General features: G+C 41.0%; 1 protein-coding gene and 1 long non-coding RNA gene across 6 annotated transcripts in view; both read right to left on the bottom strand.

The window, feature by feature from the left end:
* The window catches only part of LOC128150632 (uncharacterized), a 7,783-nt gene extending 7,345 nt beyond the window's left edge, over positions 1-438 (bottom strand). For both annotated transcript variants that reach the window (XR_008238129.1, XR_008238130.1), the window contains exon 1: positions 166-438. This is a non-coding gene — a long non-coding RNA (uncharacterized LOC128150632). The remainder of the gene's footprint in view (positions 1-165) is intronic.
* A 10,753-nt stretch (positions 439-11,191) lies between these two features.
* ARNT2 (aryl hydrocarbon receptor nuclear translocator 2) lies at positions 11,192-116,789 on the bottom strand. 4 transcript variants are annotated; one of them, XM_052806976.1, is made up of 21 exons: positions 116,546-116,783; positions 88,960-89,071; positions 82,698-82,745; positions 79,547-79,591; positions 79,391-79,435; positions 76,677-76,890; positions 74,279-74,492; positions 54,358-54,460; positions 52,289-52,354; positions 51,888-51,973; positions 42,856-42,932; positions 40,578-40,712; positions 39,626-39,700; positions 35,341-35,492; positions 27,873-27,945; positions 27,592-27,715; positions 23,337-23,436; positions 20,514-20,652; positions 18,201-18,366; positions 15,447-15,583; positions 11,192-12,974 (listed from the first exon to the last, which is right to left on the bottom strand). In XM_052806976.1, the coding sequence occupies exons 1-21, from the start codon at positions 116,574-116,576 to the stop codon at positions 12,876-12,878; spliced, it is 2,241 nt and encodes a 746-aa protein (XP_052662936.1). In that variant the 5' UTR covers positions 116,577-116,783; the 3' UTR covers positions 11,192-12,875. The 4 variants fall into 4 exon arrangements, with proteins under 4 accessions (XP_052662936.1, XP_052662937.1, XP_052662938.1 ...); XM_052806977.1 differs by lacking the exon at positions 79,391-79,435; XM_052806978.1 differs by lacking the exons at positions 79,391-79,435; positions 79,547-79,591 and having other exon boundaries at positions 116,546-116,782.
* Between the last annotated feature and the right edge of the window lie 2,818 nt (positions 116,790-119,607).

Here is a 119,607-nt window from a genome sequence, read left to right as displayed (position 1 = left end):
GCCTTTTTATTCTCATTATCCACTGCCTAACATGATAACAGGAGCGGGGCTTGCAGGCTCCAACACAATACCACTGAACAAAGAATAAAATAATACATCATCCATAATCAGGGCCATAGCCTGAGCTGAGCTGTGCCTTTTTGCAGTGCTTGGCCCATTACTTACTGCTTTTGTTCAGACCCCAGTCCCAGAAGACCTCTGCGGACCTTGAAGACCCTGTGGGATAAGCTTGCTGCAAGTGACACAGAAGGTGAACGTTTCCCTTTCACGTCGTCACCGTGCAGTCAGCAGGACAGGAATGGCGCGCTGCATCTCCAGCCCTGCATGGGTGGACCTCCCAGGGGAACCCGGCTCTGCATGTAACTGCTGGAGAGGAACAGAGAAAATACTACTCAGGAATGCTGCAGAAACAACGTAATACACGGCTAAGAGCAAAGCTGAAAGCTGAAACACACTGTCACAGTCTGCTCCTGTGGATAAAGCTTTCCGCTGCTTTAGAGCAGAGTGCGGAGTGGTGCGATCAGGGAAATGTTGTCACTTAGCAACTGCATTAACACCAGAACCTGAACCAAATTGTTTGGAATGTCACTATTTTTTGATGCAGCTGTGCCCACACGCTGGAGCAAAGGGAAGTGATTTGAGTCCTGGGGTGCCTGTGCCACCTACACAGCCAAGAGAAGGGCCCTTGACAGGGAACTAGGGAGCAAGTACAGCAGTGGTTTTGCTTTTAAGACATACCTGAGTCCCACTGGAGCCTGAAACATTTTGTCAGAGAGGAGTCAGCTCAAGCACGTTCTGGGGCACTTTACTTACCCCAAACCAGCGCTTTTGATCCTCTCAGAGCGGTAGTAACGGGCGACCGGACAGGTTTTTTGTAACAATTTTCTAACATTGTATCAGGTGTTGCTACAACTGCGTTTGGGAGGATGGGTCACATTGGTGTTAAATAAATGACTTACTCTTCTATGCCCTGCAATGCTCAGGCAGGAAAGGGGGATTTTAATAGAAGAATAAAGATCTCGTTGGGTGGTTGGCCGTGTCCCACACCAGGCAACGTTTTGTCTTCCCATAACACAGGCAAAATGAAAAAACATAACACTGAACATTGAGGGTGCTCAGACCTCACTGTTATTCAGGACTCATTGATAGCTTTGATTCTTACAACAACGTATTTTCAAGCAGGGGAGAGGTTGTTTGACAGCTGAGGAAATCTCATAGGGTGAAAAAAGAGGTGCCTTTCCCCTCCACCATCTCGGCATTGGCCCATCTGTCCCCAAAACTAGCTCTCAAACAAGAAGCCAGGTTGCAAAGTAGAGGCTGGTAGAGGGGAAGAGGCTCACTCTTCAAGGGGAAATGAACTTGGTCATGTCACCCGTAGCCCCAAACATCAACATTTTCTGGAATTAGTTTGTTTTTTCCTCATTTCCCTATTTTTTGTTTGTGAAAATATCATTTTGGAGGAGGGATTTAGGATTTGTCTTTACAAATAAAATAGACTATAACTTGCATAATGGGAGCAGTTCAGTTTTACATGGTTGCCTCTTGACATGTTTACACAGCTGGCCAGATACCATTAAGACGTATTTTCTCAGGAGGCAGTGTGGTCTAGTGGAATGAGCACGGGCCTAGGAGTCAGGAACTCCCACGTTGTGATTTTGGGTCACCAGTGATTTGCTTTGGTGCACAGACAGAGTCTCTTAACCCCTGTGTATGTCAGCGTCCCAAAAAGACACCTCCTCGTCACAGCTTGATGTTGAGGATCAATGCATTAGTCCTGGGGTTGGAGAGGCCCCGATGCAGTACCCAGGGTCAAAAACACCCCAAAAAAGACCGCGGAGGGATGCATTGGCTCTGACTTTCTTCTCTGTCTTCACCTCTCATGGGTTTGGGTTAGCCAGTCCCTGAATCAGAAATTATGCATCTGACACGGTCTTGTGCAAGTCTTTCTGCTCCAAATTGAGATCATCCATAAGCACACTGCAACAGTTCGTCACTTTTCCTAGCAGTAAAGGAACACAAGCTTTCTTGATAAAACCACTACAGCTTTGCAGATCCTTAGTGAAGTGAAAAAGTGAACAAGTAGCAGTGCTAGCTTTTAGCCCAGGAATATTAATGATTAAGAAGCATCAGTTTCCAGAAAGCTGATGAACACGTCAAATATTACATCTGAACAGGAACTTGCATGACGATGGGATTGTAAGTACGATGAAATAACTGGCTCTAGTCTAGCTCAGCCAGTTAAAAATCAAATAAACCCTAAATTGGTATTGAACTAGGGCCTATGCTGTGACACCGTTGGAAATTACAGCCTTCCTTCTTAGATTCCTTCAATTCAGGATACTTTTGCCATAGCATCGAGATTACTGAGTAGACTTCACATTTGACCTAGAAACTGCATGCACACCAATCCATATCGCTTCTGGGTGATGATGATGGTAATAATTCTACGGGAAGATATTTTAGCTGGTAGCTAAATTGTTCTCTTACTCATTAAATATCCTTGTTGTTTACTTCTCCCACCGTTGTTACGTCTGGTAACTGCCGTGTTTGTGTTTCACTCTGCTGTTAATAAGGGTTTTATTTAATGGAATATTGGAGATCATCCAGCAAAAATATGTTCCAAATCAGGCAATAGCTATTTTGTTTCTTCACTCTGGTTCCTTTTTTCCCTCTCTCGGTTTCCCAGTGCCTGTAATAAGAAGGAAAAGTTGCTTGCAAACCTCAGAGACTGGCCTTGCTGATAGACTGTATCTCTGGGGTTTTGTCAGCAGCTTGAGGGGATTTTTGTCGACAGCTTGAGTCATTTTAGAGAACTGGTCTGCTCTTTGTAAAGCAAATTTCTGCAAAGGAGGATGGGTGTGGGAACAGCTAGGCAGCATAACATCTGACAGGCAGTGTGGTACAAAGCACTTTCTCAGGCTTCTGGATATGGGGAAAGGATGTGTCAAGGCGTGAAAGAGACAGAGCTGGAGGTGGCCACAGCCCGAGAAAGTCTTGTGGCTGTGAATGTTCAGTCCTGTGGCTGCTCTAACTTGCTGAGGAGGCCAGCTAGACTTTTTAACTGACTCAGGGTCAGTGACCGCGTAAAGGTCTTGGTGCCTTCTCTGACTCCGCGGTTGCGCTGGAGCTGACCCCACCGAATCCCAGGAACACTGGTGGTACAGGACCCACGGACCCACCTCTTCCCCCTCCTGGGGAAGCGGGGTTCTCCCCAGCTTGGTACCCGGCCAACCAAGGCTCTGTCCAGCCAAGGATGGAGACAGCACGAGCCCTCAGCAGCCTGTTCCCACGCTGCACAAGCTCTCTGAACGAAAAAGTTTTTCCAAATGTCCAAATGGAACCTCCTGAGCCACAGGCTGTGGCTGCAAAGCCCCCCTGCGACCTGCGGTTCAGGAATCAGACCTTCTCCTCCACTACTGCCGAGCTCCGAGGCTGGTGAGGAACAGAGGAAGGTGGCCACCATTTCAGCAGCATTTCTGGATACATTTGAGAAAAGTACAGTTTTTAAACTTATTTTCATAGGTGACAGGGAAAGATTTTTAAAATCTGACAAACACAGCATTTAGTGCGTATTATCTTCATGAGAAACAACTGAAAGAAACTGAAAGAACGGAAAGCCTTTTTTTTTTTTTTTTTGAGAGGGAGAGAGATTTTTTTATTCTGGATGACAGACTTTAACAGCAAAGAAATTTGAGCCTTCAGGGTATCTTTAACCCAATTTTAGAACCTCCTGAAAGGAGGAGTTATTAATGGACTTGTTGCTGGAAGCTCAGCTCCAGTGTTTTAAATGGCTATGAAACATACTCCTGACGGGAGAACGAGCACAAAACTAAGAGAAAACCAGGAATCTGTTATCTGATATTCCCACCCCTGCTAATAAAGTTCTCTTTTCAATGGTTTTTTTTCTTGGTTGGTTTTAAAACAGTCTTGTAAAATTGCCTTGACACCTTATTAACATCGGTACAAAAATCTACCCACCCACCCTTTACTGACACAGTGGTGCAAGGGATAAAATGGGGATTTTACAAGCCTGTCAAAGGAAATCTGTTGCCTGAGCTCAGAGTGGGTGTATAGTCTGCAATGAAGTGTCATGCCTATCTATAGTGATCTATAAATATCAAATATTACCATTTACTGAATTAGGGCTTTTGTCTTTTAGTAGCCTTATTTATATAATTGACACTTGCTTCAGTGGGGTTGCTCCAGTATTTCATTACCAGATGATATATCCAGGTCAATCTTGGTAGGTTAGTGCAGAATCCCATTCCCTCAGCAGGATCTGAAAATTTAGGTCAATTCACATAACTGTGATGAATCTTTAGAACTCAAATGATTAAAGGGACAACTTGCATTGACTCTCTGCTGAGGTCTCTGACCTTAAATCAGAAAGGTCATAAAAATATGTTAAGAATCTAAATAAACTCCAATTCAGAACTCCTTTAGATTAAGGATCTCTGTGCAGTGGGGACACCAACATGGCTTAAAGGAAGCACACAACACTGTATAGTTTCTCAATAATTAAAACTTTTTGTAGGAATTTCACAAATTCCAATGCATACCTTCTTTTTCTCAACCCCACCACATGCATTTTTTAAAAAGACAATCGAAAAGATAAGCACTTTGAGTTAACAAGGTATCAGTTCTGCAAATTCTTCGTAAAGCTGTAACCCTCTAGTTTCAGGGTTGCAGAGCATAAAATCAAGATATTTTTCAGTCAAAGAGTGTGATTTCCATGCCCTATCAGGATAGATGTAAACATTCAGTGTTTGAGCTTCATGGGTACAATGACAAAGATCTCTTCCTACCTCACTGAATAAATCATTGGGCAACAACTTTTCCTGACTACACAAAAGACAACCACGATGACACACATGCTTGGTATTAAAGGAAGAGGCCATGATTAGTTGATGCTGTGTAAAATCAATGTCCAAAACCAGATTTTCTTTTACCATAGCATAATTTGTTCCATTTTGGAACAGGAGCCTTGCAGGAGCTCGGGGGGGTTGAGCAGTCACATACTGGAGAGCACTGGGGGGAAAAGGGAGGTGCAGGGAGGACTGCGAGTTCACCTCTGCAAGCTGGTGCCAAGGGGACACTGCAAGGAGGGTCAGGAGCTGGTTTTTCTAGGTACCTTTTATGAAGGAAGGATACTCCGTGCTCACCTGTGTTTCCCACAGCAGACCATGCTGGAACAAGCAGACTGTATCTTTTCCTTGTATCCAGAGACCAGCCCAGATTACTTCAAACAGCCCTAAATTTTTGCTCAGAGTACTCTGCACGCTCTTGGTGGCTGGAGAAGGCGGCAGCAGGTAACGGAGGGAGGATGTGACATACCCATCAAGAGTCCCTTTTTAAAATAAAAAAAAAATTAATTCTTCAGTGTTGCCTCCTGATGTCTTTTGCTCCGAATTACATGAACCAGAACCAAAGTCATGACATTTGAGTGAGTGTGACTTACACAAAGGAAAGAATCCCACAGCATTTACACCTCCTCTGTGAGTCATCTTTTGGTATCCCTCATCCTGGGCCTTCACACACATTTGGCCCTGGACACATAGAAATTACAAGCAACTAAGGAAATCAAGGGAGAGGAGGGCTGCTTTTGAGATAAATCCCACAGTACAAATTCCTTTGTTAAGTGGAAAGTATTATGATCCAGTCTTTGCCTCCTGCTAGACGCACTGAAGAGAAGACAGCGTGGGTTGTGTGTATGTGTGCCAGGGCAGCATTTTTTCTTCTGTGTTTATTTAGCAAAGTGGAGGTCTGAAAACTACAAAGGGAGCAGCAACTTAGGCCTTCAGAATCTTTGCTCCTCAGTGACAAGGGGTCTATCTGGCCAGTAATTCTAGCGTTAAGTGGAAAATAACTATACTGTGATTTTATTTTGCAGACTGAAGCTGCCTCCTGTCAGGGCCACACAGAGAACTGCTTTGGGCTCCAGGGAAGGCTCATTAGCCACAGCAACCAGGGATGGGCAGTGACTGGGGGGGGGAGGCTCTCCGAGCCAGCCAAAACGTGTTTGGGATGATAGGGTGCACCAAAGCGGTTCAACCTTGCGCTGCTTCTATGCTTCAGGTCCTCTTGTTTTTAAAAACATTTCAGGTATTTAAAACCTCACCTTCTTAGCTAAAAAGTGGAACTCACTATTTGTAAGAGGCAGCAGCACACCCAAGTCTTGGGCAATTTAGTCTTCTCTAATAGGGTGCGTGCATTGGGGCAGGTTTCCAAGCTGCGGTTGGGGCTTTCTTCTGTCCCTCTGAGTTGTGCCTGCATATTTGTAATTACAGCAATGTGTGTACAGCTGTTATATTTTTGTCTGCAAAAGCCATGGTATTCACAATTAAGCACTGCTGCATCTTCCATGTGTGAGCCTTGGGTTGACATTTTTTTCAGTTGGGTCCCAAAAGGCACATTTTGTATGTTAGTATTTAGTGCCAGTCTATAATTAGAAGATAATTTTTTCCAGGGCTAATGAAAAGATGCCCTAGCAACCTCTGGATCTGATCCCAAATCCATTAATACAGTTCAAGTGATTCCATTTTCTTTTATGTGGGACAGACCAAGAAGTCTGAAGAAAGATTCTGCCAAGTATTTCCAACCAGGAATATGCTGAAACTTGGTGAAAAAGGATGGAAGAATTCATCGTGTATCTGTCCCTGTTACATCCAACTTGGAGAGAAACTGGGAAAATTAAATGAGTAATACTTCCTGAACTATGATGGTATATTAATGGAAATGTGGCTAAGAATTAGCTCCCATGGAAAAATTAAGAAAAATATATTTCTATCATCATAATGAAGACTTGAGCTGTTGTTATGAGTCATTAGTGCCAGTTTATAGAGCCAAAGATGGTAAGTGTAGGGATACAGTGAGCCTCGACTGCATTTCTTTCCTGTGTGCCAGTCTTTGTGTGTGAATTTCTACCACAGTGTCCTGCCACGCTGAGCTGCAGTGACTATTTGTCACCAAACTTTTGGCTCCATTTCACATCCAGTATCTCCAAGCCCAGATTTCACACCAAAATTAATAGCTCCCAGCACTTCCACATCCAGTTGTCACTCTGGTGCCCAGAACTACACTTGATTTAGCAAATGAGAGCACAGGTTAGTGACAATCTATTTGAAAGGAGTGCTAGGAGGGATCCTAAACCAGCCCAACCACACCATACTCTGCTTGGCATCAGTGCAACACCCATTCCGTGTGTGCCTTTCTGTTTGGATAATGTTCTTCAAAAGCAAGTAAGAGCCTATTAAAATGCACTGAAAACACACGAAACAGCTGCCATGATGAAGGTACGCTGCATTTCCAAATGAGGTGGGTCCGTGGTCTGGGGCGTATCCATCCATCAAAGATGTTCACAAGCATCTGGGGAAATGCCAAAAGAACATCACTTTGCTGAAAGCCCAATTTTCACAGCAAAAAAGCACGAAAGGAACATTTTCACTGACCAACCTCTCTCTCTGGGATGAGCACTTAGCAAGCAGAGCCTGACAGAGCAGGTGGGGCTGGTGGCTGCACCTGATTAAGCACATCCCAGCACCCTGCTTTGGCCGCAGGTTTGCCGTTGGGTCCCAGCAGAGCCCATGTCTGTTCTCCACAGGCAGAGCCCTGAAAATGAAGTCCAAGCTGTGAAAACACCACCCACCCTGCACCAGGAATGCATGCCCGAGAGCACAGCATCTTCAGCTCCTGCCATGGTCCAGTCATCAGCTTTTTGGACTTATTAGCAAGGTACATCCTGCTGACAAACTATCAAGTCTACAAAGAAATACAGTAAATACAATGCACTTTACATAAGAAAGTCTGAAAAGGTCACCAGAATGTTTGTGAGAAGGATACAAGTATTTTTAAATTTGGAACAATGAGACCAAAAGGTGGACAAAGAAACCACTGTGTTACCACCCCAGGGAGTGAATAAAAATTGCCAGAGACTATGAATTAATTCTAAATCAACTGTGCTGTAATGAAATCCTCTACAATACAGATACCGATTCACACACTTCAGTGTCATCAGAACAGGGCTGTTAACGAGTGTTTTTCTGGAACTTCTTTTAAAAGTGGAGATCTCAAACTCTCATTCCTCTCCCGCTCCCTCTGGACAGCCTTTATGCAAGACAGATAAAAGAGGAACTTCTCATCCACAACCGCACAGCACAGGAGGAGATTTCAAAGACAAAGATCAATGCCTAATCTTCCAATTTTTGGCATGAATCTTACAATTCAGGGTTATTTCCTACTTGATGATTCCCAGCAGCATATCTTACTTATTTACACAAAGACAGGAATTAACAACAGCTCATGACATTTTTATTTTAATGAAATTTAAAAAGGCAGTTATTAGTTATACATACACACAACCGATTCTGTACTTGTTAGTCATAAATATAGAACATTCAGAAGTACAAAATACACTTTATCCACAGCACAATTTCACATCAATATGAAGAGTTTAAACAGATACGTAACCAAGTGCCTAACAATGACAGAAGCCCATTTTTGGAGTTGTTTTATTTTTCTTTTTTTTCTTTTCTTTTTTTTTTTTTAAAGACCATTAATCTACACAAAGTAATCAGTGCCCACAGTCATCAGTTCCATGAAATGCACTCTGGTTTAGAGTAGGAAAAGACTGACCTTTTAAAGACAATTAGATGCCATCACCTTTTCTTTCCTCCATTAATAGAAACAAAACCAAGCCCACATTCTCCTCTTCTCACAGCTAACAACTGTGAAAAATGGGACTCTGGCAAAAATCACCTGAAGCCAAACTTGAGCACTGCCAGGAAAAGTGAAAATATCTGAACTACAAATTAGTCCACTCGATACCTTGCAAACAAAGAGCAACAGCAGTATGACACTGATAAGGCATTAATGACAAAATGGCTGTATTATTCTCGAAAAAAGAGTACACCTATGTATAAAAATATATGTCATAGCAATTGGGTAAATCCAACACTATTTAACACTGTGCCAAAAGTAATTAAGAGTTAAAAAGGCAGTACTGCAAGAAGTATTTACAGTTTCATACTGTACTTCAAAAGAAAAAAAAAAAGGCAACAAAGCTACAAATGGAACTATCTGGTTAAAAGCATCACCGTAGCTACTGCCAGTAGCACTTGTAACAAGTAATGTGATGGAGTCCCTCTTGTTCAACGGGATTGCTTGTCTGAATAAATGAATGTAAATGTTTTAGTATCTAAAATCTTTATTAGTCTACATGCCCGCTCATTGAAATAACTCACCCAGACCATTACTATTTGCGGTTTCTTGCTCCAACAGTTTAAAAACCAAAAGATTCCATTTCAAGAAACACTGTGTTTGCAACACAGTTTGATCAGAAATCACAGCTTTATTTCCAGCTTAAAAAACACAAAAGAAATGAGAAATCCACCACCTGTGAAATTCTGGAAACCGGCAGCCAAAGTGCCAGCAAAGCTACACCAACGGCACGTAATAAAAACGTTAGCATTCCAAATGCACGTTATAACTTCAGCTATAGGATAAGTAAGTTGCTTTAGTAACCAAACACATGACAAAAAGATACAGCACGGCCAACACTACACAGCTTTTTCGGCCACAAGATCTGGGACGAGGCTGTTTCAGAGGAGCAAGCCACTGACACGATGGCAGCACACGGCAAGGGCAGCGCAGGATGCCCAGCAGCGGTAGCAAATGCTGAACTTGCTCGTTTGCTCGGTCAGAAGCACAAAGTTGCCAAACTTTAAGCTCATTAAGTGCTCCCTCCTCGCTGGGTCGGGAACGGCAACCCAACGCCTCCCACTTGGGCGTGGGAAAGCACTGCAGAGATGGGATGGCCGGGAACGGGGTGGGGGAGGGGGAGGTAAGGAAGGGTGGAAACGCCAAGAAGAAAGCACTGGCTCGGGATGGCAGAACAGAAACGGGGGATGATAATCACTCATAGGGAGAACCCAAACCTGGCACTATCCGGACTGCCCCTTAACAAAGTCGCCATCCCCTTTCCCAACTAGAAAGGCAGGAGTGGTCTACAAGGTGAGAAGCAGTCCATGCTCTGATGCCTCAGGCATATTGGCTTCAGAAAAATAATACTGTATTTGAAAACAACAACAAAAAAAGATGTGCTTGAAATTCTGCTAACAGTGCACTTCTAACTGCACAACCAAATTCTGTACACGAGAAGGCTTCTACAGTAGTATAAAAACCATGACACACTAAGGAAGTTATCATTGCTGATGTTAGGAGAAGTAAAATTACTTTAAAAAACTTATTTTTAGATTGAATTCAGGAACAAAAGTTATAAATATACTTTGAGCAGTTTGTTGGGTAAAATAGAACAGAGGAACAGCACTTTTTCAATTCATTTTTCACTTTACAGAGAAATATTTTTTTTAAATTTTAGAAGAACTGACATTTATCATGTCAAGTATCTTCTGTGCAAAGATACAAACTGCTCATCTACTGTTCTCTCCCTTGTGATTAGCCCCTTTTAAAAGCACACCCTGCTGTACAAACGCTGACCGCCTCGCTCAGCTGGCGCAGCATCTAGGCACCTTTTACAGACATCAAAGAATGTCATTCTGGGACAGCAGAGCTTTGCCTATCTAATTCAATGAGCAGTCATTCATCCGAGTGGCGTGAGCGAAAAGGGAGAAGGCTCCAAGAGAATAAACGTCCATGTATTTAAAAGAATAGTACGTAAGCACATGGCTTGCTCACCTAAGAAGGTATTTTCCTGATCTCTGGGAGAGAAGAGATACGAGTTTTTTTGTTTGTTCTCAGCGTGATTTTGGTGAGGTAAGTACAGACCAGGAGATCTGAGGCCTCTCCAGTACTGCATCTAGAGATATAAAAAAAGTTCCTAAAAAAAAGGAGTTCCTAGCTCCACTTGCACATAGGGTAAGAGATTGGTCCCAGATTTAGTGAGAGAAACAGTAGGAAGGACTCTTCCTGGATACTGAAAACTACATGCTGTTCTCGGAGAAGGCCGGGAAAGCAAAGTCAGACAGGAACACCACCATACAGCTCAGAGTTAAAGCCGCGTCCCTGGGTCATGCTCGCTGCAGCCCAGCCACCTGCATTGCTTGTCAGCATAAAGCCTGTGTGGCCAGAGCAGGCTGCCAGATGGGGGCCTGCCTGCTTTTCAAGATATTATCCTGACAAGATGCACTGCAGTGATGTGCACGGCACCCCAGAGTTGGAGAGGAGCTAAGCAGGCCTTAGTGCTGTGAGGTCTAAGAATTGCTGCAGACATTGAGATCTTCTAAATGGGGGCTATGCCCTGGGGTTGCTGTTTCCGTGATGGCCCCTGAATACGCAAAGGCTGAGGGAAGCTGTCCCCTTCCTCCTCTGCAAAGGCTGGCTACCACCGTCCAACCTTGAACGTTATGAACAACCTACAGGCGGGAACTCTGGGCTCCTCGACCTTCGTGAGCGACTCCTCCTCCTCCCATCCCAGAAAAAATGATCTGGATAAAAATGCTACCCTTACAACCCAACCTCTGTAACTCGACATGCATATGAAATGCTGAATAAAAATTTCTGGTGAAGACATATGGTAGGTGACTCGCCCAAGAGGATGAGGCGATTAACTTACCTCTGCGGAAGAGCATATAGCATTCAGAATAGTCAAGAGTCCTCAACATACTTGGTAAGCTGAAAATCCCATATTTAACAGAATAGGGTTAACAGGGTTTAAGAGAAGTGATTGCTTGGGAATCCAAGCAAAAATTCAAGTTATCACTGTGTACGCAGTGGACAATAGTCCAATTGATATCTATTACCAACTCACTCTAAAAAAATTATACACTACAAAACCATCTCACTGCTTGCAGCAAATGAGCTTGAATGATTTCCTAGTAACAGGCCACCACGTTGCACTGTTAAAATGTAAGGTTTCACAGTATAAAAAAGTACTTCACAGAAAGGAAATGCAGCTAATATAGAAAATGCAATCTTGATGTGTTTACAGTCTTTTTTTACGAGGCATATTTTTGGGAAAGCAAGAACAATAGAAATTAAAGCAGCCAGTGAGAAATGTATAGAGTTATAGGCCTCAATTCAGTGCAAAAACAGACTAATAGCTTATGTAAGTAAATGTTTGTTCTGAATAGAGAACCACCTGAATTAAAAGTAAGAACACCTGTGTGAAGTGATGGAGACTCCCACGATATCTAAATCCTCCACATACATTGTCAACCTTTTCAGTACACTCCAGAATGGACCCTTTGTAAAGGCAAAAGAAACCAGTACAGGAAATCACTTCATACAGCACAAGATATACATAAAGTACCAAAATGTACACACATTCAAGTTTAAGTTAGAAAAGGCGGAGCTGAATCTTCTGGTGAGAGAGGCCTACGTTATGTTGCTTAATCTCACATTTAAAGTGACCTAAAAACTACAAGAATCAAAGAAAACAGAATATTGTGTCTGCTTCCAGAAACTTAAGCTTAAAGCAAGGCATCGAAATTGAGCGGTAGGCACTGTAACAAGACATTACCTTACCTTTTCTCTGTTAGTCTTTGTTACTTCGTTATCTATTTAAAAATTACCATTCAAAGGAAGTATTAGGTATCATTCACATTCAAATATTTAAGACTCAGAGATTTTTTTTTTTTAAATCAAGCAAAGTTTTTCATCTCTGAGGTAGATGACAATAAAATAAAAAAAAAAAAAAAAAAAAAAAAGGGAGCTGTCAATGAACACTAGCAAGTGCTGGAGCTCCTCTGTTGGCACTGACGCACCCCAAGGAGGAGAGAGCAAGCCCTACACCACTATCTGAAACATGAGAAATGTGTCTTCTGGTTTAGTAGCTTCTACAGAAATGCAACACAGAAAAAGCAGAGCCAAATTTACACTGAAACGGCCTTGGAGAAGAACTTCCATTTCTGCTTCGCAAGCTACTCAGAAAATGGTGGAAACATGCCAAGGTCAGCAAAATCTTCAATGTTGTAATTGCCAGTACCCTGCGTTGGATCCCCCGGCATTGGCAGCATGTCCTGCACGATAAGGAAAAATCAAAGTGAAGTGTCACTTGCTAACACGTTATCCAGACACAAACTGTTTCCTGTTCATCTTTTCAGTGTAAACCCAGAAAAGGCCAAAGGTTAGATAAATAAGGTGAAAACCAGACCTATGCAGGGGGCTGGGCTAAGGCTTATGTGCTACTTATGTTTTGCTGGAGTGTTTCTGAACAGGAGGTGGGACTTGAGCAGGGCAGAAGTTTTGGATTGCTCCCCTGAATAAGGCACCTTTGAGCTGCCCCATACTCCTCCCAGGCTGAAACAGCTCCCCTTGGAATGGGTAGCTACACATGGAAAGAAGCAAACTCTCTGGTTTCGCTATATGGGAAGTATTCAACAACACACACCTGCACCCAACAGAAAGGAGCACTTGCTCTATCAGCGTGGGTTTGGGGAGGGTGTCACGTCCTCACTAGCACTTTGTAAGTGAACGTATTACTGCTCTTCGTCCTCTGAGGAACGCTAAAGACTGGACATCACCCCAGCTAACAAGATGCCCAAGCAGCCTTCATGCACGTACAAAGGCAGAGGAAATAGCAGGAACTTCTCAGGAGAAATGGGATTTCATGGTAATTGCTCCCATGTGTCTTGAGCCAAGTGAGGTCCCTGCAGGAGGTTTCAAAAAATACTCAACCTTTCCTCTCAGCCGGAGACCGAAGCCACAGGGAAAAGATATCCCTTGCTGAGAAAACCAGAGTTTACGCTTGCTTTTCCTGTCAGTCCTTCCAATAATAAGCTCTTACTGCAAAGCCAAGTTTTGCCAGGGATGGCTCATTATCCTTACAATAAAGCAAAACCTAAAGAGCACATAAGAAAGCTCACAGGATCTGCTCTGTGAAGGAATAACTACTGAGAGCTGCTGCGTACTGAGAATTTACCCCAAAATAAAGAAGATTAAAATCCATCTGAGGTCTCTGTAGCATCCCTGTTGATGGTGGTGAAAGAGGCTGTGAACACAACTGGCAGCTTCTCAGCTGCCAGGGTCAACCTTCATTTTCTTACCAAAACTCGCAGTTATTTTATGTTTTCCCACATTCCTCCCCAGCCAAGGGGAAGTTGTAGCTGCCCCCGCCTGTTTAAATTGCCACCTCTTTGAAGGCATTTCTGCTGCTGGGGCCTCTGAGGCAAGGTCTCCTCAGGTACAGACCCAGCAGGGTAGCTCTCTTCTCAAGTCTGCCTCTCTCCTTATGTCCAGCTAACCCAGGGCTGGCTTCAGGCACAAACAGTCCAAGCAACTTCTTGGAGGCCTTTGAACTGAGCTCATCTAAGTTTCTCATCACATCCAGCTATTATCCTAACTCCCTCTAAATGCACAGTCATCTCCAAGAGCTCTTCAGGTGAGCCCAGTTCTCCCTTTCTCCCTTGGCCCTCTTTCCCGCAAATTTCAGAGGACATTTGCTGGGACACAGCGCTGGCCTGAGACACAAGCAGGATGCTGCTTGGAACCCCGTGTCTCTGTAGGCCATCAAATCACGCTGCCATTGGCTCCACCGGAATTACCCTGAATATGCTTTTGGGTTAAAGTACGTGCAAAGCGATTAAACTTTGCTTACAGAGAGAGATGCAACAGATTAATCTTGCCTGGGCCATGGGGTAAGAGCATGCAGACAGGTAGTTATTCCAGATGTAGTGATGTTATTTGTTCCTGTATGAAGCAAAGGTTCGTTCACACAGGAATATTTTCAGGCTAATGTCTCTTCTGCAGCATTCCTGCAAGCAACTGAACATGAGCCCGGTCTTGCAGGTGAATTTTCTTTCTAAAAGATAACGAGGTGCCCCACTTCTAAACCTTGCTTGGGGCTTGAACTGTCTTTTCTGCATTTATCTGCATTGTGTTGTTGCAAACTGTCTTCTTGATCTAATCTGAAAACAAGTTATACAAGGACAGAGACCTTATTAGTTAACTTAAAAAGTCCCACTCCATCTGCAGTGAAGGCCCAAAATAATACTTAATATTACAAAATCAGGTAGTTGAAGAGGATTGTTTACCAGCTATCTAATAATCTGACTGGGTTTAACCTTAAAAAATTATTTGCCACTGTCTTCTATGGGGTACCAGACTCCTTTCTTGCTTGAACTATCAGAGAGAATTACACTGATGTCTAATTGGATTTGACTGGGATTTAGAGGCCAGCACCAGGATAAAACAGACACTCTATCTGGGATTATCTCATGGCTTCCCTGCAGAACACATAAGCCCTAAGTACAGGGTGCAAAGAGAAGGGAAAACAGTACTTTAAATCAGCAAAGATGCTGTTCTTTGGCAGAAAACAAAACCATCTCAGTTGTAGCTAATGCCAGTTAATAGCAGTGCAAACCCACAGCAACACACAGCTGGAAGTAATTGCTCCAAGCCCTGCTAGCACCCCAGTCATGGAGGGCAACAGTTCTTCAACTCAGCAGTGAGAAGTTGTCAGAGGGACTTTGGGCTCGCTGAACTCCCCTCACCTGGAACACCTCCGTCTGACTGGGCTGTGGGTGTGAATGCTGGTCGCCGCTTTGCTGGTTGTGATGTTGGCTCTGCCACTGGGACCAGACTTCGGAAGGTCTCCCCTGGAACTGGCCGCTGCTCTGGCCACCTTCAGCTGGCCAGGGGGAGAAAGGGCAGAAGTCAGAGAACAGCTCCTTCAAAGTGCCTGCCTGCTTTTGAGGCTTCATCCATCAATGCCCATGTTTGCAAATGAGACTTAGAAAAAAGACCCTGAGTGACACCCTGTCCCTGCGGGATGGAAGCTGAAAGGAGTTTCAGTCCTGATTGCAGGGTGGGGGACAACCCGAGAGCAAAGCTCATTGCCGTGGCTGCACCGACATGGCAGGTGAATTGCTTACAGCAAAATGCCCAGTGACACCATAAACCAGGCACTGAAAGACAATTTTTCAGTGTTCCCCAACTGGTTTTTAATCACTAACAGGGAATATTTGCCATTTTACTTAAAAACCAAACTGCATCATCTGAACACTCTTTCTCTTTAAAAGACTAATTCTTGCAGAGCAGTGGGTGCACAGTTACCTACTGATCTAAGCAGCATGTAAGCAGATGTAAAAACAATAAGATCAACAGACAACAGTCTTGCTGTATTAAATGCAGAGTGTTATTTGAGGGACTACCTTGTCCTCCAATATTACCGCTGCAAAATGATTTATTTAACAAGCAGCTTGTAGCAAATTATTATCCTGTTCAAAAGGTGATGGTTTCTTAGAATTCTGAGGCCATTTAAATTTCACAGAGAGTAATGGCAACAGCAAGGCTTTATGGTAAATACATTTAAAATGATGATTTCAGGGAGATGGATTTCTTCTAAATAGTCTACCAGAAAAAAACATGATGCCACACACATTGATGTGGTCACACATACACTTTTCATGAGTACGGTCACAGGTCACACTTAAGCTGGACTCATTTTACCCTGTACTTCTACAGACTGGCCCCAAATGTTTAAAATTTTTGGATAATTTTCCTTCAATTATTTACAATGTCTCCTTCTAAGAATTAGCATTTTAGAAAGCTTGCCACCAGGCTTATGCTTTTCCTCCAGCATTTTCTCCTTTTTCTTTTTTTTTTTTCCTTTTTTTCTATATAACTACTCCTACAATTTTTGTCTATTTTCCCCTCACTGCAGAGCGCCAAGCTGGGTAGATCTGGTTCTCCCCGATTATCAGTGCCCTCTGCCGAGGGTGCCAAAATTCCTGTGCCAAACTTCTACATGCATGTTATGTCAGGTCTCCAATAACCAGACTTGATCCTGTCAAATCAGTCACTACTCACAGTCATGGCTTCAGAAAATACAGAAACACATGCTTAATCCAATCCTTTTGGCTACCAGCTAAACCATGCAAAACAGATAAAGTGAACATTTTACAGGAAAGTAAACAGGCTGTAGTGACGTATTTCTATCACATCTGAAGTGGATAATTACAGCTCTTGCCTTACTAACATTACCACAACCAATAATTCAGCTGACTCAGAAACCCTGCAGCCATTTTATGGGCCAAAACAAAATTCATCTAAGTTACCCTTTAAAAGAAAGCTGCAAGTTCTGTTGGTTTTTTTTTTTTTTTTTTTTTTTCTCAGAACAATACACTGAAATTAACTCAGTGAGGCAAATGATGCTTCTTTTCAGCAAAACGGTTACTGCCAGCCGGAGGTTCAAGACATTTGTCTCTGTGAAGCCTGTGTTATTAATAGTATCCAAACTGATGTAGGTCAGGAAATGTTTCTCATTAGGTGAAAGGGTTCTTGCCAAGTAGCTTAGGCCTGAAATGCAAGGCGCTCTCATAAACAAATGTACAAAGCCTGGTGGAAATGGAAATGAAGGCATGAATAAGCTCTGTGGGAAGAGCTCCATTTCAATACACTTTTTCTAGGCAACGCAGCACAGGTCTGCACTCCGTGAGGCTAACCTGCAACAGATCTGCACCAATTTTATTCTCAGGGCACCAGAGAAAAACAACACACATTAGCACACTGCTACCTGTGCTTTTTAGAATGGCACATTATTATCAGCCAGCAACATTTTTCATGGACTCCATGTGTGTTTATCACTGATGGATCCATAATTTTTTCACTGCTGAATATTATTCTGCTGGAGGAGTGCAGAAAACTTACCAAGGCGTCACCCATTGGGTCATGGTCTGAAAGCCACAGAATTAGCATGTAATAGGAAAAGAAAACTATTGCAAAACATGGCACCTACTCTGATTAGGTTAGGAGCAGTGGGGGATACAAAAAAATCCTGTCTCCAGCCAAACTCCAACAAGCCATCTCTGGGCACGAGGACACTGCCATGCAGTCAGGGAAGTTGAAAAATGAAAAGAATATAAATTTGTGTCGTTTAAGTGTTCTCCTGAGAAGTAAAAAGAAATTGAACCTGCTGACCACAATTTGGGAGGATATGTACTAGTGATGTAAGCAACTTCTGAATCTTTCATGACACCACTTACTGGGGGTGGGGGGGGTCGGGAAGTTCTCTCATACCATAAAGTGCCACAATATTCTGAAGTGTGTTGGATGTGGAAGAGATGCAGCATGGAGGGAACAGGTCATCTCTGTCCACTATGCTCAACAGGAGAAAACAAAACCCTTTCACAACCGGACTTCCCCATCGACCCACCAAAAGAACAGTTTGGAAGATTTTTAATGAAGTTAATGCTGGAGAATTTCATTTTGATGCGCATTTCTGTGTTACATCATTTAAAACTTACCAAACCCTGCACTTCGGTTTGCTAAGCTGGAGTAGGCATTCCCACTTGGAGAAGAGGTGGCTGGGCTGGAAAGGGGACTGTATGACGACGGATCGGCTGGGTAGGTGTGACTTGTTCCAATCCCAAAGGGCGATGACTGAGCCTTGCCAGACTGAGATGGAATTTGCTGAGGAATAAGGGGTAAAAGAAGGAATGAGTTTTATTGTTGAGGAACAGCACAGCAGAGTCACCTTTTTAACAATGTAAAGTAAAGGCTAAATAAACTCTGCAGATGCAAACAGGCACGTTATTCCTGTCTCAGCCATATTTCATTTCCGTCAAAGCCAACTTATTGCTGCATAAGGAACACAACAGACTATAAACCAACATTTACAGCTCTCCTGCCGATTAGCTCGCATGTACTCAATATCAGAGCTATTTGGAAAAACATCATTTCCTTCACCTCTATTACAAGGATTAATCTCAAAATGAACAGGTATAAAGAATTCACCTTTATTTGCCAGGTGTTTTGATTTTGCAGTGCCACAGTAAAATCACGGTTATCCAAATGTCTTGCAGAATATACGCAGTTCTCAGATGACCAGAGTTTCCACTGCTTGGGGGAAAATGGCCAAAGAAGTTTCAAAGCTAATGAGCTGCTTTCTCTCACTGCCTAAGTACACGCAGAAAAGTTATTTTGCCTTGTAGAAGGCTTGGGAGGGAGTGTGAATCACCAGCCCTGGGAGGAGGGAAGAAATAGTCTAACTTTCCTTTAACTAGGCAGCTGAGTTAATTCAAGGATATTAAAAAACAACTTGCTGTCATTTTCATCTACATAATGGCTTCGTCACAGGATCTCCAAGAATGTTATAAAAATGATTAAACACTGCAGACTGCTTTGAGACATGTACAACATGTACGCTGAGACTAAGGGAGGTGGAGTGTCTCATCCAAAGTCATGTGCTACAGCAACGTATAATGCTACAAATAGAATCTGCTTATAAACCATTTCCCACACCATGAACAAATCCAGCAGTTCTAAGAAAAACTCACTGCCTAACCAGTTCTACAAAGAGAACTTAAAGGTGGTTATATCTCCGGATACTTCTAACGATGTGCACGGTTATTGGCAATCAATGCATTCAAGTGAAGCTATTCTCTTGGACAAATGGAGGGGAGCTGGGGGAGGAAAACAGATACCAACAGGCATATAACATGATGAAGATGCTGTTAAGTCTTCAGCTCAGTTCCAAGGTAAGAAATCGTACATTTCTAAAGGTTTCCACAATGACAGTGAGAGCATGATGTGTCACTTCTGCAAGGCTTAACTCTATTTTACTTTATTTATGATGGACAAATGAATTCCAATTTCCCTACACTTGCATACAAACTCTGTTGACTTGGACAGAATTGGACAGTAAGAGGGATTAGTAATTTTTTTTAGTCAATTTTAGCACACTCCATATTGTTAAAAAAAAAGTCAGTGTTACAACTGGGTTTCATTAAACAGGTATGACAGAATAACCATGCAACACTGAAGGCTGAGAAAAATCCGTGATTAATGTGGAAATAATTCAGTTACTGAAAAATTATTTAGTGTCTGCCCCAACATGCCATTCTAGTCTACCAAACAATGGAAAGTCAAGAGTGATTAAAAGCAGCATTAATGATAGATCAAACATGATTATTTCATATTCTTTGTCTTTAACAGAGTTTCAAACCAGGTTTTTCTTGTTACAGAGAACAAGAGGTAATTTCTGGGCCAACTTTGTCAAGCGCAGGGCATTTCACGGAGAGATGTGCTGTTTCCTTCAGCGCATGACAAAGTGTGAGCTACACTGGGCAGTGCTAATGGAGGGGCAATGGGCTAAGTAGCCTCTGCTCTGAATTCGTGCCTGCATTTGTATGTGCCCTTTTCTGATAACTCTGCTAATTGTGGGTAACATTGCTGGGTGCAAGCTCTTGGCCCAAGAAAGATTTAATGCACAGGCTTAACACTAAAGCATAACAGCTGTCCTCCTTTATTTTGTTCAGTGCACACATGAAAATAAGCGCAGGACTGAGACCTTCCACTGGGATTTATGTCAGCGTAGCGACTGCCACTATTATGAACACTATTACAAACTAAATGCAGTTACGCATAGGGCAGCTGTCTCAAGTTGTTATAACCTGCCAAGGAACAGAAGTGGGGGAACTGATTTCTCTCCAACCACAAATGATAACGACAAAGTACATTTAATCACGTTGTAAATAGTGTTCACTATTTCTTTTGTAAAAAGCACAGAGATTGCAAAACTTTAATGACCACGAAAATAAAACACCTTTAATCAATACCTGTCCTGGAAATGGTGGGCGATTTCCTGTCCAGGCAACCTGACTCTGATTTAGCTGGCGAGATATCTGTGTCAGATTCTGGCCTGTTGATGAAGACGACTGGATGTCGTTCACACCAGGCACATGTACCACAGATGAACTAAAGGAACAGAAACAGTGCCTCATTTGTAGGATATATTCTCAATGCACAAATAGTATTCCAGATACGGAAATTTTGATAATCACATTAAAACTATTTGTTCAATCTGTCTTAATAAAATTGACTTAAAACTACCACAAAACTATGAAACATATTGGCATTCCAAAATGTCAGTTCAAATAGACACAGAGGGCAAAATTATTTTGAATTAGACTTCTAGAATCTCTTTGAAACGGCTTGCAAGAATAAAATCAGTCTAACAAATGCTGCATAAACACTTAGCTCCATATTAGTTTAGTATTTAATGCATTAAAAAACCTGCTTGCGAAGAGTATTCAAGCAGGTACTTAATTTTAAATTTGTGCTTAAAGTCAACTGTATTTAAGCATTTGCTTAAATGCCACCCTAAATGAAGATGCACAAAAAGATGATACTTATAAGTACTTCTTTATTTGTTTCCTGCCTGCAAAATTAAGAAGTGTGTGTTATATATTAAAAATTTGAGCTTTTAATCCCTATTTTCACCAACTGATGCTAAAAAAGAGCATGCAGTTATGCACCCAGGCAAAAGAATAATCAAGACAAAAACTTAAACTAATGTAAAGGCTTTAGAATTAAAAAAAAAAAAAAAAAAAAAGGTATTTCCAAAGGAGCTTGTTTATATGTTAGCTGTTTCCTAATTACTGAATTTTACTACACAGAAATTTCCCAGAAATTCCTAACTAGGAGGAAATTTTTATGAAGGACTGCTCCACTTTACCATTTTATTCTCATGGAAGTCTTGAACAACTGAATCTATACAACCACAAATTGTGAATGTGCTTTTATATATTTTTATATATAAAAATATATATTTATTTTTTTACATGTCATATATAAATATATAAATGAATATAAATGAAGACACAACATACAAAAATGCTTTTGTGCATCAACTGAAACGGCTTGCTCTTTTCTCCAATCCCTCCCCTATTGTCTATTTTCACAATCATTTCACAGAGAAAGAAGAGAGCAGATTGGGAAAAGAAGTAAACAATGCTGAGCAGAGAGGATACAGGACTCTGAATCCTCCGAGAAGACTGACAAAATCCCTCCCAGAGTGGTAAGCAAAACGTGGCAGGCATTTGAATATGGGAGTTGTTATGCTGTCTTTCTTAAGCTGCCTAAAAGCAAAGTGTGTGTTTAGAAATGCTTTGTAGAGTTTGTTTTCTATTTTTTTTTAATTTTATTTTTATTTTTTACCACCACAGAGTCTCCAAAGAGGGAAATGTAGACCAGAAAGTCCATCTAAATCTGGCCGAACTCAGAAGCACACAACAGCTGCTGGGGAGGACTGGCCCTACTGTCAGGTGTCGACACCAGAAGGTGTCGACCTTCCCAGCTGGACTGGCAAGTCCCATCGTCTAAGAGGCTTGGACTGCATCTGGAATATATACTTTGAAACCAGGAGTCTGCAAAATAGTGCCTAAAGGCTGCCCAGGCTCAGTAACTGAACGGACCAGCCTGGAGAGTATTCAGGGAAGACAGTTCATCGAGGGTGGAAATGCTGGCAGTTGTGTCATTACTTGATGTAATAGAACAGCAGTAGGAAAAAAGCTATAGTTAAACATCAGGAATTAACAAAGGAAACGAACAAAACACACGCCAAATCCCAAGATGGCAAGTCAACCATCCAGTAATATACAATATCCAATTAAAAGACACTTTAATTTACTGTCATCTTCCCCCCCCCCCAACCCTGCGCAAGTTATTCTTGGTTTTAATTTGACAAAACACATGCACAGGGATTTTATTTCTCCCCACTGAGATTATTAGCAATTATAACTTTAAGAACACATTGGTTTAAATAAAATTATCATTTGCAGATGTTTTCTAATTCCTGAAACTGACAGCCTCTGAATGGCTGTTCCTTCACTTTCACAACCTTGGTTGGTCTAAAACAGGAGAATGAAACTCCAGTATGACAGTCCCAAAACGGTGATATGTAAGGCACTAAGGTAAATATAATCACTGTTACCACGCTCTCAAAAAGCGACTGGAAATGAAGACAAACTTTTAATCTTCAGACTAGCCAGATCAGTATTGCCAGCTGGCAGGCAATGACACGTACTTGGAATAACTCAACAATGCCTCAGAAAATGCCAGACCACCACCTTATGTTTATCTGGAAGCCGCCTTAGAAAACTACTCATGCCCATGTCCCAGCCTTCACCAGGGACTATGGATGAAGCATCCCTCTGTTCCCTTTAATGAGGCGTCCATGCTGATGCCCTTCAAGGCAGCCTGCAGAAGTACTGACAGCTGTAAGCGCAAAACAAATCTTTGCACCTTCCTAGCTTGGTTGAACGTTCCTCAGATCTCTGAGCCTGCCCCATCACCTCTCACATTTATTTTCTTTCATGATTTGTTGCTGCTGCTTAGCTTTTTTTCCAATTACATCATCACAGCAACAAGCACCCACTTACCAGCCACTATTTTTAACAGAGATATCCAAATCATCTCATCTTGTAAGCCTAGCCTAAGTGCTGAGGCATCCCATAGGAGTGAAGTGTACACAAAGCAAAGTTCATTCATGTAAAGAAAGCCCTTGCATCTTAGGTCAGTTTTGTTTCAACTAGATCAAAGGGGAAGAGTCTCCCACTATCAGACAGAAGCTGACACATTCAGGAACTGCACTACAATACCTGAAAGTCTTTCCCGAATGTCCTGGCTGAAATGGGCTTCCCTGTGAGTAAAGCTGCTGGTTTCCTGCTGTGGATGCCGAGGCCATCATTTTTTTATCTGCTATAAAAGAAAAACAAATCACAGAAAGAGAAAAATTTAGGGGATGAGAAAATGAAGGCAAAATTATTTAATGAGAACTGCAATGTATATACGCAGCGGGGATTTTTCTTTCCTTCTTAAAGCTTTATGAAGAAGCCCTGTGGAAGATGTTAAGAATGACAATTCAGTATGAAACTAGAGGCACAGCTGGTTTGTGTCTACTTATACCCTCTTCCCAGGATGTACCTCATTAATGCTATTGTTTGCATGGAACATAACACTGGTACGTGCCCTCCAGCCACACAGCCCAGATCTCTGTGCCCACTGGAAGCTGCTCCCAACCACGCAGGCAGGAGAGGGAACGCGAGACAGATAGCGGCTCTGGCCGAGGCCGGGAGCGATGAGTGTGCGAGTCCCAGCTACAGACTGGAAAGGGGAACAAAGGTTTTCCGGAAGAAAGATGGGAGAGTCTGCCCGGGGAAATGGAGGAATGTCACATCAAACAAGCCTGGGCTGAAGAAGGTCTAATGCACATGCAGCTCTGTGGCCCACCCGGGAATGGCCTCAGGAGAGGGTACATTTCTGGCTCCAGAAGAAACCCTCCAGGGCTGCTGCTGTTATTGCAGCCTCTTTGCACTGAAGTAGCAGCTGAGGGCCCACACCCCGCTGAGTTAAAGGTCCCAAGGAATGGTGTCAAAGAGCCCCTGTCCTAACCAGCTGACACCCTGCTTCCCTCCAGGACAGCCGGAGAGGAGTACCTGACTCTCCCAGGCAGCCTGGTGGCATGCCTGCGGATCTCGGGGTGACTACCTGCAAACCTGGGCGATCCTACGGCCCCTACCTGCATTTCAGTCTTACGGGTGGCTGGAGGCACTTTGCTTCTGAGTGTCTGCAACACTTGCGCACCTGAGCTGTGGCAAGGCAAACCACCAGTCTCTTACGGATTTTGCTATCGTATACGTGGCTTGAGGGAGCCATGAAATGGGATGCAAGCATCCCAGCGGGGTGTAGACAGACTAGCGTAGTGAATAACACACATGGAGATGCCATTAACTTTTATAGTCTACTCTTAATGTCGCAACTGGGGATCAGTCTTTAATTGAATGAAACAAGATTGGGTGAACAGTGCCATTTGGTCCCTTAAGTTAATTTTCTGGCACTGGATTATTCCAAAGCCCAGGGAAACTGCATTACTACCACTTTTCTTAAAATAATTTAAAGGTCTGCTCCACCACCATTTATTCACTTTCCCCGTCTTCCCTTACTACCTCCAAGCACAAAACACTGCGCAACTCGCTGATGGCTCTGCAGTCACCTCTTACTACACACCTCTGACAGGCCTAGAAATCAAGTCTGCCTCCTCATTTTCCCCTTTGCTCTCTTCAGATTCCCATTCGTTTCACAGGATGCTCTCCTGGACAAAAGGCCTACTCAACTCACAAGTAATAGAAGTATTTTTTAGTCTTCCCTAGCTTTTAGAGACCTTGTGAGTGTGGCTCACCAAAGGCCTCCAACACACACAAGCTCTTCTCCATTAGCTAAGTTCTTCTTATGTTATGTTCCTAACAAGAATCTAAGCTTGCCTTCCCAAAGAAAAAATCACCTCAAATTACCTCACAGAAGCCTCAGAGGAGTGCGCATGCCACTGATGCATGCTGTCATTGCTTTTCCTCTGTAATGTAGAACTTTGTAGAAATTCCTCACTGGCTACATATTGCCCAGCACAGACACCGAGTCTGGGCTGCAAAACTACACCCTCACATAAAAAAAACCAAGAAGAAATGGTGACAAGGTCTAGAAGAGGTTGCATATACAGCAGGAAGAATTGAGAATGGGTTGGGATATCTTTGAGAAGAAGGACAGATGATTTTGCCTTTTTTTGCAGTAATGACATTCTTGCATGAAATGTCCCATTTTCTAAGGCCACACTTCACAGGGATACCAAACTCTCAGGGTTGGAAGAGACTGAGCCAAAATCCTGCAGGTACTTTAGATATTTGAGAACAACCCGCCACCAAAATTGAGAGTGCCCTAAATGAACTGGAATTCCTCAAGTGGAGCAGAGTTACCATGGCAGCTACCAGGGTCTGTGCCGCAGGATGAGGCCAAGACAAAGGGGACAGCTAAACTAACCGCAAACAGCTAAATTGACTTTTAAATCTCTTTCCCGAGTTACATTGAATGCTCTTTAGCCTCTGAATCTGGCCCACATCTCTCCCAGCTGTATTCCCACTCAGGACTTTACGCACTACTTCTCTGCTCTCACCTTTGGTACAGCACTGAAAATCTATTTTGTTTCGGTGTTTTACCTGTATCCTTAGACCTGTTTCTCTCTAAACCCCATCACTGTACTGGTCATTGATATGCCCCTCTCCCAGCAGGACCAGTGTTTCTGCCTGTAGAACAAAAATCTCTGTAAGAACCGCATCATCCCACGCTTCAAGGCACTCGCATGAATCGGTGAAGCCAGGCTTCCTCTCCCCACTTTTTTTTTTTAATTATGTGTGGCCACCGCATGCAATTACGGCAACAATCTCCCTATGTCAAACCTGTATTTTTACAGAATGTAGCAGAGAATGAGACTGGGTATCAACATAATGCAAATGTCTTGCAGGCAGCATGCAGGTTTGTCAATATTGGCTTTGGACAGCGTATCTTAACTCTAACTGTGAACCATCTCTTTTTATCATTCAGAGAAGACCTTGATCACAGCTCCCATGAGAAATTCAGACAGGGTGAATGTCCCAAAAAAAGCATAGCTTGTAAATTGATAAGAATGAAAAGAGAAATGGCATTTCCAAGAACATAACCTCCCAGCTACCTCACAGCTTGCTAGACCCTTAACCCTAACCCCTCCCCACAAATAGTTGAGAGCTGCCTGAAAAAGAGCCAATAAGGCAGCCAAAAAGCAAGATGTTCTTGCTTGGAAAAACACATTCTGGTGTTTAGGGTTGGAGTCTTGCTACCTTCTAATGGACCCCTTTTATGGCCTCAGCTGTTGACTTCACTGTTAGAGTAGACAGACAAGGATGAACAGAAAAAACAGAGAAGTCCTAGCAACAGGAGGACAGAATATCAAGTCTATCCTGCAGTTACAATGCCTTCTCCATTTGAAAAGGCCAAGCCAGACATAAGTAACGAATACAGTGAGGTCATCTCCCAGCACCCCGGGAGTCAAACTCTGTGGGTCGTTTCCTTCACACACTGCGTGACACTTGCACGTTGATTTATTTAAAACAAATGTAAAAACTTCTCTTTTTCAGTGAGGACAGTTAAGAACAATAAACAATTAATGAATTCTTCCACCAGCAGTGGAATTAATGAGCCTGGTTTCCTACAGATACATTTCGGGTCACCCCTTCAGCTGCCAGTCTTCTCAATGACTTCTGTCTGTTAGGGCAACAGGCAGCATAGGCTGGGGCTAGTTTGAGTCAGCTATGTCTGTCCGACTGACAAATTGGCTGCTACCTCTTAGAACAGGGCTTGGAAATCCTTTGGTAACGGTACTCAGCAAGGACTCTGTTCTCACAGTAGTTTTCACGAAACATAGAAGAACATACTATTTCTGAGACTCCTATCACTCTTGTAAGAACTTGCCAACAAGTTCAGAAGTTGTGGGAAAAAGAGCAAGGACTCACTGACAGGTAACGTGACTGGAGATGCCTCAAGTGACCAGAAAACAGGTATATTATTACACTTCAAGGCAGCATATGCCTCTGAAAGCATCAATGCAAAAGCTGGTAATTTGATAAAAAACTGCAGGCCTATCTTAAGACTACATGGTAACTTTCTTAATTCACATCTATTTAGAGATATGAACTCACACCTGCTGTTCCAGAAAGAAAATATATACACAGAAACAGCAAGTTCTGCTCAGTATGTTTAGTATCTATGAACACTGCTTAAGGTGCCCTGGTGAAATGAAAAGAGAATCAAAAATAAGTAGCTCTGGTGGTGACACGAAAGCTGTCCTTCCCTCCTTGAATTTACTCTTCATCATCTTTGGAGGAAATAGCAACTAAAGGCAAATTCTAGGAAACGTCCTGAAGACTGACATTGCTTGGAAATTTCTCTGCCACATTGTAGTTTCTCTTCCTTCTCTTGAAGCTGTGCTCCACATGATGTAACCAAGCTTAACACAGTATTAAAAATTAAACATCGGAGACATTCACTTACAAGCAGTTATTCCAGCAAACATCTCAGCAAATCTAGGATCTCTCTCCTGGGAGAAGATAGCATCAGGCTTTTCCACAGACTTTCCACCCTCATGAACATTAGCTGGTATACTTGGAACAGGCACCTGTTGAGATACACAGAGGAAGGTAATTCCCTCCATCATATCTGACGAAAAGGAATTCCGGGACAGTCACAATGTATTTTTAATTTTGCTGAAATCTGCCGTTGCTTTACGTTTTAAAAGATCAGAGGCACAAAAATAAAAACTTGAGAAATTTCACCTGAGATAAGTCATAGGATGACAGCCCATCTCTTTGATGTACTTCAAGTTCTGCTTGCTGCTGCTGAAGTTGTCTGCAAAGGAGACAAAATGACTTCATTACAAAAACCAATTAAGATACAAAAAGGAAGAGACGTGGTCTCCTATTTTATACTCTGAGTGAAATGTCTCTCAGATGATTTAGTAAATCCTTTCCTGTAAGATTCATGTGTTTTTATAGCTTGCTTGTTGAGAAAGCTTGCACCACAGGAATGTAACAGGGCACATGAAGAGTCCTGCTGTAATAGCACAGAAATGTAGGTGGGTAAGTAATGGAAGATGGAATACAACCTCTTTATAAACGATTTCAGGATTCACTACTAAGACACCAAGAATGTCTTCCTCATATTAATGATGAATATACCAGACCCCTTCACTGACCCTACTGAAGTAAACAGGAAACCTCCAGTAACATTAATGCAGAATTATGCCAGTCAATAAGAAAAAGTGATCAAAGCTCTGTCTGAATCATGTCAGACCAAATGGAACAACCTGCTGAGCTAGAAAGAACTGCACATAAATCCTTCTTTCTAATAAAACCCATTTAACTTGCTTTGGTTCTACTCTCCTCAGAATCCAAGTCCAGATTCTATTCAATTTTTGAAAGCTTTTAAGGCAGTGAATGTCCAGAAAGAAAGTGCTTGTGCTACTATATAAAATCAAGACATTACAGAAAATAAATCTGTGTTGACGAATGCTACAGAAAACACAAGTGTCCTTTTCATGCTAATCAGAACTGAACAAAAAATATCCGTTGTTTAAATGAGATAAAAATCACTGGAAGTAATAGCCTTAATCCAATTATATAAATTTAGGAAAAATTAAATGTGCAGCAGCAATAGAAAAATACTTCAAAAGAAACTGCCAGAGCTAATAAATATCAGGGGCCGTACGCCAGAATGAAGAATTTTAGTGTTGAAAACTCTGCAGATCCTTGAAATACACTTGATTTGTGTTTAGTGTCAGGCTCTGTTACTTAGCTATGACAATTAGCCAGTATCAACAGATAAAATCACTGGAACTCATGAGAATTAACTGACAGGTGACCTGTAGGGACAGCATGCAAGTGGTGGTAAGTCAGGCATATTCACATTCTACATGTGCAAATATTGCCATTTATAAAAATGTACAGATCTTTTATAGAGTTGTAATATATCTAGCACAGTGATCTTCTGAATCCATTTCTTCACTTGCTTTTTTAAATTCTGAAAGGACACAAATTCAAAGCTCCTAATTTAAAAAAAAAAAAAAAATCAGAGACAGTTACTTTAATTGTTGCTATCGGAAATTTTGAAGCTACTGCAACAAAACAACTTTTACACAAAAAGGCACTGTGCAGTACAGTTTATCAGAAATAAAACCCAATCCTTTTGAAATGAAAGGCAAAAGTGCTACTGATGCATTAAGACCAGAATTTTACCATTAAAATGTGAACTTCTGCTTTCTTGTTTGGACTTATACCATCCCCACACTGGGTCATTAGGAACCTCACTTGTCTGAGCATAGGTTTGCGAGATTGTTTGCAAACAAACCCAGCTTTGTCCCAACACTGAGCTGGGACGGCAGAGCACGAGAGCCACATGATCTTGCCAGCACAGCGCTGGGTTTGAGCTGCATCCAGGCTGCAGCCTGAACAAGAAACAGCCCTGAAGAGCACGGCCACAGCATCACCTTCACTTCACAACTCGGTGTTGAAAGCAGCTTGCAGCCAATAGGCCAGCTGATACGCAGGCACAACAACTTGAGATTTCCCTGTAAAAAGGAAAGGTTCTGCCGTGGCCCTTGTCTGAAGAAGCATCACTGCCATGGAGAAGGCACAGTCTCTTGCTCTGGCATGGGCCAATACCATGAAGGGCACCGAACCAGTCTCTAGGGTGAAGCTGGGAGCTTGCTGGCATTGCAGCATCTCAAAGAAGACCACCCATGTAATGACAAAAAACCTCAGCAGCTGCAAAATTATCTAAATGTTTGCTTTCCATCACTTGATCACAATTAGCAAGATTAGCAAGAGGATGTGCAGGTAGCATACTGTCTCTGTAAGGCTCTTTGCTCAGTTAGCAAAGAAAATATAAACACCCACAAATTATGCTAAAGCTCAGAGATTAGGATAAATTGGGACTGACAAGAAAGTAAGCTTGATACTTGCAAATGATACTTGACAGTGGTCACAGTTTCTGTATGCTTCTGGCCTCCTTCTGAAGGAAAAACCACCTAATGGACAGGAATTATACACTACGTGGGTTTTCCCCCAGAAAGACACTATAATGTGACGGGCGGTAATAGAAGAGATTTTGCAAAATAGCAAGATCATGAATTTGAAACTCTGGATAATTAGGATACGTTTTTCGCCACAGGCTTGAATTTTAGATTTTTATCCCAATCTTCTTTTAAATTTTGAACTAGATAGATCCGAATATCAAGGTACTGAGAGACAAACTTGCAGACAAAGTCAAATGACAAATTAGGCACAAACTGATGGGAATGTGAGGGACCACTCAAACAAGCTACTGAAATCAGTAACAGATTTTCTATCCTGTGATGCTTTTCCAGAAGACACTTTGCTCAGACACTGGCTACTAGGCTGCATGGCAAATTGGAAAGAAATCTGTGACCTGCAACAAACAGAAGAGTAGAGTAGATGGCCAAAAGCCTTCTGCTAGCTTTATGGGGCAAAAACACATAGTACACAGAATCACTTTTGTGCTACGGGTAACATGCAAAATAAGTCAGTCCTCCAGGTCATGAGAGAGCCATGGATTTTCCACATTATTTTAGCCAACAGAAAATTCCTAAGAATTACCTCTGGAATGCAAAGAAATTCTTTGTTCGCAAGCTTAAAATGCATTCTTTTCCAACAGAACTATAGGAGGTAATTTAATCATAGCAAATCTATGGGGAAGTTTTTCTAAATACCACCCTGTGGACAATAAACACCCATTAAATCCTGTTGTTAACGTGAAAGCTAATTACACTGTTTCATTTGTTTTTATTACCAACAACTTGGTGCGTGTGTCAATAAACAGCACATTAGGTCTCTTCTGTTCTGTATAAAGTATGTTTTCTTGATTCAGCCATATACATACAAATGAGCCAAACAAAACAGCATACTTACTAGTTATTTGTTTTGTAGGCACTTCTAACTTAGTGCTCCTTCGCCCTTCTCTATCTTTCATCTCTAATACTCGTTAAGCTGCAGTACAATATAAATACCACATTGTGTTAACAGCACTGAACTTTGGGAACAAACTCCCAAATCCATTTCCTGTAAAACCCAAATACTTAAGTGTATCTTCACAGAACTTGTGCAAGCTATGCTGCACTTCATTAAGACTGAAATGTGAAGCCAGGTTAGCATCTTCTGCTGCTGTTTGCTGCTACTGTATAAGTAGTTCAAATGATGCTTGCAGCCTGAAAGAAACTGTGCAGCAATTCATGGACCAGCCGACCAGGGAGAGCTGAGCTGTTGTGGTTGCTTCAGACCTTGCCATCTAACCAGCCCTTTTGACTGAACAGTCAACACATGCAGGTCCCTTCAGTCACCCAATTGCTGGATCATTTTTGTAAAGATGATACAGAACAAGAGCTTACTACCGGTTTGGACAAAACTCAAACTGCCTTCTGAATTTGAAACCAAAACCAGAACTATTCTTGGTGTCAATTTCAGTTTCACAGCTTCAAGGAGTAGATGAAAAAGAAATTTCCTGGCTCTGCAGGATACCCAACATAGTGAGTAAAGTATTGTCAGGGTCAACAGAGGACTGCCTGTACTGCAGGAACACCTGGCTCACCCACAGGTTCCATATGAAACTGGGAAAGCCCCTTGGCTTGAACAAGGAATGGTTCAGCGAATCTGAAGGTTTTGATAGTTAATTCAAATTTACTTCAGTAAATGTATTTCGAGGAAAAGGGAAGATTCTGTGAAAGTTCCTTCGGCATTGGAGTCATTTCAGCCAAATTAATCTCTATATGAACACTGAAGTCACCTGTTCCTTTTCCAGGCATCAGAGTAACCAAAAAAGGATCTGAACTTTAAACTTAAGTCTCTATGGTGGGAGAGAAACAATATTACTGCATCCCTACCAAGCTATTTTTATGCAATACAGGCGCACGTGCTTCCTGTGTCTGGTTTGGACAAAAAGGGAGTAATAAAAGCCCTGGGGCTGCTGTTCTAAAATCCTCTTTCAGAAACTCTCAAAATCTCCCCCTTTTTAGCCTACAGTTTCAGTCACCCCTGTGAAAGGGTCTGTCTTACACTGGCCTTGAGGGATCAGATAGTCCACAGATAGCACTGGGATCATGAGAAAGTAAGTCTTTAGCATCACTACTGTAGACTGGAATTTTATCAGAATAGTTGATCTCTTTAGTATTTTGGCCCATGAGAATGCGAAACAGAAAGCATGTCTCCCACAAGCATGGGCTGATTCATCTGACAGGCTGCCTCCAGCAGTGACCTGTGCCAGCTCACTCTGAGACAAAAGTCTTGAGACTCAGGACAACTGTAGGATTCATAAATGCATGCAGCGCAGCATCAGACTTCGGGAATACAAAAATGAAACATCAAAATTTCCATAAAGGTCAGAAAAATACCTTTCTTCTAGATATACAAAGACTTTTATATAGTTTTATCTATCAACACGACAGATTATTTCATTCAAATGCTGCTCTATGTCTATGTTAAATAAAAGTTGACCACAATAATTATTTCTTTTTGGAAATCAAACAGTCCCAACTACACAGGAAGATGTGGTCAAATGAGGGAACTCTTCTTTTCAGCCGAACCTAGCACAAATGCTAAACGTTAAATGCTTCATTTCTCCAGGAAGTTTCTCTTGGATGACTACACCCAAGTGAAACTGAGAGTAAGTTTTCTTTTCTTTTTTTGCAAGGAACTAAGTGAACATTTGAACCTAATGTTTCGTTATCCTTCCGCATCAAAAGCAAGTTTGGAAAGTTGGCTGTTTGAAGCTCCAAAGGAGTATCTTTTAAAAAAAAAAAGAAAAAAAGAAAGAAAAAAAACCCCAAACCAACCAAACCAAACCAACAACAACAAAAAATCAATTAATCCCTCCACAAGTGGAACCACCACTGCCCTCTACAGTCTTTTGGGAAAATGCTGTTCACTGACCAAGGCAAAACAAGAGCTATTCCGTTAACAGACAGACACACCGACGTTATGTACTGTGGCTTTAAACTATCCTAAGTTAAAAGCTGATTTAAACCTACAGCTTTTGGCAACGCTGCATTTACAATTTCATGATGAATTTTTAACTGCCTCAAACCTGTATTTTATGGATCTGGCTAGGTTACCACAGCGACAGAGAAATCAAAATCTGTCTCTGCAGAACTGCCTACAACTGCGCAGTGGAAGGCACCCCTGCTTGGTCTCCACGTGAAGCACTTTGTTGGACCCAGAGCATCTGATACTTCCACCGACATGTAAAGACGGCCACATACACTGGGGTCAGTACCGAACATCCAGCCCCAGCAGGAGCTGAATGAGGAGGTGGAAATCAACAGTCACCATGACGTACAACTCTGCAAGGCATCTAGGAAATCAGAAGTCAAAACACAACCTCAAATGTGAAAAAAAAAAAAAAAAAAAAAAAAAAAGTAAAAATCCACAAACAGGCAGGAACAGCAGTACACTACAGCAGTCCTCCTTGGAAATCTGTCTGAGAAGTGGAACAAATGCAGAAAAAACAGAAAACAGTTTGAATAATGCATTCTTTCTACTATTCAAAAGCAGACATATAATGGGTTGTATCTTGCCATAAGACTAGAACATTTTCTACATGACAGAAAAGAGGGAACATCCTCTGTCAAAGTAGCAGCAGGCAACTTCCATATTAGGTCAACATCTCTGGGTTGTTATTCAAACCTAGCAAGAGAGATATAACAAGAGCCAGAAGCTGGCACAGTCCTATTCATCACAGTAAGTGCTGCCATGCCAAGCTGAACAGTATAGTGGAGGCTCGGAAAAAAACATTCCCAGAGTCAACACAACGTAAGCCCACAGCCCCACTTTTTGATCTGTGGACTCTTGGGAACAAAGCACAATTAAGCCAGCCTGGGACAGATTTCAGAAGTCACTTTTTATTTTGCAAGGCCTGTTTTTGCATATACAAATTATCTGGAAAACAAATATGGGACAGCAGAAGTGTGGAAATATCTGTTTTGATGCACAGCGCAGACAGGGGGATATTAGCTGTCTGATTTCAAGACACGTTTGCTCGTTTTCAATGAGCTTAACTATTCAGCCATTTAAGCCTGACTTTTTCAGTATGCAGAAAAAACTGAGCAAAACTATTGTGTTGCTGGGTTTCAAGTGAGTGAAAGCACGGCCCTTCTAGTCCAGGTGTGTGTCATGTCCAAAGGAGCAAGTCAAGGAACAAGCAGAGACATTAGCTTTCTAAGTTGAATGCCAAAGCCCCAGGGGTTTGGTTTTGCAAGTGGAGCTCTCAGCATGCATCTCCACCAGTAGACTGCTCGTTCAGCATTTCCATTATACAGTCTAACAGGTTGAGATCTTAAAACCAGTAACTTCCTCTGAGCTAAAAACTTGGCAAAAAATCTTTGGTCAGACCAGAAGCAGATTTTGGTTTAGAAATAGGTTAAGTTTATATTGGAAAGAAGAAATATTTATAAAAAACCCCCACACTATAAAGCAATGGCTTTATCAAGGCCAGATTAGCTTCTGCAGTTACTGGCTTAGAACTCAGGAGGCTCTAAAAGCATCTCTGCTCAGTTACACAGTGACGAACCTCCACCATACTCCTAGGGTGACCTCCTCTTAAGAGGTCCAATGACAGATTTTTGAAAATATTAACTCAAAGACAGGATGATTTAATTTCCCTCTTAAGATAAGGGAATGTTGGATCTGTCCCCATACTTGGGGATATTCCACTAGATCTTAACTGAGTTATCAGGAACCCTTCCCACTGAAGCCTACTAGGAAATCGTTTTGCCAGCTTTCATAGGCTGTAAGAGTAGACACAGCTCAAGGAGAAGATACCCAGGACTATGGAAGGGTACGATCACAATGCACATGGACACGCAATTTTCTCTTTGGCTTAGGAATCAGGCTAACCTTCCTCCAATATCAGGGCAGCTGGTCTGCTGCTGGAAGCTCTGTGCTAGTTTAAGGCAGCCTGGACTGAGATCAATGGGCTTGTCTAATGACGTAACAGATAAGTGACGTTTCTCCCCCAGTGCAGCCAGGCCCTGGAAGCATCACAGGATAATGACACAGAGAAACAGCTATGCTGTGAAGAGCTCATGATGCAGAAAACCCCTGTTACAGACTGTACTGTTACAGAGAAACAAATGTAGCTAGAAACAGGCTACCAAAAAATTGGAATGTGCTTCACAGCAAAAAGCAATGCTTAAATTCTTTCAAAACCGCGTACACAAGCATCTGGAAAGGCACATACTTTACATTAGTGTTGGTGCAGATGATGTATTCAATCTCATCGGAATAAGGATTCTGAAACGTGAAGCTGCTGGTTCTGATCAGCATCCATTCCCGGTTTTTGGTACGAAAACGATACATCACAGACAGGACTTGACCTTTCAGTTTTACAACCTGCAAAGCCATTTGGAGAGGTTAATAAAAGGAGATTGCTACCTGCTGTGCACATGAATAGTAAACAGCAATAACTGGTGTGTTTTGAACCTGAATTACAGAACGCTATGGACACTGCAGGGAGATTCTTAATTTGAAGAGAATAAGCAAAATCTGATTCATGTTTGCGGCTATTTCCTTCAGAATGAAACCCTCATGCTTTGTTGTATAAAATGCCATTTTCCAGCTTGCATATAAGAAGAATACAGATTCAGGACAACCAACAGGTTGTGCTGTTATCCCAACAGGGAAGATTTAAGAAGGTTTTATGTGGAACGTTTATCGAGAGATTGACAGAAACCAAACTGAGGATCTTTTAAATGTTTATATGCAAAACATAAACCAAATATTGCTGCTGAAGCAAAAGACCGCAAGAAAAAACATTTTTAGGTTAACTATCTGCTTTTCTGCTTGGATACCTAGCTATACAATTCATATACGTGATATACCAAATCACACATCAGCATCAAAATTTAGGATAATACTTAGGAAAAATTGCTTTTTTTAGAAACCATACATGGTTGTTTTGCATTTTTTCCCCAACACATTTTAAGTCCATCTATGATGGCAAAGTACTAACAAGAAACACTTGCTTCTGGCTTTCAAAACAAGAAAGAGTGAGCCAGCCTTTGAATGGAGAGAACACCAATAAGCCACTGTCCATTTTAATAGTATTAATGAAAACTGAGCAAAAATTCTTTGCTTGGGCAGCCTATTTGTTTATGACTAAGAATTCAAACGTCTGGCAATACTCAGTTCAAATTCTGTCTTTGGTAGCTGAAGTTTTGTTGGAAGTCAATAGCTGGCATCAAGTGAGAAGTAAGCAGCAGCCAGCGAAAGAAGTACGCTCAAAACAATACTTGCGCACTGGCACTGTAACTGCATTTTATGTGTTATCTAACAATCTTGGTTTAAGTCAGAAGAAAACTTATATGGTTTTAAGTCATTCAGCTGGCACTTACCTGGGCTATCTGTGTTTATTTTTTATTGCTTTTCCACCAAGCTATCTCGGGGTGCCTCAGGGAAGGAAAGGGAAGGTCTACTGCAGGTAAGTGCCACATCTCGTTGTGGATTCTTAATACTTATCCACTGGAATTTATTTTTTATTAGCTATCTGCAGCCTGTATTCTCTAAAAGTAGAAAACCCAGTATTTACTCTCTGTCTTTATCAACAAGCAATTGGATTAGGAAAAATGCTCCAATCCTGTTTTTTTCCAAAGGTCTGCACTTCAAATCGATCAGTTGGATACAGGATTAAATGGAATGAATGCAAATAGAAGACACAAAAAGCTTTAGCAATGCCCAGAAAAGTTCAAAATAATACTGAGGTAAATGTCTTTGGGGTTGTTTTTTTTTAAATGCTTTTGTAGTTTGAGTTCAGTGAGCGACATTCTTTTATCAGCAATTTTCTACTACCACACCCAGGGTAAAAAAAAAACACAGAGCCTGTGTAAAAGTGTCCAATCTGAATAGCATCCTACTGGATATAAAATAGCTGTATTCTGGATCCTTTGATACTAAACTCTATTTGTTGATCTTGGCCTTGAGACTATCTTATTCTGGCCTGATTTTCCCACCCTGATGAATGAATTTATCTTCCCAAGGAAGTAAAAGCTTTGAGATGGATACTGGCAATTGACCAAAACCTGCAAAACCCTCCCTCCCTCCTCTGTTATGCACAAACCTGGTTCTGATACTGTCAGCAAATTAGAAATGTCATTTTCAGAGGGTTTTAAGAAAAAAAAAAAAAGAGAGTTTATTGGAAATCACAGTTACCTTTTTAATGAAAAGATTTCTAAGGCCAAACTAACAATAATAAAACAAACTGCAGTGATCTATTGTCCTGAAGTCTGAATTAAGCAAACACTAATTCTGTAATAATACATAAAGCATATAGAGATTGCTGGTGGGAAAATCCTGGACTGTCTTAAAACAGCACACACAAACAAGACAGCACAAAAAATTTCAAACCTAATGTTTAACCTTTAGTTTCTCACATTCTTTGGAAATAAAAACCACCTGGTGCATAGCTTAACTGTTTACTTCAGTCTTTTATTGCATGGTTGAAATAACAGCCCCAATCACACTGCTACTGTACTGAACAAAAATATACTGAAAAAGGAATTGCCTACTAAAGAAACAGCACAATATTTTCATAGATTGGACGCAGGTCGAGTGAACAGAAACTTTCACTTCTAATCTGCATTTTTTCCTGCTGTCTTTTTGTATGACCTTAAGCAAATCACGTAGGTCCCTGCTCCAGCAAATCATTTATGCACATGCCTAATAGTGAGTAGTGACAGCAAAGTCCCCAGCAGCTGAGTTCAGGGATACACCAGCAGCCTCCGATGGCCTGATCTCACTCTCGGTGAACACAGCAAGGACCAAGTCATTAATGTGGATGTTAGTTAGTCAGCCCTTCTGAGCCCCAGGCAATCACTTCAGAGACGGATGTTTGAAGTGTTATTATCCAGCAGCTCTCTGTTGTTGTGTCTTGGATAAATTAGTGGAATCAATCATTTGGGCATTAGTGAAAAACAACGTATGCGTTCTTGCTGCTCTTCCCGCACCACTGGTGTGATCATGCACAAGTTCAGGGAGCAGAACCAGCTGAAAGCTAGTCCCATGCAAAAGCAATTAGTTCCTTAGCTAGCCTACCCAGCAAGTCCATCTGTGCTAGTATCAGGACACTAGGAAGGGTGGGGAAGAAGTCAGGAGGAGAGAAGTGGGAGTAGGACCTGACTCCTGGTGACAGCTACCTACCAGGTAGGTTCAGCTGCAGCATCACACCCCCAAACAAGGTAGGGCAGAGAAGATGACTGGGTGTGGTGACCTGTTTCAAGCATGTAACTCTCACAAGCTCCTGCCTGTGAATCAACATCTTGAATTTAAAAGGTCTTTAGCTGCCATGTGAACTCAGTCCATTCAAGGGACATGAAGTGGATGCAGAGTGCTCACACAGTCTTTTCTGCTAGCTCAGCAATGGGGTTGGTAGTCTGCACTTGAGGGAGGGGGTGGTGAGAAATAGTTCGAGAGTACTAACATCTTACACTATCATCTCAAACACTTCTGTAGAGACCATAACCTCAGTTTCACAATCTATTCTATGGACACAGATTTAATTGTTTTCCCCAAAGAGGCTTTTCAAGGTCTGTTTTTGCATGCCATGCCTGAATAAATAGTTGGCTATACAAATTATTTTAGAAGTCACTTCATATCCATGTTTCACAGCTGAAAATACATCCCAGCATCCAACGCAAGATGGATCAACAAAACTTGGTTGAGCTACAGGCTGCTGTCAGAAAATCTGGAACCACTTAGATCATCTGAACCTCAATAATTGGTTAAGCATGCTACACCGTGCTTTCTAGTGCAGTAGGGAAGGCACTGAAAAGACCAGCAACAAGCAGAAGGCTTGGGGAAAACACTCCTAGTGTATGTCCCAGATCAATTTGAAGCAATAAGCTCTACAATGGAATAAATGCCTTTGATATAGCTGATGTAAATGTGGCCCACTCTAGAAACGCATCCAGATCAGTAACTCTTTCCATATGTTGTATTTCTTCTGTTACTTCTGTCTGCATTTCAATTCCTAATAGGGAGAAGGGCCAAATTCTCTATTGATGTAAAGTGGTGTAACTCCATTAAAGTATGAAGCATGTCATCTACGCTAGCAGAGAATTTAGGTCATAAACAATCCAGCACTACAGAGGAGTGTAACTACTTTCAAATCAACAGCCCACCTTGGAAGGTACATACTTTTGGTTACCACTTAACATAGTGGGATCTACACAGACACGTCCAAAACAGCTCTAACTGTGTAGTGAACATTCATTTAATTTTTTGTAAAAAGAAAACAAAATGTATAACTAGGTGACTTATTTCTGAAAACACAGCAAACATGCTGCAGTTTAAACTACTATTTATACAGCTTAACTGATTAGTAACTGATCAACAAATTGTTTCATATCTTGCCACTCCTCCTGCATAACAGAAAAAATACCTTGAAATGAAAAATAAAAGCTACTTCTCTGAACAAAATAACAACAAAAATAATAAATAAATAGCAGAAAAAAAGGAGCAGGACGCAGCACCTGTTGGAAACTCTCCCTCAGATGGCTTTGATCTTCAGGATGGCAGAATTCTAAAATATCTTTCCCCAGAAGATCCTAGAATAAAACGCAAAGCTGTGTAAAAAAACCCAGACCACAACACAAATCCATGTGCAGATCTGCAAGTAATCCTTGCAGATACTAGATCTACCACCCTTAATGGGACTACTCAGTTAATCGGGGATGAATCATACAAACAAGGTTTGTAGGCATTGTGCCCCACATTATATTTGTACTGTTGCACAGATATATGTATTTAAAACAAATTTTAAGTGATTTTTTTAATACCTGTGAAATGGTATCTTGAAGAGACTGACATCCTCTACTACAGCTCGTTTTATGGAACTAATTTTTGTAAAAACAGTTACTATAAAGCTACCAAAAATCAAAATAAATGGGAAAATCTAATGAGCAAGAAATTATTTTTGCCTGTAAATTGCAACTGTTGAGAGTTATCCGAGGGAGAATTGTGGCAGTCAGGAGTTAATTTACTGTTCTACTCAGTTCTGCGACTAGCCTCCTATACAGAGGAGCAGATGCAAGCCTAAGGGAAAATAGATGCCATAAATGATGTTTGCTTACTGTTCAATAGATTGGCGGAAGTAAAGACCTACAGGACTAAAACTCTCTCCAAACACTGTTAACTTTCTATCATAGAAATGTCTTCCCTGGAAAGCTGTGCAAGGTTTAAAGCATCTTGCTGTTAGAATTCTAATCGGATCTAAAATGTATAAAAAGACATCCCACATAACAAAGGGGAAAACTATAAATTTTACAGAGGCATGGACAGTAAAGAAAAATGAACAGCATTTAGTGCACAACATGAATCATCAGCTACAAATACTTCAGGTTTTGCTGCTTTTGTTTTTAATGTGGAAACAGAACTTTATTTATTAGCTCTAATCAGTCTCTGCATTTACAGCGACTCACTGACCTGGGGCTGGTAGCCAATGACGCTGATGCACCTTGGGTCGACAAAGGTGATGACTCCATCAGAATTGTGCCTAGACAAGAACTCAGTTGGGACCGACATGCCATTCATGTCCATGCACACTGGAGAGCTAGTTACCTAAGACCAATGAAGTCCACAGCATTTAGTCCACAGAACAGTCACCTTAAGTTAAAGTTGATTACATAGCTAAAGAATAAAATCTGTTGGCTGACTGCTAACTACTGAAGGAAGTCGTAAATAAAACAACAGCATGAATAAATGACACAGAACAGCCTTTAGTCTAGTTTGCAGTGCAAACATCTCAGCCCATGGCACATATCTAGGCTTAACAGCACAGCAGGAAAACAAACACACCAGAAGTTCCCAACAAGGGGGGATACAGTAAGGATATAAGTATGGCTGAATTCATCTCACTCTGTGGGACCACATTAAAGTTTGGCATCTTGGTTCCTACCCTTGTCAACCAAGAATAAGAGATTTCCAGAGGACAATTCAACCCACCCATTTTAGGATGGGAAGGTCAATCTCTATAAGAGGACAACTCACTATCTGTAAACATATCCGATAGGACTAACTCAGACTAATACTCGACTTTCAGGTGAGGGTCATCTGAGAACACCCAGAGAACCTGAACAAAGTTCTCCAGAGACTGAGGTAGGTGATGATGATATTGGACCAGCAAGTGGCTGCTCACAATGAAAAAATGCACTTCTCCTGTAAATGCTCCTCAAAGCTCATCAGGGAGAATGATACATTTCCAGCTCTCTGCCTGAAACCTGTGCAATCAGGCCACTTTGTACCCTTTCATTCCTACTGGGGCTACGAATGAGACCATCGTTGTTCTTACAACTTTCAGAGCCATCTCTGTTAACAAGGTCCCAATGCAAAAGGAGCAAAATCTCATTTGTTGCTGTCTTGAAGCAGATTAGGCAGTTAACAGTACGCAAGATTTCAATTTGCTGTTACAGAGCAGAGTTTATAATCTGTGCACCTTGACTCCTTTGTGATTAAACCCGTCCCCAGAGCCTCCTCTTGCCCTCCCTCACATACCCTGCTGGCTCTTCTAACAGATGTTTTGATACTCCACATGTTACTAATGTGATTTTCTGGGAAATCATCTTTCTTTGGCAGCTGTAACATATGAATCCCCGTAACTTCCTTCTCTTCATCAGTGGAATATATTACCCTTGATTATAAAAGCATGATTAACCTAAAAAACATCATGCAATACTTTTGTAGCTCTGCCATCACAATGGAGACACACTCTGCAGAAGTGTTAACACTGCACTAACGTGCAGGCTGCCCACCTCAAGTGAGATGGGTTTGGCACCTGTGCTCTAATGAAAGCGTCACTCTACCTTGTCAGAAGGAGCAATGCCATCCTAGCAGATGGCAACGAGTGCAGGCCAACAGGAGATCATGCAGGAGGCTCAAACATGTTCACCCATGGCACAATTCCCAGACCAGGAAGATAAGAACTAGCCTCCCTGCTGCGGTGAAGGAGATTCACCGTGACTGGTCTAGCTCCCACTTAGAATTCTCGTCAGCAGTGGACAAAGAAAGAAAATGCAATACATCAATTGCAACCGTCTGGACAAAAAGGAAGTAAAATTTTATTCTCACAGTTCCCTCGGCTGACATCACATCTGAATGCACACTATAATACAAACTGAGAATAAAGCCATTATTCATGAAGTGTCTCTTGACTGCCTTATCTTTACCATTTTCAGAATAACTCCTGCAATCACAGTTTTTCAAGTAGCTGATTAACCAGAGAGAGAGAATGAATGAAAGAATAGCAGGGAACATGTCACTGGCTTTGAGAGCCACTTTAACCTACCATCTGCAGCACCTGTACTCCCACATTTCTCACAGTCTAGAATATCCCAGCCCTGTGCACCCAGAGAGTAGCAGGCCTCTACATGCTCATGGTCCAGGAGCACCTTTGCTGCTGTTGTTGGGTTAAATACACAAATGCAGCAAAATCACATTTTCATTTTGCTCTGTTGACATGTTCTAAACAAGTCCTGCCCATAGCAAGGTGGTTGGAACTAGATGATCTTTAAGGTCCCTTCCAACACAAACCATTCGATGATTCTATAAATCACTGGCTGCACACTGACATCAAGGCACTTTGTATTTTGGAGGCATGTTAAAAGTTACAGCCTAGTGCCAGAACTTCGTGCAAATACTTTACAACTGAAGCACAAGACTGATTATGCTTACAGAAGTAGTTTATATAAAGAAAGACTGGCATTACCTGAAGCCTTCCTATTGCCACGAGGCAATATTTACTACCTTGTCCCACATCAGCATCTTCTTCTGGTATAGTCATTCCTAGAGTAAAAGACAACAAATACTGTTATAATTAGGAAATCTGGATGAGCAGAGATGCTTCTAGATGCTCTGAATCAGACAAAATAACCTTACTGTCTTCTCTAGGATTCAGGCATCATCTCTGGGTTCAGATCAGATGATCTTTCTCAGTCGTGCTTGATCCTACATACCTCACATGCATATACAGTACGCACGGCAGCAATTTTGGTTGCCGAAGACAAAGCAGATACAAAAATTCCATTATACGCCGAGACAGACAGTGACATTTCCATGAGTACTGCTCCGCAGCATGTTACTGCAACCATGTGGTCACTTAATATCATCAGTGAATGCACACTATGTTCAGTTTTCTTTGTGAATAATATGTTACAATGAGCCTTAAACACAAGGCACAGCCTAGATTATTCATTAACTTCATGCTCATGTTTAACAGCCGGTTCTACTTTTTTCTATAATGCACTAAATCTGGGTCGTTACGTTGAAAGACTGAAAAAATGCGGATGCTTTGCTAACAGTGCTTGTTTCAGTTGTGTAACAGGAGTAACTATTATAAACACAGGAATAATTTCAAAACATACGTGTGTACTGATTTCCATCTCAGTGTTTCACAAATAGGAACATTCAGATTAGCTCTGTTTACTTGCTAGTTGGCTAAGCCTTATTTAAGGCTATTTCCCAACTCCAGTTTTGAGATACCAATTTCCTTGAAAAAACATCTTCCAAGAGTGACACTGCTGACTTAAATTAAGTGATTTGTAAACACTTTCACAGGCTTTTCAAGGAATTCAGTCACAACAGGCAGTGAATCATTTAAGGGGCACTTTAAAGCATTAATGAAATTAATTGCAAAGCAGCTAGCAATTATGAAACAACAGTCACTTTATTCTCAAAATTTGTAATTCGCAATGTAAGTCATCTTTGGACCGTGCAGAGGATGACAGCATACAACTTTCTTAAATGATGCCTCTGAAAAAAGACTATAAATGCTGCTGAATGAACTGAAGTAGTCTCTGAAGGAAGTTATTTTGTTTCAAAATAGTTGAATCTTATCTGACAATCAGCTTCTAAATAGTACCCTACAGGTATTTTTCAGTTCTCACTGAGCTATATAATAAAATAAAGTGTACAAATTATGAAAGAAAAAAACCCCATATTTTTGTATAATATATTCAAACTTTTTTTGCAATGGAATTCACAATTTTGCGGGTGTAACTTCAGTTGCAGCTCCCTACATAACTAGGATTTTATCAGGGCATCTCAAGAGCTTTAAAAAGGAGGAGCATTATTGTCCCTTCTAACAAGTGGAAAATTGAGGTGCAGTATGAATTTCAACATCACACACTACAAGAGCTGGGCAAAACCCCCTTGTCTTCCTACACAATGATCTTGTTATCCAGAGATACAAATTTGGCCCCAAATAACTCCTTAGCTTCTAAACCTACGTGATATCCCTCACCGAACAGTGAGATATTCCTCTGAAATGTTTTCTTAGAAGCAGTATGAGAAGATCAAGATGGCAGTATGTGATCTTAGGAGTACATTTTAAGAAATCAATCATTAAATACGTAAGTTAAAAATAACATCGGGTGGAATCAACACGTTATTTTGCAATTAAACATTATTTTGTGCTTCCAATAAAGGCCTCTCTGTGGGTTACTACAGACCCAAACTTTCACCTGAGATCCTTCACCTGATTTAGAACATCCTTGAAATGAAGACAACCTGCATTTACCCTCCCTGAAGGGCTGTTCTGCACTACCTGCAGTTTATCAGGTCCTTCAATCAGTTAAATTACAAAGCCTCATTTTGGTATTTCACACACCGCTACGCACCAGGCAAACCACAAACAAGAGCCCAAACACAAATAAGTCCCATGCTCTGAGACACCAGCATACCACAGAGAGTATAAACCACTGACATGAAATTACAGTTAAGAGATTCATATTACAGAAGTATTTTGTTTTCCTTCCTTGCTGTGTTTACACACAGTTATTTCTTCAATACAAGACTTAGTAATTAGCTAATGACAGCTCCAATAGGCAAAGGAACTGCATTTGGCTGCCTCTTGAGAAAAAGGGAGAAAACTACCCTGAAAAAGCAGCAGCAAACATTATCTACTCGAAGTCGTGTCCACTTTACACAAAATTTTGGCAGACATGGCTATCTGCTCAGATACATGTGAGGTACCCAGAAGGGTGAGCTCCCAAAACTAAACCTAGACTCCTCCACATGAGCAATTTTAGTTTTAAACACGTAGAAAATGGTTAACTGAGAACTGTGTGCAGTTTGCAGGGGATGATAACTGGAATCCAGCAGTTTCACCTTAAAAAGCAGTGACTAGAGGTGTGAACTGAGAGCAGGACAAATTAAATGATGCAGTAGAGTAGGATGGAGCATGAGGATGCTGACTCCGCTGCAAACGAAATGCAGCAGTGTACAAAAACAACCACGAGAGGAAAGAAAGCACTGGAGCAACAGCAGATTTCCAACAGAACACTTTGGCTGGAAGATGGCAGCTGGGACCGCATGCCTCCAGGAGATGGATGAGGAGCCTCTCGCTCCTCAGTTCTGAACTCTGCACCAGGGCAAACCTGCAAGTTCAACCATCAGCCGAAAGAACAAACATTTTAAAAGCTGGTACCTGAAGCAATCACAGTTACATTCAGACAGCTCGGTACAGGTGGTCTGAATTCAAAGATGGTGAGTGATTCTAGGCCTTACTGCCTTCTGAGGATTTTCTTGGTGGATGCCTGGTACTTCTGAGAATTAGGCCACTTAAACACAGGCGCCTAAGTGCTGTTTTAAGGAAATAATTCTAGGCATTCTAGTTGGATAGCCTTAACCAAAAGGTCCCTTTAAAATGGAGTTTTCCATTTGAGAAGGACAAATTTAAGTATTTTCCCTTGACTTCAAAAGCTTTTTCAATCATTTCCTTAGTGTCACAGTGTATTACAAAGGACAGCAAAGATACTCAGCTGGATGGCTTCCACTTCGTGTAATCTTTTTTCTGCAGCTTTCAGCAACGCTTTCCTTTTTAGGAACTTGGTCCACGCTTGCTACTGCCCAAATAAACTCAAAGCAACATAAACAATCTCCAAAATTAAACCTAGCTAAGAAACACCATTTCTGATGTCACTCTGTTGGCAAGAGAGGCCGTTGTTCTAATTTTCACTTTTTTTTTTTTTTTTTTTTTTTGAAGATGGACTACATTTGGTCTGTATGACACACTGGAAAATGTATTAGTTGCGTTATCCCACAAGACACCCTATGAATAAAAAACAATCTGCCTAGAATTAATCAATACATGACCCAATGAATTGCTAACCCTTCCCTAAAAATGCCTAGGGTAAAAATATGCCAAAACGATTGTCTGCTTGTTTGCAGTGTAGGTCCTCTTACTGACAGCATTCCATAGACGGAAATTGTTTACTTTACTCTCTTGCTGACAGTTAGAAAGTTTCAAATGTGGGTAAGCTTATATATGAGATGCATTCCTAGAGAGATTTACTTTTGCTTTAGCATACTTCCTATTGAACATACTCCAATACAGACAGGTAAATAAAGATATGTGCACTGTGCTTAATACTGGTTTGTCCAGCTCTTAACATAATGTAATATTGCTCCTTAACATCACTAAGTACCATCAGTATCTCCAAAAAACATTGCAAAAGCCTCCAGGAAAACAGCCATGAAACTGATCTTTAGGAGGCATCAACTAAATAAACATACATTAGTTATTCACATTCTTTAGGTGTAACCCTGAGAAGGGCTTTATTTCTCAACACCAAATATATGCTCCTCTTGAATAATAAATATAGTGCTATGCTTGTTCAAGTTAATATCAACAATTTGCAAAGCTAAGCCTGCAATTGAGCATCACAAATAGAATGCTGTGTCGTTAGAGGTTATGTTTAATTTCCAAGTGTCCTTTATGCCAGCAAACAGTTTCCCACAGGGCAATGGCATGTATTTGAGTGGACATAAGGAACTTTTTAGTTTTCCCAATGAGCTTCCAGTTGGCTCTAACAACAGAACAGCTTCATGTTCTGCCTTCTTTCTCTATCCTTTTGCCCCGTATTTTCTGCAAGACAGAGAACAGTGTTAGTGGATTTGTGGTTTTACTTCACTACACTCAAAAATAAATTATTTATGAGCCTTTAGAAGGATGTAATTTAAGTGTCCAGTGGTCACTAGCAATCCCCTCCTAATGCCTATCTCCATCAGAACCATTTCTGACAGTTACACGCCTGTGCATGAAACTGTACTTTGTGACTTTATCTCCCATACACAACAACAGAAAAAGGCTTTCACAAAAAAAGGCTGTGGATGTTTACAGCATACCAAGGAAAAATCTCATGAAAAATCCCAACAAAAACTAGATTCTTCTTTTTAAAAAAAATAAATTAAAGCCTTAAAAATGACAGCACTGCAAAGAATATTCAAGCAACTATTTTGTTTTGTATTGGAAGAGGGAGTACTTTGCACAAACGTCCTGATTCTGGCCAAAACTTTAACATAACCTAACAGCTTTGGCATGCTGTGGTTAAGACGTTACCGTAAGTCTGACTTGGAAGATTAAAATGTTTCTTTTTTAAGATAAAAAACTAAGGGAAAAAAAAAAGATTTCAACATTATTTGAATTTAACATTATTCTGGGACTTTTTATTTGAAGTTTTCGAAATAAGTATCTATCTAAGCCTTTTCTTCACAATGTGTTTTTCTGCAGGTCCTGGCTTTGATTTACAGAAAACTAGCAACATCCTGACAGACTGTATCTTCTCCCTCCACCGAATATTTTCCATCAATTTTTATGGCATGAAAAAAAAAAAACATTAGGAAAAAATCATATGGACCACATAAGATTCATTTCCTTCCAGGAACAAGATGCTCAGAGGGGAAAAAAATAGAAGCAAAGCAAATGCATGCTTAAGTTGAAAACTGAATGATCAAGAGAAGGTCAGCATTTCTCAGTTTTGTGAATGGTTATGAACTTGAAGCGTTGTCTAGGCTAAGGATCACAAGCTGCTTCACTGGGAACAGGGGGACAAAGGCTGGAATTGGTGCTCAGCCAGTTCCAAACAAGGGGTCTTTTTACCTCATTCAAAATAATCCAACACTGCACTGTCATTATTTCATCTAACACACTCCACATAAGAAATAAACAACATACTGGTTAGAACGTTGATCTGGAATACCTGACTCCTTTTTCCTTTGACTTCTGCACAAAGTTTACCCCGATTACTTGAGGTCAACATATGATTAATAGGGATATAAGTGTGTAGGTATCATATGCCAGGTTTTGTACTTCAGTTTAGTTTTATCCTTCTCTTGCAGGCACAATGGAGGAAAATGAACAGACCATTAACAAACTCAGCCCGAACAGATGCACTCCTCAAAGCGGCTGGGTCTTCTCTCTGTCCCCCATTCATTCAGAGGCAAACACACTGTATTAAGGGAACAGCCAAATAGCTCCTTTTCCAGGGGGACGCAGAGAGAGCTCAGGCTGCAGCACTCCTGGGTCTGCTTTGTTAGGACACATGGGAAAGGCAGGTGCTGCCTGTGGGTCCTGCATGCTCCGAGCTCAGTTCTCTGCGGAGGATGAGGCATAATGCTTCCTGTGTTTTCTCTCTCATTTCTCAGTGAAAAAGGGCAGTCTGCCAGTAAGAGAGCCTTCCTGCTCCACTGAGGGCGGGGGGGAAAGTCAGGCTAGATGTGCAAAGTGATTTCACACTGACCACAGACCTGAACCATCACAGAATTTGCTTTCTACTTTAGATCTGTGAACCTCGCCCCCCCCAGTCCTTAAAATATGCCACCATACTGATGCAGCTGTCATTTTTTTTCACCTGTTTAGAGTATGTGAATTACTTAAGTGACTTAGCATAGACTACTCACAGCAGCAGCGTTGTCAAACCTGATAGTCTATCACACTAATAATGATCACAGAGCAGTTCTTGTCTTGATATTTCTGTATCAATACTGATTGTGTTATACTCAGTGTGGGACTAATAAAAATTAACACACTGGCCACAGACAATGCGATACAGCCTAGAAAGAGAAAATACCAGGTGCTAAACAAATTAGATTAAGAGCATTTGCTAAATATTTGTTATTTCATTCATGAAAGTATGTTTTATGTGTTGTATATTAGTTATATAATGCACACGCCACATTGCATGCTCTGAAAGAAAGGGATATGGAGTTTATATTAGAATGTCCAGTTCACAACTGAAAAATGATGCTTTCCATAGCTGAAGTTTTGAACAGCTGCGATTTAGCACAAACCCATTTATTCCCAAGAATCCAGAGACGATGCAAAGGCCAGGGGCTTGCTACTCTCTAGCTGATTTGAGCAGAAGTAATTTTATTACAGGGTAGAAAAGCCTTAGCAAATTCAATTACTGCTGCAGTTGTTTCATTTGCTTTGCAGATTATGGTTGAATTACCATTGGAAATGAGAACAAATGCAGTGATGTTGCCACTCACTTACCCAAACGTATTGGGGACCAATTCAGCCCATGGATATTCCCATCGAACTCCGAAAGTCAATGGATACATGACAATCACCAACACAAAGTGGGGAAGACTGGGAGGGCAAATAACACTCATGAAAGAGGCCTCGATTCAGTACTATATGCCCTGAGAAAGGCACTCAGGCATGACTATTATGAGTAACAATTTGGATGGTTACATAAAAGGCCATTCAAATTCCACATAAGGCTGTCAAAATCGAAAACATCCCTTAGGATTGTGCTATAGTTTGGAGGCATTAACATTGTGGAGGAGCATTGGGATATCGTAAGGGAGCACCATGTGATTTTGAGGAGTGGAGTAATAGAAATGGGATGAAATTCAACATTACTAAATGCATAAGCATGCACTTGGGGACTAATAACAGCCAAACTACAGCAAAAGAAATGGGATGAAACTTTGTATTACTAACTGAAAGATCACACAATTGAAAGCTACTTTTGCTATGAACTGGAAGATCTCAAGTTGACAACTGAGAAAAAGGCAGCCTGATGTATATGTATCAAGTGATCTAGGATGCAGCAGGATGCACTATACAAAAGAGAAGTATGCTATATCATACACTGCCAGTCAAGACAGGAAATATCATTTTCATTATACATCACTACAACCTCATCTGGAACAAGAGTGTATAGTGCCAGTGACCCACATTTTGAAAAGTTAAGTGAAAACACAAACAAGTGCAGAGAAAAGACACAAGGATAAAGAAGAGAATGCACTGTGAGAATGGAGATTAGAAGTGGGCTGGTTTAACTGTGCAAAGTCAAGCCTGACAGGATATGACCTCCTTCTGGAAATGCACCAGAACACTGGAGACAGAGAGACACACAAGGCAGGAAATCTCCCGCTTGATCTCCAGTGAAATATAGTCCAAGAATACACCAGCATAAATTTCCCACAAACTAACGAGGACTGGAAGTTAAAGAGGTTGCTAAGCATGGGAGAGCAGTGAGGTTTTTTAAGAGCTGGAGAGGGGGAAAACACCTCACTAATGTAAACTGGAACTTACAGTGTGATACCTGGCAACCGGGCACTCAAAGATCCAGAAGATCCTTTTCATCCCATGCTCCTGCACTGCAGTGCCTGCTCCCCTGCAGAAATGGTGCCTGGAAGTCATACACCGCTGATGTTGTAACCTAGCGCTGACGTTGTAACCTAGCGCTGACACAAGTTCATGCGTTTGCAGCTCTGCGTTAGCAACATACACCCCTGAAGTCTTGGATCTCTTCAAATGTCCCATAACATGCAGCAAGCTTTTCATCCAAGCTAAGCAAGGAGCTGAAAGAAATCTTATTTGACCCACGTCTTCCTGAAGAGACATCCTGTATATGAAGGCTGAATTCAATTACGTTTGGAATTACCAATAGAAAAGCTAATCTCTTTGTGGAAGAAAACAAAAAAACCCCCACCCTTTCATTTTCATAGAGCAATTTACACATACTGTGCTCTCTTTTAAGACAAATGAAATTAAAACATTTTGACTCCTACAGCACACTGAAGTATATTAAACCCTATTAGCAACAAGAGGGGAGGCTTTCCTCTTCTTCCAAAACTGCAACTCAGCAGGAAATCAACAAGAAGTTCACATCCGCGTGCTGGTGTCTGCACACCACTGCACAGACTTGGTGCAAACCACCTCTTAGCATTCATAATCCCTGGACAAATGTGATTTATGCTTGTGGTATACAACCGCAAAAGGGCAGGACAACTCATGGTTTGATTCAGGCCAGCAGGCGCTGTCATATTGCAAACAGCCTCCTCAACTACTGTGAACGCCAAGGTCAACTAACCCAGTCCATGATGGTATCTGGATGAGCTCCACTGTCTCCTCTTGGAATTTTTCAAAGGTAAATATTCCCATATGTAATACTGAGTTACAGTAGGTAAATGTTTTTCTCTGTAGTTCAAAGCAAGGTGCCAAGACTTGTTTCCCAGAAAAACAGCCTCAAAACAGAACTTATCACAAACACTGAACTTTCTCCACTAATACCACCACTGTGAAGACCTATGCGTCTAAACTGAAATTACACATTTTCATACATAGGTGCTTGTAACTCAGTACTTAAATATAAAAGCACTAGTTGGTGTTTTCTAGAGGTACAAACGCTTTGTGTTTACCTTCTTAAAATCAGGCCATTTTTATGTTGGTTTATCAGACGGAAAACTTTTGGCCCCAGCTGCTGTAATCCCACATTACTGACAGCTTCTACAGCTCTCTGTGCCAATGAAGTTGGGAGGGGTTTCACATGGAAAAATGGGGACGCCCAGAGTGAGTAACAACAGCCTATTTCTTGATATCAAAAGCTTCTCAAGATGAGACTGAATGAGTTACCCCACTGAAATTCAGCCTGGTTTTGTACCAGCAAAGGGATCCCAAGCCAGGTTTTCAACTCTTGCAGATAGTTCAATGAGATAGATACACACCTGCTGGTGGCCAAGCCTTGATATAGCCAGTGCAATGGACAACAGCATACTGTGCTTCACCTTCTTTTACTGGGCCAAGGCCATTCCTAAATGAAAAGGAAACACAAAAATATCACGTTGACTGACATGCAGAATAGCTTTGTTTTTAAACTACTACTAATGATTTATTATTATTTGCAAATTAGAAACAACCATCAACCTAGAGTGCTGTACAATGTCAGCTCCATTACAAAGCTATTCAAGCCTTACTTGTTTCCCATAATACATCTTGGAAGTGCTATTTTATGTTGTGTGCTAATGCAGATGTTTGTCCAGGTAGTACACCTTGATTGAGCATTAGCCCAGTGGAAAATGAGAGTGCTTATGGCAACTAACTGTTGTGGTAAATTAAGTAATAGTACCTGTATCTTTTTCTCATGGTGGTTATTCTGTTCAGAGGTAAATGATCCAGAGGAGCATTTCCACACCTAAAAGTAAATTAATATTTGAAAGGGCTCAAAAATGAATATAAAAGCCAAGATGAAAATGCATTTTAAGATCTTTATTAGTATATATAAGTAGACAATAACGGATATTTATTTCTGACAAAGTTGCAGATTCATGTTTTCTTAGAACTTGCTGCTTCCACGGGCTGAGCTTTTTGGGTGTGCTACAAACATTTTCTTTATTTTATAAAGAAAAATAGAAGAGACTATAAAAAGCTTCCCTCCTGCCCCCCCAGACCTAAAGACTATTTGAAATAGATATTCCAAGAGTGGCTAAAGGATAGATACACTTCAAAATACAATAAAACAAGGGTGAAAACTAGAGAAGAATGTAAGTCAGGCCCACAGATATCCACACAAAACAATCTCAGTGTTCCAGTAGCTTCCCTGGACAGAGCATTTCAACTGCCATACACCAGCTACAATGTTAGTAGATATTTATCTAATGTTTGCAAGAACAGACTATTTACACTATCAAGTAACTTTTAACACATGTTCATGTATATTTTGTGATATTTCTAACTATGCCTAATTGTATAATTTTAACAATCCATTTGAAGCTAAGTAAATAGTTTGAAGGGTAAAACCAGTTCATTTTCAATGGAAAAAAGAACAATAACAATGAAAGAAGTAATCACAAGGAAAGTTCACATTATTTGAGGCTCATTCTTCCCACAAGCTTTTATTTAATTATTATTATTATTATTCTATTTATTTTTTTTTTATACCAGTCACTGCCAAGGAGAAGGAATGAACAATTAAAATAAGATTTAGAATTACAAAAACAATGGGGCCACTGGCATGTATAAAATCACTCTCATGCACTGGAGTTTACAGAATCAGGGCGCTAGGAAGTAACTGCAATCTGAAATGTTGTTTTAAAAGCTGGGGAACAACTGTAAACAGGACATTAGGCCTGATTTTCTTTGCACAAAAAAGTCCTCCTCACATGACCACTATGTGCAGCTTGGAGGAAGAGAAAGCAAAGCTCCAAGTGTCTGTCTGCCAGGTTCCCCCCAGTTAAGGGGGGAAAAGGAACTGTAGCTCTGAAGTCTAATCTTGCAGTTATTAAGTATATAAACCCCTTATAAAGGCACCCAAGAGCCATTCATTCAGCTTCCTCACATGACTGGAAGAAAATCCACCACATAACCAAAGTACAGGCATCTGTTGTAATGTGTCAAATATTTTGCTGTGCGTGTTTCATTCCATAACAAATTTTGCATCATCTGTTTTCAACACATATATTGGATATAGGCTACAGATGCAATTATGTACTTTCCCCCCCTAACCACACAGAGAGAAATTTATTGCAATAGCAACATGCATTTTATCCCATTAGCACTACAACAACAGAAGTGCCACAAGCCCCAGTCAGAAGCAGCGGGCAGGCAGATCTCTTTAAAGAAGCCTAAGCAATGCAGGAGAAGTTGGAAAATTGCAAAATAAAAACCTTCTAACAATTACTCATTTATCTAGCATCAACCAGCTGACATCTGGTTAATTCATACCAGGCTTAGGTTAATTCCTACATAGCTGGCAAGTTTGCAACTGAATTGCTGTTTGTCTTCAAGATTCTTTTAATATTATTGGTTTGCTGAAAAAATACACAGAGTTGGGCTTTCATTACACTTGCGAAAGCTTTGTTCCCAAAGTATTGATTTGAATAATTTGACTAGAAGAGACAATGGCTTACATTCCAGGGGTGAAGTTGTCATGAAGTTCTCTGGGGAAAGAATCCTACACCCCACACTGATAAAAATAACTGCAACGCACGAACGAGGAGCTGTTTTGTCATTAATCATAAAGGAACACAGGTTTCAGTTTTACTCCAGTTCCAAAAACAAGCATTCTGGAAATGCTTAATTCGAGCGTGTCATTACAGCTTCATTTTTTAAGCAAGGTCAAATTAGTGCAACAAAATGTCTGAAGTCTAATCTGAGACGGGACTGGAACCACCACAGGAATACAAGGTAAATGCATACCTCATTCTGCAAATGAAAGAGCGCCTTGATCCCATGCACATTCTCATTGAGGACTGCTGACCCTCTTTCTTCACTGTTCCAGTCTTCAAGTCCAGGATTCGCCCTAGAAAAGCCAGGCAGAGGAACTGATGTTCAGAACCTAAATTTAATTTCACTTACTACAAACTAAGATAACAATAATTTCATAAGCTAAATGCCATTAGCCCAGTTAGGGGAAAAAATACCAACAAAAAATTTTGATCCTGGTCTCACATCAGTTATGTGCCAGCTTAACTAATGATTTCAGTGAAGCTGACTCTGAGTCACAACAGTGATGGCTCTTGGTTGGCCCAAGACCAACTTCCAAGGCAGGGTCAAATGTCTGGAGGCAGAGAAGACAATGACAGCAAGCATAGCTTTTTGACTTGATCTGCTTGCTCCACTCTTTACCAGAACTGTGGATAAAGCAACATACATCATTTCCCTGACAGCTGCTCCTCTTTCCCTGGGCTCTCGTGTCTACCCAGAACACTCTCACCATAATACCACCTCACATATTCAGGGCTGCAGCGATGGTGAGGAATACACAAGACCAAGCTCTTCTCCTTGATGATGAGATACAGGATATGTCACAGCAGCATGTGTGGTAGGGCCCTTTCAGAGCTGATAAAAAACTGACATGTTAGCATATTGTTAAAGTTAATTTTCAGCCGGATCAGTGAGATGATCTGATAGCAACATGAGTCTACGCAAAGTCCATGGCTGGACCCTGCTGATCAGCATATGCTGACTGCAAACCTCAGAATCTCACCCCACAGACACAGCACTGAAAAGGGACAACAGCAACCAAGTCATCTCAAGAGAGGACAGCACGGAGGGAGTGCTGAGCCAACACTCCTACAGCAAGTTGGGGGAAGGTCTTTATCAAAAAACAAAGACAGCAAGGCAGTAACAAATTAATCTTTCCATCCTCCTGAGACAAAACAGAAGGCAGTGATTACTACAGATAGGTTCAGATCAGTGATGGCAGGGTACAGTGTATCACCTAGAATCCTATTCTTTATCACCAAAGAGCTAACAGAATGGACTTTTGCATCTACAGCTCAATTGCTAACAGATGACTATAAAATCTTGCACATTAGTAACACAGACTAGAAACGAATCACTGGCCCAGATCCACAATGCTTCAGGGCTGGACACAGCCGCAGAAGTGACAGTGGGCAAGAGAAACGTAGTGGAACAGCTGCTAGACAATTAAATGACAGCCACACCAGTGCTGATGACACATGGCCATGAGGAAACCGACATGTTTAAGGTAGGTACAGTATCTTTGAATAACTGAAACCATGCAAGCCTAAGCCTTTACTGTGATATAACTAGCCAAGTTTACAGTGGTACAAGATAGCATACTCTGACTGTGCTAAGTTGAAGAAATCATGCAGAATACATTCAAAGTCTCCCTCACCAGATTTCCTCAAAAGTCTCTGTCCAAAAATTAAGTTCTGAAATAATCCTACTGCCAAACATTAATTTCAGAATTATTTTAACTGGAAATACCTACCTCCATCCATGAATGGGAATAAAATAACTATGCAACAGTTTAAAGATCAGAATTTTAGATAAGGAACTAGGCAGTAGCATTTTATTCTTAAGGTATACTAAAGATAACTACTTCTGGAGCAAAGCCATCCTCGTCAACAGAAAGTCAGACCGTGTCATTTCGTGATCTCCAAGGTATACTTCAGATGGTTAAGAAGTTAACAAGCCTGGGAGCAACTCCTAAAGATGCTTCATTTGGGAGCAATTCCTAAAGATGCTTCATTTCAGAGCACTGGGCTATATGTTAATATAGATGTATGATTCAAGTGTGAGCTAGGAAAAATCATACCACCGTATTTCCCAGCTCAGTTACAATGATGTAGGATGGATCTGAGGTTCAAACGCACTTCCCTTCCCTGCATCAGAGAGTCTGTCTCTCTGTCTCATTTTCTATATCAAAGCCACAGTCTATTTCCCCATTCCCTCAACTAATCAAACAATTTAGAGAAATAAAATACCATTAGGCAGGAGACAAACTGACTCAAAGGCAATACATGATGAAGCAAATAAAGACAGAATATACGTGCAGGACCCAATGGCTGTCTATGTATGAGCATACAAGCCAAATCAAACCATTAAAAGCATTTTTTTTCTTTGGACACAATAACTTTGTCATACGCATAAACAAAACCATAGTTTTGGTGCACTTTTTTTTTCCCATTCCAATACAAATTCTTGAAGTGACACTGACAATCAAAAAGCAGTGACAGTAAACGTAACTCAAAGAGCTAATAGAAATGTCTCAGTTTTTATCATCCAAGAGCATCTGTAAAAATAAGTATACTTCACAATTATGTGGCCGCTAAGCCTAAAATTGCTGACACATGTTTCTTTGGCACGTCTGGAACCCCTGACAACAAAAGTCATAGTTTTTAAATTTAGCTTTTTGTTTGGCAATGTCTTAAAAATATGTATCAGATAACAAACAGTAATCTAAATTTTGCCCTGACTTACAAAATCACCGCAGGGGGTATGTGAGGGTATGAGTCAGAGAAATGTTTGGTACATAGATATTGTGACAAAGCTCTCTCAGCAGCTTGTTTCAATAGTCTGTCATGCGTTAAGCTTGTAGAGCTCTAACAATATAGTGCAGATTTTGATAAAGAACAAGCAGTTTGTGTATCATATATTATTAGCAGCTTATGATCAAATTATATTAAAAAGAGAAAGAATTCTAGTTGAATAGACTAAGGACAAAGTCTCCAATTTAGCTCAAACAAGCCTGTCAGTGCACTCCCTGGGATAAAAGGGATCTCCTAAGACACGGCATACCAGGGCTTGTATCTCTGTTGGAGCTTTTAAGTTAATAATATTGGTGTCACCAGGTGTGTAGAGCATACCTGGAAGAGTAAACTGGGAAACAACCCACTGTGAGATCTGTATGCAACCAATGTGGCCATGCAGCACTGGCAGATGCTAGCTTTGGAAAAAGGAATGGTGTAATACTCACAAGTGCTTGCACCCTGTGTCTTGCCCATAGTCTTGCATACACACCACCAAGAGCTTTCTCTGTTTGGAAAGCTCTCCTGTTTAATAATGGCAACCTGGATACAGTGTAACCCCTTTTTATTTTTGTGCTAACTGCTCAAAAAACCATCTTCGTTTCTAGACCTAGACTTACAGCATTTAGCTTTTACCACATAATTCTAAAGAAGTGCAGAGAGATGGAAAACAGTGAAGTCAGGACACGCTAGAGTTGTACCACAGTATTTGTCATGATTTCTTATTACTATGACAATCTGCAACTGTGACAATACAATGTCACCTGGTCTCAAGTCAAAACTCAGAGCTGTTTCTCCCCAGGCTCCTCGCCACTCCATACCTGACTCTGAGAAGGGGATGGACCCACACTGCTCCGCTTCTGCCAGCATGGAATTGCAAAATCATCTTCTACCCACTTTAATATCATCTACAGTTTGCTGCAGCTGCTCATGTGATGGACCTTGGCAGGTCCCACACTGCAGTCAAGCAAACTGGCATAAATCACAACTCAGTGTCATATAGACAGCTCAGTTCAAGAAGGTGGCATGCTCTGATGATAGCTCTGTCACAGAACCATAAAATATTCACATCTCTGTGTGTTCCTGCCTCTTCTACACTGGTGCCACTACCTTGGTTTCTCCACAGCAAACACACATAAAGTACATTTGATGTAAAAGTTGGTAATTATATTCTTATTAGTAAGAAATATTCTAGGATGCTCTGACAACTCCTGCTAACCAAATAGTGCACGTGCGCATTTTTTTAATTTCTTCTTCTAGTTTCTTCAGAAGAACAGTTTTAACAACCCAGTGCCACCACCAGCTGGATCCCTTATGAACTTCCCCATAAATTGGTAATTGCATGTAGTTCATTTTTATGTTAAACTTTTCCCCTCTCCAGCTCCAGACACAACCCTCGGATACAGCAAGTGCAGGATGCATGTCTCCATTACAGCACTACTGTGACTGACTCGGCTGTCTTATTACCATTCACAGCAGCTGCGCAACTCAGAGGAAACCAGAGTTTACTCTGCTGCAAAAGAGAAAGCAAATAAATGAGAGCAATGCTTATTAAAACCAGCACATAAATCTCTCCAGTTGGTCTGGGTATAACTGATAATTTGTTGAAATCTACGCACTAGAGTCCCCATTCAGAAGGCAGTATTGCTTAAATCTGTAATAAACCAGTTGTCCGCTGAGCAGGAACTCACCATGTGACTCAGGAACCTGATGTCAGCTGTCATTACTGGAAAGGGCTGTCAGAGGGGACCACAGAGGTGATGTGCAAGAGATTCATTATTTGGGTAAAATTAGAGAAGTCATTTAAAGCTCTTCCCACTAAAGAGATTGGTTAGTAACCAATTCAACTACTGAGGACACATGCCAGAAACATTCCCTTCGTGTTATGCCGCAGCGTGTTTTCAAAGATGCTCTAAAAACGTTCTCATAATGATCAAGGGGACAAATGTTCACATTGGCACTGATATGCCCCTTGTGTGTGCAAATAGTGAACAGATTATGCATGAACCTTCCCCTTTTGGATCTCCAATTGCTACTGTGAATGTTCAAATACCTTTTCTATGCTTGCAATGATTGAGATGAACTTACGCCAAGGACTGGCCTGGGCCTACTGAAGTTCATGGGGTTTCAAATCTGGGAGTTTGGCTCAAATCCATCTTTACACAATAGCACCAGCCTGTTAGAAAATTTATCCCTCCATGTTTAAGCACTGCATGCTAAGGTTTATAGCCTGGTAATCAAACACAGTCTGTTCTTTCTTACTTTTTTCAGGTTTGGTTTTTGGTTTTTTGTTTGGTTTTTTGTTTGTTTTTTTTTTTTAATTGTGGATTCAAAACTCCCTAAGCTTCAACACCTAATTCTACCATAAATGCCTTCTCTGCTGGATTTCCAGTTGCTAAGAATCCTACAGTATGTAATTAGAAAGAAGGATTGTTACATGAGGGCATACTTTTGCAAAAATTTCAGTGCAAGTTGAAATGTCTGTTTCTAAAAACAATCATATGGTATTCACATCCAGTTTGCAGCATGGGAATACCCCTCTTTTGCAACAAAAGACTACCACCTGTTTACAAAGATCAGAAGAAATTTGTTTTGGCCTCATGCACACAAAAATACTGTTGGCAAAGTACATGATACAATTTTCCATGTCCCTCTAACTCATCAGTAAATAGATTGCTGTCTTGCACAGAATCTTGGACCTGATAAGGAAACAGCCTGAATTAGTATATGGAGTCTCATCTTGCCCTCAATACCTTCAGCAACCCAGCAAGCTTCGCGCTGTAGTTGATGGCGTCTTGACTTACAAAGAACAAGTTAAATATTTCATAATTATTTTCAGCCACTGGATTGTCTACATATTTCCTTCCAGGGAAAATAAAATAAAGGATAAACTAAGTTTGGTTTGGACAAGATAACAAAAGATGACTTTGTGCTCATCAAAAATACTCCACAGGCTACTCAGGGAAGACAAACAGGACACAGGAATACGGCACCCAAAAATCCTTATGAAAACTAAAGGCATCTTTATCTTACTATGAAAATGGAAAAAGCAAGACAGGGATGCAGCAAAACAAGAGGAAATAATTAAAAATAAAAACAAAGTGATGGTCAAGGTACTGATGCTTCTGGACACAGCTCCAAATGTAAGCTGACCCTCGAACTGGAGGGTCAGAGAGCAAAGGACTTCTGTGGTGATGCTCTCTATTAGTACATTGAGTCTTTAGAAAGTAGTGGCAGAGATCAGCTTGAAGATGCACGTTCTCAACTAAAACTACTAGCTGCCAGCCCATCACACAGAAGTGCAATACTGCAAATGAAATATTTATCATTTGTAGGGAGGCAGCACAGAAAAGTCTTTATCACTCATGAGCGTAGCATCAAAAGCCAACTCTGTTACTGTACCTCGGGATATCAAGGATGTGCATGAAGACAGCAATGGTGGTTGGACACTGACTCCACAACAGTTTGTACAGATATAAGATACAGGCCACTGCTGGGGATAAACAATAAAGTTCCAGAAAATGAAGTGAAACTCTCCTGTTATTTTTCATTCATCAGTTTACACATATGCACCAACTACAGCTGAGCATTCAGCTTTACACCAACTGAGGTATTCAGCTGGCAGAGTTCCTCTTGAAAACAATGGATGCATTATGAATACATGAACAGAATGTCTTCAATAAGAAGACTAAATAGCCTAAATTTGACCAATTTATATTAAATTACTCTTGATAAGCTCATGCCAGAGCAAAGCAATTATTCTGCATTAATTCAACAATTAAAAGAAAATAAAAACCTTTAAAAATTTATACCCTTACAATTGTAAGGGATAAAATTGTCTCTCATGTTTAATGCAGCTCAGCAAGTGCTTTAAGCTCCATTAAGTTTAATAAATATACATCCACCCTGTGGATCCCAATATAAAAAAAATTACACATGATCTAATAACACATTAAGAATCAAAACCGAAATGCAAACACAATATTTGAAGGCTCTCCTTCCAGGAACTCATGTTTACATAAACCAGAAGCAGCTAGCAATATACAAATAAAACAATATACACATCAAAAAAAAAATAAAAGTCACGGTCACACAGCTCTTCTCTCAGCATTCTGGGTTTTATTAGTTACATAAAGGTAATGTTCATAAAAGCACGGACATATCTACCACGTACATACACATATTAGAGTACACAGTCCCTGTCCTGAAAGCCCAAGTCCCTGCCCTAAAAATGACAAGATATCTACTGTAGGGTTTGTGAGACAGAGAGCAACTGCCATAGCACAGAAATATGCTGCTGGTCATCCAAGTTTCCTCTAAAAACAGAGCATCCCTTCAGGATCACAACACCAAAGACAGGAACTATGTGGGGTGAATGCACCAAACGATACAATCCTAATAAAACAGTACCCACAAAAAACGCATCTCTCTGGCCCCTCATTGAGGGGAAAGCAAACACATGAGCAATAAGAATAGCCTGAACACTCAAAACAAAGGTGGACTTAAGACCATCCTAACTTCAAATTACAAACTAATTGCAGAACCACATGACTGGCACCAGCTACACTGTGCACCCAAAACCAGCACCAATTTTACAGCACGCCTCTCTCGCTCACGTCAGAGGCTACAGTGCAGCTCTCGGAGGCAACACCCGCTAACCTGTTGCTTATTTTAACACCACTACTTCATATGCGCTGAGAAGTTACAGTCTGTTAAACATATGACAAAAAAGACACCAATTCTTGGTAACTTTTAAAACACATCGAGAAGCCATGAACAATGCACAGTTCTAGAAAGTAAGAGCCTGACGAAGTTGTTTTTACAAAACAGATTTGCTAACTTGTGATGCTTAACTCATTCACCAAAAACCCCTGCTCACTCACAAACAACCCCAGCGTGCAGGCACTGGCATTTCCAACACGCTTGCCTTCCCCTGCATCAGACGCAGCACCGACACATGGGACTGCTGCCAGGGCTCACGATGATGCACAGCAGATGGGCTCGTAACAGGCAGCAGACTTTTTTCTCTTTCATACTTCAGATCCATGCCGAACAAGTATCATAGCTGCATTGTTAGCGGTGTACACACTGTTTTAATTCACATGTGGAAAGGGTCTGTTCTCCAGCCAGTCTCCCCTGTGGGTGCAGGAGCCCCTGGGTTCTGCTTGGAAGGTGTCTGGTAGCGCAGGTCATCCCTTACCGGTGTTACAGCCTTTATGGACCATAATCACAACTTCAATCCCTGGCTTACAGAAACCTCAGGACATGGGGGGGGGTGGAGCAGAGAACATGTTCCTGATCATGTGGAGATGGTTGATGCGATCTAAATCTTTCCTGATATTAAAATCACGATCCTATCAAATCTTTCAAGGAGCAGGTCAGTAGGACTTTGAGTGCTGCAGGTGGGAACAAGGTCTCCCTACGGACGCTTCCCACCCTTGTTTCCCAGCTAGTCTGACTATACAGAGAGGATGGGACCTCCCCACAGGAGCCTGCACCCTACCAGCAAGGCTGTAGGGCAAGCCAACATTTATTTATACCTCTGTCCTCTGCCGTATAGGATTTTGTGCCCTGGCCCAACTTCTCCAGAAGAATGAAGCCACGGGGACAGTGGTATATCAATATCCCTTGAGAATACAGTACAACTGTAAAATCAGCCTCACGCAGCCTGGAACAAAATCAGGGACCACACAGGACTTCCCAGCTGTCATTATACTGCACACGTATCAACCAAGCAGCTTGTGGGATGGCAGGCATAAAACACAGTCGCTCTTGCTCCAAAGCTGGCAGTCCCTTCCATCCAAATGTTATGAGACCGCTTTAGCTCTCACAGGCTGGGCTTCACTGCTCTCGTATGCTTGTTTTATCACACAGCAGGAAGCGGCACCGTATCCCTGCCCCACTGCACATACCACTACAGTACAAAGCATCGCTAATACACTGATAAACAAATACATTAGTACACAAAATAAATAACTGGCTCCAAGCGTGTACTTGTTGTTGGCAGACATTAAAGCAACCTTCAGAGGAGATCCACTCCTTTACTCCTATTTTAAAGATGAGGACATTGAAGCCCAAAGGAACGACTTCACTTGCCTGCGGTCAGCCAAAAGCAGAGGTGCAGCTAGGAACAGGGTCCAAGCTCATATAAGCAATATGAGTTCTCAACACACTGTAGCTGTAGATAAAAATTCTCAATAATATAATCCACAGTGATTCCCAGAAAGTCCACAAAAATCTCATGACAACTATATGCTTATCAGGGCATAATCAGCTTAAATGAGAAATAAACATGATTATGCTTCCAAAAGAAGACTATAGGCTGGGCGGCTGATTTATCTTTCCTTATACTCAGTGATAACCTCTTGATGTATCAGTATAGAACTTGAAACAAATTAGCCCAAATAAAGAAAAGAAATTTCACTTGAATCGAATACTCCACTTTCACAATGCTACTTAGAACTAGGACATGCTCTCTGTTGCTCATTTTTCTCTCCGCACTCTTGAAAAAATTCCTGAACTACCTACCCTGTAACGATGGCTAACGTTCCACTTATAAATATAAACCATCAAAGCTCACTCTCCTCACTAGCCAGCTTCTCAGGGGGACTATTTGAAGATCTCTAAATATGTTAAGGTTTACATCATCTAATTGCAAAAGGCGTTGTATAAGCATTAGAGTCAAGTTATGACATTCTTACAATAGAATGAAGAGTCGATCCAATCAACAGCAAAGTTAAAAATATAAAAAAAGAAGTAATGCAATTGAAATGTAGCTATTTTTAAATATCTGTCTGTCCTCTACTTACCAACTGCAGACACTGACCCACAAAGGGGGAATTGAAAAGATTTCTCACCCCCTCTTGTTTTTCAATAAGAAACCCCTCACGTTACACAGCTGTTTGCTTAATACAACTTGTTCTTATAAAAGCTCATGAGGCCAAAAGGTCTCTACTGTGCCTGCCTTCATGTTTGACTAACCAGTCTGCATCATGTAATTCTCCACAGTGTTGGGCAAATATGCATCATTTTAATTAAATTAAAAAGGAAACTATGTGGGCTTTTGAGCCTTGCTATTGCGTAAATTCTAAGGGACTATCTGAAGGGATAGTGTTACAGATCACATGCAAGTCTCTCTGCTGATGGACCTGGAAAAACCGGACATAAAAACCCAAGCAAATAATTCAAAGCACATGTTGAAAGTTAAGTTATAACATAAAAAAACCAAAACCATTTTAAGGACTAAATGTATTTTGAACTCTCAACAATGGGTATCTTACATATGGGAAACATTCAGCATACTAAATAAAATAGCTTACAGAAGCCCATACAGATGTGTAAGCTCTCCCTAGACATAAATACAACAACATCCATCTCCAGCTTCAGTTCTGTATTTGTAAAGTGGGACAATGATCCTCTCATCTTTCATCCTTGCATTGTCCACTTAAACTTTAGCAGCAGAAGCTTCATCTTGCTATAGGTTTCTCTAAGTCCTGATACAGTCACATTCTGATCTCCACAGGTACTTTCAGGCTCAGTCATGAAACAAATAAATATCACCAAGTTCATAGTTCAATGAGCTGGGCGGTTGGGGTAGCACATCTGTTACAATTATCAGATGTATTTGAAGGAAAGCCTGAGCTGGAGAAAATTATCATACTAAGGCCTGCCAGCGATCCAAGATACAAAGAGCTCCTCAAAAGACAGAGTAGACTTTCTATAACTAGAAAAAGGATGGAAAACCCCAGAAACAGTTACTGCAAAGCACCATCAGCAGAGACTCCCATGACAGGACAGCTATCCAAAATAACTCTGCAATATGTAATTTATTCTTTTACCATTCACAGCTGCATAATAAATCAAAACATAAAAGTTGTAAGTAGTTTTTAAATTAACCTATTTGTTTCACTTGAATACTCAGCAGGAAGCTTTACTGAAAAACACTTCTGCCACAAAAGCTTCAGCTCCTGGCATTCTGTTTTACTGGTACTTCATTATCAAACTCAAGTAACTGGGATATATGCTTTATTAGTAAATACTTGTATCATCTGGTTCTGAAACTTGGCTGTGGTCTGTTCCACATGAGCTGGTGACACACCATTGAACAGTCCATTAAAGGAAATAAATAATGACTGCAAGATGACTTTGTGAGATATTTTGCTGGGGACAGAATTAAATTTAAACACATGGGGAGGGAGAGAGGGAGAAGAACAAAAGGCCCAAGGACGCTGTCTGGTTGTTTTTATAGGCTACTCCTTTAGTTCAATTAAAATAAGGTGTGCGGGGCAAAACATCATTATAGGTTTTAGTTCTCCCTTTGCAGACTCAAGACACTTACAAATTACATGCAAAAGTCTCCATACTATGAAAATAGAGAGAAGAATGATGACGTAAGTTCAGATCTAAGGCACTACAATAAAACAGATCAAACCACAGAAAACTGACAGTGGGCCATGTTACCACTCTGGTTATGTGCTGCCATATGGGAGGCTTTTCCCCCCATGCAGCTCTGTGCAGGGTATCAGTGAGGAACAAGTGGGTGCTGTGGTCTCAGCAAGCTGGTGAAAGGCCACGGAAGGATCAAAGACCATAGAAGTCCTGCCTCTGCTGTCCCAGTATTATGAAATAGGAGAGCTTCAGCTAAGGAAAGAGAGATGACAGCAGCAGGGGATAAGTCAATTATTTCCCTTTTGAAGCAAGTGGACACTCGGCTGGAATACTATCACTCCCAGGCACCGCTCCTCCCTGTGCCTCCCTAGCCTGTTGCTACAACTCATCACGTAATAAAATATTTTAGTGCATTGTATTAACTTCATTGAGACAACAGAACATTCAAATTAGGCTAAAGGAAAAGCTAGTTCTCCACAGGGCAGATGTTAAGGTTAATACTGCATCCTTGCAGCATCTGTGGAGTTCCCATCAAAGCACTGAAGCACCTGAGATTTACAGAGGGTTGCAAGCATAGCCAGTGCCAAAAGGCTCCAAGAGGCATGCTCAGACTCCTTTATCGGCAATGTGTTAACTGAAGAAGTTGGTCAGGTATTTGTGAAACACTAGTATTTTTTAAAGGGGGAAAAAATCACTAACTCCATATATTTCATCATGTTTAACAAAACAGAGCAGGTTGAATAAATATTCAACATTAAAAAAACCAACCACCCTTGAAACCCAGCAACTGAAAATGATCCAGTCAAACATCTGTGATAACAGACCTAAGTACATGGCAGTTTCTAAGTGAGAAACTAAAGGTGAAGACTGAAGAGAAATAACAACCACAAAACCCACTTGCACATGCATTCCCAAACACCTGAAAATTCACCCTAAAAGCATACCCTAATGCTAATCGGGTGTAAAAAAGTCTGTCTCAGAGTACTAGGCTAAAGCTGCTTCCTTATTTTCGTAAAAACACGTACTGACCTCTTTAAACCACCATTATAATTACCAAAGTAATTTAAAAAAAATGCAACTTATTATCACTAGTTTTCCATTCAGTACTATCCACCCAGAGTGTCTCAGCAGCAGGGAGACCACTGGGTCACTGTGTTGGTGGAGTTGCTCTATGAACTGTTTTATACATAGCTGGCTTCTCCCAACGTTTGGGATTTTTTTTCCCCCCAGAAACAGCCCTAGAGACCAAAGCAAAACAAAATTCTCTTGGAATAAATTAAAGAGATTAAATGTACCATACGTATAAAATATGATCCTTTGAAAGTACCTATTTTTCGAGAGCAAGTTGGGTTTTTCTTATTTCTGTGGTATTGTCTAGTGTATCAAAGGGCAGGAATGGCGCTCCAAGGCCTTAAAGTCCTCTTTCTCCCATAAACAACACAAAATGCCAGATTCCACCCTCTGCGTTACCCCTGTAAGATCACGGGACCACAGTCACTGGTCACACAGCCATGACTGAATGAAGGACTTGTTTCATTCACTTCAACTGAAAAACAGGGTGATCCACTTGCAAAGGAAACATTAAGTCCCACAGGTGTAATTTAATGCACAGAACATTTAAAACTTTCCTTGTCTTCCTTCTGGAGAGCCCAGCACACTCACAGACTTGGATGGCTCTCACTCACCCACTAAGGTTTTCTACATTGTCACATGGAGTCGGCAAACTGTGCTTGATCAAACCAAATGACGACAGAAAAGAAGCTGAAGACACAGAGGCTTTGGGCATCACTTCTAAGCACACACTAGTGGGACAGCCAAGACGTAGATCCCACAAAGGCACAGCTTCCTTATTTTCTGCTCCTAAGCATCTACTGCACTAATTCATTTGCCTGCTAACAGAATGGGGATGGAGGAAACAGAACATTCACTTCCTCCATTCTACATGTAAAAAACCCGCCAGCTGAACAGACTAAAGCTGAAAACCCACAAATTCCTACGCTTGGCACTGCCCAAGTTCAAAGACCATCTCTGGCTGGCACTGTGACCTTCCTGCTATGAGAATAAATGGTCCAAAAAAATGTGGGCAGGTATTTTTCTTTGGAACAATGGCACGGCAACAGGCTGGTGTGTATGGAAAGTCTTACATCTGAAACATCCTCTTCACTCTCCGCAATGCCGGTGGGACCACATAACTTTGCTGAAAAACAGGTATCACATGGAGATTTGGTAGTTGTCAGTAAGGAGCCAAATCTCTTCCAAGATTTAACACTTAAAATAGGAAAAGATGCCTTGCCAAAGTTGGCTTTTTCCAGACTGAAACCTGAAATACTCTGTTCACATGAATCACTCATATATATTCTATAGATGGCAGTATGTTTCAAGAATTGTCCCCTCTTTTTCAGGACAACCTATGTTGAAGCTTCTGTTTTCAAAAATCTCTCTGTTCCCTTCCATTGCAGGTAGAATAATCCTGGCACAGCTGTCTCCAGCCTCCACCCTTCTAAGGAATAAAGTGGGGGGGGGGGGGGTAATGTGTGTGTCGGTGGGTGGAAAATCCCATAAAATATTGAGTCAAGTTTCAGACAGTCCTGCAGAGACATAAAAGATTTCAGGACATCTCATATCATGTATACGGAAACTTTCTCTCCTCCCCATCCTGCCTGCTTTGCTGTGTGTTGTTTACTGAACGCCTGCTCGTCTTCATCCTACAGGTTGTTAAGTTTCATGGACATTCAGTGAAAACAGCTGATGATGAACCACTGTTTTATGCTGGATAAAAAGCACAAGTAGCTATTAATTATACAACTCATTCCCTACCTGCCCAGAGGCTAACAGTCTTACTAGGTCAGTCATCCTGCGCTAAGATGTTAAAATCTAAAATACTGAGATCTGGTTTTAATTCTCTGTACTCTGACTTCCTAAGCTGCTGGGCACGTTTCAGAGACAGATGGTTCTTTAGGGTTCATGTACTTAAAAGAGTTCACAGACAGAAGTAAAAAAAAATAAAGAAATCAAGTGCTGTCAGTTGAAACAGCCCTTCACATGCAGAGTACCTTTCCAATGCATAAACCTCTTACAAATCTGCTCTTCAGATCCAAAGGCTGGAGAACAAAGTCCCAAAGGTGCTTTGCTGCAGCTCCTTGTTTTGTCGACTGTCTCAGCAAGGACACGCTTCTCTGAACAAAAGGGATTTCCCCCCAGAAGGAGAGTTAAGAGTTCTGGGTAGAAAAGCATCTATCTTTGGTAAGTATCTTAATTTCTACAAAAGACACAGGGAAGACAGAACATCTGACAATATAGGTTTGGTATAAAATTTTTGGCACCAATACCTAAAATAGACTTTTTTACCTTTTTTTTTTTTTTTTTTTTTTTTTTAATAAATAGGCTGATCCAATTTTCAACTGGATAAGGAAAAGCTCCTTGGTTTGCTAATATAGTGCAGAAGTCATCCCATTAATAAAATGCTGTGATAATATATTACATTTTCATTAGACATGAGTTTTACTGTTACTGGAGATGACATTTAAGGCATATCAGAATTATATTTGCCAGGACTGAGTTTCTGGTCGTGCCTCAAGTTAGTCTTTGAATTTTGCACATGAAGCCAAATAGGAGTCTCATCCAGCTCTTCTCCGTATCAGTTGCAGTCCCTCCTAAATCATTAATTCCAGTCAGAGTTCAAAACAGTGATCATGAATAAGAACACATTTGCATTCACTGGCTGGCTGTGGGTATGAGACAGATCATGCAGAAATCAGAGTTGGAAAATTGACATGGAAGTATAAGACAGCCCACAGCGCAAAAACTCCCGCACTGATTTTCAGGAAGAGTATCTGTTGTAGAGAGAAGTTATTCCTAAACTTCTCTTTCACATGGTTATTTACCACTTGTTGAGCACTTCCCATCTGTTCACTGCTGTGGAAAGCTTTACTTTGCTTCTCCACTGGTCTCTGGCACTGCCCTCTTTTGAGTTTAACACTATTTTTCTCATTTTTACAGACAATTTGACTCTATCTACAGCATCTGGATTTTGTGACTGTGTCTACAAACTCTGCTTGCTAACAGAAAGCTTTGCAGTTGAACAGAAAACTGCATATGCTGAAACCATCATTGCAAGACATCATATTATTTGAAGGTTCCGTGAGACAGGTTCCCCAATCCAAATCTCTGTTTGTGTAACACGGAGTGATGTTTCCATAATATTCATGAATTGTCACACAATGGTCTTTTCTTCTAAAAACGCACCCATCAACTCAACTTTTGCTGTGGTCAGTCACCATTTCCATCATAAAGTTCTACTTTTTTGTACTTATAAAATACGGCAATAAAATATCATGCCAAGATTAAACTTGGCATACAAGTTCTGTCCAGGAGTAACCTCAATTAATCTTTTTCAGCTAGCAAGTAAATCAACTTAGCCTTTTTAAAATCACTTGAAAATGAAAGCTGTAGAGGTACTGGTTCTCATTATTTTCTTGCAGTCACAGGTCTGCAGTTTCAGCACCCCTTATCTACTCAGCTAAAACAGTTTGCAAAGACTCCTTCTGATGCTGAATGTCCTGAGGCGGCTTTGTGCCATAGATGGGGTTACTTATGCTGCTCCCTGTCTCTCCTTAGCTATAGAGAGTGAGGCTGAAGGAAGGTGTTACAGCTGGATTACTATGTGCTGTGCTGCTTGGAGCTCAGAATTGAATATAATAAACTTGGGTGTTTCCCATTTGCACCACTGGAGATGCTGGCTGCAGGGACAAGGATCTCACAGCCTTGACAAGCATATCTCAGACACATCATGGAATCAGTCGGAGTATTTCCAGGCAACCACACAGAGGTATCTATATTCCTCATTCTACTCTTTTATGAACTGCTTACAGAGAATTAGACTGGTAGAAATCAGCCTGGCAAAGTGTTCTAGAACACTATATTTTAATGGTAGGACATTCTACTACAATACTTGCTCAGTCATTTTTGGAGAGTAAACGTAGCAAAGGTATTCTTCAAAAGCTGTTTTTCTTTGCGCTGAAATCTAAGTTCTGTCTATTCTCTATGCCATCAGAGATTTGTTGTCTGCAGCTGTTTAGAGGCTCTCGCTTGCATTAGGATTCCACTGTGCTGTATGTTAGCCCTTCACAAATTCCAACTCTGAACCTGCATCTGAACCCAACATCCATCAAGTTTCATCAGTGCATCCTAAGGCAAAGAGGTCTTTGCTAATGGATCCTACTGTGGGATCTGATCTTCATCCATATTTGAAGTGATTTGTTTTCCCATCTGCAGATTTCCAAGAACAAAGAAGGAAAATAAATTATTATTCGAATATCTGCCCCATCCTGATTAATCATGCCCATGACGCATGTAAAGACTTCTTGGGAGCACTACTTGTTGCTATCATCAAGTCTCAGCTGCTGTCTTTTCTAGAGCATTTCAAACTGTACATACACTTCACAGTTCAGCTTTCCTGTTGCTACAATGTGTTAGCAATTAATGTACTATAAACAAGCAGACAATTGTTCCATTTCCAGGGAATAAAATCTCCAAGGATATAAAATGGAATAGAAACTATCCATCCTTCCCCATATCCTGAGAGGTAAAAATAGAGCAAGCAATTAACTCCCCAAACACACTACATGGTTTAGGCCATAGTTAAACAGCCACTTCAGTTTGGCATATGCTTTTACTGCTCCTGAAGTCCTGTCCTCTCCTTACCCTTAACTATTCACTCCCCACTTCTCCTTGGTGTTTGCACAAGAGTTCAAGCAACCTTATAATAAGGTGGGCCAAAGAGCTGTCTCTACCAAAACCGAGGTTTTTTTGCTTAGGTTAGCTATCAGCTGGGTCAGCCCCCTTGATGTGACTCATTGTAGTACCACACAAATGCCAAAGGAGGAGAGGGTGAGATGAGGTGAGGATTGCATAAGCTGGTGTGACTGCCAAAGAAACACTCATGCAACCACAGCCCCAGTCCCAGTCTTACTTCTGGGGGCAGAAATGTGAGAGGGAGCCTGCTTTCTCCACCGTCTTGTTGTCTGTCGCTCCTCTTTGGCCGTGGCAGCCTCCCAAGTCCTCGGGGTCTGGAGCAGCTTCTCTGGGTAACAGGATTGCTAAGAGGTGCTGGGAAAACCCCAGCAAATGCAGTGCTAATGATCAGTGCTTGTAACAGGACAAACAAATATAACCAAAGGACATTGCTCTGATCTGATGCAAGGCAAGTGAAGTTTCTCCTTTGTCAAGACACTGTCATTGCCTCCCTAGTTCAAGGGCTGAAGGAGGAGGTTATGGGGTTGAGGACCCTGAGAAGATGAGGAAGAGAGCAAAATTAAAAATCATGTATCATTACATTTTCACCTTTTCCCTAAGCAGATCCTGTGCTCAACAGCCAGAGGTCACTAAAAGATGAGGATTTTCCTGCTGCCTGCAGTGAACATCACTTTGAGCAGGAAAAATGTGAAACACAGCTGGCTGGTTTGCATCTCTTTCAAGCTCTGCATTGCCCTTTGTTCTGCATGAAATATAACTTTGGAAAGCCAAGAGAGACTTGAGGGCTGCCCAAATGATTTGATAAACACTGACTTAAAGGAAGTGCATTTGCCTACTTGCCTTCTTTTAAAATGTCACTAAGGCACCCATTATTTCTGTTCAGTGCAATATTTCGTTTTATTCCTACCTGTTACAAAGCTGCAACTCTCAATATGGCTTGTGTTACAGGAAGGAAAGTGTAACTGGTTGAACAGACTCTAGAATCACATTGCTCCCAGAAAGGTACCTCAAAGGAGCGAGAGTGATGTTGCTAAAGTCCTGCTGCATGCTGTTTATAAGCAAATTGATGCTGGACTGACAGTCCTTATAGAAGACTGCTTCTCTTATTTAATGGTACCTTACAGGGTCAAAGAAATGCCAAGTTTAATATAACAAATCTAGAGCTTTCTGTTTATCTATATGCTCCACAGACTGACAAAACTACTAGTATACTAACTAAATGTACTTCACCAGTCACATCTTTAAAACAAAACTACTCAAAAAGCAGGACTATATTATGATGTCACTTGCTTTACACTGATTTTATTAAAAAGCCAGGAAAATGCAGCAGACACCTTAAAAATCTGTTCTTATGAGAGATGATGTACGTACAACTATATGTCTATGCTTGATTCAGAAGCTGACTGATGGTTGTGTTTACGGCTTGTGAGATGTTCAGCTGGCCAAAAAATTGCACCGTACATGTAACCACAGTAACTTTGTAAAGGAAAACTCACGCAATGTGCCCCATATAGTTAGGAGCAATTATGCACTGTTCTTACTTGCACTTTCTTGGAACCGTTGTAACTACACACACTCTCCAGTCCCTAAAAAGCACCTTTCTACATCCAGCCTGCCTCTGCACCTTAAGAAGTGTAGCTAAGCAGGCCACCCTGACTCTAAACAGGATGATGCTTTCCACGCACTGGGAAAATCTTCAGCTGTCCATGTACAGCAGATTTATGGGCCTTCTGTGTCAATCTGACAAGTCCAAAGACTCAGGCAGGGAAAAGATCTAGCCCTATAAATACTACTATTTGAACTTCTCTTCCCACTGGCTACAGATTAATTCAGTATAAAAGAAAAGCACATATTTAAAACTGGAAAAAATACAGAGTTGGGTTTTCAGAAGTGCTCTGCATTTGTCTAGTCCTGCTCTAGTTTGAGCAGATTAAGCCCCATAACTGAGCACTTTTGGAAGTCAAAACATGACTGTTCACTGAGGGTCTGGAGTAATTGCTTCTTGGAGGAAGATGGTACATACGTTAAAATGTATTACATGCTACAAAATAAAAACAAAGATTGTGCTCTTTTGCAAGTCTCATGGTATGAAACTCAGCTGTTTTGCTCTGCACAGGTTTCCCTAACTGTTCACTTGGTTTTGATCCATCTGGATTTTCACCACAGAATTTTGCTTTGAGTTTCCAATTTGAATACATGAAAGCTCTGCCAAAACCACATCACATTCAAACCACAGGAAATCATGAATTTGGCACTGTTTGGACATGGAAGCTGTAAACAGTGTGCAGGTTCACTCAAAACTGGATTACTGTCCTTTGAGTTATGAAACACAACAAAACTTCCAGCAAACCAGGTCAGAATTCTGAATTACTAAAGCAAGGAGAAATTTGACTTTTGCATGGATCAGGATTTTGTTATAAATATTTTCCCCTAGCTTTTTTCCTTTAGCTATAAACATACTATGTGGAAGAATAAAAAGAGAAGCTGGGTTTCTTCCTTTCCAAGTTTGAGTTAAAACAGGATTCAGCTAATTCTCATAGCTCCAACATACACATATCCTATTAAAGACAAGGGTAGTTTCCTATTGGCTGCCTTGAGCATGAATAAATGTAAAAGCCAGAGTTATACTGAAGATATGAGTATGGTTTAGTTTTATGTGCAAAATGATAGGTAGTCAACTTACAGCTAATTTACACCACTGCTACAGGAGCAAGCCTCCCATTTAAAATCCACTAGATTTTCAGCTGCCAAACACTGGATTTTTTCCCCAGGATTCCCGTTAGCAAACCGCAAGGAACTTTTATGAAAATGGAAAAGTCTGAAGTATGATTTTTGCCTTCAAAATAAACATTGCCCTAAAGAAACACATATTTGTAAAGAAGTCACAAGTTCATTGAGGACGAAAGGAAAACAATTTAGATTTCCAGACCAAGCCTGAAAACAATCCAGATTCCAAACCTACCCAAGCCACAAGTTTGAATGCAGAGCGACATGAAGGTGGTTTGACTGAAGTCAAACAAATAGGAAGCAAAATGTAGTCATGCAAAAGAAGATTTATAGTACTGCACTGCCTCCAAGAAAATGCAGTTTAATCTTGCTGAATTTCATTTCTCCCAGATTTTTAAACCAGGCATTTTGAATGTCAGCAAAACTCTACAGGGATCCATAACACACAGAACCATACATCAGACATATCTGACCTGTCATAGAGTTTTCGGATGTACATAGTTGCTCTCGCAGCTTTTCCACGTCATCTGGATGAACCTGTTCATACAAAGTGCTGCCAAACCATTCAGACTGTGGCTGGTTCAGCACGGGAGTCACAGAGTCTGATACGTAGATCACTCTTCCTGTCTCAGCTGCAACTACAAACAGGAACCCATCTGCAGCCTCCAGGATAAGATGTTTCAGTTCCTTCCAAAGAAAGGATTTGATTAGAATGCCAGCAAGAAAAGGGAATTAAATAACACATCTGTCTCTGCCTAAGAATATTGTTTTCTTGCGATCTTAGTAGCTGATCGCAACCCAGGCAGAAATTTTCACTGCAGTATTGATATAACAACAAAACCAAACTTGCAGCAAGCCATAAATTGCTGATCTTAATAACAAAAAACACTTCGTTTTCCTTTATTGCCTTTCACCTGGTGATCTCAATGCACTGTAGGAAAATCAAGTAACTAAAACTCACTGCATATTGTGTGATAGGCATCTAACATTAAAAAATAAAAAGTTATTTCAGGGTACAAACAGAGGAAATGAACAGCTATAACTCATACGGCAAACTCATCCCTTAATTAAATGTCCTGAATAATTTAATTGGAAAGAAACCAACAAGTCTTTCTGGTTTGGTTTTTTTCTTTTTCCCCTCAGGATGAGCTCTGTTTGTAAATTAAACAATCGCTGGATAAAAGGCAGAAACTGTAATGGGAACAAGGACAGGAATCCCCAGCCTCCCCTCCCATGAGGGGGCCCAAGCCACTACACAAGAAGGTTGTATCACTTCTTGCTTTCTTTTTCCAGCCTATGAATATGAAGCTTCAGAGATCCAAAGGGTCCAGAACACCCCTGTCTTTGGCCTTTTCTTTACACTGTTCCCTGCTCATCATCTTGGGTACTTCTGTCCTGAGACATACACCTGAGACACAGCAGCACCCAGAGCCCTGACCCCATGTGGGGACTGGAAGGGGGACTGTAGGCCTTTAAAGCAAGGTACTTCTATCCCTCACTTTCAGACACTTGGTCTAGACAGCCAATACCTTGAACTGCACATGCAAACAGCTGTTTGTATGCATCACACAAAAATGCTACCTTTGCTTAACAGAGCTTGAAAACTTCTCACGGGAAAGGATGACAACTACCACTCCAACTCCTGCGAAACAAGCTCGAACTCCCTTCACTTGGTGGCTCCAGCGACCACCAGAGCTTGTTAAGATACTGCACCTGGAACTCAGACAAAGAGCTTTGGACAATCTGAGTCCCATTTCAGCTTAGACAGCTCAGCACGGCTAGTGTGCAACTGGCAGATATTAGCTGATAAGGTGAGCATCAAAATCTGGTAAATTCTACTAAAGAAATGGCTAACTCACCTCAAGAAACACTTAACAGACCGTCAACTTCTGCCACCTTATTGTAGAGAAAGCACATCAATTCTGAACCACTGACTAAATAAAAAACCTCACTACATAGCTGGCTGCGCTATACAGAAGATAATAAGACCTGTTTTGCATACATTATTAACAAAGATGAAGATAACTCTGTCATTCTGCAAAGTTCAAAAAACCCAAAAAGTTGCAATGAGAAGTGACTAGGGTGCCCTACCAACAACCAGCTGAATGGCACAGTCCCTCCAGAAACACACTTCAGGAAAGCCAGAATAAGTAGAGATGTGAACTCTGAGAAATCAGCAGCAGCTGCTGTTTCTCTAATAGCAAGAAGTATTGCCTTTAGCCACAATTTACATGTGTAAGTGCTTAAATCGTTCAGACCACAAAAATGCACATTACACCCATAGGACTTGAAAAACAATGAAGGTGGTAGGAATTTTCAGTGCACTCAGTTAAACACAGTTTTCCTTTGAGCACTGGGTGCATCTTCCTTCTTCCATCAAAAATGTAACCAAGGAAGTACCTCAGCCAGTACAGATGGGATTCATCTCTGCCCAGTTCAGCTGCTGGGAACTTAGGCATTAAGACTAAACAATGTTTTTAACCTTCCTCTAAACCCAGCTGGGAGAGGCAGGTCTTTCCAGATTAATTTTTACCTATTTTAGAGAATCTTTGTTAGGATGGGAAGAGCCCAGTTCTGGAGGTGAAAATTCCTTTCCAGTGATGAGAGGCAGCAAGTGACTTGCTTTTCAGATGGACAAACCTCAATCATAACAACGCCCCTTTCACTGCTTCAGAAAGAAAGATTTGTCATATCGTTAAGATCAAGTCCAACCAGCCACAAAAAATTGTCTGTATTTACACCTTGGATATGTAGCTTGTATCAATTACTACATGACGGTGAAGGATCAAGCTGAGCTCTACTCCTCTCAGCATTTCCTCACATCTTTTAAGACCACAAACCAGAGAAAACAGACATTTGCAAAAAATCTACCTGTTCTGTAAGAAATGAAGGCTTGTAAGCTCCATCAGTAGATTTGTTTCCAGTGCCTCTCATTGATTTCATGTGTGAAACCGCCATCCGAAGAATTGTCAACTTGTCGGGCTTACGAGCCAATGCGCTACAAGTGGGTACCATATCAGACAGTTCGGTGATGTACTGTGTCATCTTATTTCTCCTGCGTCTCTCAATTTCACTATGATTCTCCCTGAACATTTAAAGAAACACCAAACCAACAGAAAAGCAGACACAATCAGTGTAAGAATTTCAATTGGAGGTGACGAATCATAATACTTTGCACTTGTTTTGCTGTTTCCACCCCAGGAGAGCAAAGTGCTTTACAAAGCTAAGCACTATTATCCCTCAGTTTACAGACAGAAAATCCAGGCCACAGAAGGATAAATATGATTTGCCCATTGCTGTGAAAAGAACCCATATTTCTAGCTATTGGCTTGTAGCCTTAATCTCTTAACCGGTTTAATCTCCTTTGGTTTAAGGGCAAAAAATGAAGCAGAAAGATGTGAGGAACCGACAACTGCCAACTCCAGCCAAACTTCCAAATTTGCTGTGATGCATCTCACAGCTTCCAGTTCGTACTCAAGGTGTTGGATCTGCCTATAAAAGGTCTCTTTTAGAGCAAACCTCTCACTAACAGCTGGATCAGGTCAGCAGTAAGTGTCAGCGCTGACTTACAAAAAACCCCACTCAATGACAACACAGACCTCCAGTCCTGTAATGTTGTGTGGAACATCCTGCATCCCTGTAGGGAGGCACTACATGCCTACAAGGTCAGACTGCAGGACTGGGACCATACAAGAGATAACAGTACATACAAAAAACCCCCCCAGTAAATAAATAAAATGAGTGTGAAAGACAGCAAGTAAACATCTGGCTTGTCAGACATAGATCAGAATTTATGTTCGAGAACAATCTAGCACAGCAGGGAAATAACAATGACAGTACTTGATGCTGCCCCACTTTGGGCTAAGCTCCAATGTTCTCATCCTTTTATGTTTGCCACTCGCCACTGAGGTGGCAAGTCAAATTTGAGAATTCTTGAAGTGGATAGTCACCAAAATCTTTCAGAACTGAAGATCTGGGAGTTCTGTTTTCCCATACTGTAAATCACCATTGCCTGATCACGATTAAGGAATTACACCAATATATACATCTGAAATGGACCTAAAATGCTTTGGTGTGTGGCACTTATTTTTCCCATACTGTACCTGTCAGGTGGCAGCTAAATACATGTACACGACAGGTACATGATGCTTCAGATGTCAAAGCAGCATCTTCCACTGATTTCAATGAGCTGTGCATAGCATTTTCTTGTGGGATCGCTGGCGGATCCAACAAGATGTGAAAGGTGATCACTTGGAGAGTCCACCAGCATTGGCCAGTATGATGACACAACATTAGAAGAAAATGCAACATTCTTTGGAGCTGACTGTTATAAAGATTGATCATGAAAGTAGAAGCTAGGCTTGGCACACTTTTCAGCTATTTTCAATAACGTAGCCTTTTCTTAAAATGCAGGAAAGAATCCAAGTTGTAGTATGCTGCTTCCTGAAATAGAGGAATGCATGGGCTTGCCCTGCTTTACAATGTGTATCCTGCCCCTGCACACAAAGGTGTTGTATGCATGAGGCATTGTCTCCAGAAATACCATTTGTTATGGCTACATGCAGAGTTATTATTCCTACTGATGCCTATGCTTACTATCTGATACTCAGGAAATCCAGCTATGGGTCCCTGCAATGATAGCCCATGGTCATTCAGCAAATTACAACCAGTTCCTTTGTTAAGGTCGCTATCTACTTAACTATCTATTACACCGTAATAGTGAACCCTTCCATTTCAAATGGCTGATAAACAGCCTTTGTGGGGGTCTGCACAGACGCGGGAGAGAACAGTGCCTGTGGGAGCTGAATCATGTACACTTACACAACCAGAACAGCTTGTGTGACAGTGCATATGTACATAAGAGCACACATGGGTACATGTCAGCATATACATGCAGATAAATATGGACAAGGGGAAGAAAAATGCATTTTACATGATGAAAGCTTGCTCCAAGTTCAGCATTTTCACAGAAATGGTGATTAAGGAGGCGGGGGGGGGGAGAGAGAGAGAGACAAAGAACACACATATTCAACAGATATTTTACATTTATAAATACACATTACATCGTCTGCCACTAAAGTATTTTAATACTCCTGAACATTGAAAACAACCATTATAAAGAGTAAACAAAGAAATTGCAAAACTTCCGGAGAAGAAAGAGAAGAATATCCAACAGTCCATTTAATTTATAATCATAAAAGCTAAAACATAATAGTATGTTAATCAACTGGCCATGAAAACGTTCAAGCAAACAAAACCCTGAAACTAGCTCAAATTTAAATCCTTGAAAGAAAAAGAGGGGCTGTGGTCCTCTTCCAAAAGTGTCTGCCCTAGGAACCCTGGCATTCATAAAGAAAGATGCCCTAATTCTGTAATTTCTAACTTTGTTTTTATACGGAAATTTTGGAGGGACGTTACATTTTGGGAAACTGCGGGAGCTGATCCAAACCCACTTAGGTCCAGGGTTAGTATTTCTGATTTCAAGCATTTTTGAATCAGCCAACCCTCCTGAATTTTGATCAGTCAGAATGGCACCATATAAAATAAAATGGGGGCAAACCATATTTGATTTTCCTTTTTCCTACCTGGCCATCCTTTCTGTGTCAGCAGTACTTTGATCATCGTCCCACCTAGAAACAAAATAACCAGCTCTCTAAGCTAAGGCACACGTACTGAGATTTTTTGGACACGAACATCCCCCTCTTTTCTCTCAGCAGAAGAGATCTACAGAACACGCCTACCTTGCAAACTTTTCCTTATCACCAGAGATTTGATCACCATCATACCTAGAAACAAAAGATAGTAAGTAAATCCACAAGGGTTATGCATTGCATGATGATCAACACACAGCAGAAAGAAAAGAGGTTCACGACTGCAAACTATTACAAATAACAGCAGGAAAAATGAGGGCATGGGAACGATAAAGCAAAGAAAACGTAGTCTGATGAAACTTCCAAGCCATGCCAATTCAAAAGCTTCATTTGTATACTTAAAAAAGTTGGAGACACATTTCAGTGGATTTATGCAAACACTTTGACATACACTCATTGCTTGGGAAACTTAACAACCAGCACCATTACAGAAAACACCACTGAGCTTTTATCGACAGCAGCCCATGAAATATTCATTGCTGTGTTGGAAGTGAAAGAGCTGTATCTTTTCCAGATTGCAACCACAACTCACTCCATTCAGCAGAGGGCACTGATGGTCTACAGATAACATGGGAGGGCAGAGAGACGCGCCTAAGTGCAATGCATTATATAAGGACGCCTTCAGAAAAAACCTCTAGTAGGTACAGACACTGTACCGTCTGTTGGGAAGACTGGCAAAAGTCAGGCAGGCAGATGAAACTGCTGGGTGAATAGAAGTGAAACTAAAACTGGCTTAAATCCGTAGAAGTAAACAGGTACCTCATTCCTACCCAAATCAACAGAAGTTAGATGCCCAAACAGGTATGTGCGGTGTATCGGCAGCAACTTTATGGAGAAAATCCAGATCAATGGGACTTTTGCCCCATGGGATTCAAGCTTCACTGTTTCTGAAGCACTGCCTCAGAGACAGGCAGCAATATGACATTTCACTAAAAAATGACATGCTGCTCCTCCTTTCCCTTTCCTAAAAACATACTAATAATTTGAAATTAGATTTTGCTAGCATGGTTACAAAACGATGTATATGTTTGAAAATCATCTCACTTTTGGAGAAACCAAATTGCTTGTTCCAAAACAGAAAAATGTAGGTTTTCGAAAATACAAAAATAAGGCTAATGGCTTTTCTAGAAGTGAAGACTATTACTGCCTGAGAATAGTCATATGAGATTTTGTATTAGAATTATGCTTTTCCAAACTGATGTAATTTATTACAACAGAGAGCCTATGAAGGTCCCACATATTAGCCAACAAAGTAATACAGCATAATTAAGCATCTCTTCTAAAAAACTAATAATGAACTTTTTCTTTTTTCCTTCTCAAATGAATTACAACTAATTTTAAGTACCCCAACTGTGCAAGTTCCTCTATGAGGTTTCATATTTTCCTTCCTCATTAAGACTCATTCAAACGCTGAAGACAAAGCTTAAGTGAGACTTGAGCTGAATTTCTTTTTATGTTGTGTTTAACACCAGCACCCTCAAAACATTCAAGTGAAAACGCCACTTTATTCCACTTGACTCTGCCCAGAGAACAGACTGAGCCCCAAAAATTTTAAACAAAAAGACAGATTCAGTGAGGAATGGCCACATGCTGTAATGTGAACAGTACATGCATATGCCTCCATGTGACGATGAGATGCCATGCAGAGATACCTGAGCTGGCTTGGAAGTCCCTGAGAAGCAAGGTGTGTTAACTCACATGGAGTAGAGTGCTAACATCACTACTGCCTGTGCTCCCACTAGCTTGGGGCTTGTCTATTCATCCTTGTCTGGTTGGCTGGGCTGAAGATGTTCTTGCCTCCAACTACTGTTTTCTCCCTTCCAGTCTCCTAGCTGACCTCTCTGCATGCATGCTTCTTCAGGCACTTCAGTCAAAGCCAGCTGGGTTAGCTTAAACATTTAAACAGCAGTTCGTTGCTAACTAAATAATTTTCACAGAGGCAAGCTAGGAATCAGTCACATGAGCGATTTGGAGAAGGAAAAAGTCCTAAAACGAGGGCACAACTACAAGAGGATGTCTGAACGTGGCCTTGGGCGTCTCTGCACTCTTTTTCTGTACTCTCTAAAAGCAGAACAATCTGGGGGTTTTACAGCATTTAAGATTTAAATACCAGATTTTGATCTGACTTCTAAAATCAACTCAGTCTAAGCATACCACAGCACACCTCTCCAATAAAAATAATGGAACTATTGGCTCTCCCCACCACCAAACTTTGAAAGGCTGAAGCCAGGATGGAGAGAGACCAACACACATGCACCAGAGTGCCTAGAAACCCTGACGCTTATGCAGGCACAAATCGGGTCACATTCATCGCAAATCTTTTTCCCTTAAGATGTATCTTCTAGCAAACATTACAACTAGCCCCCAGACCACCAGTTTTAACACCACAGACTGGAATATCCTTTCTGTAAATGACATCAGCTAAACAGGGGTGCTGCTGGTCTTGTCCAGTAGGTTATGGTATGGTGTTATGACACATCTTCAGCATACGTATCTTTTGGACTGACTAGGAAGACCTTGTTAAAAGCCTACGGTGACAGCTGTGTTTCAACCTGGCTGCTGCTATATAGAGCTGCAGTTACAATCTGGATAATCAGCCTCAAAGTATCTACCCCTCAATGCAGCTGCTTGGTTTCTAATGAAAAAATGCAAACAGTGTGACCAGAAAAGAAGGAAATGTGAAAAAAATGGCAATGATGCTTTAATGTTTGTTTTTACTTCTAGCCTAGAATATTCCATGTTAATTAACATTTATTTTGGCAATTTTTACTTTTCAGTTACACCTAATGGTACATAATGAGCTTTAATCTTAAAAAAACAATCCACACCTCTAGGATCTGTCATATTGTCTTAACAAGCAGTTAACATTTGAGATAAATTCAAAATAAAATAATTTTCAGTGGCAGAAAGACAACTTCAGCAATGTCTAACCAAAGTTCATCTACTGCAGTTGAAATAATAAGCTAAAAATCACAATTTTTCTCATTTGACATAGCGGCAGAGCGCAATTATGACACACACGCTGTCAGCTTTGTAAGCCAATAACTACATCAGACAGATTTCTGCCAGGATGCCTAATTTGCAGAGGAAGCTGATAAAAACAGTAACTAGAATTTAGGTCAAGTTGTTGGTAAGTTCTTCAGCCATATTCACATTGACTTTAAAACATCAGTAGTGAGACAGCTGTCTTTCTCCACTGAAAGAAGTCAAGTGATTTGGCCAATTCTTTGTAAATGCTCACCTTGAAAATTTGCTGGGCCCCTCTCCATCTTCATCATCAAAGTCCATTCTGTAAAAGCAAGATTTCCAAATCAGTAATCATGACATTGGCAATGGTGACATGAAAATTCAAGCCAGCGGTTCTCAACCTTGTTTGATTTATATTTTAACAGGAGGTGTTAACGACTGTAGATTCCAGTCTTGCTCATATTCTCCAGACCCCCTAAAAGTAGCTCATCAGCTGCCAGGAATACAAAGAATACAAGGTTTAAAACAAATAAAGTAATAAATAACTGTTCTTCTCCACAGAAATCTGCACTGTTAAAATTAACAAATAAAAGGAAATATTAAATAAATGCAGTTCTTGTGAGATGGTCAGAAGTAATATCTCTTAGGCCTGATAGAAGTTTACAGAAATCAGTGGGGACTCTACGTTAGAGGACTGAAATTAAGGCTAAAGAAAATAAAGTTCTAAAGCTGTACACATATTTTTGCCCCAGTCTAAAGAAAACAAGTTAGAGGTAGAGCAGAATAAACTCCCAGCCTCCCTGCTAAGAGGATTATCTATGTCACTGCTACTGATTGTAACTGTAGTACATTCTTTAGACTTGCCCTACATTGCCAATCATCTCACACAAATTACCAGCCAGTCTGCAGATGGCAACTACTTTGTGGTATTCCTGCGGTCATTACTAAAATGACCTATGGGTCTACCATGCACCTAACTTACCTGATTTATGTCCCAGACCTTCCTCTTAAGTCAGTGGAAGAGGCAAGCTCTTCCTTGGGCCAAATCCCAGCCCTCCAGTTAGGTTCCTCCAGAGAGCCACAAAAAGCAGAAACCTCTTTCTTCACTTCTTACACAGAGAGCCTAGGAAGACTAGTTTCCTACGTTAGGCAGTGTGATTGTCTCCTTCCCATTGATACTGAGTCACTACAAAGCTATGCAATAGTATGATTTCCAAAGCATTTTATATATTTCTATACCTTTAAAAAGAGGAGGACAAATATAAATCCCAATTATAAGGGGGTGACTCTGCCATTAAGGTAGACTAAGAACAAAGCTGATATAAAGTTATTAAAATACACCAATACAGTAATTGTACCTGACAAGAAAATACATTGGTATGATCTACAGACCTTGATCAGTCTCTTAAATGTGTTTTATGTAGATAGGAAATCATAGTTTTGTTTTGCAAACAATTTTGTCGGGTTTCTTTAACATTCTAAGCTTTCTAACATTTTAGTGTAGTAAAACTTCATACAATTGCAGATTCCATGTCCCTAACACTCTTCATATTAACAAGAGATACAAGTCATATTGAAGGCAAAAACCCTGCAAAGGGACAACAATATTTCTCTCAGTATTAAAAGAAACACCTACCAATTAGAAATTCAGATTTGTATGTTCAGAGCGTGAGAACAATGATGTAAAAACGCTCTCTAAAACTACATCGGCGTAGAGAAGTATGAGTGCGAGTCAGGCAATACTGCCTTGCTTCCTAACTCTGATACCCAAGACAGAGCGGTCTATAAAAGATGTGTCTGAGTCACAGCAATCTACGTACAATCAGGACAAGGGCAGCCCGTAAGCACAGGAATTGGAAACGGTATTAGAAAAGTCACAATAATATTTTCCAGATGGTAACAGCGATTATTCATTTCTGGAGGAAGCAGAGAGAAAACCATTTTCCCCAGAGTGTCTCAAGATGTGTATTTAATTTGGTTAAGTTTGATGCAATCATCAATTTCACCATAAATCACATTTTTGCTCACCTAATTATCACCGAATCCAGTTTCAAAGCCAGCCACCTCTCGGCCGCCTCGCGCAGAACACCACCGACCTCCAGCGGCCAGTGCCCCCCCTCATGCCAGGGCCCTGCAGCTGAGGCAGGACCCCGCCGCCACGCTCCCACCCCTCACCAAAAGCGGCCTCCGGTGCTGGCACCCGCAGCCTCAACTTCCCCACACCTCCCGCGTCTACGATACTCCCAGCAGTTTAACGCTGGCGCGTCGTCACCTAGCCTCTTACTTACCTGCTTCTTCCCCACATATAATGAGGTGCCTGTAGGTGACATTCCAGAACCAACTTCCCAGTTATTTCAATTGCAACGTTTCTACCTACACCCAAAACGTGAAAGTCAACGTTACAGGAGAGCTGTCTGTTTACATGCGGAGGGGACACTCAGGCCAGCACTGGGCTGGCTCCACCTGAAACCGCTCACAAAAGCATCACGGCAGGCGTATCCTTCACTGGTTTCACTGGCAACTGAAACACAACTGAGAGAAACCCCCAGTTTCAAACTCGGGGGAAAACGGCTGCAGAAAATATATACACCTATGGGGAAAAGCCTTTTCTTCAGGGATTTAATAGGACACTGCTTTAATTTGGGAAGGATTAATTTTGTAATTCCTTTCCTTCCCCTCCAATACACTGAGATCCCGTGCCTTGGTAGATTTTCTTAGCTTCCAGCCAAATACTCCAGCTGAGTGCTGAGAGATGGATTTTCTCCCCAGAATCAAACATTAGCTCTACTGCATTTAGTCTAGCTTATTATTACTGGAATATGATGCAGAGAATTAGAGAGAAGCTGATCACAGTTTAAGGCTTGATCCTGCTGCCCATGCTGTATGCCTACTTCCAAAGGAATAAGTGGGACAAACACACTTATTTATCTAGGTGGCTGGATACCAGCTTCTCATCTTGTAAGATCTTGATGGGTTAATATCCATAGGTAACACCTACCACATTTATAGCAGGCTCATCACGGCAGAATCTGAGTGTCTAGGGTGCAATACCAGACTGTAGCAGACTAAATCTTTAAATAATGTGTTTGCTTTGTTAAACTACCAAAAAACCTTGACTTTATTCCAAATGCAGGATTATTAAAAAAAAAAAAATTGAAAATAAAAAGTTCATTAAAATGTCAATACTTGTAAAAATGCAACAGCGAATGTATCCCTGTCCCATCTTTGTTAATAAACACGTTTCCTGATTTCACATTTCACTGTGCAAAATGAAAAACACCCTTTCAAAACCTGAAAAAAAATCTCAGGTATAAAGTCACTGATTCCAATGTCCTGCCTGAACCATCGTGCCTGCTTTACAGCAAGGTGGAATGAAAGATAGGGAATCAGTTGTAACCTTCAGCAGAACACAGCAGAACACGTAAAAATAATATTCCAACAAATTCCTCATACCTTGACAGATAAGATCTTCTGTTTAGATAGAATATATTGCACATTAGCAAAACAGTAGAAGCAGTCTCCAAGAAGACAAATGACATCATTTCAGAAGTTTCAGAAAGAGTATCTTTTATCTTAATTTAAAATTCCCATTGAAAAGAGACTTTAAAAAAGAGCTTCACTATGCTCTTTTGTTTTGAAGAGACAGCATAAATCTTGGTTTCCTCTTTCATATTGTTCATGTTAATCGTGAAAAGGCCTGATGTATGAGGTACTTACTAAAATATATTTTCCTTAAAAGACGTGTGGGTACCATAAATACCATGACAAAAATATTTTAAAAAATGTTTAATTTTTAATTAGAAACGTTTTCATACAAAAAAAGACCCCCCTCCAACAAGGTGATCCCGCACAGGTTAAAAAATTGAGATGGGAGAGGATTTGAACACGGCAACAAAATTATTATGTAAAATTCCCAAGAAATGTCAAAAGATGGCTTGCCGTGATTATACGGTGTAGGAAGGGGCAGGCAGGAATGATCAGGAGCAGATGCAGCTGACAGGCAGACGAGGATCTGTACTACAGCCTTTTGCTCAGTACAATATCAGGGGGTACAACAGGGGAGGGAGGCTGGTGGGCTGAGGTGTCTTCCTCCCCATATCTCCTCAGATCTTACAGTTCTGGGTCAGAGAAAAGACAAGACTACACCCTGAACTGAAACAAAACCAATGCAACTGTAAACCAACCAATCAAAAAAACCCACCAAACGACTAACTCTCCCTCCCCTAGGGAGGTGAAAAAGCCCCATATCCTCTAATACAGCATAGCCTAAAGCAAAACCACGTTAAATAAAGAACTGACATTATATTAATCTAAGGTAGTCATTGACCAGTGCAGTGCATCATCTTCTGCTGTCACTTTTTTCTATAAAGCACTTGGTATAATTTATAGAAAGGAAAAATATTTTTCTGAGCTGTCAATGAAGCTGAATGCCTACATGGCAGAAACAACCTTCTGGATAGCCAATGAGTTCAAACTGATCTACATTCAAGTCCATACAGCAATTATTCTGCCAGCTTGCCTCAGCAATTATGAGAAAAGAAACAATTTTCAGAGATAACCGAAGCTGGAAAAGATGACTGTGTTCACTAGCTACAGTCCTTTATGTTTGACACAAAGCGTTCATTTCTAAAATGCCCAAGGATTTAGGTGTACAAAGATGTATCACCAGGACAGTAATGAAAGGACTAAGTGTTAGTTGCAACTTTGTTCAAACAGAAGCTAAGAGGAATTAGACACAGCAGGCATTCTTTCCCTCGAGGTCTGAATACATACACACTGAAAAAAAAAAAAAAAAAAAGCACCCTCAGGTCAGGCTTGCAGAAGGGCTGTCAGTTCAGAGCTATGGTACACAGATAAAATACCACCCTCTGGGTAAAAGACCAAATCTATACTAACTTACTCACTGAATTTTCATGTTAAATACATTTAAAATAATTTGATTTTATGTTCCTCCCACCCTGCCCCCACTCCACTTTCATGCAAATAGATGATGATACTTAAAATGCAACAGTTAAAGCATAGCTTTCAATTAATATCAAGTCAGTATTTAATATAATCAGAAGACTTCACAGTCAGCAGCATCAAGCCTTGGTAACAGTAATTTGCAAACTGGTATTCGCAGTTGATACGGTTTATGATCAAAAAAGAGATCAACTATGCTGTAACTCAAAAGTACAAAAGCTTATATAGCAATGAAAATATGTTAATGGTTTGTTTCCTCTTTTGAATGCAAGTTTGAAAAGGCTTTTTTGTTGAACAGTTTTAAAATAAAAATGTTATGTCTGTCAAAGATTTCAGGAGTTTCTCAGACCAATTTCATACAGTTAGCTCAGCATATGAAGCATGCTCAGTGGGGGTAAACCTCTAAATTGTCCTGCCAAAGGAACCCCCCTTCGGAACAACCATCCTGAGTGTTCATGTCACACCAACTTAGCTCCGCGTCCAAGGCGAGGTCCACCTTCTCCCTTGTTAAATTCATTCCAGGATTGAGACTCCAGCACTGTTACTTGAGCAGACACCTAAAACTGGCAACATACCTTGGCAAACAATGCCTACAGCAGCTCTCACAAGAAATAATGTCTTCCCCTTAGGTGTTTGTCAATGAAGATTTTACTCACACTATCTATCCTGTTAAGCCCTACCACGGTCATATTTAGGGCTAAATATAAGACTAATCAATCTCTTTTGCAGGCACTCTCAGATCAGGTATCTCTGAGGAAGCATCACCTAAAGACCGTTATGTGTGACTAACCTTTGATAAAAACAGGGGGGTTTTGTTAATACTAGAGAGTAGTTTTCTGCCCTCCTGCAGCTCTTGCTACACTTTTCTTCAGAGAGGTTTAGTATGAGTTGTCACAGAGCAATCTGATGTGGAAAAACTATCCCTATACCATACCAACCTCTGAAGTTGGATAAAACAAATTTTCTTCTTTAGCAGAGCCCTCAAGCTAGTGCAAGGGCTGAACTTGATTCAGGCCCTTTCTCACAGAAGCATACTATGCTGCATTTCCAGCGAGACCTAGAATATTGTAGACTACAGTCTCTGAAGAGTGACTGCTTGTGCTATTTCTGTACCTGGGACTATAAAGAAAACATTTTTAACAGAAGGCCTCTATTTGAGAGATTCCAAGTCCAAACTTCAGACGAAGTTGGATAAGTCTGCATGTGCAAGTAAAAACAAATCTCGCTACCTTTATTCACATGACAAATCCTTTTGATATTAAACAGATGTAGGCAATATGCATTCATTACATGTACAACAGCCACAGGATCCAAACTCCATTTCTGAATGCTTTGCCAAACCTGAAAGTCTTTTGAAGCATGCAAAACAACAAACAATACACTTATCAGCAAGTTTGATCTTGCAGGAAGAGCAGATACATTGAAGAGAAAAACAAAACATCGGGGACTAATGCCATAATGTAGTTTACATACATAAACATTACATAACAAACATACACATATAGGTACATTTTCAGTTTTTCAATACCAGTCATCTCCAGTTTCAGACCTGAAAAAAAAAAGAAATGGCTTACCCAGAGCGTCGCTTTCCTCCTCTGGAAGGCATGGATCCTGCCATTCTCACTTGTCCACTTGCCATTGGTGCCACCGGCAAGGCCACCGAGCCAGGAATATCTGATGCCATTTCTGTAATGCAGAGGTAGGGAAAGGGGCAGGGGGGGAGAAATCCTTTAATCCATTACCTTCAAGGAGAAACCTGTGATGACAACATTAGAGAAAGGCTCTTTCAAAAATAAGCAGAGAAAGCTTTCCTTTTTATTTCTAAGGAAAAGTAAAGCTCTCCTATCAAAGACCACCAGATTCACAGCTCTCTTAAGGGAAGCCCACTTCTGTCACTAGCCATCACAAGTGCCTCAGGAGACAGAGAGAATTGCAGGTAGGTACCTCTGTATTTCAATTTACCTAATGGTTCTAATTTTACTTCTCAGAGGGGCTGTCAGATAAAGGCCAACAACCTTCCAAAATAGTTGAACTGCCCTGCAGAGAAATGCAGAGCTGAATTCCCAAGACAAATGAAGCTGCAGATCATGGTACCAGCATACCAAGAAAAACAAAATTTCAAAAACTTCTCAGTTTGACAGTGAGGTCAAGAGTTTAGAGCAGGGATGAATTATCAGGTGACACTGTTTTCTATTATTTATATTCTAGTGGCATTCAGAGGACCAGAATGAACTTAGCAGAGCTCCAAGGCTTCCTGTATTTCTGCGTCGTGCCCTGCAGAGCAGAACCAAGCCCGAAATCCAGGCTGATATTCATCCCTCTGCCAGTGCTCTGGGTATAGCCCCAGGTTAATGAGATCTTCAAACCTCAAAACTTTGATCTGAGGAACAACAAGACCACACCTTATGCAATGGTTTTCAGACCACTAACAGCAAGTACTTTTACAACCTATTAATAACAGTTCATTACACTGCAAAAAAGAAAAGTTGAATATAATGTATTTACACCCTTTTCTCCTATCCAATGGATTAAGCGTGGTTTGTCTCTGTGCCACTCTTGTAAACTATGTAAGCAATTAAAACTTTTTTAATGCAGATATACTTTACTCACTCTGGAGGTAAAATCTACAGTCACAACATTTGATTATCTTGAAAGAAAACGCATCCTCCTTCCAACTTTTCTTTTTTTTAAAGCCTGGCAGAGTATCTGGAGCTACAGATAAATATATTTACTAATGGAAAGCAAATCTGTCAAAAAATCCTGCTATTTTTTTCCCAACAGATTAAGTACAAAAGAACTTCAATTATGGAAACAGGAATCCATGTTCTTTCATTATGTCTGGAGAGCACTTCATCTCTGCCACACTTTATATAAATCCATTATGCAACATTATGTATTTCAAATAATAACATTTTATCTGTTCACTGATTTCAATTTCTTCTAGTACATTTACTTTTATTAACTCTTTTTCAACTAAAAAGCAACAGAGCAAAGTACTCATCTAATATTTTTCATCAAAGTGTGCAAGGACAAACAATGAGACCTCTGCCTACAACACCACACCACACCACGGAAAGTCCCACTGTCTCTAAAGCTGTTGCTATGTGGAAACACTACATTAATGTATATTAGCATATTTCCATGCAAATAAAAGCATGAGCATCCAAACAACTGGTAAATCACTATTTCCAGAATAAGTACCCTTAGCAGTCTAATGCCAATAATTCACTTGGAACATTCAAACTCGCATTTCATGGATAAAACTGAAGGTCATTTTGAAACGCTCTGCTCACTCATTTATTAAAGCAGATGGTAAAAACCATAATAAATCTACCTGCAATGTGTCCCTGTCAGTCAGAAACACATTTCAGTATAGATCATCAAGGAGATCAGATTTTTTTAAAGTAGTAACTGTAAAACAATTTCAGATCAACTCTTAGCAGTATTTTAAAAGAGTAAAAACATTACCATATTTGTAATTGTGATGAGAAATTCTTGTAATCTTATTTTCCTCAATCTAAAACAATGATGATGTAAACGCAGGCCAAGGGTTGGATTAATCTACTCTTGAAAGTGTAAAAGCCAAAGCTAATTATTTAAGGTAATTATATAGATCACTAAAAGGGAAACAAAGCATCATCCTTGCACTACTATGCATCCCATGCTTAGAGATGCATCCAAAATAGGTTCAGTAAACTTCTCTCTATAGGTCCCTTGCTCTCGCCACTGACAACTCAGGGAGACCTAGACAGATAGTTTTGATCAGATGTTCAATTCAGCTGCTTGTGGATAGGCAGAATGAGTTGTTTTTCTGTTCTGATGTTCAGCCTTTAACGTCTGAAGACATGAGAGGCAAGGGTAGTTGGTGAGTTTCAAGTAGTAAGGAAAAACAGAAACTGTGTATTTTTTATAAGAAAAAAAACCCCAAAAACCAAAGGCTAGAGGAATGGCCAAACCACAGGCTCAGTTATACCAATGTCCAAAAACACCTGAAAGAAAACATTCTGCAACAAATAGATCACCTGCCTATCAGGGTATAAGCTGAAGAGTTCCTGTGTAGGTATCCTGAATATCTAGAATGGCACAACAAAAACAGCACAATGAAGAAGGTAACTTCTTACACAGTATAGCCTTCAAATATGTCTTCACAGTCCTAGGAGAATGAAACCAAGTTCACTGAGCTGACTGCTCTAAAAGGATGTCTTAAAAAATTCCCATTTCCAAGATATAAGCACAAGAAGGAAAAAAAAAAAAAAAAATCAGGGGATCCACACACATTAATCCACATGAAAGCTCAACCAAGAGGGAGGAAACCTTCAGGCCCTTCAGATCATAAGACTTTCCATTATGCAATGGTCTGAAGGTGTGACAGACCTGCACTGACATCAATATGTAAGACACCCAATTTACCTTACCACTTCAGAGTTTCCCATGTCAGAGACACCAGCCATTGTGTGACCTATTGCAGCTTTCATAATACCCTCAAGGATGGACATACACTGCTAACAAAAGCAGTCAGCTTTCCAAGATTTCTTTCCTGACGGTGCTGGTTTTGGCTGGGTTAGAGTTAATTTTCTTCATAGTAGCTGGTATGGGACTCTGTTTTGGCTTTGTGCTGGAAACAGTGTTGATAACACAGGGCTGTTTTCGTTACTGCTGAGCAGTGCTCACACAGAGCCAAGGCCTTTTCTGCTTCTCACCCCACCCCACCAGCGAGGAGGCTGGGGGGGCACAAGAAGTTGGGAGGGGACACAGCCGGGACAGCTGACCCCAACTGACCATATGACGTCATGCTCCGTATATAAAGCTGGGGGAAGAAGAAGGAAGGGGGGACGTTCGGAGCGATGGCGTTTGTCTTCCCAAGTAACCGTTACACATGGTGGAGCCCTGCTTTCCTGGAGATGGCTGAACACCTGCCTGCCGATGGGAAGTGGTGAATGAATTCCTTCTTTTGCTTTGCTTGTGTGCGCGGCTTTTGCTTTACCTATTGAACTGTCTTTATCGCAGCCCATGAGTTTTCCCACTTTTACCCTTCTGATTCTCTCCCCAATCCCACTGTGAGGGAGGTGAGTGAGCGGCTGCATCATGCTTGGTTGCCAGCTGGGGTTAAACCACGACACTGACACAACAGAACTAGAGTTCTGCAGATGGAGAAACCAAGAGGGTTGGCCTCTTTCAAGCCACATAGCAAATACAGCAAAGAAAGCAACTCCAAGGGCAACAACACCATGGAGCATGGAGCACCCAGAACCTGACCTGCCTCAGCGAGAGCAGCCAGAGCAGCAGTGAAGCACCCCACACACAGTCTTGGCATACAACCAGTGACACCAGAGCACTACAGGACGGCTTCAGGGACAGAGGTGACAAAGTGACCCCATGGCTCCGCTGCAGCCAACTGGGTGTTGGAAGCCGTATCAAAGTTGGACAGTTGCACAGAAATACAAGTGCTAGATTGTGGCTGTGAAAACTCTACTCACAAAGGCAGCAGCCCTCTGCTGCAGGCTGCAAGAACTTCTGGGGAGATGATGGCACGGATCTGAGCTGCTTCCCAAATTATTTCCATCTCTACTCATTCACAAGCATCTAAAAGGACCAGATCTTTGATGATATTTTTACATTTATAAAAAAGGGCTGGTCAGAAAAGTAGAAACATGTTATCTCAAAAAATGAGAGCCAATCTGGAAAGGCAGAGCCAGAAGAAAAATCTGATGGAAGAGTCAGCTGCTTCACTGACTAAGCACCTGAGAAGCTACCTGTCTGTGCAGGGTCTGTGAAGAAATCAAGAGAGACAGAGGAAAAAAGACACTCATAGACTAGAATCTCAGATAGAAATATTGTGGTAGAGAAGTATTCCAGGTAGCCTATCACCATAAAAAAAAAAAAAAAAGCGTGCATCAGACACAGACCTAAAGAAAAAAAAAAATATAAGAAAAATCAGAAGGGTAACCTGCAATTGTGTGAAGTTACATCAACATAAATTTAGGGCAGCTCCTTGACAGTAAATGAAGCTATTCTGTTGTGGCATAAACTAATATGAAAACTCAGCACTGCAGAAGCAGGTATCAAGTTGGTTAAATATATATTTACAAAAAAAAAAAAAAAAAAAAAGGACATGCCAGGTCAACAATCATAAAGATCACGTTTCCAGGCTCATCTACACCCACGTCCAGACAGATGTTAACACTGATGTTCACAGAAGTGTTTCAGGAGCAATGAACATTAGGAAACAAGCTGTTCTTTTTCTGACATTGGACCTTCTGAGAGTGGACTTTTCCTTCTGCCAACAGAAGTAAAACAAGTGTTGCTTGTTTTACCCAAAATTAAAACATGAGCATAAGGGTATCATGTTCAGAAAGTAAAACAAGGTCAGGCTGAATGTTCATGAAGATCATCTATAACCATCAAGGCAGTGTTCTGAAAAAAAATTATTTAAAAGAAGTTCCTTAGTGTGAAATAGAAATCACTTTTCTGCTGCAAAAATACATGCAGTCTTTAATTTCAAAATTAGAAAGTTACTTAGAGATCTGCCAAAGAACACAGAAATGCTATTAAAATAAAACCCAGCACAACACTCACTACTCACAATCTTTAATGGATATTCTTCCAGTTAGATGACACCTAACAGCTCTTGTCTTATCACTGTCATGCCTGGGTGCAGGCCTGATCCTGCCACTAATACTCATGTTCATCTTGGGGATCCCTGAGGAGCCACACTAATCCAGGGACAATGTCAGTGCTCAATGTAAAAGCAGCAGAATTAGTCCCTCCATTTCTGTCCAGAATTAATTTCACTGCTGAATGCTCCAAGCTTGGATATTGCACTTTCCTCCAGCACTGCACATGGGTCTGCAAAACTACATTAAAAATAGAGGGATAAAATACAGGGATTTATTCCCAATAAATTCCTTGTTCATCTGAAACTTCGTTATAGAGATCTGTACAAAGACCAGCCACTGTGCACTTCACAAAGCAAAACACAAAAAGCAAGCCAAATGCTGCACAAGGATTTTGAAAGTGCACGTGTACCACAATCATAGCAAGAATTACTGGACAGTGCAACATGCCAGGATGGAACTGGACTTCTCTTTTTAGGCAGAGAATTATTAAACCATGGCTCTTCAGCCCAGACTTTAAATCTTGAGCCCCACCCCAGATCCACCACCTGAAATGCAGCTCTAATTTGTCTCTTGACACAAACATGTGACTTGCTGAGACACCCTCCAGAGGAGCGCAGCTCTTTGGGCAGGTATCTTCACAGCCTGCATCACACAGCTCTGGAGATGGCGTTTCCTGCTCGGCTCCCCTCCAGAAACCACAGCCGTACATCTTGCTGTGAAGCTTTGAAATACAACCAGACACTGTGCATGACAAGACTTTGTAAGTCCATCTTACAAAAGGTCCTATTAACCACACTATTTTCAGCCTCTTGGGCATCCCAGGCTATACTCCCCTCACCTACACACGCCAGACACGGACAGAACCAGGTTTAAATCTGACACCTACTGGAGAAATGCTTTTGCCGACTTCAGAGGACTTTGAATCCCCCACATTAACTTTAACAACCAGTTCAAGGTTTGCTATTACATGTCAGGTACCACTGAGCATGCTCTCCACAGGGCTCTTTTATCCTTCAGTATCCACTGTAATAAACGGCATTGAAGTCAGATACCAGCATCTGATTAAACGAACAAGATTCTACTTTTATCAATACAATTGTGACAGATTTCCAACAGCTAATCCATAGAAGGACTGAGATGTCAATCACCTCCGAGTTAATGTGGATCTAAGGCTAAATACAGAACTACAAACGTGCCCTCTCCCATGAACAGCATCGTACACAGAGATTTTAAATGTTGTAAGAAAGCAGATTTCAAAAACTTCTTTGGAAACTGTCTTTTTCCATACCCTGAAGTCATACGGAGTTAGATGCACCTCAGCAAAAAGGTTGTGATTGCAGTCAATTGCAAACAGGATTTTCTGCCTAGCACAGAGACATTTAAGAATAAACTAAATCATACCTCTTACTTTAGAATACGCCAATGAAAATATGAAGCCATCATATAGCCAAAAATATTTCACAGAAACACCTATGCTAAAAATCTAGCTGTATATTCAGTCATTGCTTTTACATGTTAACTACAGAGATTATAAAACAGAGCTCACTCTCAGAGAATATAAAAAATAAAACATTTTCATTGTTCCTGATAACTCTGTTAATGCTGGTTTACTTGCATTCCATTGCCAGATACTTTAAATAGACTCCACATCAGAAAGATCTACTGTACAGAGAGGATATGCAGAAAAGCAAAAACATTCCTTTCCATGCTCTTAACAGAATTATAATAACAAATAAATCATGAAATATAATAAATCCCACCTTTAAGGAAGACTCTTACAAAGATGCTATTTCTTTCCTGCGAACAAAACCTTCTTGGAGAGAAATTTTATCCGCATGTAAGAAGTGTCAGAAACCTCTGGGAAGAAATGTAGCAGCATTGGTATTCTGCTCAGAAAATGTCATCACAGATCTGTTTACCTTAACTGTGGACCATGATTCAGCCGGTGACAACCGTCTTGCATACTGATCAATTTATTTGCAGCAAAATTACTAACATTTTCTACTTTAACCATTTAGGTTCTGGAAACAGCTACTAAGATAGAGAGGACTTTTAAGAATAACATATAAATCCTACTTAATTAAAAACTCTACCCTCCACCACGATGCCCTGTACTTTGGGGTGGGGGGGGTCCCCCCACAATTTTGAAGAAATTTAGGGCATACGGTGAGTAGTTACTAGAGAAACGCTCCCTCTTTTAAAATTAAAATCAGCTTTATCATCCGTCTGCATCACAGGTGAATGTTAAGTATACATGAAGGGGGGGGCGGGGGGATGATGTGATTAAGCTGATCATTTTGGGGGACTGGCTGTTCAGCAGAGACAGCGACCAACCATTTAAGAGAGTGGCCTAACTGGTAGTCTAGAGGCCAAATCCAGTCATCTTGCTCACTGCCTTTTCTGCTGTGACTCCGGAGGAGGTGTCAAAGTTGGTGCAATGTAACAAATCTAAGAGATATCTACCGTATGTCCCATCAGTAGGCTGGGAGAGCAGGTTTTGAGGCCAAAGAGGTGAAATCCTCTACAGTGCCTCCACACTTCACTGTTGCGTCCACACAATCCATTTGTGGAGTCCTGGAACCTTGGTACCAACCAGACTTTTTTGCATGCCCTGTAGTTCAACACCACCACAGGGATATGCAAAAGAAGGTGGGAAGCAGACACAGAACTAGAAGTAGACCTTGACAAAGAGAGTTTTGGTCTACTTTAGGGGAATTCTTGCTTTAAGTGCTCAGCTTGAGGGACAATGTGAGACAGAACCCTACAGGATGAGCAGCTGACACTGAAAATCAGGGTCCTCTGAAGCATCCAAAACTAGGCAAGCAGAAAGCATCGAACCCAAAAACCCAGTTGTGGAAATAGCAATCTTATGATCTGTAACACCAAAAATGATTTCATATAGTACTCCTAAGTGATTTTGAATGCTACTTTGATAATACTTCTTATTTTTATTTCTAATTTTCATGCTAATCACCTTGTTCATTCCAGTCATGTCTGGTAATTCCATTCATCCAGATCTACCCCATGGTCAAGGCACAACAATTTCCAAAGACATCAGGGCATAAGAAAAGGATGCAGACCGCATTCATGCTCACTGCCTATGCCTTCTCTGCCTGAATGACCAACAACCCATATACAACTGAATAAACTCAGGATGGCCTTTAGCATGATCCAGAAGAAGACCTGGAGTCACACCTCTGTACCTACTGCACTGAAAATTCAACTTGATGCAGACAGAAGACACACATTACTACCTAAGGTTAGGTTGGGAAGAAGGGAAAGGGTAGTTGCTTCTTCATTCCTCCTATCTTCCTGACAAATGGCATGGCACCAATTCACCTTCTCACATATGCCCATGCATTTTTCCCTGGCTATTTTTCCACTTCTCATTCATAATTCCTTATCTCTTCTCGACCTATTCAGCCTCTGGCTTAGATGAACTATTTCTTGTACTCCCTCTAATAAGCCAATACATCTGACTGCTGACAAGTCCTGCCAAACTATGACCGTTCCCCTCAAGAAGAAGAGGCTACTGGAATTCAAAATAAGGAGGAAAGATTAAAAAAAGAGAGGCCTTAATGGCTCTTGTTCTGAACGTGTGTCTCTAGCCTTGAAAAACAATAAATGCCCTCAGAATTAAAACAAGGCTTATATATGCACTGTAGAATGAACTTGAAGACTGTCACCTGAACATAAGCACCTGGCCTGCCTCTAAAATTTGATAAATCTTTCTCACTGCAGAAGTGGGGGCTTTAACACAAGCAGAACAGCACCTAGATCTCCACCAAGATTACGATGGACAGATGCATTAGAAGAAAAGCACTTCTCGCATCTGAAGTCTGGAAGTGCACCAAAAAGTGGGCTAGAAGGAAATCCAAGGACCTGGACTAGTCTTGCACTGAAAACACAACCTGAGCCTCTAACACTTGGCAAGTCTCTCAGGTATAAATAGTCACAAGTGGGAAAGTGCACATGCAAATCAGGCAGGGAAGTAGGGCAGCTACTGTAAAAGGCCAGTTTGCAGAGAGGATGAAAATCTGGCTTTGAAAGGCTGTTTCAGGATTGATGGAACCTTTATTAAAGGAAGAGGGGCAGGTCCTTAGCTTACATGAAGGGTCACAGTGAAACAGCAGTCAACAGCAGTAGGATCATTTATACTGTCTGAATGTGACCCTACCTGGTCATAGGCCATTATATACTTGATCACACACTGATACAACATAATTCTTCACTTAACTGTTTTCTGCCTTAATTTGCCCTGGTTTTATTGATATTATTTCAGCTGGTATTAGTGACATGTGGCAGAAGTACTAAATAAATTATAAAAAAGATTAGGCTCCCCAAACTATGCATCATTTCCATTTGAAATGAATGGTGATACTCCCTCCTCCTCTGACATTTTGTATTTGCCAAAAATAACTGCATAATTGTAAGTTGTGTGCGAGAAACAGAAGGTAACATTCAAAGTTATTTTCCATAATTTTTACTTAGCGTCAGAACTAGCAAATGCCGTATATGGCTGTTCTGTTATGCAGAAGTGGCCAAAGCTAACCCATTAATGAACTCACAAAAACTGTAGAAGCACACGCCCAGCCTGGGCAAACAAACATGATGAAAAAATAATAAAGTGTAATGACTTTCCTTCAAGTTTCTCAGAGACAGATCGTGCTCAGTCCATTAACTCTTCATTTAACAAGTCTGTTTCATTTAGCTTGTTTTGGTTGGCATTCAATTAGAAATTCATGTACAGGACATTTTTTTTCCCTTTTTAAAACAGAACACTTGCTGTATTTCATCCAGTAAAACACCAGGAGGTAAAGTGGAAGCTGCAAGACAAGCTAAAGCTACCCTAAAGCCAGGCACAATAATACTGAATTAGGCAAAACACCTGCACATGGCCCTGCCCCACAAGATTATCACTAATTATTTGTTAAAAGAGCTTGGTGAGATTTGTTGCTTAGTAGAAGAGGAAAGAGCCAACTGGGTAACTCTCAGTTTGTTCCAGTGCGAGTTAAAAAAACAACTCACAACACAGTACCATCAGCTTTACTGTGATTCCAGTTAAGGCCAAGTTCTGTCACATCTGCCTCTGCATTGCTAAGACTTGCTGAGATTGGACTTCTTTCTGTCTACATAGAAGGAAAAACCCTCTCATCCAACCCTTCCTCATTTCCTGCCTTGCTCATCATCATGTCCCTTGCTGGACGTCCTCATGACTACATGTATAAAACAGAACAGCTAAACCTAGATTCCTTCTCCTCTTGCATTGCTTGTCCCCTCTTCGTAGCCACCCCAAGCCAGTCTACTCCTCAAGGGCAACGTGAAACTCTTTCAGCTACTGTCAAACTGTCCCACAACTTGTCCCTTTTCACATTTTTTATATTCCCACACCCTTACTGCTTTTGCCAAGCCTTCCTGACCAGTCATGACTATCTCTGGATGCCCCAAACTCCCTACAATGGGAAGCTGTGGATGCTATAAGTTTGTATCGGTTTTAGTAAAGCCTGCCCAAAAATTGTGGAAAAGAAATCCACTGGGTGCTACAAAATACAAATGTTATGCCTGGCTCAAGAAGCCTCTGAGTCACACATGGCTGGAGGGTGGGAAGGTACCCAGGGGAAGCACCACACATGCTTGCTCTGATTTTATACTCCTTCAAGCACCTGCTTTTGGCTAGTGCTGGAAAAGGCATGCTGGGCTTGAAAAATCTTTCTCTTGAGACAGGACAGACAGTTTTTACATCATGAGCAGGGGACGCAACACTTCTCAAGTGTGCTTCTTTTACAAAGGTAAGAAATTAGCCAACTACCACTATTAATTTATTTCATTAACAATCAAATCAAGCATTTTACATAGTATGCCCTTGCTGTAGATCACCGATTACTAGATTTATCTCATCATAGCTATTTGTCCTTCCCCAAACTCACCTTCTTTCATTTCCCTGTTCGACAAGATAATTGTCAAAAGATGTTTACAAGCTAATGTCCTTGTATAAATTACTATGCTATTGTTTTATGATAAATAAATAATAACAATGAGTGCAGATAAACTATTGAGCAGTTACTGTGTCATCATTTCAGACTTCATTTTTATTCATTCATCTTCAAATTATTTATGTTAAAATAATATTTCTATTATCTTCTATCAAGAAGTCTGGCTTTTTACTACCTATTTAGCAATTTTTTTCCAGCAGTAGAAACTGGTTTAGTTTTCAAGCAAATATCAGTGCTTGATTGCAAATCTATTTTGTTCATGTACAAGTTCAACTGTCAATTTGCAGAAATTGTTTTGAAACTGCTATTAAAATACTTACAATGGTAGACACAAGAAAAACCCCGCTGAAATCAATACTGTTGTTCTCCAGAGTTTACATCATAACAAGATGACAGTGCTTTAAACTCCTATCAACTATATAAAACATACTGAATAGCGGTAAATATGCAATGAAATAAAGGTAATGGGTAATAAATCTGCCTACAACGTTGACCAAAACTGATCTTAACCAAATGCAGATCAGGGCTAGCCTAGCTTTCTTAGGAATCCAAAGCCTTCCCTTGACTATTTTACTTTTCCTCTCTACCCAGAAATACACAGAATTCACGTGTAAGTCATTTTATGTGACTTGAGAGCCAACATCCCTTGATTCTTGTCTGTATTTTCTGTTAACTACAATAGAAGTCAGCTATCAGATTTCATGAGTGTACAAGGCAGGATTTATGACTATAATTTTTAGTTCGAGTTGGATGCACTTTGACAAGGTATTTCTTAAGTAATGAGCAGAGATGTTTTTGTGAATGAATTCATTCCTGGTCCCCTCTTATAATTGTTTCACATAAATATTCTTATAATCCATTTTCACTGAGGTGGACAAGCACAGTAAGCATTGTATAAGTTCCCAGGTGCAAGTGTTCATAAAATTTATCCTAAATTTAAAAATTTGAAATTCCAAGGAGCCAGACCGAGACAGAAGTGGTATCTTGCACCTGACCTGCCTACTACAACAAAGCATGGGTCTATCTTCAGGAGAAATCGTCTCTGGTAGTCATCTAATTGAGCCAGGTCATGGAGAGGCTGGTAAGGAAGACAATGAAAGATCTGCCCAAAGTATTTCTGAGGAAGTGGTGACTGTCAAACTACATCAGACTAAACCAACCACTACTGCTGTGGTGGTGGCCCACAAGCTGCCCTGCAAGCCACTGACCAAGCTGGGGTCCAAGACCTGAGGCCTCTGTGATGCACTCAGACGTATGCTGACATCCACTCCCCACCAAATGCGGAAAGCTCAGGAACAACATAGTCCAGCTACAAAGATGTAAAATTTAGACCACTCTGATTTAAATTATTCATTGAAAATTACTTACTCATGTCCTTCAAATGCCTTTATTATTTATTACAAAGGGTTTTTTTGAAGTGTGCCTCAGAAGGGTATGTCAATTCTAAATTTCATTCAGAAGACCATCTTGCATTACCAAATACTTAATTATCAGTATATTTACAGTGTCCTTGGGCACTGTTGGGTAATCAGAACGCTATTGTTTCCATTAAACAGTATTTTATTGATAGCACTAATGACTTCAGTTCTGCTTGATCAACAAGCATATGATGCTTATTCGATGTTATGATAATTAATTGGCCTTTCAGGTGTTTCCACATCCCAATTTATTACCAAGAATATTTATGTGAAACACCCTAAAAAGAGTATCACTGAGCATCACAAAACATGTTCTAAAAATAGGGTGTGGTTTAGTACTTCTCCCTTTCCTCACAATTTCTAATGCAATGTTCTCTGTCTAAAAATTGCGGGGGAAAAAGAACACATTTAACTCCATTTCAAAAACCCAGCCTGAGCCTTGCATATTAAATGTTCAGTTCATTTTATCCCGTATCGAACTTCCAGTAAGTCAAGGGAGATTTTCTGATTACATTTCTTTTATTTTTTTTGTCTCTAAAGATGGGAGAAAACAGCTAACCTCACTTTCTCATAGCAGCAACAAGGATCAAAAACTTCATATGACTCAAACGAGATGTACAAGTGAATAGACTGCTTGTGTAATCTATTACTCCAAACCATTATTTTTCCAGACTCTAGGCCCAGTTTATGAAGCACTATAATGCAGCCTTCAGACTATGGAAAAGGGCTGTGGATAAGAAAATTCCAGATTCAAATTGAACTGGACCTTGAAAAGCCACCTGAAAGGAGTACACCAGTCTTCTCACAACATTCAACTGGCACCTGTCAGAGATCTGGATGTGTTCAGTTTAACCTCCTGCAGAGGACAACCTTCAGAACATCTGAAGTCTTAACTGCTCTGACATACCAACCCATATATTAGCAGCTACCCTCATCTTTGAAGATGAGTTTCCCAAAACCTGAATTTTTCTGCAAGCAAAAAAAGGTTACAAATAAAGGCCTTGGTGATTTTTCTACCTTTCACTGCCCCAGGATGATTAATTATGCTTTTTAGAACATTCTGCCTTTTACGTAATTTCACATATTATATCTTTCATGTCTGCAAATAACAACAACAACAACAAAAAAAAAGCCCACAGGCTTTTGGAAGTTCAAAGGTAGCTGCATTTGCATATTTTGCATTACTTTCTAGAATTTTTCATTTCCGCAAACGCTCCAAATAGAACACCCCAACATTATGGCATAAGGGAAACCTTCACAGGCATATAGTAAATACAAAATACTGCTATGCTTTGCTGCAGAAGACTCCTTAGTGTTACTTTAGCTTTACTAGACACCAAAGAATTTGTCATGAATTTTGAAACACTTTTTTCTGCTTAACTTCTTCACAGAGCTATTTCCTGAACAGCTTTTATAATACTGAATCTCACACTCTGCTTGTTAAAATTACCAATTTTAAAATAAGAGAGAAAATGATGTTTGCTGGTAAGCTCTGCTAGGCTTTCAAGAAGTGATCAGCTGTAATGGCCACGCTCTTACTGCTTTTTCAGAACTACAAAACACAAGAATTCACTGGATGTTCTACCAGAGAACTACTAAACAAATGAAACCATGTAACAACAAAACATTATTTTTCCATGTCCCCATATTCATATTAAACATGATTCAACATCCATTACAAGCCACTTGTTCCCAAAAGTATACAGGCAGTTCTGTGGATACACCAAATACGGAAGTGAAGAACGATACTGAAAAAAAAACTCACTATAAACAAACTGGACGTTTGTCAAAAAACAAGCTGAGTATTTGTCTGTAAATATTGACCAAACTAAGTTTTTTGTTTTGATATTTGTTGACTGAAGAGCAGCACAGACAAGTACAAGGGACACATAAAATTAGTCTGAATGACAAACTTGGCAGTCAGGTTCCAGCTACTACAGGGACTTTATGCAACAAAGCAAACAACTAGTGGCAGCCAAATGCACTTACCAGGAAATCACTACAAATACCTTATCATTACATTTCAACGTTAAAAAGAATCGTGATTTGATTTCTGAAAATGTATTTACTTCCAGTGACAGCTCATTGACTTGATTTAAAGAGCAATTTGAGTTAACATACTAACCAAATACCCCTATACAATGCATTTTCCTACTTTTTAAATTCAACTCTCAAACACACAACAAACACTTTAAAATTATCTCATAATTTTCACTCTGTGTAACTGTATTTTTCATATAGTTTGATCATTTCTTTTGTGTACAAAGCAATGAATATTTTGCTCTCAATCTTAATTCAAACTGTAACTGGCTGAGAACAAACTAATGTGTTTTCAAAGGCAAATTAAGTGACAAAAGCAACCATAAGTCAAGATAGCAGGAAATAAGTTGTAAAGCCTATATTAAGACTTTAAAGCTAGGTGGATCATTGGTAGTTCAGCACCGAAATAGCTATCCATCTATGCTCATGTGTATATTTTGCCAAGACACTTAAAAAGCACATTATCCCAACATCATACCTACTGTATAAAGAAAATACAAATCAATGGTTATTCATGTGCCTGGAATAAATAATATCTGCTCTTTCCAAGGAGAAAGAAGCTGCATATTCTGCTTTTTTATCTCCTCCTCTTCCCAAAGGGAGAAAAAAATCTTTGATAATCGAACATAAATGTGGTTGCAATAAAAGTCTGTTGTTTAAACATTATCAATTAGTACGTCACGATGAAAAATAAAAAATATCTCTGCTTGCTCCAGGATAGGCACTCCACACTCTCCTACAAATAGGTCATTTTATAACAGATGCGTGTGAAAAAAGCATCCCAGAATACATAGCCTTATAAACAGGACATGCAAACTGGAGGTAAGAGAAATGGAAACAAAAATCAGATGACTTAACCATGGCATGGGGATATTACTTGTCAGAGGTTAAGTAGGAAGTCTGTAGTAAATTTGAACCCTGTCCAGCGCCTGTACCACAAGACTGTCTTCTTTCCCGGGTCAGTTCTCAGACATGAGATAGCCAGCCAGCGACGAAAGTGAAAAATGCAGGCAGCTTGTAACAGCCAAGAATTTTCCTGCACAGTGAGAATTTACTGGTCTCTGAAATTCTTACTCATAATTACCACAGTCATTTTAAATTTAGCAATGATGAAAGAACATTTTGTCCTTAAGACCATCTTGAAAAAACAAAACCAACAAAGGGGTTTAGGTGGAGACACAATGAGCTCCAGAGCTGAACTTGGATACAACATTATTAACCTCCACACGTAACACTAAGAGATGGAGCCATGACTCTGTGTACCCTGAAACATTTACCACATGTACGCCCTTCCTAGAGCAAAGTGAGGACTGGCATGCTGCCTACATCTTATTCAGTTCTGCCAAGGGCAGAAAGGCTTTTGCACGTCGTCAGTAGATGAGGCAGAACCAATTCCTTAATGTCATATCAACCTTTTCATCAAAGTAGTCAGATACTACTTTAGAGAAGGAATAAAAAGGCATGTGCCAGCTATGAGACTAATGAATAGTTTTCCTCAAGCAAAACATAATTCAGCATGAACTTCATGTTAATGTTCTTTCCACCCACTCACACATCTCCAAGTGATTCTACTCAACCAAAATGCCAACAAGTAAAACCACCCATCTTTTAATTCAGCTATTGTACCCCAGCACTAAGATTTTGTTTTACAGTGCCACTCTACAGCTGCCTAACCTCAAACACTCCTTACATATTTACATGGCCTCTTTTTTGAAAACATGCGTGGAACTGGAGGGAGAAACACAAGTAACAAAAGGGAAGACTTTGGAGAGCAAAACATATTCAGACTGGCAGCTTTCACTAAAATGTTAAAAACCATCATAAGCCTCAGTCACATTTACAGTCCAGAACCAAAGGGCTTAAGAAGCAGGAGGAGGACACCACTAAAAAAAAAAAAATAAGATTAAGTCTTGAGACACAAGACAATTTGGAAACATATGATGTCAGCTTGTTTGAAGAGTGAAAGAGTATCAAGATATATTTAACCAGAAGACTACTACATCTCAGATTGGATGTAGATACAGCTGGATTTCCTGAAGAGCAAGTCCAGAAACACTCAGTTTAATTTAGAAGAAATAAAACCAACAGCTGTGATCATTCAAGAGTGAAGTCTCAAGCTTGAATAAACTACAAGGAGCCCCAAAGACCCATATAAACCTAAGTACTTCACAATGCCCATCAACAACAAAGAAGGAAGAAAATTCTCTATTGCCATCTTATTCTGTAAGTATCTATAATGGAAATTTTATACTTTATTTTAAAATGTCTGCGATGGGCTATTTTTGGCTAGGGGTTCCATGTAGCACAAGTCTGATCTAGCACGTTTTGTTCTTAGTGAGAATTCAGTCCAGCCTCACCTATACAACAAAAAGAAACAGTTTCACTTGGAACAACCTTAACCCATAGCTGCAGAGAGCTGCTGGCAGAGAATCTACAGAGACATTACGCATTTTTGAAGACTTGTGTAGGAACCGCGAAATTTGGATTCTGCAGGCCTCAACACGTGGCATTTGCGGAAGACTGTTACATCCATTTAAGACATCCTTACCTCCCGCAGTCCACTGTTCTCTTTGCTGGAGATCACTACCACGATGAGAAAGCCAGGAGAACAGAACATGTCCTCAACACCTCAAGGGCTAATGGTTACCACTCAGAGATGCAGCTCAAACCCACTCCCGTTAGCCCTCAATCGACACCAGGGCTGTGGTGCAGCGGGGCGGAGCGCAGACCCTGGTGCCCTTTCAGCACCATGGATGGTAACCTCCAGGGGCCCGGCGGGCAGGAGGTCCTGGCCACGGCAGGAGGCATCGGTCCCGCTGCGGCGCAGGCAGCCACCTCTTCCAGCTAAACTATGCTTCACAGTCAGTGAAGGGCTGAATACCCCCGAAGCTATTTTCACAGAAACTTTGCTCTTATAAGATGTCTACAAGAAAGGAGCTGACGAATAATTATTTAGGACTTTAGTCCACCTTTCAAATGTGCCCAGGCATTCAGAAAGAATGCTTATTTCCCAGTCCTCGTAAGAAAGTTTGAAAATACTCCTGTATTTTTCTTAGTGATGCTTCATTTACTTTAATTTCAACAATGAAAATGCATACCTCAAACCTTCACTGGTAAGCAAAAATACAATGCAGCTAAGATGAAATTGCTGTTCCCACAAACCCGATCACACAGCAAATTAAACGTTTTTTCTTTTTTTTCTTTTACATAAACCAGAAAAATTGTCTGGGTTACGTTAAAACATCAACAAAATAAATTAGCAGAGGAACATTTATCCCAGAAACACTGAAACCTTTACATAGCTCCAATAAGATGCCATTGTATTCCTAAGGCTGCTGAAAATCTCATAAAAATAAAGGGAAATGTTCATTATACAGCCTTGTTTTTTACTGGTCAAGCCACTATTCACTACAGAAATGCAGAGCATTTTCAGGGTGACAGCTATATGCAGAAAGCCAGGCGATCTCTTAAAGATGCTTTTAAAAAAACCCCAACAAACTAAATCTGAGGAAACCATTGGTGTCGCCATATATTATGGCATGAACATGACTCACAGGAGTAGTCATCGGACTGACCTCTATTTTCCCAAACTCTCTCACAGAGCCAGGCTCCACAGACTGCTGTTAAATGAGCTGCCTCTCAGTGGTTGGGAACACAAGGATTTAGCATTTCAAACCAAGCTTTTCCAGCTAACGGTACTTTAAGTCTTTGAAGTTGGACTCAAAATTGAGCTAGCAACTTTGCCTGTTGGACACGAAACAATGGAAACCCAGCTTGTCCATGGCCACGTTGGCTCTGCAGTACCAACAGCAATAAAATCTTTTGTCAACAAACAGATCAAGCATGACTCAGAGGGCAGTGACACACAGTAGCTAGTGCCATTTTATAGCTAATTTTACGACTATAATCCACTTCCCACAGCTACTGTTAAAATCAGCACCAAATTTCAGGGGCTGACTTCTGCCATGTGTTGAGGGCAGTTGGGCAGATTAACTGCTTTCCACATGACAGAAGCTTAGTAAATTATAATACTAGCCTCATACTGACATGCTGGTCAGCCACATAACTTTACCAGCCTGCCCCTCTTCAGGACATTACTGAATAACTTGAGAGGCATACCAGCTGCAGTCTGTTTTTACTTATTGCAGTAGTATCTGGAGACTGAGGATGCACTCTGCAAAGCACCATCCAAATAACAGAAGACAATCTGCATTCTCAAAAGAACTAAAGTGTAATTTAACTAAGATCTGAGACTACTGACGTGATCCACTATGGTGGGTTGACCCTGACTGGATGCCAGGTGCCCACCAAATCTGCTCTATCACTCCCCTCCTCAGCTGGACAGGGGAGAGAAAATGTAACAAAAGGCTTGTGGGTCGACATAAGGACAGGGAGAGATCACTCACCAATTACCATCATGGGCAAAACTCAACTTGGGGAAAAATTAATATATTACCAATCAAATCAGAGTAGGATAATGAGAAATAAAACCAAATCTTAAAAACACCTTCCCCTCGCCCCTCCTTTCTTCCCGGGCTTAACTTTACTCCAATTTTCTCTACCTTCTCCCCACCAGGGGCACAGAGGGATGGGCAATGGGGGTTGTGGTCAGTTCATCACATGCTGTCTCTGCCGCTCCTTCCTCCTCAGGCAGAGGACTTCTCACACTCTTCCCCTGCTCCAGCATGGGGTCCCTCCTCCAGGAGACAGTCCTCCATAAACTTCTCCAACCTAAGTCCTTCCCATGGGCTGCAGTTCTTCATGAACTGCCCCAGCATGGGTCCCTTCCATAGGCTGCAGTCCTTCAGGAATAGACTGCTGCAGCATCGGTCCCCTGTGGGGCCACAGGTCCTGCCATGAGCCTGCTCCAGTGCGGGCTTCCCACATGGTCACAGCCTCCTTCGGGCATCCACCTGCTCCGGCGTGGGGTCCTCCATGGGCTGCAGGTGGATATCTGCTCCACCGTGGACCTCCCTGGGCTGCAGGGGGACAGCCTGCCTCACCATGGTCTTCCCCACAGGCTGCAGGGGAGTCTCTGCTCCGGCGCCTGGAGCACCTCCTCCCCCTCCTTCTTCACTGACCTGGGGGTCTGCAGGGTTGTTTCTCTCACATATTCTCACTCCTCTCTCCGGCTGCAACTGCACATGTTTTTTTCCCCCTTCTTAAATACGTTATCCCAGAGGTGCTACCATCATCGCTGATGGGCTCAGCCTTGGCCAGCGGCAGGTCCATCTTGGAACCAGCTGGCATTGGCTCTGTCAGATACAGGGGAAGCTTCTAGCAGCTTCTCACAGAAGCCACCCCTGTAGCCCCCCCCCACTACCAAAACCTTGCCACATAAACCCAATACATGTATTCATAAGAAGTTACTTTAATTCTCCTTGAATTCTAAATAATCAGTTTTATCTTGAGTTTTAAAAGCATTTCCAATTCAGTTTGATTTTCCACGCAGATATTAGAGGCAATACAGTTTTAAAAATATATGCATTGCAAGGGCATTTAACAGCACCCAGATGTCTACCTACCTTTACTAACAGAGAGAGCCAGCAGTAACAAGTCCCTAAAACTATCTACTTGCATGAAATTGTGTTCTGGATTATTACTGGGAAAGTACAGGAGACCATTTTTCAAAATCAGGCCTGTATAGTCCACAGAAACAGGTTTTGCTTTTACCTCTGAGGAATAGAAATATGCAGTGTTTTTGTTCTTTGCAGCTCAGTGATTTACTAGCATGCCTCTTCCCATAAAATATTTGCATATATCTGAGAGTCAAACTGTTCTGATACATTCTGTGTTTGCCAGGAAGTGAACGCTTCAGTTCAGTGTAACTGAACATTTAAACAAGGACAGGCACCAGGACAACTGGCAATGTAATTAACATACCAATGAAGAGCCAGTTGTTAATTACTATCCATTTCAGGCATTTTGTATTAGCAACTTACCTGAAAAGCCTTCCCATCTGCATGCTGGCAATGCCAGTAATTAAACAATTCAACACCCCTTTTGCTTGATTAGAGAAAGAAATTTAATTATTTTATATTATTCTGTTTGTCACATGCAGTTGACATTTAGATGAGAAAAACTTCAGCAGCCCAAATCTAAACATTTGAAATTAATGTTACAAGCTGTCCTTGAACAAAGCAGCAACATAGATACACCTAGGGGAGATGTAAGGTAATAAGAGGCTCCTAATTTGAGCCAACTTATTATACCTTACAGTGCCTGCTGGGTTACATGGAAGGCAGCAGCGTTGCTACTTATAAAAAAGTACCACTTTTCTCTAAGGGGGACTTCAGATGCTACCTACAGAATGGAATCTGAATTTATAAGCTCTTGAAAGACTTGGGAGTAGCACCAGTACAATGCCAGGATTCATTTACATTTAAACCAACAGTAACTGAGAAGTCAATACATAGCCCAGTATAGCACCACAGTTAAAATATGGTAGTTACAGGAGTTGTGAGAAAGGTAGAGGCACTTCAGTGGAAAGAGGATTGAAACTGTAGGACAGAAATACTGAAGACAGGCAAAATAGAAATAAAAGGTGACAAAAAAGAGAGGAAGCAGAAAGTTTAGAACCATTCATCAATATGTAGAGTATCCAAAACAAAGGATTTCTCTTTCTCCCTGTGCAGATGGCTTTGCCCAAGGAAGACTAGCGTGCTTTGGGTACAAAAAGAGGAAATTACATCTATCTTGAAAACAGCTTCTAATTCATTACCCATTGCATGCCTATGGCCATTAATCCATGTAAACAATAAAACCAAGATCCATTTGAAATTTTTACTATCCAAATTAAAGTTTGAATCAGCTCTTGTTAAAAAACTGGCATTCTATGTTTGGTACTGAAGTTTCAAACCATGTAATTTATACATTTTAAAGGCCAGATTTTGCTGAAATCCTGTAACATTTTTTGACAAAGTAGTTCCTTCTGGAGTAGCCAAAAAGTGGGTATTTGGCCCATGTGGGTTTATTCAATCAATTAATTTTCTTTTTTTTTTTATTTTAAACAATGGAAGACAATAAATTACTAATTTTTTAAAGTTTTTTCTTTGCTAAGAATGCACGTCTATCTTACTTGGATTATAATCAGAAGCTAACTAAAATGTACAAATGCAGCCTTACTAAATTCTTCTTTTCCTCATTTGACAGAATGATTGATACCTATGGGGTGACAGGAAATGCTTTACATCTGAACAAAGGAAACACTCTTAGCAAGAAGTAAACTGTACCAGTTGTTTATTCAGCAAGCGCCCACCCAAGATTTCTGAAATTTCAGATTTTTTGCCTGTATCATACAGCAAATCTAATTTTTTGCACAAATTATCTTACAGAATGGGTGAAGGAGCATCTCTATCTTTGCAGATTTCTCTCCCACATAACCTTTCCTAAGCACACTCTTACAGTCAAGAAAAGCTTGGGTTGGTATTTGCACACTTCTGCACCCAAGGCAGCATCTCTGCACTCCACAGTATTGGCTAGACAGAACAGCTCATCCAGAGCCGATTCATCTATTTCTAAATACTGCTGGCCACCCAAAGACACTTTGCTATAGATAGACTGGAAAATCTGCCAGAAATCTACAACAAGACCTGAGATCTAAATTCCCATGTCTTAAACTCAAGACCCCTCTTTCCCTTTTCTATTGCAAATTTTAATAATATTGTACTTTCTGCAGGTAGCACTGAATTAATGTATTTTCCATTCTTACGTGTCAGTTATGAAGCAGTAAGCCCCCCAAAATTACCCTAAACGACACACATGTCTGATCTTCACAAGCCATTTAAGCATAATTTCCGAATACATCTTCATAATGACAGCCCCATTTCTGTCCTCTTAATAACAATAATCAGTACTTCAACAATGTTATTTTGCCTTGACTGTTTTGAAAAGGCTATTTTTTTTTTTTCCTTTGCTACCTAATCTCTGTAGCAATTTTTCTTACTGAAAAGAAAAATCAGCAATACCATCTGGTATTACAGAAATCAGCAATATCTGTTTTGTTTTGCATTTTTATTAAAAGGCATGGGGAAACATTATTCGATTTGAAAAAATATCTGAAACTAACCAAAGGCTACATATGCAAATTTTAAATAAATATTCTGTGATAGAAGAGAGATCCTGAAATGAAATCTTTTGTATGCCATATATATTAGAAATATCAAAAAATGACATTTCTTCAATGCAAGTTACTGTTCAGTGCACAGTCCTGAAGGACAAAACATTATCAGAGAACAATTCAAGAGGCACTATCACCTCATACCACAGTTTGACTGAAATAAGGACCAATTCTGTAGTAAGAAGGAGACAAAAATACGAGAAAAAAGATATGCAATTTAAACCTTCCACTAGCTAACGAGTGTTCCATTTTTGAGACCTTTGTTTTAACATTATCTTAGAAAGAAGACTACTTTTTTGCATCCCAGAAACATCAGAGCACATTATAATCTCCATCACTAGAACACTCCATTTACTCCTCAGGATGCTGTTAAATTGATTTTGGAGTTTACTGGATAGTCTATATTGTAATGAAGGGCAAAGCTGTTACTACCGTAGCAATAAAACGCAACAACTTTTGGGCTCTGAGTTGAATAGAAAATTTTGAAATCTAAAACACTGAAGTAGATTTTTTTTAATCATCAATTTCAAAGCTGTATGAAAGCTAAAGAAAAGAACGGCCAGATTGTCAACTTCAGAAAGCCAATTCCTTTTGGGAATATGGAATGGGCAGCATCAACAAAATTCGTCCACAGCACTTAATACCTTAGTAACTTGAGTGCAAACGTAAGACTGGCTAACAGACGATTTGGTTCTCAGAATGTCCAGCTGAAACGGGAGAATGATTTATCTCCACTTAACTCCCAAGTCAAACAAACACATACAAACAAACCAGCTCCCAGAACGCAATGCACTTGCCTAAAACAAGGGCCCAGATGCAGGGCTGAGTTACAGGTTTTCACTGATATGACATAAAATTTGCTGTTAACTCATTACAAACTGAAAGTAAAGAGAGCTTATCTAATCATCTTTCTTCAAGGTTCAACCCCAATTTTTTTTATATCTTGGATTAGCCATAGGTTAAAAGTACCCCCATCAACTACTGTGGTTGTAATAGTAATGTCTTAAGCCACAGCAACTGCTTTCTCTCATGGCCCACCACCTCTCTCTGTCTCAACAGATCTCTAGTAGATGCCCTTCTGGGGACACATTGCTCTCCATACCTTTAGACTTTGGGCTCTCTGCTTAAAAAAGAATCATTAAAGGAGCTTTAGTGACTATGTGAACAATCCAGTTACTATTTTTTTTTTCAATTAAATATAAGAATACAATCCTAAGGATTCAGAAGGTCTTAAAACATAGCCAAAAAATGCATCCTACAGGATTCACCCTCTAGTGTAACTCTAGATAAACTCTGAAACCTCATGATTTCTTCTGACTTGACTTACGAGTTTGTGGCATTTGGCAATACATCTGTGGGTACCACCCAGGGTGGCCTTTCCATCTAGGGATACCTCACCAGGCAGAACTCAAAGCATACAACCAGTTCATTTCACACCACCTGATCAGGGCAGAAAGTTGCTGCTCTGGGACCACCCATCAGACCGAACTCATCGCCCAAGACCAAGTAATGTCTCAGGAAAAGAAAATGTTGAATTCATTAAGAGTTTTACATTTTCATCCCAACTTGGCTAATAGAAGAATCACCACATCACGTACTGCACACAAGTTAAGCAAAATTTGACCCCAAAGTAGCAACAGTTATGGACAAGTTTGCATTCCAAAAATATATACATTTAAAACAGACATGGCACTAAGTTACTTTGTTGCAAGCAGTAATTTATGAAATGCTTGTTACACCTCCACAATCTTTTTGTTCTTAAATTCCATTTAATATGCCAATCTTATTTCAGGAGGAAATAAATTAACTCTGATGCTTTGTGCCAATGCAGATGAGCTTCCCACACACCTGTATTGTGTTTCACACTTCAGTTAGTCATCCAGATTACAAAAACGAACAAGGTACTTCTAACCAGATCCCATTCCCAAGGCTAAGCATGCAGGGAGAGGAAGAAAGAAGACTATCTCACAGAGCCCCCCAGTTTTGTCAGTGCGATGTCTAGTTGCAGCTATGGACAAACACCTTCACCAAAAAGAACTATCAGTTTAGATCTAACACAGCCCAGGAAGCCCACAGGGATGGCCTTACCCTCACCATGATTCGGTCCTGACACTGCAATTCCCGTGAGCCCTAGCCAGGACAGGCTGCAAACCACTCCCGCTTCCACCAACTTTCGTAACTCAAACTCTCCATTAAAAAAGATCAGTGGGAAAATGGATAAATCTGCTTCTAACGCGCGAGAGAAGATGCTGCTGCAGTGCAGTGCATGGTTCTGTACCAGGAGATCCCACACTGAAAGACTTTCACATCCAGAATTACAGAACACCCAGCTCTTCTGTCTCCACTAATCCCCATTCCACTATCTAGAATATGACTAAAATCACATGTATTTGTATTGTGGTAGCTGCAAGTTAATGTCCTGCCTAAATTATCAACTGTTATTAGAACCCCAGACAATTGCTTAATAAAAATTTAATCATATTGTAATTTCTAATCATCATTAAAGATGCTTAACAAGTTAATCTCTCTATTGTGCTCCCCTAACATTGCAGATCAGAAAGTCAACTGGCGTAAGGCGGCACAGCTTCACCAATACTAATAGGGCTACTTTCACATTACTCCAGCTGAGGATCTGGCCCCAAGAGAAAATAGCAGTATTAAAATCCTCTCGCTACAGCTTTTGATTGTTTCTCTGCAATGCTTTGTAGTTAATCCAAAAAAATAACAAAAGCAACAGATTATGACTTTAAAAAAACACAGCATAAATCAAGGTATTTCATGGAGCTCTATCTTCCGCTGTCTGTGGTAGAGCAAACACAGCACTACGCTACAGATCGAAGGTCTCCTCTCCTCACCTGTTTACAGCTTAAAAACCCCTCATCTTGACTTCGTCCATGCATCGCTACGTTTGTCTGACAGCAACGCTCACACACAGAAAACGTGGGAGGACCATTAACAGCCAGTGAGTGTGTCTTTCAGTTCAGATCTATTCCAACTGCCTAGACAAGGAGTGAAATAATGCTCTGTAACCTCAGCCTTGAAGAAGTACGTACTGGTTCACTTCAGGAAACCAACATGTTTCCTCATCTTTCCAGTGAACTGGCAATCTGTGCTCAAGAGAGTTTGAGGACCAAACTGCAAGTCAGCTTCAACTGTGTTAGATTATTGCAGAGATGCATACAGCAAACACATTTGGCTCTTGTTTCCCTCATATTTTTTTATCTTTCTTCAATAATCCCATTACGCTCTCTAAATTCACAAAGTGGTCACGGGAGAACAACTGTGAAGCTCCACTCTGAGGCTGCTCTGCAGTGCGTGCATACCATACACCCTGCAACCACATCTTTTTGTGGCTTCAGCTGCAGGCAGGTAAAAACAGAAAGCAGAAATGGTTGGTGCAAAAGGGCCACCAGGCTCTACTATAATTCAGCAGTTTCAGCCTAGACCTCTTAAGTGGTCAGGGCTGTCCCTTCAGTGCTCCTTGGAGGAGCAGATAGGAGAATGGCAAACCAAACCTAAGTCAAAGAAGGCCGTTGGTATCCTACTTTGTCTGCAAAACAGCTGGCTCACTGATTGCACGCAATGAAACTCTGTTACCATGTGCAACATAGTAACCTGGAAGCTAAATATTCGTTTAATAACATTCTATTACATATTGATTTTAATTTACTATATAGAATTCCGATATTAAAACTTAACCTGATTGGCAAAGATCTGTTTCTGCTTACTTTATTGACACTTACAGAACCAAATTAATTGTTTATATCATAATATTTACTTTCAGTGTGACAACTACACAACCAACTACATCAGGATTTAAACTAAAGAACAATCTTTAAACATTAGTTGGCGTTTACTCGAGCAAGTCCTTAATTTTCAGAACTGAACCCGACTCTACAGAAAACGACAAAATGTGATCACATGTTAAAACAAGTAAAACCGGAATCCACCTCCGATAAAAATATTCTTCGTTAGCATTAAGCCCAGTGCAAGATCCGTTGTCCCCCTTATTTTAGTGTCAGATACTTGTTGATCCAACACTAAGTTGATCCAAGTACATATCCAAAGTATGTACTATGGCATTTCATCCAAAGCCATTTTACTCCATCACACGATCAACAAAATAGACGTTGCATCTCACAGACACGTAACACAATGTCAGGGAATCTCTTCCCTCACGAAAAATTCAAAGAGAAAATTTTAGAAAGTTTCTTCTCTTAATAAACGTAGTGTTAACAGAAAGTATTTGCTGCATCCTTTGGCAAGAAAATAAACCCATGGCAAAGACCCTGCACACGCTGAGGTGCCCTCGGTCACTTTTGACACCCCGTTTTGGTTCCAAGCAACGCTTCACAAGCCGGTTTTGCTTCCCGACAACAAACCTGGCCAACGCACAGGCAGGAAAAGCAAATATTCCTACCACTTCCCAGGGCAGGCACGGGTCTGCATGGTGCAGCCGAAACCCGCTGCCCCACTGCCACCCTTCCCGCCCGGCTTCGGCCGGGGAACACGTCCTCTCTTTTTCCTGCCATATGACCGCGTATGCTTATGCAGAACTGTTCATTTCTGCGGCGCCTACACCCAACGGCAACACCCCGGAGCGAGAGGAGGCAGCCGGACTCCTGCAGCCTGAGAAACCCGCCGAGGGCTCCCAGCTCTCTGGCTCCACGCGGTCCCAGGGCGGCTCCTCGCCCGGGGCGGCCCGGCTCTCCCCGCCGCCGGCGTCGCGCCCCCTCCGGCCCGCAGCCAGCGGCCCCCGCCGACCCGCGGGACGAGCCCGGGAGCGCAGGGGAGAGCGGCGGGGCTGCCCGCCCTGACGGCTGCGGGGACCGCACCGTCCCCAGGGGCGGGTGTGTGCCTACGGCGGCGGGGCGGGGGGGCGGGGGACGGGGGGGCGTGTTGTGCGGCGGGGCCACATGGGGCGAGACGGACTCCCTGCAGCGCAGGGGGTGACGGCAGCAGCAGCTACTCACCGGGAGGGTTTACCGCCGCCGGCGTTGCCATCTTGTCTCTGAGAAGAATTAAGACAAATGCAAGAGGGGAGGAGGGATGCTCTAAGCAGCCCGGGGGAGGCGGGGGAGGGGAAGGCAAGCCGGCGCCAGGGCGGGCGGGCCGGGAGGCGCAGAGGCGGCGGGCTGCTCCCGCCCCGGGGCCCGGCGGCGGCGCTCCCCGCTCCGTGCGGGGCGGCCCAAGATGTCCGATGGCCCCCGCGCCGCGTCTGCTCATGCGCCGCGCACAGTGAGCATGTGCCGGGCAGCCGCACATGTGCGCTGGGCCCGCGTCCGCCGGCGCCCGGGCGGGACCCCCCCCGCGTCTCGCCCCGCAAGTAGCGGGGCGAACGTGCCCTTCGCCCCGCTCCCAAACCAGCAGCCGCCCTCGGGGCTCGAACCGGCGGCTCCTAGTGCGCACGGCTCCTCACAGGGCGCGAACTCCCCTGAGGGAGAGGTCTCTGGTGGAGGCCCGTGCGCGGGCGAGAGGGGCGCGGGGTGGCCGTTGGTGCGCTGCCTGCCGCCACCCAAAACTGAGGGGGGGGGATTCGGGTGCAGCCTGCCGCCACCCAAAACTGAGGGGGGGGGGGGTTGGAGGGCCAGCTGCCACTACCAAAACTGAGGGCCCTGCTGAGAGGGTGCAGGAGAGGAACCATTAAACAGCATTAGCGCTATCCCTGTCATCACCAGATGATGATGGATGTCCTCTGGGAGGTGGAAGTGGGATGGAGCCCCATGATTCCATACCTCTTCAGCACTGCTTCTGCTCGGGCTTCAGGAGTGCTGTTCCTGTGGTTGCCCGGGATCAACACACACAACTGGCGCGGGGCTGGCATTCAGCTCGGTCAAGCGTGAAGTGAGCCCTAGAGCTTTTGGGGGACAAGAGGAGCCACGGTGTCATCTTCACGTTATAAACACGCTAAGTGTATGACTGTAAGATGGAGGACTTGGTGATTCGAGTGGATAGTGCTATACGGAAACATCTTAGTCCTTTGTTAATAATACTAATTTCCTGGAATTACAAAGGCAAATGTAATAACTCTTGGCATTCTTTAAAAAAATATCCAGGAATTCAGAGACAGGTCATTCTGCGCTCCTCCGGATGGAGTACAAGAGTTGTATCCCTCTAAAAACCGTGGTTTACCTCACACTACGCTCACATTCAAGCTAAGCAGTGCAACTGAACAACTGATCCTGTGTAACTCACTCAGCTCACATTTGAAGGCTTTCCATTACAAACACAAGGACTAAAAAATACACTTTGAATGAAATCTGAGATTTTTCTCATAACTCAAGTCTTTAAGGGGAAAAAAACCCTAGTATAATAGAATCATCAAACTGCAAGATTTGTGAAAAACCACCAGTGCAATAACTGCAGCAGTCACGTGTACTATGTATGTAATAGTGAAAACAAATTTTTTTTGATGGCTTTTTCACACCCCTGGAATGCTGCAAAGGCCTGTTAATCTTTAAACACCTCCCCATGGCTGTGCTCAGTTGCCCTGAACAGCCCTGCAGAAGTTAATGGCAGCACTCAAAATGAAAAGTTGCAAATCAATCCCTTGCTTTGCTGAATAAGTAACCTGAAACAGTTTAGCCATTAAGGTGTAAATTGGCAGAAAGATGGAGAAAGCATGGAGGCTGTGTTTACTCGTTTGCTGTAGATGAGTTTAATCAGAGTAGCATTAAAATGCCCCTGCTTATCTAGAAAGTTTACTTTATCTTTGATTTATTGTGCTTTTGCCTATCAGATGTTGAGCTGTTTTTCTAAGCATCTTACTGCTTTAGTGCCTCCTGATGCTGTGGAGTTTTGGATGCTCAGCAGGTAATCTTAATTCTTATCTTAAGGCATTTACCCTGCTAATACTAGAAGACTGTGCTAATATCAGCAATTTTGTAAATACAGCTTATTTCCATTCAGATAAAACGTTGTTGTGATTTGAGAGAACCTTGTCACAGTATTTCTAGATTCTTACCTTTAATGAGGAAAGCAACATTCAGAGTAGCTTACCCTGCTGTAGGAAACATAGGTCATAGCTCAATTCCTTTAGGTTTCTATAAAGTCTGGTGTTCAAATTGCATAGGTAATACTGCTCATGAAAGCTTTTTCCGTGAGCTTCTATTATGTCAAGTTACATACATGCATAAAGGGCCAAACCCCTAATACTATAATGTTAGTAAAATACCTTATAAAACCATAATTTATAGCATTAGGCACTTCTGAAGTGTCCTCTGAAGGCATTTACACATCTTCACGGGTTAAACCTTATCTCTGTCTTACCAGAAAAGCATTGATATTTATGATTTCATTTCTATTTTAGAGATAAGGAAGCTACCCCGGAAGAAAAAAACCCAGAGAGATCTGACAGTGTGCTATCATAGCTTTTGATAGACATATGGAATAAGCCATACAACGACTGAATATAAACCTGTGAAACATTCAACTGTGTGTGCTGTCCTCTTGCGTAATATCCCATGAGATGTTAGATTAGTCCAGAAAGAGCACATTACAGCCAGTACATTTGATATTGTGCTCCGCCTAAATAAGACCTTAGGGCTTAGAATGGAACACGTTCTGTCAAATCTACTGTGATTCAGACATAATTATGCAAAATAAAGCTTCTTTTCTTTTGTGTTTGGTGTGAGCTTTGTTGACTCGCTCTGTTCAGTTTCACACGCAGTTCTTTGTTCACTTAAATAGATTGAGAAATGAGATTGATTTTCTCTCCTCCCCATCTTCTCTATCTTAATAGGCAGTATTAGCAGGGTCTTTGAGAATCCTTGAAACAATCCATAAATGAATGGAACTATTCCCTGTTTATCTGTAATAAACTACTTCCTTGCTATCTCATTCTGAGCCTTTCCATGTCTGTGGTGAGATCTGTAACACTGGTAACTGAAGAGAGAAACCATCACTGCTCTTAAAATTATGTTCTAGTAATGGTGGAAACGCATGCTCCGTGTTTTACTTTCACTGTAATACAAAGAACACATATACACTAAAGCATGAAATCAGTCTAGTTACTGAATTCGTGTTTCTCCAAGTT

This window comes from Harpia harpyja, chromosome 14 (genome assembly GCF_026419915.1).
Source record: "Harpia harpyja isolate bHarHar1 chromosome 14, bHarHar1 primary haplotype, whole genome shotgun sequence".
Classification (NCBI taxonomy): Eukaryota; Metazoa; Chordata; class Aves; order Accipitriformes; family Accipitridae; genus Harpia; species Harpia harpyja.
This window is presented reverse-complemented; position numbering and strand designations above follow the sequence as displayed.

Coding starts and splice junctions, on each gene's coding strand:
- ARNT2 (XM_052806976.1), bottom strand. CDS start 116,576: ATGGCAACGCCGGCGGCGGTAAACCCTCCCG. Junction 79,436..79,546: donor GATAAGGAAAAGTTTGCAAG/GTAGGCGTGTTC, acceptor TTTTGTTTCTAG/GTGGGACGATGATCAAAGTA. Junction 35,493..39,625: donor TGAGGGAGAGTTTCCAACAG/GTGCTGCGTCCT, acceptor ATGGCTTTGCAG/GTTGTAAAACTGAAAGGTCA.